This window comes from Heterodontus francisci, chromosome 5 (genome assembly GCF_036365525.1).
Source record: "Heterodontus francisci isolate sHetFra1 chromosome 5, sHetFra1.hap1, whole genome shotgun sequence".
NCBI lineage: Eukaryota > Metazoa > Chordata > Chondrichthyes > Heterodontiformes > Heterodontidae > Heterodontus > Heterodontus francisci.
In genome coordinates, this window is record NC_090375.1 from 16,109,909 (window position 1) to 16,254,087 (window position 144,179).

General features: G+C 44.4%; 2 protein-coding genes across 2 annotated transcripts in view; both read left to right on the plus strand.

Moving 5' to 3' along the window:
* The first annotated feature begins 234 nt into the window (after window positions 1–234).
* On the plus strand, window positions 235–87,952 carry laptm4b (lysosomal protein transmembrane 4 beta). The gene is made up of 7 exons (XM_068030773.1): window positions 235–333; window positions 16,333–16,444; window positions 52,495–52,568; window positions 55,436–55,558; window positions 56,714–56,812; window positions 66,091–66,183; window positions 87,878–87,952. Exons 1-7 carry the CDS (start codon window positions 235–237, stop codon window positions 87,950–87,952), a joined length of 675 nt encoding a protein of 224 aa, XP_067886874.1.
* A 32,357-nt stretch (window positions 87,953–120,309) lies between these two features.
* LOC137370250 (matrilin-4-like) overlaps window positions 120,310–144,179 on the plus strand; it is a 36,072-nt gene continuing 12,202 nt past the window's right edge. The window contains exons 1-8 of the mRNA XM_068032628.1: window positions 120,310–120,340; window positions 126,679–126,777; window positions 130,121–130,267; window positions 131,022–131,141; window positions 131,376–131,945; window positions 133,869–133,991; window positions 135,253–135,375; window positions 143,971–144,033. Coding sequence (XP_067888729.1) covers window positions 120,310–120,340; window positions 126,679–126,777; window positions 130,121–130,267; window positions 131,022–131,141; window positions 131,376–131,945; window positions 133,869–133,991; window positions 135,253–135,375; window positions 143,971–144,033 — 1,276 coding nt within the window. The remainder of the gene's footprint in view (window positions 120,341–126,678; window positions 126,778–130,120; window positions 130,268–131,021; window positions 131,142–131,375; window positions 131,946–133,868; window positions 133,992–135,252; window positions 135,376–143,970; window positions 144,034–144,179) is intronic.

Genomic DNA, 144,179 nt, shown 5'->3' on the forward strand with positions numbered 1-144,179 from the left:
CAGTACTGTGTGTGCAGAGAGGGTTAAATACTCCTCTCCATCTGCTACAGGATATCTGAGAGTCGGGGAGGAGGATCAGTGACAGGATCGCAGTGCAGTGAGTGTTAGTGTTGCTGTGAGATAGAGACAGACAGCTCATCATTTCCAGCTCTGCAGGGCAGATTTCCTTTTTATTTTATTTTCTAGTTTTTTATTCCCCTGTGTGTGTGGCTCCGTTGTGTTTTGTCAGGAGTGATGAGGATGGCCTCGCCTTTGGGTGACTGGTATTCCAACAGCTGCTGCTTCTGCTGTCATGTTCGTACGGGCACCATAATCCTGGGAGCATGGTACATGGTGAGTGGGGAGAATGTGAGGGAATGAATGGATGAGGGAGGATTGAGTGATGGGGATGGGAGTGAGTGAAGGGAGGCAGTGTGCAAGAGTTAGGGGGAGTGAAGGAGGGATTGGGGAGTGGGTGCGAGGGAGGAAGAGAGGAGAGGGCAGTGAGGGAGAGGATAAAGCAGTGAAGGAGAGAGGAGGGAGAGGAGAAAGAAGTTGGAAGGAGTAGGGTGAGGGAAAGGAGGGAGGAGTATGAGTGAGTGAGGAAGAGAGTAGAGGGCAGTGAAGGAGGAGGAGGAGTGAGGGAGGAGAGGGGTCGGGAGGGAGTAAGTGAGAGGGAGGAGTGAGGGAGGGAATGAGTTGAGTGCCAGGAGAAAGGCAAAGTGCTGTTCTTGTTATCAAGGGGCTCTGAGCAATCTGGGTGTTTTGTGGCACTGGTCCAGATTAATCCCAATAACCACCCAGATAAGGTGAACCAAGCTCATGTGGTTGTAATGTTTATGATTGCAGTGTGTTGTCCAAAAAGGCAGAACGTTACTGTTCGTCTTGAGCCTGCGGGCAGATCCTGTTAAAAGCTCCTTCACTATTGGGATAAATTGGGATTGTACATTTTGTGTCATTTATCCCCTTTCATTGAATTGGTGAAAATATGACATCTCAAAAGCCGGACTGTTAATAGCCTTGGCAGGGTATTTCTGGCACTGTGTAACCTTCACAGAGCTTTCTATCCTGAGTGTTATTAAGATAATACTTCAGACACAATGCTTTTTCTAAGCTGCTGCTTGAGTCTTAGAACATCCTGCAATGTATTGCAACTAGTGGCGGCACAGTGGCGCAATGGTAAGCACTGCAGCCTCAAATCTCCAGCAACCCGCGTTCAGTTCTGGGTACTGTCTATGTGGAGTTTGCAAGTTCTCCCTGTGACTGTGTGGGTTTCTACCGGGTGCTCTGGTTTCCTCCCAAAGACTTGCAGGTTGATAGGTAAATTGGCCATTGTAAATTGCCCCTAGTGTAGGTAGGAGAATTGAGGGAAGGTGGGGATGTGGTAGGGAATATGCGATTAATGTAGGATTAGTATAAATGGGTGGTTTTTGGTTGGCACAGACTTGGTAGGCCAAAGGGCCTGTTTCAGTGCTGTATCTCTCTATGATAAGTTGGGTAAGTATGACTGGGTAAAAGGTGCAATAATTGAATCCCTTGGAATAGAAGATGTGAATTTATTAATTATCCTACTGTTTCACAATATGTGGCCATCCTCCTTCTCAGACTCCAATGTAAACACATCCAATTTTTCACTGGAAACTAATTTCATTTTTTAAAAAATTCTATAAGATGTAGGTTAAAAATATGTAGCATTGGAGTTGAATTTTCCCAGCAAGTGGAGTTGTTATTTTTGAGCAGTTTGTTATTCTCCTGTTGATCGAATAAAAGCACAGTCCAATGGATTATTTCATATAGATTAGATAGGCTACATTTTCAGTACTTAATGTGCTTTGAATTCTACATGATAACCATCTCCCTACAATTTATCTAAAAAGGAATCCCAGTTAACAGTTTCTAAACCTACAGTTACTGCCTCCACAATATATTTAAATATTCTATAGGATTGCATGAGATATTGAAGCAGGGCAAGGGAATTCCCTGTATCTTAGTGTAAATACTTTATAATGAAAATGCTGTTCCAGCAAACACAATTACTATGTCAGATAATTCATTAGTTTGCAGTTTACAGTACATTGCATCAGAAGTATTTTTTATGTAGCCCAACACTAAATTTACAAGTGGTGTAGAATTATTGGTTTAGTCATTAAATTGGATGCAAAGCACGAAAGCCAAAGCAGAAATTCTTGTTGGAGGCAATACTAATTCATGAAGATATAATGTTGCTTAAGAGTTACAGTTTATCTCAAACTAATGCTGTAAGGATCAGTGCTTGGATCTCATCTATTTACAATCGATATCAATGGCTCAGATGAAGGGACTGAGTGTAATATATCCAAGTTTGCTGATGATACAAATATAGGTGGGAATGTAAGCTGTGAGGAGGATGCAAAGAGGCTACAAAGGGATGTAGACAGGTTAAGTAATTGGGCAGGAAGGTGGCAGATGGAATGTAATGGGCTGGATTTAGTTACCCCCAGGCTTTGGGTTCTGTGGTGGTGGGGACCTGAAGATGCCTCCGGGAGAGGGCTGCCACGCACCCCGACGCCGGGAGGGCCCGGCCCAATATTACTGGCGGTGGCTAGGCCTCGTGGTGGCCCCCCCCCATACCGCTTGCCAATGGGACCCCCATTTGCATATTTAAATAAATTAGAATGAATGCATTGATGATACTTCCGTCGCCACCTGAGTTCCCGCTCTGATCTTCGGCCCGGTGGCCAGCACTCCCGGGCCTTCGGAGCCCAGTCCGGGGAAACCAGGCGCCACACTGGTGGGGGAGGAGGGATGGGAGGAGGTACGTTTCTCAGTGCAGGAACTGGGGGAAACAGGGTCAAAGTAACATCCTGGGTGTAGGGGATGGTGGGAAGGATTATAGTTTAAAATTTATTCAGTTTGCGGGGGGGAAGCTCAGGTGGACAAGGTAAGTGTTTTGGGGGGGTGGAGAGGGCAAATAATTAATTAAATTGTTATGGGGGTGGGAGAGGGGCAGAATAAATGTCTTTTATTTATTTACTTGCACTTTAAATATTTAAATAAGACGCTAGGGTACAGGCACAGGCAGCTGACGCTCTTGCCAGGGACGGACAATGTGATTGGGCGGGCAGGGGCGCCCTGGATATTATAATGAGCCGCCACACGGAAGATTTCGGCGGCTCTGTGACATGCAGCCTGTACAGGTGGGCCGCTGTTCTCTTCACCTGCCACCAACGTTGGCAGCAGGAACAGAACATTCGGCCCAATGTGGGGAAATGTGAAATTATCCACTTTGGTAGGATGAATAGAAAATCAGAATATTTGTTAAAAGGGACGGCACTAGTAAATATTGATATGCTGAGGTAGTTGGGTGTCCTTGTACACAAATCAGAGAAAATTAATATCCAATGGAATGCACTCCCCGAGTGGTGGAGGCAGGTTCAATTGAGGCATTCAAGAGGGAATTGGATTGTTATCTGAAAAGGAAGAATGTGCAGGGCTATGGGGAGAAGGCCAGGGAGTGACACTGGGTAAAAAACTCTTTCGGAGAGCCAGCACAATCACGATGGGCCGAATGGCCTCCTCCTGTAGTGTAGCAATTCTGTGAATTCGGTGAAGTATAACGAGCAATTATGAAGGCAAATGGTATATTAGCCTTTATTGCAAGGGGGTTGGAGTACAAGAGTAAGGAAGTCTTACTGCAATCACATAGGGCTTTGGTGAGACCACACTTGAAGTACTGTGTACAGTGTTGGTCTCCTTACCCAGGGAAGGGGTGCAGCAAAGGTTCACTAGATTGATTCTTGGGCTGAAAGGGTTGTTCTATGAGAAGTGATTGAGTAAAATTGGCCTATACTCTCTAAAGTTTAGAAAGTTTTGAAAAAAATTAAATTATTATAGGACTTGACGGGGTAGTTGCTTGCAAGGCTGTTTCCCCTGGCTGGACAGTCTAGAACGAAAGATCACAGTTTCAGGATAAGGGGTCTGCCAATTCTCTACCCCAGAGAGCTGTGCATGCTCAGTCGTTGAGTATGTTCAGTACTGACATTGCTAGATTTCTGGACACTAAAGGAATCAAGGGATATGAGGATAGTGTGGGAAGACGGAGTTGAGGTGTAAGATCAGCCATGATCTTATTGAATGACAGAGCAGACTGGAGGGACCATTTGGCCTATTCCTGCTCCTATTTCTCAGTTCTTGTATCTAATCAAGTTTCTCAGAGGATTTAGGTCAATCTTTAAGGAGCATTTCTGCTGCGGCACCAAAGCACATAATTCAAAAGTTTAGATATTTTTACACACAAATAACTAAATCGCAGAAACTTCAAAATCTACCATTTTTTAGTTACTCAAAAACGTAGTAAAGCATCCCAAGGTGGTTTGCAGTAGCATTATCAAACAAAAGTTGACACCAAGCCACATAAGGAGATATTAGGACAGGTGGCCGAAAGCTTGGTCAAAGAGGTAGGTTTTAAGGAGAGTCTTAAAGGGGGAGAGAGAGGGAGAGAGGCGGGCAGGTTTAGGGGGGGAATTCCAGAGCTTAGGGCCCAGGCAGCTGAAGGCACGGCGGCCAATGGTGAAGCAATGAAAATCGGGGTTGCAGAGGTCTCGGAGGGTTGTAGGAGATTATAGAGATAGGGAGTGGCAAGGCATAGAGAAATTTCAAAATCATGGTATTGCCAGACTGGGGGCCAGTGTAGGTCAGCAAACACAGGGGTGTTGGGTGAACGGAACTTAATGTGAGTTAAGATACAGGGAGCAGAGTTTTGAAGGAGCTCAGAACCATACTGGCCTACCAATGGATGCTGTTTTGCCAGCATTTTACTAATGTAAAGGCTGAATATAGAAAATGTTGTAAACATACGGTAAATGGGATTAGAATAGTTAGGTGCTTGATGGCCGGCACAGACATGATGGGCCGAAGGGCCTGTTTCTGTGCTGTATGACTCTATGAGTAGCTCAATGAGCACCTGTGGAGAGTATGGACTCGTTTACCTTGTCTGTTCCCTTTACTGATGCTGTTTGACCCACTTTGTATCTCCATATTTTTTTTCTATTTTTGTTTCAGATTTCAAGCATCTGCAGTATTTTGCCTCTTTTGGTTGTGCAATGGTATAGAATTCAATTAAGCCTTTGCTCCTACATTGGTAATTTAGGACTGTCAACAAATGATTGACAGGTCTTTAAATGTCGGAAAAATTGCAACATGAGCTACCATTGTGTTTGAACGGCAAGTAATTAGAATTTGATCTGTGAGGAAGATTACATTCATTACCTGGTATGCATTACATCAAGCTGCTTTGTATATTCAGATTGATAAAGTTAGCTGTCCAGCAATTCAGAAAAGGTGTAAAAGTTAATTTTGGTGATATATGAACGGTAATATATGTATCATCGTGTATGAATCACATGGGAAGATAATCAAGAAAACTGAAACACTGAATGTCATTACATTTTTAGAAGCCCCTCAAGCTTTGGCAAGACAACTGACACACATGAATGAGGCAATAAAATAATCATATTTTCATTGACTTCAAGCACTCAATTTGTAAGGGCTAGTTCTTCTTTTGAAACAAAATTCCACATGGCCATTTGTGAATTGTATTTTTGTTGTAAATGGCAGTGTTGTACAATTGCAGCTGCAAGCTATTTTTAAGCTGGGCTGCAGGCAAGTGGTTTGGCACGTTTCCCTTGTTTTCGGCCTAGCCCCTGCAAAATAACTGCATCTTATTAAATTGAAATCTTGTCGCAGCGGATTTTGTTTTGATAATTACAATAGCTTTTGGGTCACATCTTTCTACTTTTTTAATTGTTTATGCTTTGTGGTTTCCAACTTGGGTGTTTTCTCTCCTCCACTGCTACTTGAATTGTTGCCAAAGGTTTTCTCATTCCATCTCCATTTCTAGATGAAAACATTGTTGTGAGGGGAGGAGGCCATTCAGCCCCTCGAGCCTGTTCTGCCATTCAATTAGATCAGGGCTGATCTGATTGTGGACTTAACTGGGGGGAGTGCATCAGTTGCCAACCCCTTGACTGATACTTGACAAAGGGAATGTGTTATTGCGAGTGGTAGATTAACTTGATTGAAACTCCAGGAAACCTTCCACAAAGGACATCATTGCCTAGGAGGAGGTGGTGGCTATTTGCTGTAACTGGAAGTGCATACGGGAGAAGACAGCGCACATTTCAGGAATCTGGAAGTGTAAGATAAGCCAAAAGCACCGTGTACCAGGTAGATGGCACGGGCTACAAAGTGTAGCCTGGCAACCTCTCCCACCTTTGCTGCTTGCCTGTGTTCTGCATTTCCATTGTACTGCATGCACACCCAGCACTTCAGCATGGCACACATTCAGAAATGCAGCCTTTAATAAAAGACCTTACCACACACTCTGATCTCCTGAGGCTTTGAGTTGTCAATGGGCTTTATGGAAGGCATCATCTTGGTGAAATAAGCTATATGTGTCTCAATGTTCATTGCACTGGGTGACAAAAACAATACAAGCCTTGCTCCTCACTAAATACTTGGACAGGTTGACAGGGTAGATGCTGAGACTGTGACAGGGGTCATTGTCTCAGGATAAGGGGTTTGCCATTTAAGACTGAGATGTGAAAAAATTTCTTCACTCACAGGGTTGTGAATGTTGGAATTTTCTACCCCAGAGAGCTGTGGATGCTCAGACTATAGGTCTATTCAAGATAGAGATCGGTAGCTTTTTGGACGCAAAGGGAATCAAGGGATATGGGCATAGGGCAGGAAAGTGAACTTGATGTAGAAGATGGCCGTGATCTTACTGAATGGCAGAGCAGAGAGGGGCCGAATGGCCTACCCCAGCTCCAATTTCTTAAGTTATTATGTGTCAGTCACTTTTTTGGTGCATGCTCCATGCCGGTCTTTATATGCTCCCCATGAGCCTCCTCTCATCCCTCTTTCTTTAACTCCATCAACATATCCTTCTAATCCTTTCTCCCTCATGTGCTTATCTAGCTTCCCCTTAAATGCATCTATGCTCTTCACCTCAAATTTACCATGTGGTAGCAATTTACTCTGAATAAAGAGGTTTCTCCTGAATTCTAGTATTGGATTTATTAGTAACTATCTTATAGTTATGGCCTCTGGTTTTGGAGGTGGAAGCTGCATCTCTACGTTATTTGGATTGAAAAGGCCTTTTTTTAGGGAGCTTGCTCACCTAGTTGTGGAAAAGACCTTGCTGCAGCAGTTTAAAGGGTCAGGCATCATCACAATCCTTTTGGCTGAACAGGGGAATATTGGCTTGTTATAGGCTGCATGCTAACCTGGGTTGTATTGCATCTCTTGGTGACTGAAACCAATTTGGCTCTTTTATTTTTCCAGGTTAAGATAATCCATAACACAGAAAGATTAAGACCCCTTATGAGGAGGAAATGTTACATCTCCTGGGGAGTGAGGCCACCAAGGGTGTCAGAGACAGAGAAATAGGAGTGCATGTGCCAGCTATGGATTCATTCTGATACTCTGCCTCTCTTCCTATTGTTTCTTTCGTTAATTGTTCATAAACCATTTCATGAACAATCTTCACACTTTATTCCTACTGAATGTGATTTGCAAGATCTGCTCAGGAAAATATTTTAATTCTCTCGTTCCATGTTCTTCTTCTTGAATGTGGCAAGATGACGGAGCAAGCCCCGCCTATCCCTGGAATATCAGCACTTCGCAGCATGCACTTTCACACAATCCATCCCTCCCGAGCACCATCCAGGGGCATCAACTCCAGGGTGTTAAGAGGGAGGGAAGAATGAGGTGATACGTGCAGAGTCAGTGAGCAGCAGAGGCTGCTGGGCCACCTGCAGAGGAAAACACTGCTGGTTGGCGGGTAAGCAGGTGACACCTCTTGGCTGAAGAGCCTTGTTGACCTCCAGCTGACGGGGCCCTGAGCTTACAAGAAGGTTGAAGCGGAGCGTCACAACAGTGGTGCAGTACAGGAATGTAACCGGACAGCGTGCCTGGGTGGAGGAGACCCACCTGACAGTTAAAGAACACTGCAGTTCACCAAAGAGAGTATCAGGGAACTCCAGAATACCTTGAGCACAGGCCATTGACACAGAAGCCCCAAGGGCAGTCTTTGCTTCCTCTATGAAGTGTTGGCAGTGACCAATTAGAGAGGATTGTCTTTTTTGATTGTGGGCAAGTTGTAGATTCAGTATCACAGCGGGATTGACTGACCTAATTTGAAGCATTAGCTCTGCTTTCCTGCAGATCCAATGCCTAATATTAATTGCATGGCTGGAAGCCTCACAGATGACAGTGCATGTCTGTCAGTAGAGAAGCAGCTGAGGACGACTGCCACCAGCAACTCTGATACCTGGGGAGGTGGCAGAATGGAGGCAAGGCAACTACAGCAGCACAGGAGATGGAGTCTGCAGAATGACTATCACAGAATCCAGCTCTTGTGGGACAAAGGCCACCTCAAAGACAAATGTGGGACCACTACAGGAGAATTTATAATGGAGAATAAGTAAATGGCAGAGAAACGAAACAAATACTTTGTGTCCATCTTCACGAAGGAAGATACAAAAAAACCTCCCAGCAATACTAAAGAACCAAGGGACAAGTGAGAATGAGCAACTGCAAGAAATTATTAGTAAAAAAGTAGTACTGGAGAAATTAATGATTTACTTGATAAATCCCCTGGACACGTTGATCTACATCCCAGAGTGTTGAAAGAGGTGGCTGTCAAGATAGTGGATGCATTGGTGGTCATCTTCCAAAATTCTATAGACTCTGGAACAGTTCCTGCAGATTGGAAGGTAGCAAATGTAACCCCACTATTTAAGAAAGGAGGGAGAGCGAAAATGGGGAACAATAGACCTGTTAGCCTGACATCAGTAATAGGGAATGTGCTAGAATCTATTATAAAGGATGCTATAACTGGACACTTAGAAAATAATGGTAGGTATGGGCCTAGAGTCAATATGGTTTTATGAAAGGGAAATCATGTTTGACAAACCTGTTGGAGTTTTTTGAGGATGCAACGAGCAGAATAGGTAAGGGGGAACCAGTGGATGTGGTGTATTTGGATTTTCAGAAGGTCCCACACAGGAGGTTAGTAAGGAAAATTAGAGCATATGGGATTGGGGATAATATACTGGCATGGATTGAGAATTGGTGAATGGACAGAAAGCAGAGAGTAGGAATAAATGGGTCATTCTCAGGATGGCAGGCTGTTACTAGTGGAGTACCGCAAAGCTCAGTGCTTGGGCCACAGCTGTTTACAATCTATATCAATGATTTGGATGTGGGGACCAAATGTAATATTTACAAGTTTGCTGATGACACAAAACTAGGTGGGAATGTAAGTTGTGAGGAGAATGCAAGGAAGCTTCAACGGAATTTAGACAGGCTAAATGAGTGGGCAAGAACATGGCAGATGGAATATAACGTTGAAAAATGTGAGGTTATCCACTTTGACAGGAAAAACAGAAATGCAGAGTATTTCTTAAATGGTGAGAGGTTGGGAAATGTTGATGTCCAAAGGATCTGGGTGTCCTTGTTCATAAGTCATTGAAGGCTAACATGCAGGTGCAACAAGCAATTAGAAAGGCAAATGGTGGGTTGTCCTTTATTGCAAGAGGATTTGAGTACAGGAGTGAAGAAGTCTTGCTGCAATTGTATAGAACCTTGGTGAGACCTCACCTGGAGTACAGTGTACAGTTTTGGTCTCCTTACCTAAGGAAGGATATACTTGCCATAGAGAGAGTACAACAAACATTCACCAGAGTAATCCCTGGGATGGCGGGATTGTCCAATGAGGCGACATTGAGGATACCGGGCCTATATTCTCTAGAGTTTAGAAGAATGGGAGATGCTCTCTTTGAAGCATACATAATTCTTACAAGGCTCAACAGGGTAAATGCAGGAAGGATGTTTCCCTTGGCTGGGGGGTGGGGGAGAGGTCTAGACCCGGGGACACAGTTGCAGAATAAGAGGCATTTAGGACTGAGATGAGGAGGAATTTCTTCATTCAGAGGGTGGTGAATCTTTGGAATTCTGTACCCCAGAGGGCTGTGGAGGCTCAAGTCATTGAGTATGTTCAAGACAGATATCATTTGATTTCTGGATACTAAAGATATAAAGGGATATTGCGGCAAAATGGCTTTGAGGTAGAAGATCAGCCATGATCTAGTTGAATGGCAGAGCAGGCACGAGGGGCTGAATGGCCTACTCCCGCTCCTATTTCCTATGTTCCTGTGTTCAATTCCAACATATATATACAAACATTTACTGCACAAACCACATTTAAACACATCTTACACTGTTGGGCAACACCCATAACCCCCTGGTCATGTGTGATGTGACATCACTTCCTCTGGTAATCTTCACTTACAACTCTTAAAATGGTCCACTCTTAAGGTCATCCCACAACACCCCCCTTTTTTTCAAAGTTAAAAAGATATGTACAATATACAACGATGTTGTGGTTCAGACTAACTATACATGATTAAAACAAAACGTTATTCACAAGTAAGTTTAACACTCTAAAATGTAGAGGAGGATTGTTTATTTGTCCTGATCTTGTTATAGTAAGCCTCATCTCAGAGCTGAGCTCGTCTTGACGACTCCTCTGAGACTCTGGTGACTCAGAACTCTGGTCAGCATGTTCTTCCTCTGTGCTCGTAACCTCTGTACATTGATCTTCAGACTTTGTCTTTGAACATGTCCGTGATGCTACATGGTTGTCACATGTTATGTTGTCGTACAGCTCTCTGAGTTTGAGAATCACACCGTTGGGTGTCTGGACCTTATACGATCTGGACTGGTCACATATCCTTGCAACCTCTGCAGGAAATCAAGTTTCCAACACATGATTGAAGGCTATGACCGCTGTCCTCCTCACAATCGAGCTAATTCTTTTCCTGCTTGCCTGCCATACGATGCCTTCATCTTTTTTTAAATTCATTCATGGGATGTGGGCGTCGCTGGCCAGGCCAGCATTTATTGCCCATCCCTAATTGCCCTTGAGAAGGTGGTGGTGAGCTGCCTTCTTGAGCTGCCTTCATCCTCCCTTATTTAGACAGAAGTATATCCTTTACTGTAGAAAACTTAGAGAGATGATAACTGGGCAGGATAGATCTTACTTGCCTTCCAAACGTCAACTCTGCAGGTGACGGTAAGCCCATGTCCAATGGAGTAGCTCGGAGGTGCAGCATTGCGACCTTGACATCTTGTCCCGTCTGCCTACACTTTAAAATTAGTGATTTGATGATGCGCACCACACGTTCAGTCATGCCGTTGGACTTTGGATAATACAGCGATGATGTCACATGACGGACTCCCACCCCACCCCACCCAGGCACACATGTCTTGGATTGGTCTTCCTGCAAATTGTGGCCCATTATCAGAGATAATATTTTCCACCAAATAGGCTGAACAGAGCACTGATCGTATCAACAACCACTGCACTTGAAGTATCTCATAGCTGCCTGAAACTTGGTGAAGTAATCTGTAGCAAGGAGGAAATCATCACCTTGAATGTGAAATAAATCTGTGCCGATCTTCGTCCAGGGATGTAAAGGTGTTTCATGTGGGATCAAGGGTTCCTTCTGTTGATATGGCTGACAACTTTGACATACTACCCAGGATTTCACCACTGTCTCAACATCACTGTTGATTCCTGGCCAGTAGACCGTCTCTCTGGCAAGGTGTCTGGTACAATCTATTCCTAAATGCCCTTGATGCAGTTGGGTTAGAATATCAGAATGCAGAGCTTCGGGTATCAGGACTGGTTTCCGTTTAAAAATCACCCCTTGTGATATACTGAGCTCATCTAGATACAGCCAGAAACAGTAGACATTCAGTTATTTCCTGTATAGTGTCGGGCCATCCTTCCACAATCACCTTCCACAACTATGATAGGGTAGAGTCACATACTGTCTCATCTTTTCATTTTTTAACTCATGAAGTCATCCTCAATCTCAGTATCCACGCCGTGGCCATGCAGACCTAGCAACATTTATTCGGGTTTATTTATTTACTTTTTCTTTATTCGGGTTAGGCAACCTGCTCAGGGTGTCTGATGTGACCATTTTGCTGCCCGCTTTATACCAGACGTGGGCCTGGACTTTCACCCAAAGTCTCTGCAACCGTGGAGGAGCACTCTTCAGCAGTTTGCGCCAAATGGTTTCAAGTGGCTTGCGGTCAGTCTCCACGGTAGAATGTTTTCTGAGCAAGTAGGTGTGAAATGTAATGATACAAAAAACCAGAGCTAAGGCTTCACGTTCGATGTTAGAGTAATTGGATTGGGTTTGTAAAAACTCTTCGATGTGAAGGCAATTGGCTTCCCTTCCTGCATGATGCAGGTGCCTAATCCCGTCTGGGACATGTCGACCTTGAGCATGGTCTCTTTGGTCAGGTTTTAATAGCTGTCTTGACTTAACAGAGCTAACTTTAAGGGGTCAAACACCTGCTTCTGGTCTTCCTGCCACAAGTAAGGGGGATCTTTACGCAGCAGTTCCCTAAGCGATACTGCTCGCTCAGCAAAATTGGGGCCAAAACGTTGAACAGACCTAGACATCGTTGTAGGTCTTCCCAGTCCTGAGGCAGTGGTATGGCTCTGACATCTTCAATCTTATCTGGGTCTGGCCATATTCCTGTGGCGGAATACATCAACCCAAAGAAGTTGATGTGCCCAACATTGATGTGGCATTTCTTGCTAATTAAACACAAAACCCTCACAATGAGCAGCCAGCATTAGCAAATGCAAGTTTCGGTCATGCTCTGTCTTGGTCTGCTCCATCACTGCAATATCATCAGCTATACAGATACAGCCTGGGACATTTTCGGTTATCCTGTCCATGTATTGTTGGAAAAATTCCTGGCTGATGCACAGGCCAAATGGTAACTGTCTGAAACAGTATCTCCTGAGTGGTGTTCTAAAAGTTGTGAGTAGCTGGGACCTCTTGGCTAAGTGGACAGACCAGTAGCTATGCTTCTCATTGAGCTTTGAAAAATACTTAGCACCCAGGTAAACATAGGATTCAACTCCTCCGGAGTCACCATCTCTTGAGGGCTAAATTCAGTCGTCGTGGGTCTAAGCAAATCCTGAGATTTTCATCTTTCTTCAACGCGCAGGTAATGGAGCTGCACCAATTGGAATTGTTGGTGCACTCGGCGGATGACTCTGTTGCGCTCCATCTCCAGCTCCACTTTAAGCTTCTCTTAAAATGTTCACACTGCATTTCCTTTGCAACTTGATAGTAAGAACTTGATCCTCCCTCAGGTGCAATACGGCATCACCCTTGAAATCGCCGATTGCATAAGCCTGTCTGGGTAAAGTAGTTTCTGGTCTCTAACTGACTCAATTCACTCCATATTGCAACATTCTGGAGCTTTATTTTTTAAAGAGGGCTGCAGCTTGCAGTACCAGCAGCTGCCACAACCTCATGTGTTGTGATGATTCATAAATCATAGCATACTGGAAGTCCTGCGACAGCTGGTCCAGTTGTGTCTACAAAGTAAAACATTTATGGTAGCTATTTGGAGCTCCCATAGCTGCACTACAAGGTTATCATTCCAATGTACTTGATTGGAAAACCATTATAGGCAGTCAGCCTGGTGGTGGTGGGCTGTACCATAGATTTCCATTTCTCCTGACAATCTGTCTCTCTGCTGACCTGATTGGGCTTTTGTTGTGTGTTGGAATATCTCTTGTTGCATTTGCCATCCTGCCTTGCCCAATGTCCTCACATGCCACAAGCTTTGCATTGGTCTTGGTACGAAGGACAACTGAGAATTGGGTGAGTCAGGCCACATTTGCCACAGGCTTAGCAGATTTCTGAGCCTTGGTTACCATACCAATTGTCGTAGTTGCCACCAGTGCTTGTAACTGTTGACGCCCAACCATGATGGCTTCAAATTTCCTTTCATCATTAACTAGTGCATCTGTGGTGTACCCTTTCTTCTTTTCTAGCAGGTCTTTTTGAAAGGTTTCTCGTGGGTTAGACATGATTACTAGCTCTATAACTCATTCCAACAATTCAGTGTCTGTGAAGTCACAATATTGAGCTTTGTCTCAGCACCTTGCAACAAACTGGTCAGTGGACTCATCTTGCCTTTGCCAGTAGGTCATAAGCTCCATCCTATATACTCGGAAATTTACCTTCACCTTGAGTTGCTGCTCTAGGAAAGTCCGAATGTCTGATATGGATCCTCAGCTGATAATCCTGATGTATTAATCCATTGCAGACCCTCGTTGTCCAGGATGATTTTAATTTTGGTAGCTTGTTTCTCTGGTTTTCTCACTTCTTGATCCAGGAAACACAGTTCCATTCACTGCTGGAACAGTTTAAATTCAGATGCTATGTCTGATGCCTTCCAATCTATAACTGGATATCTGAAAGCCATTGTCTTAATGATCCTCCTTTTTAAAAATAAATATAGGACTTTTTACAGGTTTTCTTTTTCACAGGCACACTTTTTTATTTTTGTTTCGACCGGTTTGTTTTTACTGGTCTACCCCTTTAAGAATGAGACAGCACAGCTGCTTTCTGTTTGGCACAGCTCTTTTTTTTTAACTGTGAGCAATTTATTTAGAGGGCTGTAGCTTGCAGAACTGGCAGCTGCCACAACCAGGCTTTCTCACTGTGCTATGGACCTCCAGTGGCGCTGTTGAGTTCTTCTCTCTCTTTTTGGCTAAGGCCCCACCCATAAAGCCAAAAAAAAACAGTAATGGCTTCAACCACTGTGCTGCCATATTAGGTGAAAGCTCTGATTTTCTGGCAAATTGCCTGCTGTACTCACAGAGTTTCAACACCTCCTGGGTGCTGTCTGTAGCCTAGCTCACTGCAGTGTTGTGGGGTCGCCTGCTAACTACTCCAGGTAGGCAATTGGCTATTCTTTGTTCTTACGTGGTGTGTTCTTCAGAAGAAAAATCAAAGATTGCCACGATGTAATATTTGGTGATCTTCAGAAAAGTATATTCCAAACGATGCCATGATGAATTATTACTTGTTCCTTTGATATGTGAACCATTGTAAGAGTCACAGAACTACAAGTAATAGCCAAAGAAAACATGGGTTTTAATTACATATACAAACAGTTACTGCACAAATGGCATCTAAACACATCTTACTCTGTTGGGCTAAACCTACGACTCCTTGGTCATGTGTGACATGATGTCACTTCCTCTGGTGATCTTCACCTACAGCTCTTAAGGTGGTCCTTTCTTAAGGTCGTCCCACAACAGTACCATTCTTGTAAATCACCTTTGCGTCCACTCCAGGGTCTTGAGGTCCTTTCTAAAGTATGGTGTCCAGAATTGGACACAATACTCCAGCTGAGGTTTAACCAGCGATTTATAAACTGATCTGTTACCTATATTAAAACAAGGCTCTGAATGGTGTTAATTTCTTTTCATATTCAAGAAATTCGATATTTTGACATATAGGATACTTAGCTCTATGTTGTAATGTTCCATGATTTCTGGGTGATTAAATATATTTATTAATCGATTTATTTTGTTAGCAAATGCAAATCCCTGGACTCAAGCAGTAGCCTCCTCATTTTCTGAGTTTAAGGTGATTAGTCCATCAATGAATCGGTAGAGGGGACCCTCCTCAGTAAAGTGCAGCATTGTCTGTGTCTCTCCACAAATGCATAAGGGGTTTGTACTGAGGCCCCATCCATGGAGGTTGGCTGTGCAGGGGCCCTGGCTTCTCATGAACCTGTTTAGCAAGGACCACTCTCGCTGTGGTAGTCCAAAGCTTCAACAGATGGGGTTTGTCACAAGGAACATGTTAGTGACTTCCCATGTTTCCCATTCCTAGATCCAAAGGATATCTGCTGGTCGATCTTGCTCAGGAAGGGGTGCAATGATGGAAGGTGGGCAGTTGGTGGAGTGAACATGTCATTATGGAGCAGTAGATGAGGTGCAGCACGGATGGTTTCAACCAGTTTGTGGGTTTTCATCAGTAGACGGCTGTGTGGGGGAGTGATGTTTGCGAGGACAAGAAGCCGGGGAGGGGTGTTGAGTGGAGGGTTCCAGTTATAATGCGCATTGTTACATTCAATTGAGTATCTGTGGAATTCACTACCCCAGAGGGCTGTGGAAGCTCAATCATTGGGCCTGTTCAAGACAGAAATCGATAGATTTCTGAATACTAATGACATCAAGGGATATGAAGATAGTGGGGAAAATAGCATAGAGGTAGATGATCAGCCATGATCTGTTTGAATGGCGAAGCAGGCTCGACAGGCCAAATGGCCTATACCCGCTCCTATTTCCTATGATCGACAAGATTAATTAAGACTATTAAAAGCAATTTGCATTCTCTTCAAAGGCACTTGAATATTGGAAAAGGTCTGCTTTTGATCTGTGTTGCTTACTGACTTATTTTTCTCTTCCATTAGCTGATCAATGGTGTAGTGCTGCTGATTTTACTGTCTGCTCTTAGTGATCCAGAACGGTACCATCTGTCCCATACTGAACTAGGCAGTGACTTTGACTTCACCGATGATGCCAGTAAGTCCAGAAGTTTGTTCATTGTCTCCTCCATCTCCCTTCTGCACTCTCCCCTCCCGCCGCAGCCTCGCTTGCTTAATTAACATGATCATTTGGTTTCTCGTCTCTCCTGATCTGACCTTTAAACTACACCAGGACTGTCCCCTTCATAACATCCTGCAGTTGCCACTCACAGTGCAGTGCTCTGCAGATCCCTGAAAGCTTCTTACATGCTTATTTGGATGTCACACATCTTTGCTTTATATTCTCCACCGTTCCACGCAGCAAGCTTTAAAGCAGTATGGAAAGCACTGGCTCCACCCCTCATGTGTTGCCCCTCTACCATGGTCTGTAAAGATCTAAATTGGTGGCTGTCTAAAGGATAGGCTTCCTTTGCCTCATATATACATAGTAAAAATCTTACATCTGCACATACTTCCTGTCTACACAAATTGACTACCTGCCACATGTTTACATTTCCATTACAAATTCCTCTGTCTAAATTTATAATGGGGTCATTCCTATGTAAATTTGTCACTGTGATTTTACAATTGGTCCACTAGGTTCCTTAAAATGCTTTCTGTGTTTCACTGGAAAATTTTCAGTAATTGATATTCTAACGTCTGAAATAAGAGTTTAGAGAAAACTTAGAAAAATGACATATTTTGCAATAACATGAATAACTTAATCCATAGAATTGTCTCTTGTACCTTTAATTGCCTTCATTAAAGTCCATTAATGAAGGCTTTGTTCTCCCACAAACCCTTGTTCATGGACTTGATAGTTTTGCCCAGAGCTGTGCAGTATATAGGGCAGTCTGAGTATGTGAAGTGTACTTAATTTCCCAGATGCATCAATAGCAACAGAATATTTTTCTTTTTGTTTTGCTCACTTTCGGTTCAATCGCTTTCCATCAGGCAGGTGTATTTTACACTTGGAGGCAAAGGAGACGAAACAGACAAGTAACACCTTTCTGTCAATTCCATTTCTTTTAATGTCAGAACAGGGGGCGTGGACACATACACCATTGATGCCCACCTCTGGAATTTTTTCTCACGACCTAATGGGGCTTAGATTAACAAGCAATGTGGATAAAGGGGAACCTGTGGATGTGGTGTACTTGGATTTCCAAAAGACATTTGATAAGGTGCCACATCAAAGGTTACGACACAAAATAAGAGGTCATGATGTAGGGGGTAATATTGGCATGGATAGAGAATTGGTCAGCTGACAGGAAGCAGAGATTAGGGATAAATGGTGCATTTTCGGGTTCGCAAGCTATAACTAGTGGAGTGCCACAGGGATCAGTGCTGGGACCTCAACTATTTACAATCTACATTAATGACTTGGATGAAGGGACCAAATATGTGGTTGTTAAATTTTCTGATGACACAAGGATAGGCAGGAAAGTAAGTTGTGAACAGCACATTAGAGTCTGCAAAGAGATATACATAGGTTAAGTGAGTGGACAAAAATTTGGCAGATGGAGTATAATGTGAGAAAATGTGAACTTGTCCACTTTGGCAGGAAGAATAGAAAAGCAGTATATTATTTAAATGGAGAGAGACTGCAGAACCCAGAGACTGCAGAACACAGAGGGATCTGGGTGTCCTGGTACATGATTCACAAAAAGTTAGCAAATGATTAGGAAGGCAAATGGAATGTTGGTGTTTTTTGCAAGGGGAACACAATATAAAAGTAGGGAAGGTTTACTACAGTTGTACAGGGCATTGGTGAGACTACATCTGGAATACTGTGTACAGTTTTGGTCTCCTTACTTAAGAAAGGATATAATTGCATTCGAAACAGTTCAGCGAAGGTTCACTCGACTGATTCATGGGATGAAGAGGTTATCTTATGAGGAAAGGTTGAACATGTTGGGCCTGTATCCATTAGAGTTTAGAAAAATGGGGGGTGATCTTATTGAAACATATAAGATCCTGAGGGAACTTGACAGGCTTGATGGGATGAATGGCCTACTCCTGCTCCTAATTCGTATGTTCGTATTGGCAGAACTGGATCACAATCCCAAAATTGAAGTCTCACAATCTAGCTGACACAACAAAAGCACTCTCTCAAGCCCAGGAATTTCAAGGCTCTGTTTGTTTTATTGTAGAAACTTCGATATTAACACTATATGTCACTGGACTAGTAATACAGAGGCCCAGGCGAATGCTCTGGGGACGAGGGTTCGAATCCCATCACAGCAAATGGGGAAATTTGAATTCAATTAATAAATCTGGAATTAAAAACTAGTCTAATGGTGACCATGAAACCATTGTCAATTGATGTAAAAACCCATCTGGTTCACTGATGTCCTTTAGGGAAGGAAATCTGCTGTCCTTACCTGGTCTGGCCTACATGTAACTCCAGACCCACAGCAATGTGGTTGACTCTTAAATGCTCTCTGAAATGGCCCAGCAAGACACTCAGTTGTATCAAACTGCTACAAAGTCTAATAACAGCACTGTGAGTGTACCTACACCCCAAGGACTGCAGCAGTTCAAGAAGGCAGCTCACCACCACCTTCTCAGGGGCAATTAGGGATGGTCAGTAAATGATGGCCTAGCCAGCGACGCCCACAGCCCATGAACAAATAAAAAAAACTACATGCAGGCAGGCTTTCCTTTTTTGCATTACTGGCAATTAGTAGCCAGCTCAAAATGTCATTGATTCCAAGTAAGTAATGCATCAAGTGTTTCTTACGTTTTTATAATCAAGGGATATAGGGAGCGGATGGGAAAGTGGAGTTGAGGCAGCAGATCGGACATGATCATATTGAATGGAGCAGGCCTGAGGGGCCGAATGGTCTACTGCTCCTAATTCTTCTGTTCTTAAGTGGCCTGTTTAGAGTTTGCTGGTGACTAACACGAGAATTCATTACATTGTCCTAATCTCTGGAGATTTAAGATGTTTCATTATTGCCTGATTATCCTTGCTTAATTCTTTATACTTCATCAGTTGTTACCAAAGTTTCAAATTAACAGGAATTCAGTCATACTCTACCGTATTTTCTATCCAAAATAAATGCCAATAAGCTTTAAAGCGGAATTATCCTTCCCTATGAAACCCCTGTTCACTTGCTTCTGAATTGCTGCATGTGTGACCACAGTACTTGGCAAATGATATGTAATTAAAGAAGCCTCTGGCTGCAATCTGTATTTAACCTCTTCATATTGAATGTTAATTTTAGATTTTTAAGTAGAATCATATTTTCTGTCACATTTCCGAAGGGGACGTTATGGTGTAGATTGAAGGAGCAGGTGGGGGTTGGGATGGTAACTCACATGTAGGATGTGCATACTGAGCACAGACTTACCTTTACAATAGAAACAAATTTTAATATGTCAATTCTTTTAAAAAATGAGTTGATCTCCAGTGCATTGCAAATGGACGTCGAGAGCAAGTGAGTTATTTGGGTCAAGCAGGGTTAGAAGGTGGGGTGGTAACTGGATCAGGGTGGGGGAGGAGATAGATGGGAAAGACGAGCAGAGAGAAGGATTGGAGTGAGGCGAGGTGAGGAGAGGAGAGGAGGGATAGGGACTGTGGCTTGGGAAGTAGGCAGGGCTGGTAAAGACTAAGTTGAGGGCTGAGGGGTGGTCCATGCTAGAAAATTCTCTGAGTGGGGGGAGGGGAGAAGTTCAGTAAAGTGTCACAGCAGGTGAGGGATGCTGGGAGGAGTGAAGGAAGTTTGTCTTAATGAAGTTTCTTTCACAATCTCAGAACACCCCAAAGCACAATGAAGTCCTTTTGAAATATAGTCACTGTTGCAAGGCAGAAAACATGGCTCCAGTTTGGGCACAGCAAGCTCCCACAAATATCAATGTCATAAATGAACAGTTAATCTGTTTTTAATGATGTTGATTGAGGGATAAATATTGGCCAAGACGTGGCAGAGAACTCCCCTGCTCGTCTTTGAAATAGTGCCATGAGATCATTTACATCCACCTGACAGGGTAGACAGGGACTTGGTTTATTGTTTCATCTGAAAGACGACACCTCCAACAGTGCAGCACGCCCTCAGTACTGACCCTCCGACAGTGCAGCACTCCCTCAGTACTGGCCCTCTGACTGTGCAGCACTCCCTCAATACTGACCCTCTGACAGTGCAGCACTCCCTCAGTACTGACCCTCTGACCGTGCAGCACTCCCTCAGTACTGACCTTCTGACAATGCAGCACTCCCTCAGTACTGACCCTGACAGTGCAGCACTCGCTCAGTACTGACCCTCTGACTGTGCAGCACTCCCTCAGTACTGACCCTCTGACAGTGCAGCACTCGCTCAGTACTGACCCTCTGACAGTGCAGCACTCGCTCAGTACTGACCCTCTGACAGTGCAGCACTCTCTCAGTACTGACGCTCTGACAGTGCAGCATTCCCTCAGTACTGTATTGGGAATGGCACCTAGTGTTCAAGGCTCTGGAGTGGGACTTGAACCCACAACCTTCTCATTAAGGAGGAGAAGGAACCAAGCAAATGTTCTGCAGTCCAACAAGAACTCTCAGTGGGTGATAGTGGGGGTGAGGATGCGCTTACATTGGGCAGTGTGACTAATACTGTTCAACAATCCCTGGTTGCTTGGGACTTGCTCTCACCGGGGGATTTGGTTGACTCGACATTAACCAGGCTGTTTGATGGTTGCTCTGGGTGATGGTGCTCGACAATTTAGCATATTCCCAGCCAATATGAATCGCCAATAATGATCAAGGGAGATATTTAAGGTAACTAACAGCAGGAAGTACCCAATGGGTTATGAAGAGATGCCACAAAGGCAGAGGTTGGGGGAGGGGGTGGGGGGGGGTGGGGTGTGGTGCAATAGTCTATAATGTAGGATCACAAAAGACATCCAAATAAAATTTCCCCTTCCGCCCCAATAAAATACACTTTCAAAAGTTTTTCTTTTTCTGGCAGTTATTGGTCCTATTTAGCTGTGGAAAATAATTGCAGTGGATTAGATCTGTGTAGAGGGAGCCAGTTACACAATGTTAGTTCATAGCAGACCACAAAAACGATGCTTAATTACAATAGATACTCCTGTCATAGCGCTAGCTAGAAGGTACAACAAGTACACTTTACAAATGAATAAATGCCATACATATTTCAAGGAGTGAAGGGAGTCACAGGGCAGGATGTGATTGGACATAGACAACATACAAACATACCAACTGACGAATTAGGAGCAGGAGTTGGCCACTCAGCCCCTCGAACCTGCTCCACCATTCAACAAGATCATGGCTGATCTGATTGTAACCTCAACTCCACATTCCCATCTGCCCCCAATAACCTTTCACCCCCTTGCTTATCAAGAACCTACTTACCTCTGGCTTAAAAATATTCAAAGACTCTGCTTCCACTGCTATTTAAGGAAGAGAGTTCCAAAGATTCACAAACCTCTGAGAGAAAAAAATTCTCCTCATCTCTGTCTTAAATGGACGACCCCTTATTTTTAAACAGTGACCCCTAGTTCTAGATTCTCCCACAAGAGGACACATCCTTTCCACATTCACCCTGTCAAGACCCCTCAGGATTTTATATGTTTCAATCAAGTTGTCTCTTACTTTTCTAAACTCCAGCGGATACAAGCCTAGCCTGTTCAACCTTTCCTCATAAGACAACCTGCCCATTCCAGGTATTAGTATCGTAAACCTTCTCTGAATTGCTTCCAATGCATTTACATCCTTCCTTTATATAAGGAGACCAATACTGTGCACAGTACTCCAGATCTGGTCTCACCAATGCCCTGTATAACTGAAGCATAACCCTACTTTTGTATTCAATTCCCCTTGTAATTAACAATTTGGCAGTTAACTGTCAGTCATCATAAACTGGTGCATTCTCCATGGCAACACCTCTACCAATCAGAGTTCACTTTCCAACCAATCAGCACTCTCTTCCCATACAGTATAAAGTTGTTATTTTCCTTTACATTGCTATTCTTGCGGTCTGTCCTGATGAGTGCAAGACGAAAACCTTTGACAACATATTTCTATTTTCAGCAATACTCAAATTAGTTAAACATAATTTGCCTTTCACAAAACCATGTTGACGCTGCCTGATTACCTTAAACATTTTTAAGTGCCCTGCTATAATGTCTTTAATATTGGTTCAACATTTTCCCTATAAGAGGGGAGGCAGATGGGTTGAGGAGGATCAGAGAGGAGATGGAGAGAGAGCAACAAGGATGTTGAAATGAGTGGAGAAGGTGGACAGGACGAGGGGGGATAAGGGTAATGAGGAGATACGAGCAAAGACAAGAAAACTACTGTGGCAGGAAAGTGTAGGGTGAACACGGAGAGGGTGGGGAAGATTCTACTTCTGTCATGCCTGTTTTTTATTGCGGGACAAAGATGGATGAAATTGGCAATTTCCTGCTCACCAGTCCTGGTTACCCTTAAATAATAGGAAAGAGTAAGCAATTGCTGTGCTTTTGTTAGTAATTTCAGGCTCATTGTGTAGTGGCGTGTCCAAACCTATATTTTATGCTGGAGGTGTTGGGAAGAGCTACAGTATGGTCACCCCAAGCCACAGCATTGTAGGTGTAGGGCTGTGTGAGTGTGCTGCTACAGTTCATTACCTAACCAGTTCTCCTTCCCAATGTGGCCACGATGCACACGATTCCCAGTCTACCAGCCAATGGGACAGTGCTCTCCACCGTCCACTGCTCTCCACCGTCCACTGCTCTCCACCGCCCGCTGCTCTCCACCGCCCGCTGCTTTCCACCGCTCGCTGCTCTCCACAGCCCGCTTCTCTCAACCGCTCGCTGCTCTCCACCGCTCGCTGCTCTCCACTGCCCGCTGCTCTTCACCGCCCGCTGCTCTCCACCAGCCGCTGCTCTCCACCTGCTCTCCACCGCCCGCTGCTCTCCACCGCCCGCTGCTCTCCACCAGCCGCTGCTCTCCACCTGCTCTCCACCGCCCGCAGCTCTTCACCGCTCGCTGCTCTTCACCGCTCGCAGCTCTTCACCGCTCGCTGCTCTTCCACCGCCCCAGCTCTTCACTGCTCGCTGCTCTCCACCGCCCGCTGCTCTTCCACCGCCCCAGCTCTTCACCGCTCACTGCTCTTCACTGCTCGCTGCTCTCCACTGCCCGCTGCTCTTCCACCGCTCGCTGCTCTTCACCGCTCGCTGCTCTCCACTGCTCACTGCTCTTCACCGCTCGCTGCTCTCCACTGCTCGCTGCTCTTCACCGCTCGCTGCTCTTCACCGCTCACTGCTCTCCACTGCCCACTGCTCTTCACCGCTCGCTGCTCTTCACCGCCCGCTGCTTTTCACCGCCCGCTGCTCTTCCACCGCCCGCTGCTCTTCCACCGCCAGCTGCTCTCCACTGCCCCAGCTCTTCACCACCCGCTGCTCTTCCACCACAGTTACGATGGGAGGGTGGGAATTGGTTCCGTTTCATTTAAACTTCCCTGGAAGCTCTGGGGCTGAACCAGTTAATATTGAAGGTTCCATCTATCAATTTCAGCTTTAAAGTTTTCAACTGACCTCCAGCACCCACCTCAGCACCCTCCCCTCCCCACCCCCCATCCCCCCAACCCCCCAGCCTCATCAGCTTTTTTGGGGGGAAGAGAGTTCCAGATTTCCACCATCCTCTGAAACATTGTTCCCTGACATCACCCCTGAATGGCCTAGATTGAATTTTAAGGTTATGTCCTTTGTTCTGGACTGCCCCACTCCACCATCAGAGGAAATAGCTTTGCTCCACCTACATTATTCCATCCTTTAATATACTTAAACACCTCAGTCAGATCACCCTCTAACCTTTCACAATCAAGGGAATACAAGCCCAGTCTATACAACCTGTCCTCATAATTTGACCCATTCAGCCATGGGGGTTATGGGGTGTTGGGCGAAAGACACCAGTGAAGCTCCCTCAGTTTGGAAAGCTGCCACGAACATCCGCGGCACCAGAAGGCTCAACAGTAACTTGTGAGCTGAAATGGGTGAACGTTGGCCGAGAATGCAAACCTTTTCCACAAGAGTTTGCATCAGGGGAACCGCCGAGCTTTCTCGGGTGGGCGATGCTGAACGTGCAGGAAAAGTCTTCCACATTGCGGCTGGATCTCCGGTCAGGATTCCCACCACACAGATAATGCATGGAATTGATAGGTGGGTGGGATTTATTAGTCATTCTGAGATCTGTGAAGGGTTCATTCTGGAAAGCAGGTTGATATGCACTAAATAACCAACACGGGTAAAATCTTTTACATCCTTGAAGTGCAGATTTATGGTGGAGGTGGATATTTTGCAGGCATCGTTACAGCTTCCTGATTGGGTAACAAAAGGATCTAAAGTTGATCGAGAAAGACAGTTTAAAACATGCTTAAGCTAGTGAAAGACAGAATGTGCTCTAATCCCCATGTTCACTACCGCGTTATCATTCTAATGATCTTGAATGAAGGAAAGTACTTACATTTCTATAGTGTATTTCATGACCTCAGAATGTCCCAAAGTGCCTTACAGCCAATGAGGTGCTTTTTGAAGTGTAATCACTGATGTCATGTCGGAAATCTTTCCCCAACTGACATCACAACTTCAGGCATACACTTACCTGTTTCTGGTCTTCATGTTGAGACTCTGTGATTTGAGCTTACAGTTTTCTGCACTGCCATCCAGTGCCCTTGCAGTAGAAATTCAAGACAGAGTCCATTCAAATGCAGAGCCAGCAACGGGGATAGGGGCTGGATCTTGTTGTCCTGCTACCGGGAGCGGTGGCAGGTGCAGAAAATGGCAGCCGTCCCGCACGTGACCCAAGTTGCCTGTGCGTCACCTGATACAGGAGCAGGTGCTGCCGCCATTTTTAAAAGGCTGCCAGATCTGCAAACAAAACGCAGAGTTGCCCCCATCCTCCCATCCATAAAATAATACAGATGTTGACCCCTTTGCCCCCCGCCCCCCGCCCCCACATCTATCCACTGAATGCAGAGTTGATCCCTTCCTCTCCTTGGTGGCACCAGCATCTCGTGGATGGGAAAGTGAAGGCGCGTGAGTGCCGCACGTCGAGCTAAACATTGGGAACAGATGGGAAGATCGGGGCGGATGACATTAAAACTTATGCAGAGAGGTATTTTACATATTTAAACTAGGTACCCGTCGCAGAGTGGCGGAGGTGCCGCCACGGAGCTTCCCCCCCCCACCCCCGGGGAAGATCGGGCCTAGCAATCCCGGCGTTGGGTTCCATGGTGGCCACTGCCGTTCTGATTCTCCGGCACCCCCCTCCCCACCCCCGCCAACGGAACCCGACGTCAGGAAGACAACGAGATCCAGCCTGTATCTGACGTTGTTGGACAGGGTTTTTCATATTGTAAAGGCCAATCAGAGCATCACCTGCAGGTGAATAGGTAAATGTTGAGGTTTTTAAAATGGGTTTTCCATTTGACAAAGCCTGACAGAGAGGTTTTCGATATATTTTGAGAATCATTGCAATCCACTCAGCAATTTAATATTGGGACAGATGGTCAGTGGGAGGACCAAGCTGGGACCTGGATGACCTGGAGCATACCTTAAAAGGGGAACCCGTTAAAATAATTCAAACCTGCTGTTGAGGCTGGGGTCCAACTGAAAATTTCAAAACTGAGATTGATAGATTTTTGTTATGCAAGATTATTAAGGGTTAGAGACCCAAGGTGGATAGTTGGAGTTGAGATAGAGATCAGCCATGATATAACTGAATGGTGGAACAGGACGGATGGGCTGAATAGCCTCCTCCTGTTCCTATGTTAACTTTGTGCGAGAGTGAATCCTGGTGATAGTGAGTTAGCTGCCAGTTTTACATCTCTCCTGATTTTTACTCCCATTTATTTCACCGGGGAAAGATGTAACATGGACTGCCAAGTTGCTATTTCACCATGTGCTGGGGCCTCACCTTTTTACAATTTATTTAAATGGCTTGGATGAAGGGACCCAAGGTATGGTTGCTAAATTTGCTGATGACACTGTGACGAAAACCACACCTGCCAAAATATTAATTTTGTCATATGGAACATTATTTTTGAACTGTTACTGGACTTGAAATAACTTGTTTAAAAAATCCACAACAGTGGCTGAAAACATGGCTGCACATTTGCATTCTAAAAGACAGTTGCATGAAGAGACTTTGAATATGTAAGAGCCAGCATTCCACCACCCACCCTCCCTCCCCCACCAACTGAGAGTGTCTAGTAAGCTTGGGGGAATCCACAAACCTCGCAGGAGAGGCTGTTCCAAATAAGGAGCTAGTCACATGACTAACCTGCTGGCCAACATGGGGGTTGTTTGATTTGTGCCACACAGAAAGGAGCAAACTGAAATTTGAAGACAAAAGAGAAAGAATGTCTCTCCCTGTCCCTGTCTCTCTCACGGACCCACGGAAGTAACTTAAGCCTCAAGACAGAAGACCAGCGAAACAAGTCTCAAAGTGTGCACTGGGCCCCAACGAGAACTGCAAGACTTAACTTCAATCAAAGACTTTACCTCAAACCCAAAGCCAGTAACTGAATGCCAGCTATTACTTCAAAGCTTTCCCCTTTGATCCTTTCTCTTTTTCCATCTCTATTTATGTGTGCATTTATCACGTATGCATGCTAGCAAGGTCACGTCGTGTATTTTTAGTAGTTTTAACTGAATTAGCGTTTTAAGGTTAATAAAATTACACCTTTCATGTTTAAATCTGAGAAAACTTGTCTGGTTTATTTCTTTGTCATTACAATTAGAGAGCGGTGAGCAAGGATTCACTGTGGAGAAGCTAAAATCACGGTGTTTTAAAAATTAAATCCTGTTACGACCAAACCAGGAAAAGGCTGAGAGGAGAACCCAAGACCCCTGCCTCACCTGGTCATAACAATACAAAGATAGGTAGGAAAATAAGTTGTGAAGAGGACATAAGGAGATATAAATAGGTTAAGTGAGTGGGCAAAGATCTAGCAAATGGACTATAATGTGGGGAAATGTGAAATTGTGCATTTTGGCAGGAAGAATAAAAAAGAAGCATATTATCTAAATGGTGAGAGATTGCAGATCTCTGAGATGCAGAGGAATCTGGGTGTCCTCGTGCATGAATCGCAAAAGGTTATTATGCAGGTACAGCAAGTAATTAGGAAAGCGAATACAATGTTATTGTTTATTGCGAGGGGAATTGAGTACAAAAGTGGGGAGGTTATGCTTCAGTTACACAGGGCGCTGGTGGGCCTCTCCCCGAGGCATTTTCCTGCTGTCGGTGGGGGGGGGGGTCTGTAAAATTCACCCCATCATGTAAACAAAATGTTTCCTCATGTCGCCTCTTGGTCTTTCGATGATCATCTTAAATCTGTGCCCTCTGGTGCCCAACCCTTCTTCCAGCAGAAACATGCTATCAAAACCATTCTAGATTTTGAAGACCTCTATCAAATCTCCTCTTAATCTTTTCCACTTCAAAGAGAACAACCCCAGCTTCTCCAGCCTTTCCACTTGTCCCTTCACTCCACAGGTTCTGACCTTATTCATGAAAATTCATTGCTTTTAATGATATCTAGACATTAAAAATACACTTTCAGCTGAATATATTTTCTGTTTAATGCAAGCAACTTATAAAAATGTCGGGCAAGAAAAGACCAGCTGGTCCATTTTGCCTGTCCCATACAGTTTGATATCTTATAAGAACATAACCAAGAGGAGCAGGAGTAGACCATATGGCCCATCGAGACTGCTCTGCCATTCAATATGATCATGGCTGACCTTAGGTCTCAACTCCACTTTTCCGTCTGCTCGCTGTATCCCTTGATTCCCTGAGAGACCGAAAATCTGTCTATCTATATATTCAATGAAGACACATCCACAACCCTCTGGGGTAGAGAATTCCAAAGATTCACCACCCTTTGAGTGAAGTAATTTCTCCTCATCTCAGTCCTGAATGATTGACCCCTTATCCTGAGACTGTGCCCCCGTGTTCTAGATTCCCCGACCAGCGGAAATAATCTCTCAGTGTCTACCCTATCCAGCCCCTTCAGAATCTTATATGTTTCGATGAGATCACCTCTCATTCTTCTAAACTCCAGAGATTATAGGCCCAATTTACTCAGCCTCTCATCATAGGACAACCCCCTCATCCCAGGGACCAATTTAGTGAACCTTTGCTGCACCACCTCCAATGCAAGAAAATCCTTTCTTAAATGTGGAGACCAAAACTGTACACAGTATTCCAGATATGGTTTCACCAAAATCCTGTATAATTGTAGGAAGACTTCCTCATTCCTGTACTCCCCTTACAAGAAAGACCAATATGCCATTTACCTTCCTAATTGCTTGCTGTACCTGCATGTTAACTTTCTGTGTTCCTTGTACAAGCATACCCAAGTCTCTTTGAACATGAACAAGTTTCACACCTTTAAAAAAAATTCTGCTTTTCTATTCTTATGAGCAAGATAAATAACATCACATTTCCCTACATTATACTCTATCTGCCATCTTGTTGCCCACTCACTTAACCTGTCTATATCACTTTACATCATGCATACATCATGAACAAGACATGCTGTACGCATCAGGCACCACGGAATCTTCCAAGAGGCGAAAAACAGATAAAAAACCCATGGCCAATTGAGGAGAGCAGGGGATTGGAAATTCCATTCACTGCTTTCAAAATTAGATTGATGCAACCTTTCAGAATCAGATGATTTTATCACATGTCTCCTTCTCTTCAAAAACATTGGAACAGGCAGAGGCCATTCAGCCCCTCGAGCCTGTTCTGTCATTCATTGAGATCATGGCTGATCTGCGACCTAGCTCCATATACTCACCTTAGTCCCATATCCCTTAATACATTTTGTTATGAAAGTGCCTCTGTTTTTTGTTAAATATTTTTTGAGGAATCATATTTAAATGGTGGAAATGGATTTTTTTTTTGGAAGGTTGAAGATTTCATAGATGTTGGACTTTGTTTTTGTTGAAAAGACTCCATGGACATGTTTTGTTACAAAGAGGGGGGGAAGGTCAGGTGCAAAAGGTAAGTATTTGTTGGGGCTGGGTAGGAGAGGGGCAAGATCAATTATTTAAATTAAAAAAAAAACATTCTCCTTTAAATATTTAGATTAAATGGAAGGGCTCAAAGCCCTTTAAAAATGGCTTCATTGCGTGCACCAAAACTGCTGACGCCATTGCCAGGGAGGGGCCGCCTGCCCCCTCCACGTCATTGGGGGTGGGGGAGTGGTCTGCCCCGGCTATTGAAATGAGCCGCCACGGTTAATATCGCAGCGGCTCTGCGACATGCAGTCCACACAGGGAGACTGCCATTGGTTACGCCCTCAATTTTGACAGTGCACATGTAAAATGCAACCAAGTGAGTGCACTGGGTGGTGGACTCACACTCAATGGTTATATTCAGAAGAGAATTGGATGAATATTTGAAGGGAAAACATGTACAGGGCTATGGGGAAAGGGGAATTGGATTAATCGGATGGCTTTACCAAGGTGGCCCAAGTGGCTTTCCTCTGTGCTGTATCATTCTATGATCCTAAGCTGTTTAAAGGATTTGATAGGGTCAGTAGAAACCATTTCCTCTGATGCGGGAAATCCAAAACAAGGGGTTATAACCTTAAAATTAGAGCCAGGCCGTTCAGGGGTGATGTCAGGAAGCACTTCTTCACACAAAGGGTAGTGAAAATCTGGAACTCTCTCCCCCAAGAAGCTCACGAGGCTTTGTGGAGGGGGGGGGGGGAGGTCAACTGAAAACGTCAAAACTGAGATTGATAGATTTCTGTTAGGCAAGGGTATTAAGGATCACAGAACCAAGGTGGGTAGATGGAGTTAATATTCAGAACATCTATGATTCAATTGAATGGGGAACAGGCTAGAAGGGCTGAATGGCCTCCTCTTCCTTTTCTAGGGGCGGCACAGTGGCGCAGTGGTTAGCACCGCAGCCTCACAGCTCCAGTGACCCGGGTTCAATTCTGGGTACTGCCTGTGTGGAGTTTGCAAGTTCTCCCTGTGTCTGCGTGGGTTTCCTCCGGGTGCTCCGGTTTCCTCCCACATGCCAAAGACTTGCAGGTTGATAGGTTAATTGGCCATTATAAATTTCCCCTAGTATAGGTAGGTGGTCGGGGAATATAGGGACAGGTGGGGATGTGGTAGGAATATGGGATTAGTGTAGGATTAGTATAAATGGGTGGTTGATGGTCGGCACAGACTCGGTGGGCCGAAGGGCCTGTTTCAGTGCTGTATCTCTAAAACTAAAAAAAACTAAAACTAGTCTCACATGAATCCAGGCTCTGTACAAATCCAGATGAAATTCAATCCAATAGACGCAATTGCATAAAATATAAAACAACTAAAATGCAAAAAAAAACTCAAGCATAACATTTCTTGGCAAACAAGTTCAGTTTCCTGCAGCTGAGCTGTAAAAGAGACTGTGAAAAGCCCTATTGTACGAACACAAAGGCTGTTAGATCAAGTTTGTTATTTATATCTGACAATACAAGCTTTCCCATTGTATTACACAAACTCACAATCGCACAATTATTTCTTCTCCTCCTCCTTTAACAACAATTTTAATCCACAGTCCCCGGCTTGAGGCATCAAATGTTCAATGTGCTAGCAAGAATAGCCCAGAATAGCTCCCTGCTTTTCTCATTCTGGTTTACAAATCCCTCCCTGGTTAATCTCCCCAATTCCTTCCTCAAGCCCTACATTCCTCTAATTTCTGCGCTCCCCCAAATCTAGTCTCTTGCGTATCCCCAATTTTTACCTTTCTTTCAGCTGCCTGGGCCATAAGCTCTGGAAATCACTTCCCAAAATTGCTCCCCCACTCTACCTCACATATCACAGAATAATACAGTGCAGAAGAGGCCCTTCGGCCCATCGAGTCTGCACCAATGCATTAAAACACCTGACCTGTCTACCTAATCCCATTTACCAGCACTTGGCCCATAGCCTTGAATGTTATGACGTGCCAAGTGCTCATCCAGGTACTTTTGAAAGGATGTGAGGCAACCTGCCTCTACCACCCTCCCAGGCAGGGCATTCCAGACCGTCACCACCCTCTGGGTAAAAAAGTTCTTCCTCAAATCCCCCTTAAACCTCCCGCTCCTCACCTTAAACTTGTGACCCCTCGTAACTGACCCTTCAACTAAGGGGAACAGCTGCTCCCTATCCACCCTGTCCATGCCCCTCATAATCTTGTACACTTCGATCAGGTCACCCCTCAGTCTTCTCTGCTCCAGTGAAAACAACCCAAGCCAATTCAACCCCTCTTCATAGCTTAAATGTTCCATCCCAGGCATCATCCTGGTGAATCGCCTCTGCACCCCCTCCAATGCAATCACATCCTTCCTAATGTGGTGACCAGAATTGCACACAGTACTCCAGCTGTGGCCTTACCAAAGTAAGGCCTCCCTGCTTTTGTAATCTATGCCTCGATTGATAAAGGCAAGTGTCCCATATGCCTTTTTCACCACCCTATTAACCTGCCCCTCTGCCTTCAGAGATTGATGGACAAACACGCCAAGGTCCCTTTGTTCCTCGGAACTTCCCAGTGTCAGGACATTCATTGAATACTTCCGTGTCACATTACTCCTTCCAAAGTGTATCACCTCACACTTTTCAGCGTTAAATTCCATCTGCCACTTTTCTGCCTATTTGACCATCCCGTCTATATCTTCCTGTAACCTAAGACACTCCACCTCACTGTTAACCACTCGGCCAATCTTTGTATCATCCGCAAACTTCCTGATCCTACCCCCACATAGTCATCTATGTCGTTTATATAAATGACAAACAATAGGGGACCCAGCACAGATCCCTGTGGTACTCCACTGGACACTGGCTTCCAGTCACTAAAATAGCCGTCTGTCATCACGCTCTGTCTCCTACAGCTAAGCCAATGTTCCTGTTGTTGCTTTTGAGGATTTTCTCACCCTCTCCCCACAACCCGATTGGTTGTTTGATTATTCAATAATTGTTTTCTATGCCAGTTCTATGAATGAGCAGTGAGTTAATGTGTTAGCCTTTCTGCTCATGCAGGTTCATTCATAAAAGGAGAGAAAAATAATCAACTTACTAAACACAGGGTATGTTAAGGGCAAATTAAAACCCCCAGCAGTAAAAGGTGCAGTGGGGCCTGTTAGAGACAAAGGGGTGGATTTTATGTAGCAGGTGGGACTCCCGATGCTGGTGCAGAAAGGCAGGGGGAACCCTGCTTCTGCATTTTCACAGCCCCCCGGAGTGATCCACCGGTGTTTTTCAATTACAGATTCTCAAGCCGGGACCCTGTCCCTTTAAAGGTGGAGATCCTGTCTCCATGAACTGCTGGCCAGTCAGAGGACGGGCAGCTCAGCAGTGTTGGCAGCACTACTGGGAGTGGAGGCCCAGCCCCAGTGCTGAAACTCCAGACCAGAGGTAGGTGAGGTGAGGGGGTATTGGGGGGTGTCGTGAAGTCCAGGGGGAGGCGGACCTCGGGGCTAAAGTTGTTCCCGGTGGTGGTCCTCCATGGATCACAAATTGCCCACAGAGGAGGCCCCCGCCCCCAAGTCCATAGGGAGGACGTCTTGTGTTGCATGGCATCCTCCTGCACAGAGGAGGCTTGCCCGCACCACCTCTGGTAAGATCCCAGCGGTGGCGGGAGCAGGCCCTTAATTGGCAGTTAATAGACCACTTACTGGCCTAAACTGGCCTCTGGCGGGAAGGGCGTCATCGGCCTAACCCTGCCCCAGGAAGATTGCTCGATGATAGGCCCTCCGTCCCGCCGGCCCCCCCGCCACTTGTCGTGATAGTCCTTTCCCCCCCCCCCACCTCCTTCCCTACCTTAGGGGAGCCCATAAAATCCTGGCCAAAGAGGGTGATATTTGCTTAGAGGCACAGGGCAAGGCTAGAATACTTAATGAGTCCTTTGTATCAGTATTTACTAAAGAAGAGGATGCTGACAAAATAACAAGAAGCAGAGATAGTAGAGGTAATGGATGAGGTTAAAATTGATATGAAGGAAGTACTGGAAAGGTTGGCTATGCTTAGAGTGGATAAGATACCTGCTCCAGATGGCTTGCAATCCAGGTTGTAGGAGTGGAAATGGCAGAAGGGTTTGCCATAATCTTCCAATCCTCCCGAGATATGGGGGAGATGTCAGAAGACTAGAGAGTGGAAAATGTGACACCCTTATTCAAGAAAGGATGTAAGTACATTCCTAGTAACTACAGGCCAGTCAGTTTAATACCAGTGGTGGGTGTTAAACTCCAGAAAGCTTGTTATGGAAGGATAATGCTGGAGCCTATCTTTACTCAGTTTCACATTTATTGTGCAGAGTAAAAGAATTACAAACATGTAACTCCTCTCTCAAACCCTGCACCTGTCTCAGTGAGTGTCTGCTTATAAGTGCTCAACTAAGACACCAATTAACACCTTTCACCTACATATAATCAAACCATTGATACTTGATTAACAGATTCACTTCTTTCTTTTATAATACAGCATGGATTAACATGTTCAAACAACATTTCAAAATAAATTCTATATTTGATACATAGTATTACATTGTGAGACGCCCCTCCTCTAGCATCCCTAACAATTTCTTTGTACAAGCATTTCTCTTTGTGAAACAATCAGATATCTGATGACTTGTATATACCCATTTAAGTTTGGAGATTTCCTTTCTCTCCAGCGTTTGTTTCAATCCAGCAAGGTCAATACATAGTCTTTTCTCACTCACACCTTTTGTAGACTGTACATTGTCCCACAAAGAACAATTATCCACATAACATTCAATGGATATCCTATCTTCAGGATGTCCCTTATTCAAAATTTCACCCAAAATATTTGACAAATAGAACCCCATATCCACTGCCTCTACAAGACCCAGTGTTTCCGCAGCTAAAGTGCTTTTAAAGACCTGTTTTATTTTCTTAGCCTCCCAAGCTAAAGGACAACATTTCCCATTTGCACCCATCAGAAATATTATGAAACCAGCTGCACTCAAATACCCATCAGCAAGATTAGCATGTGAAGCATCACTAAAAATTATGAGCTTCATTTTCTTTGGGTCACCTAAGGATGGGAACTTCAGTACAAATTCTTCCAGATTTAGTTTTTTTAATGTTTTATTTGCCCTTAAAACATTCTCAACTTTTGGATGTTTTGTCATCATGCTTAACTCCAGCACATCAAAACCAACATTGGGCCCAGTCTGAGAGCACAACCAGTTTAATTGACCAATTGAGCTTTGCAATTACTCAATAGTGCGGAGAGAGGAGGTAAATGGGCAGGTATTACACCTCCTGCGATTGCAAGGGAAGGTGCCCTGGGACGGGGACGAGGTGGTGGGGGTAATGGAGGAGTGGACCAGGGTGTCGCGGAGGGAATGGTGTGTTGTCTTTCAACACACCATTAACATATTGTTTGCCTTTGCTCCGTGACCTTTTGGTCAGCTATGTGGCCTGGTCCAATCTGCACCTTCTCCTTTGTTATCTCTTGCCCAACCCCCACCTCACTTGTTTATAATCTGTGACTTTTCTAATATTTGTCAGTTCCGAAGAAGGGTCACTGACCCGAAATGTTAACTCTGCTTCTCTTTCCACAGATGCTGCCAGACCTGCTGAGTGAATCCAGCATTTCTTGTTTTTGTTTCAGATTTCCAGCATCCGCAGTATTTTGCTTTTATTTTTATGTGACAAGGCTGGTTGTCCCCCATCTGTTACCTCAGAATAAATTCCAAACTCTCTCCAACTCTTTAATTCCTTATATTTTGCTTCTCTTATTAGTTTATCCTCAAGTTTATTGGCAGCCACTAAAACTTCACAATCATGAGGACTTCTGCTTCTAGTTCTGTTCCAAGACTGCTCTCTAGCCTTTGTTTCATTGTGGAATCTGTTTAAACTACGGCCTTTATTAACACTTTGATGTCTTTTCGAACTACTGCTAGAAGCGTCTCCCTCGCACTTTATCGGAGGTTCTTTCTCCAGTACGTGATCGCTTTCTTATGCAAGAGTCACTTCCAGATCCACGATCAAAACTTGTACTGCACTTTCTTACCCTCCATTCTTTCACCCCATTCTGCCAGTCCATGTCTCTGGCTTCTTGGCCATCATCTTGAACATTTAACCAATATTTAAACTTGCCTATAAATTTTCCTGCACACCCCACAATTGTTGCATCCCTCCATGTATTAGACCCCTCTGGAATATATGTCACCCGAGTACCTACTCGGGGCAATTGACCATGGATGCAATAGCTCTTCGCTGAGTATCATGATCACATTACTATCCAACTCTTGATCTACCGTATTCTGTTCCTCAGGATCTTCATCACAAAACACATGAGTATTTGAGGTACAAGGTGCCTCTTTCCCCTCTATCAGCTGCTCAGATTGAGATTTTGTAACCAACCCCGATTAATCATGAGGAATGAACCCTAACAATTTGATTTCCAAGCTGGATAACTATTGTCTTACCATCCTGACCGATTACCTTACCAGGGCCCTTCCATTCCCTACGGCCCTCTTCTTTTATAATAGACCAAATCTCCTGAACTAAATTCCGCCTCAGATGTCCTTATACAATGCCTCAGAGCTCTACGAATTTTCTCAGAGACCTCAGTCTTAATGAAAGCCCATCTCCCTGCATGTAAAGCATTCAAATGTGTAGAAAAAATTGAACTAATTGTAGTACCTTCTAGAGCAGGAGGACTGTCACACAGAAAGCAATTTGGGATTCCGCCCATAGACCAATTGATAGGGACCATATCCTCCAACCATCTGAAGTGAATTCTTTGCATGAACTGCCCATACAAGGGCAGTTGTCAACTTGCACTTTGGCTGGTCAGCTAAGATTTTATGTAGCATGTCAGCAACAACTGTGTGATTCCTTTCACAAAGCCCATTGCTGAAAGGACTTTCAGCTGCAGTATTCATAACCATAATGTTCATGTTTTCACACATGTCTCTGAACTTGTCATTGGCAATTTCCCGTCCATTATTAGTTAGAAACTTAGCTGGTGCCCCAAGCCCAGTCCCCATCCATTTCTCCATAATTTTGTCTATAATCACTCTTTTGTCCTTACTATTTATTATTGTAGAAAGACTGAATCTAGTTGCCAGGTCTCTAAAATATAGAATGAAAATAGTCTTGTCTTTGTCCCATACCTTTAAATCCATGGCAACTACCTCGTTGAAGTCACATGCCAATGGAAGGCTGACATTAGGACGTGATGGTGTCCTCTGATATTTTTTACAAATCTCACACTTTTCACTGATCTCTTCTATTATCCTTATATACTCTCCATCAATCACACTTGCATCTTTTAGCAGGGTTTTTAACCTTTGACAAGAAGGGTGAGCAAATTGCCTGTGCAACTTTAAGATAATTTTCTTTTTATCTCTCTGATCCTTAACACCTGATGCCATCAACACTTCTCTAACACTCTGACTAGAAATATCAGGTTTTGTTAAGAGTGTACAATAATGCCCTGACTGGGTAAACTGCAAATTCACTGACTTCGCAAAAACAATTGCCTTATCATGCTACATATCAAGTTTCATTTGTGCCTTTTTCATTGAAGGCTTACTCAACACTATAAGTATCTCACTAGAGACTACATCAGTACTGATAAAGTGACTTGCTCCAGCTATTCTACATAGAATTACTACTCTCTTCAGTGACTTCAATGTGTTGTCATCACCAGACCTAAAGCTGGTAGTATTTTTATACTCCCTAACCTTGCATCGATCCTCACTACTGAGTGAATCCAGATAACACTGTAACCAATTAGTTCCACATACTGTCGACGTGCAAGCAGTATCTAATACAGCACAGTTGAACGAATCCTCAACTAACACATTCATCACAGGACTAAAACTCCTTGATACTAGCACAATTAAAGCCTGCTCCACAATTCAATACGTTCATAGCTGAACTGATTACTCCACATTCCACCTATCCCTGATAACCTTTCAACCCCTTGCTTATCAAGAATCTATCTACCTCTGCCTTAAAAATATTCAAAGACTCTGCTTCCACTGCCTTTTGAGGAAGAGAGTACCAAAGACTCATAGCTCTGAGAAAACATTTCTCCTCATCTCTGTCTTAAGTGGGCGACCCCTTATTTTTAAACAGTGACCCCTAGTTCGAGATTCTCCCACAAGGGGAAACATCCTTTCCAAATCCACTCTAACAAGACCCCTCAGGATCTTATATGTTTCAATCAAGTCCCTTTTACTCTTCTAAACTCCAGCAGATACAAGCTTAGCCTGTCCAACTTTTCCTCATAAAACAACCCACCCTTTCCAGGTATTAGTCTAGTAAACCTTCTCTGAACTGCTTCCAATGCATTTACATCCTTCCTTAAATAAGGAGACCGTACTGTACACAATAAACCAGATGTGGTCTCACCAATGCCCTGTATAACTGAAGCATAATACCCCTACTTTTGTATTCAATTCCCCTCACAATCAATGATAACATTCTATTCACTTTCCTAATTACTTGCTGTACCTGCTGTTACAAGTGCTTCCATTTTTTTGGTTTTTTTTGAGGACTTGGGTTTTAAAACTGAAAAGGATTCCATAGATGTTGGACATTGTGCTTTGTTTAAAAAAGAGGCCATTGGAAGGTCTTTTGGATGTGGTTTGAAAACAAACAATTACTGGAAGAATCAAGGAGTGCTAAAAACAAGCCCTTACTGGAAGGCACCTGTCTTCAGATAATTATCCAGCAGGAGTGTTTTTGACTTGGGGAAAGATGTTTACGAAGAAGTAACAGGTCAAGATTTATAGGGGTCAGGAGGCTTGACTCTTGTGACATTGTTTTTGGTTTCACTTTGGACAGTAGTTTTTCCCAGTTATGGTCAATCATAGACTCTATTTTTATCCCAGTTGTAAATACACCAACCAGGTTTCTTTAATAAACAACAAAAATTATCAGTTTATTGTAAAACAAGACATAACCAGTAATGAAGCAAAGCATTGACACACAAAGTGAAATATGAGAGTTCTCTTTTACCTTAAACCCTCACAAACACACGCACACACACATATACCAGTTAACCGAAAAAAACGAGAGATTTTCTGTTTAGACCTCTATTAAAAAAAAAAAGTACTTTGGCCAAATACTTGCTAATTCTTGAAGAAAAAGAGAAGATACGGAAAGACGTCAGATGTCCTTTGTTATGGTTTGGTGTCCCAAATACGTGTAGATGGCTGTGTCTGGGATCTTTCTTGAACAGTTCTTTTCAAGCGACGTTGCGGATCAGTCCTACAGGCCTTTCAGGAGAAATGCAGCAACAATTTCAGTTTGTTTCTTATACTTGTTTCTCAGAGCTTCTTATAGAGTTGGAAAAGTTGGCAGGCTTTTTTAAGGAGATGGAAGAAGCTGAGTTGGGATTTGCGCCCTTGGGAAATTTTCTCCAACTGTCTTTTTACCACTGTCCACACCCCAACTCACCGTCCAAGGTGAAACCAAAAACATTGGGCTAGAAATAAAGGTCCTGAATTGGGGGAAGGCCGATTTTAATTTGATAAAACAGGATCTGGCCAAAGTGGACTGAGAGCATCTACTTGTAGGAAAGTCTACATCAGACCTAGTGGGAGTCATTCAAAGAGGAAATAGTGAGGATTCAGAGCCAACATGTACCCATTAAGGTGAAGGGTAGGACCAACAAGTCCAAGGAATCCTGAATGTCAAGGGATATAGAGGATTGGATCATGAAAAGAAAGGAGGCTTATGGCAGATTCGGAGCACTGAAAACAGTGGAGGCATTAGAGGAGTATAGAAAGTGTAGGGGGTACTTAAAAAAGTAATTAGGAGAGCGGAGAGGGGACATGAAAAAACATTGGTGGTCAATATAAAGGAAAATCCTAAGGCATTTTATAAGTATATTAAGGGCAAGAGGATAACCAGGGAAAGAGTCGGGCCCATTAGGGACCAAAGGGCAATCTGTGTGTGGAGCCAGAGGACATAGGTGAGGTTTCAAATGATTACTTTTCATCTGTTTTCACTGTGGAGAATGATGATGTAGGTGTAGCAATCAGGGAGGGGGATTGCGATATACTTGAACATATTAACATTGAAAGGGAGGAAGTATTAGATGTTTTAGCAGGCTTAAAAGTGGATAAATCCCCAGGCCCAGATGAGATGTATCCCAGGCTGTTATGTGAGGCAAGGGAGGTGATAGCAGGGGCTCTAATACAAATTTTCAAATCCTCTCTGGCCATGGGAGAGGTGCCAGAGGACTGGAGGACAGAGAATGTGGTACCATTATTCAAGAAGGGTAGTAAGGATAGACCAGGTAATTACAGGCAGGTGAGTCTAACATCAGTGGTTGGGAAACTATTGGAAAAAATTCTGAGGGACAGGATTAATCTGCACTTGGAGAGGCAGGGATTCATAAGATCATAAGAACTAGGAGCAGGAGTAGGCCGTCCGGCCCCTCGAGCCTGCTCCGCCATTCAATAAGATCATGGCTGATCTTTTCGTGGACTCAGATCCACTTACCTGCACTCCCACCGTATCCCTTAATTCCTTTATTGTTCAAAAAGATATCTACCTTAGCTTTAAAGACGTTTACTGAAGAAGCGTCAACTACTTCACTGGGCAAGGAATTCCATAGATTAACAACCCTCTGGGTGAAGAAGTTCCTTCTTAATTCAGTCCTAAATCTGCTCCCTCTAATCTTGAGGCTATGCCCTCTTGTCCTAGCTTCACCTGCCAGTGGAAACATCCTCTCTACTTGTATCTTATCTATTCCCTTCATGATTTTATATGTTTCTATAAGATCCCCCCTCATTCTTCTGAACTCCAATGAATATAATCCCAATCTACTCAGTCTCTCCTCATAAGTCAACCCCCTCAACTCCGGAATCAACCTAGTGAACCTCCTCTGCACCCTCTCCAGTGCCAGTATATCCTTTCTCAAGTAAGGAGACCAAAACTGCACACAGTACTCCAGGTGCGACCTCACCAGTACCTTATACAGCTGCAACATAACCTCTCTGCTTTTAAACTCAATCCCTTTAGCAATGAAGGACAAAATTCCATTTGCCTTCCTAATTACTTGCTGTACCTGCAGACCAACCTTCTGCGATTCATGCACAAGGACACCTAGGTCCCTCTGCATAGCAGCATGCTGCAACTTTTTACCATTCAAGTAATAATCCTTTTTACTGTTACTCCTACCGAAATGAATGACTTCACATTTATTAACATTGTATTCCATCTGCCAGACCTTTGCCCACTCACTCAATGTATCTATGTTCCTCTGCAAAGTTTCACAGTCATCTGCACACTTTGCTCTGCCACTCATCTTAGTGTCATCTGCAAAATTTGACACCCTACACGTGGTCCCCAACTCCAAATCATCTATATAAATTGTAAATAATTGCGGTCCCAACACCGATCCCTGAGGCACACCACCAGTGACTGATTGCCAACCAGAATAGCACTCATTTATCCCCACTCTCTGCTTCCTGTTAGTCAACCAATCCTCTATCCATGCTAATACTTTACCCCTGACGCCATGCATCCTTATCTTATGCAGCAGCCTCTTGTGCGGCACCTTGTCGAAGGCCTTTTGAAAATCTAGGTACACCACATCCACTGGGCCCCATTGTCCACCTTGCTCGTAATGTCATCATAGAATTCCAAAAGATTTGTCAAGCATGACCTGCCCTTCATGAACCCATGCTGCGTCTGCCCAATGGGACAATTTCTATCGAGATGCCCTGCTATTTCTTCCTTGATAATAGACTCAAGCATCTTCCCCACTACAGACGTTAAGCTAATCGGTCTATAATTCCCCATCTTTTGTCTACCTCCCTTTTTAAGCAGTGGCGTCACATCTGCTGTTTTCCAATCAGCTGGGACTACCCCAGAGTCCAGCGAATTTTGGAAAATTACCGTCAGTGCACCTGCTATTTCTCCCGCCATCTCTTTTAGTACCCTGGGATGCATTCCATCAGGGCCAGGAGACTTATCAATCCTTAGCTCCATTAGCTTGCCCAACACTACCTCTTCCGTAATAATGATTGTTCCCAGGTCATCACCTACGTTCGTCTCTTTGTCAATTACTGGCATGTTATTAATGTCTTCCACTGAGAAGACCGATACAAAATACCTGTTCAATGCCTCGGCCATTTCATCATATCCCATAACTAAATTCCCCTTCTCATCCTCTAAAGGACCAACGTTTACTTTAGCCACTCTTTTTCGTTTTATATATTTATAGAAACTTTTGCTATCTGTCTTTATATTCTGTGCTAGTTTTTTCTCATGTTCCATCTTACTTTTCTTTATAGCTCTTTTTGTAGCTTTCTGTTGACCTTTAAAGTTTTCCCAATCTTTTAGTTTCATGCTGCTTTTGGCCACTTTGTATGCCTTCTTTTTCAATTTGATAGCCTCCCTTATTTCCTTAGACACCCATGGCAGATTACCCCTTTTTTTCCAGTCCTTCCTTTTCACTGGAATATACTTTTGCTGAGCACTTTGAAAAATTGCTTTCAAAGTCCTCCACTGCTCGTCAACTGTCCCACCGTAAAATCTTTGCTTCCAGTCCACTTTAGCCATGTCCTCCCTCATTCTATTGTAGTCCTCCTTGTTCAAGCACAGGACCCTGGTATTGGATTTTATCTTCACACTCTCCATCTGTATTCTAAATTCAACCATACTGTGATCACTCCTTCCAAGAGGATCCCTAACTATGAGGTCATTAATTATTCCTGTCTCATTACACAGGACTAGATCTAGGATAGCTTGCTCCCTCGTCGGTTCCATTACATACTGTTCAAGAAAACTATCACGGATACACTCAACGAATTCCTCCTCAAGGCTACCCTGACTGAGCTGGTTCGACCAATCTACATGTAGATTAAAATCCCCCATGATAATTGCCGTACCATTTTTACAGGCACTAGTTATTTCTTTGTTTATTGCCCGCCCCAATGTGATGTTATTATTTGGTGGCCTATAGACTACGCCTATCAATGACTTTTTCTTCTTAGAGTTTCTAATTTCCACCCAAATGGATTCAACCTCATTCTCCATAGAACCTATATCATCTCTCAGCACCGCCCTGATGTCGTCCTTGAGTATCAGAGCTTCACCACCTCCCTTACCTTCCTGTCTGTCCTTCCAAATAGTCTGGTACCTCTGGATATTTAACTCCCAGTCGTGACCAACCTGTAACCATGTCTCCGTAATGGCTACCAAATCATATTTATTCGCGATGATTTGTGCCGTTAACTCATCAACCTTGTTACAAATGCTACGAGCATTCAGGTAAAGTGCCTTTATGCTAGCTTTCTTACCCTCATGATTCCCAACATCTCTAATAATAACTCCTGAGTTATCCTTCCTTTCTGCTTCTTTCATCGTCTGCCTTGAACTTAAACCCTCCTGCACACATGTTAGCCTGCTGCTTACCTTTTTATTTATCATACTCCCTGTCGTTTTCCCTTTCCCTCCCCCCTGACTCACTAGTTTAAAGTCCTAGAGACCACCCTATTTATCCGTTTCACTAGAACACTGGTTCCAGATCGGTTCAGGTGGAGACCGTCCCATCGGTACAGATCCCCCAGGTTCCAAAACTGATGCCAATGCCCCATGAAATGGAACCCCTCTTTCCCACACCACTCCCTTAGCCACGTGTTTACTTCCCTAATATTCTTATCCCTAAGCCAATTTGCACGTGGCTCGGGCAGTAATCCAGAGATTATGACCCTCGAGGACCTGTTCCTTAATTTCGTTCCTAGTGCTTTATAATCCCCAAACAGGTCCTCCATCCTAGCCTTGCCTATGTTGTTAGTCCCAACGTGGACCACGACAACTGGATCCTCCCCCTCCCGCTCCAATATCCTTTCAAGCCGGTCAGAGATGTCCTGCACCCTGGCACCGGGCAGGCAACACACCATGCGGGACTCCCGATCCGGCTTGCAAAGGATACCATCTATCCCCCTAATTATAGAATCGCCTATAACTACCACTTGTCTTTTAGCTCCCCCCTCTTGAATGGCCTCCTGCACCATGGTGCCATGGTCAGTTGGCTCATCCTCCCTGCAGCCCTTTTCCTCATCCACACAGGGAGCAAGTATCTCGTACCTGTTGGATAAGGTCAAAGGCTGAGGCCACTGCCCAAATATATAAGTTTTTACTTACCCAGCAGCCCCCTGTTCCACCAAAACAAACGGTAATCTACTTTAGGCTGAAACTGACTTCCCAGCTGTTCACACACTCGCACTGCCTCTGCTTCCGAAAAAGCTGCTGCACAAAAGGTAAGATATTTTACACTGCCCAAATATATAAGTTTTTACTTACCCAGCAGTCCCTTGGTCCACTGAAACAAACGGTAATCTACTTTAAGATGAAACTGACTTCCCAGCTGTTCACACACTCGCACTGTCTCTGCTTCTGAAAAAGCTGCTGCACAAAAGGTAAGATATTTTACACTGCCCAAATATATAAGTTTTTACTTACCCAGCAGCGCCCTGTTCCACCGAAGCAAACGGTAATCTACTTTAGGCTGAAACTGACTTCCCAGTTTTAATCAGGGATAGTCAGCATGGCTTTGTCAGGGGGAGATCGTCTCTAACTAACTTGATTGAATTTTTTGAGGAGGTGACTAGATGTGTAGATGAGGGTAAAGCAGTTGATGTAGTATACATGGACTTCAGTAAGGCTTTTGATAAGGTCCCGCATGGGAGATTGTTTAAGAAGGTAAGAGCCCATGGGATCCAGGGTAATTTTGCAAATTGGATCCAAAATTGGCTTGGTGGCAGGAGGCAGAGGGTGATGGTTGAGGGTTGTTTTTGCGAGTGGAAGCCTGTGACCAGTGGTGTACCACAGGGATCGGTGCTGGGACACTTGCTGTTTGTAGTGTACATGAATACATGATTTAGACATGAATATAGGCGGTATAGTTTAGTTTGGTTTAGAGATACAGCACTGAAACAGGCCCTTCGGCCCACCGAGTCTGTGCCGACCATTAACCACCCATTTATACTAATCCTACACTAATCCCATATTCCTACCACATCCCCACCTGTCCCTATATGTCCCTACCACCTACCTATACTAGGGGCAATTTATAATGGCCAATTTACCTACCAACCTGCAAGTCTTTTGGCTTGTGGGAGGAAACCGGAGCACCCGGAGAAAACCCACGCAGACACAGGGAGAACTTGCAAACTCCACACAGGCAGTACCCAGAATTGAACCCGGGCTGCTGGAGCTGTGAGGCTGCGTGCTAACCACTGCGCCACTGTCCACTCTGGTCACTGTTCGCAAATGACATGAAAATTGGTGGTGTTGTAAATAGTGAGGAGGAAAGCCTTAGATTACAGGACGATATAGATGGGCTAGTAAGATGGGCGGAGCAGTGGCAAATGGAATTTAATCCTGAGAAGTGTGACGTGATGCATTTTGGGAGGACTAACAAGGCAAGGGAATATACAATGGATGGTATGAATCTAGGAAGTACAGAAGATGAGAGGGACCTTGGTGTACCCTTGTCCATTGATCACTGAAGGCAGCAGCACAGGTAGATAAGGTGGTTAGGAAGGCATATGGGACACTTGCCTTTATTAGCTGAGTCATAGAATATAAGAGCAGGGAGGTTATGATGGAGCTGTATAAAATGCTAGTTAGGCCACAGCTGGAGTACTGTGTGCAGTTTTGGTCACCACACTAAAGGAAGGATGTGATTGCATTGGAGAGGGTGCAGAGGAGACTCACCAGGAAGTTGCCTGGGCTGGAGCATTTCAGCTATGAAGAGAGACTGAAAAGGCTAGGGTTGCTTTCCTAGAACAGAGAAGGATGTGGGGGAACATGATTGAGGTATACAAAATTATGAGGGGCATTGATAGATTAGATAGAAAGAGACTTTTTCCCTTAGCAGAGGTGTCAATAACCAGGAGGCATAGATTTAAGGTAAGGGGCAGGAGGTTTAGAGGGGCTTTGAGGAAAACAATTTTCACCCAGATGGTGATTGGAATCTTGAATACACTGCCTGAAGTCGTGGAAGAGGCAGAAACCCTCACAACATTTAAGAAGTATTTAGGTGAGCACTTGAAGCGCCATAGCATACAAGGCCACGGGCCAAGTGCTGGAAAATGGGACTAGAATAGTTAGGTGTTTGATGGCCGGCACAGACACGTTGGGCCGAAGGGCCTGTTTCTGTGTTGTATAACTCTATGACTCTATTGTCACAAGAGTCAAGCCTATTAATCCCTATAAATCTTGACCTGTCACTTCTTTGTAAACATCTATTGCAAAGTCAAAAAAAGCTGCCTTCCAGTAACTCTTGTTCACAAGCTCAGTCCAAATGACCGTCTGATGACCTCTTTTTAAAAAACACAAAGTTCCAGCATCCATGGAATCTTTTTTCAGTTTTGAAACACAGATCCTCATAATTTAACAAAGAAAATTGGAAGCACTCATGACAACATATTGAGAGAGTAATTAGCAAGCATATGGGATCTTGGGCTTCATAATTAGCGTTATTGAGTACAAAAGCAGGGACATTATGCTGAACTTTTATAAAGCTCTGGTTAGGCCATGACTAGGGTATCATGTCCAGTTCTGGTCACCACACTTTAGGAAGGATGTGAGGGTCCTTGAGAGGGTGCAGAGGAGATTTACCAGAATGGAATGGTTCCAGGGATGAGGGGTTTTATTTTCAAGGTTAGGTTGGAAAAGCTGTGGCTGTTCTCCTTGGAGCAAAGGAGATTTGATACAGGCATACAAAATTATGACAGGTTTGGATAAGGTAGACAAAGATAAGCTGTTCCCATTGGCTGATGGTACAATGACGAGGGGATACAGGTTTAAGGTTTTGAGCAACAGCTGCAGGGAGAATATGAGGAAGAATATTTTTATGCAGCAAGTGGTAAAGACCTGGAACCTGCTGCCTATGAGGGTGCTGAAAATAGAGACGATAAGGTGAATTTTACTGACCCCCCCACCCCCGACATCAGGGGCCGTGGTGGAGGGGGGTGGGGGAGGGGTTACGGGGGGGAGGCTGGAAAATGCCTCCAGGAGAGGACCGCCACGCATCCCGACGTCATGAGGACCCGGCCTGATATTGCCGGTGGCGACGAGGCCTCGTGGTAGCGCCCCCGCTGCTCAGCGACAGGACCGCCATTAACATATGTAAATAAATTTAAATCACTGAATTAATTACCTTTACATTCCCGCTGTCTGTTCCGGTCTGATATTCCTGCTGGTGGCCGGCACACCTTTGGATCCCCGACTGGGGAACCGAGGCGGAAGAGTGGTGGAGAGGGGGGAGCAGGTAAGTACCTATGTGTGGGTACATATGAATTAGGAGCAGAAGTAGGCCATTCGGCCCCTCGAGCCTGCTCCGTCATTCAATAAGATCATGGTTGATCTGTTTTTGTCTCGAATTCCACACTCCCATCTGCCCCCGATAACCCTTGATTCCCTTGACTAACAAGAATCTACCTCCGCCTTTAAAATATTTAATGACCCCATCTCCACCACCTTCTGAAGCAGAGAGTTCCAAAGTCGCACAACCCTCAGAAAAAATTTCTCCTCATCTCTGTCCTAAAAGGGCGACCCCTAATTTTAAAACAGGGCCCCCTAGTTCTGGACTCACCCACAAGAGGAAACATCCTTTCCACATCCACCTTGTCAAGACCATTCAGGACCTTCTGTAATTCAATCAACTATCCCCTCACTCTTCTAAACTCCAGTGAAAACAAGCCCAGTCTGTCCAACCTTTCCTTATAAGACAACCCACTCATTCCAGGTATCAATCTAGTAAACCTCCTCTGAACTGCCTCCAACGCATTCACATCCTTCCTTAAATAAGGAGAACAAAACTACACACAGTATTTGAGATGTGGTCTCAATAATGCCCTGTATAACTGAAGCATAACATCCTTACTTTTATTTTCAATTCCTCTTGTAATAAAGGATAGCATTCCATTAATCTTCTTTATTACCTGCTGTACCTTCATGTTAACTTTTTGTGACTCCTGCACCTAGATTCCTCTGCACTTCGGAATTCTGCAGTCATTGTCCATTTAAGTAATACTCTATTTTTTTATTCTTCCTGCCAAAGTGAACAACTTCACAATTTCGCACATTATACTCCATCTGCCAGGTTTTTGACCACTCACTCAACCTATCTTTTTTTTTGCTCATTCATGAGATGTGGGCGTCGCTGGGCAGGTCAGCATTTATTGCCCATCCCTAATTGCCCTTGAGAAGGTGGTAGTGAGCTGCCTTCTTGAACCGTTGCAATCCATGTGGGGTAGGTACACCCACAGTGCTGTTAGGAAGGGAGTTCCAGGATTTTGACCCAGCGACAGTGAAGGAATGGTGATATAGTTCCAAGTCAGGATGGTGTGTGACTTGGAGGGGAACTTGCAGGTGGTGGTGTTCCCATGCATTTTCTGCCCTTGTCCTTCTAGTTGGTAGAGGCCGCGGGTTTGGAAGGTGCTGTCTAAGGAGCCTTGGTGCGTTGCTGCAGTGCATCTTGTAGATGGTACACACTGCTGCCACTGTGCGTCGGTGGTGGGGGAGTGAATGTTTGTAGATGGGGTGCCAATCAAGTGGGCTGCTTTGTCCTGGATGATGTCGAGCTTCTTGAGTGTCATTGGAGCTGCACCCATCCAGGCAAATGGAGAGTATTCCATCACACTCCTGACTTGTGCCTTGTGGATAGGTTTTGGGGAGTCAGGAGGTGAGTTACTCGCCGCAGGATTCCTAGCCTTTGACCTGCTCTTGTAGCCACGGTATTTATATGACTACTCCAGTTCAGTTTCTGGTCAATGGTAGCCCCTAAGATGTTGATAATGGGGCATTCAGTGATGGTAATGCCATTGAATGTCAAGGGGAGATGGTTAGATTCTCTCTTGTTGGAGATGTTCATTGCCTGGCATTTGTGTGGCGCGAATGTTACTTGCCACTTATCAGCCCAAGCCTGGATATTGTCCAGGTCTTGCTGCATTTCTGCATGAACCGCTTCAGTATCTGAGGAGTCACGAATGGTGCTGAACATTGTGCAATCATCAGCGAACATCCCCACGTCTGACCTTATGATTGAAGGAAGGTCATTGATGAAGCAGCTGAAGATGGTTGGGCCTAGGACACTACCCTGAGAAACTCCTGCAGTGATGTCCTGGAGATAAGATGATTGACCTCCAACAACCACAACCATCTTCCTTTGCGCTAGGTATGACTCCAGCCAGTGGAGGGTTTTCCCCCTGATTCCCATTGACCTCAGTTTTGCTGGGGCTCCTTGATGCCATAGTCAGTCAAATGCTGCCTTGATGTCAAGGGCAGTCACTCTCATCTCACCTCTTGAGTTCAGCTCTTTTGTCCATGTTTGAACCAAAGCTGTAATGAGGTCAGGAGCTGAGTGGCCCTGGCGGGACCCAAACTGAGCGTCACTGAGCAGGTTATTGCTAAGCAAGTGCCACTTGATGGCACTGTTGATGACACCTTCCATCACTTTACTGATGATTGAGAGTAGGCTGATGGGGCTGGGTTGGACTTGTCCTGCTTTTTGTGTGCAGGACATACCTGGGCAATTTTCCACATTGCAGAGTAGATGCCAGTGTTATAGCTGTACTGGAACAGCTTGGCTAGGGGCGCGGCAAGTTCTGGAACACTGGTCTTCAGTACTATTGCCGGAATATTGTCAGGGCCTATAGCCTTTGCAGTATCCAGTGCCTTCAGTCGTTTCTTGATATCAAGCGGAGTGAATTGAATTGGCTGAAGTCTGGCATCTGTGATGCTGGGGACTTCAGGAGGAGGCCGAGATTGATCATCAACTCGGCACTTCTGGCTGAAGATTGTTGAAAATGCTTCAGCCTTATCTTTCGCACTGATCTATGTCAGTCTGCAACCTCCTTATGTCCTCTTCACAACATACTTTCCTACCTATCTTTGTGACATCTGAAAATTTAGCTACCATGCCATCGCTCCCCTCATCTAAGTCATTTATATAAATTGTAAAATGTTGAGGCCCCGGCAGGACTCCACTCATCACATCCTGCAAATCAGAAAATTACCCATTTAGGCATACTCTCTGTTTTCTGCCAGCCAGTCAATCTTCTATCCATGCTAATATGATACCCCCCTACACCATGAACTCCTACTTTGCGCAAGAACCTTTTATGTGGCACCTTGTCAAATGCCTTCTGGAAATCCAAGTACAGTATGTCAATGGGCTCCCCTTTATCCACAGCACATGACACTCCTTCAAAGAACTCCAATAAATTGGTTAAACATGATTTCCCTTTCACAAAACCATGCTGACTATTCCCAACTACCTTGAGTTTTTCTAAGTGCCCAGCTACAACCTCCTTAATGATCAATTCTAACACCTTCCCCACGACAGATATCAAGCTAACTGGCCTATAGTTACCTGTTTTCTGCCTCCCCCCCACTTCTTGAATAGAGGGGTTATATTTGCTACTTTCCAGTCTAATAGAACCTTTCCAGAATCTAGCAAATTTTGAAAAGTTAACACCAACGCATCTACTACCTCACTAGCCACCTCATTTAAAACCCTAGGATGAAGTCCATCAGGACCCAAGGACTTGTCAGCCTGCAGCTCCATCACTTTGGTCAGTACCACTTCCCTGGTGATTGTAATTTCACCAAGCTCCTCTCTTTTTTCTACCTTCTGATTTACAGCTGTTGCCAGAATGTTTTTTGTATCCTCTACAGTGAAGACAGAAGCAAAATATTTATTCATTGCATGCACCATTTCCTTATTATCTACTATTAACTCCCCATTCTCACTCTCTAGAGGACCAACACTCACTTTACTTACTCTTTTCCTTTTTAAATACCTGTAGAAACTCTTGCTATCTGTTTTTACATTTCCAGCTAGCTTCCTCTCATACTCTAATTTCTTTATCCTGATCAACCTTTTTGTCAATCTCTGCCGTTCTTTATATTCTGACCAATCATCTGAACTGCCACTCAGCTTTGTGCAATTCTATGCCTTGTCCTTAAGTTTGATGCTTTCCTTAACGTCTTTAGTTAACCACGGATGGTGGGTCCTCCCCTTAGAATTTTTCTTTAGAGTAGGAATATACTTATTTGGAATGTTCTGAAATATCCCCTTCAATGTCTGCCACTGCTTCTCTATTGATCTACCTCCAAGCCCAGTAACCCAGTTCACTTCAGCTAGCACAGCTTTCATGCCCATATAGTTGCCCTTATTCAAGTTTAAAATACTAGTCTTCTCTCTTTCAAACTGGATGTAAAATTCAATCATATTGTGGTCACTGCTACCTAGAGGTGCCTCTGAGGTCATTAATTAATTCTGTCGCATTACACAAAACCAAGTCTACTATAACCTGCTGTCTCATTGGTTCCAGAACATGCTGCTCGAAGAAACTATCTCAAAACCATTCTATGAACTCATCTTCCAAGCTATTATTGCCAATCTGATTTTTCCAGTTTATATATAGATTAAAATCACCCATGATCATTGCCTTCCCTTTGTCACAAGCACCCAAATATTTCTTCTTGTATTCTTCGTCCTACATTCTGGTTCCTGTTTGGGGGCTTGTAGACCACTCCCACTAGTGACTTCTTTCCCCTACTATTCCTCATCTCCACCCAAACAGATTCTACCTTCCTGATCTCCTGAACCAAGGTCATCTCTAACTTTTGAACCAATGCCATCCTTGATTAACAGTGCTACCCCTCCACCTTTATCTAGCTTCCTATTGTTCTTGAATGTCACATACCCCTCAATATTCAGGATCCAATCCTCGTCATCCTGCAGCCATGACTCTGGAATGGCTATCGGATCATATTTATTTACTTCAATGTGCGTTATCAGTTCGTCTACCTTGTTATGAATGCTACTTGCATTCAGATACAGAGCCTTTAGTTTTGTCTTTTTGTTATCTTTGTAACATCTAGTCTTGACTGTTGGTGTTTTCTTAGGTTTTTTTCTCTCTGTTCCTTCCTGCCATTCTCCGACCTTCATTTCCCATATTACTATTCTGCTTTCCTACCTTGACTCTACCCCTTGATTTGCTACATCTACCCAGGTTTGATCCCTCTCCCCCTTGTTTAGTTTAAAGGGGAGAGTGGGGTCAAAATAGTATCATTGGTGTAGGAGATGGTGGGAAGGGTTACAATTTAAAGTTTATGCACTTTGTGGGGGGGGGGGGGGGAAGGTCAACTGGACAAGCTAAGTGGTTTTGGCAGGGGAGAGGGCAAATACATAATTCTATGGTTATTGGGGAGTGGGAGAGGGGCAGGATAAATGTATTTAATTTTTTAAATCAATTCTTCTTCAAATATGTCAATTTTTTTTTATTCATTCATGGGATGTGGACGTCGCAGGCGAGGCCAGCATTTATTGCCCATCCCTAATTGCCCTTGAATTGAGTGGCTTGCTAGGCCATTTCGAGGGCATGTAAGAGTCAACCACATTGCTGTGGATCTGGAGTCACATGTAGGCCAGACCAGGTAAGAACAGCAGATTTCCTTCCCTAAAGATGGGTTTTTACAACAATCGACAATGGTTTCATGGCCATCATTAGACTAGCTTTAAATTCCAGATTTATTAATTGAATTCAAATTCCACCTTCTGCTGTGGTGGGATTCGAACCCATGTCCCCAGAGCAATACCTGGGTCTCTGGGTTACTAGTCCAGCGACAATACCAGTACGCCACCGCCTCCCCGTCAAATTGAAAGTTAGGGGTCAAAGCCCTTTAAAAATGGCATCAGCGCCTGCGTACAGGCAGCCAACGCCATTGTCGGGGACGGAAAATCCGCCCCCTCCACATCATGGTGGGGGGGGGGAGGGGGGTGGGTAACGGTTCACCCCCGCCATTGTTTTCGCCCGCCGCTGATTTTGGTGGCGAGACTATAAATTTCAGTCCGATCAATTGTTTCAAGAGGGAAATAAACTTACTGGGTGACTGGCTTAGAGCCAGGAAATGGGACTGATTGGATTGCTCTACAGAGAGTCAGCATTGACTTGATGGGCCAAATGGCCACCTTCTGTGCCATTACAACTATGACGCTATAACTCCTACCACTTCTAAAGTTTATCTGTTCTCATGCTTTGCTGCAAAAAAAACTTGCACATACATAGCCCCTAGAAATAATATGTAGTTTATGTTGTGTATTGCTCCCATTTTTCTATTTCAGATATATGCATTGCTACTGCGATTTCCCTCCTTATGATAACGATCAGTGGAATGGCCACTTATGGTGCATATAAGGTACTGTAAATTAATGGCAGGAATGGCAATCCAACACTTGACAGTTAACATTTTGTGGCTTCTATTTAGATGTAATAACTAATTTTAATATGCATTTGTTAAGATATGGTATTTGAAGTAAGTAAATGCAATATTTTCAAGTCTATAAATTTTTAAATTATAATCTGTTTCATGCTTTGCAGAAATGTATGTTCAGCAAATTATAAGATTGACAACATACACAATGTTCCAGACTAGTTAGGGTTCAAAGGGAAAATCCCCTGGAACACTGGCTCGGATATTGCAGCCAGCATTGAAATAACATTGCTCCCCACTTACCTTGAAGAAAGCTGCCCACACAGATCTAGTGAACTTTGTGGCATGGATTTCCCCTTTCCCTGTCAAGTATTCTCGCAGACAGCAAACCAGGAAGTAAAATGCATTGATTATCCTTCATTTTTAAAAAATATTTTACAGTGAAATAAAGGTGGTGACCGATGTATAGGATTAAGGTAGAAGCTGAAATACTATAGACTTTTTCAAATATGTTATTTAAAAAAATGCTGATTGTTATCATAATGGAGAGATTTGACATTTCACAAATATCAAATTACATTTTCAGAGCCAGAGAGGTTATTCAGCAATAATTATGTTACCCTCATTCAACTTTTTCCAGAGTTTTTACAGCGAGACTAATTGCATAAAAATGGAAGTTCTCATCAGTTCAGTGATTTCCAATTGATTGCAATCTGGGAGGATCTCAACAGCGCACCCTCTGAAGAAGCATAGAATCATTCACAGCAACTTCTGGATTTCTGCATTTTACTGCACATGTGTGGACTCCAGAAGCTGTAGAGGAGTAATGACAGTGAAAGCTGACAGTTTCACCATCATTACTGCCACAGAATCTGGTGCCCAGTTCTTAACCTTTCAATTTTTAACTTTTTGCATTGCAATTGAGAATGCTTCAATCAGACTCCATGAATTCTTTTAGAATGCACTTGATGCATATTCCGTGGTGGCCATTCTGTCAATGAGCATCACAGTATAAACCAGTAACAAAAACTGAATATCCTGTTACACCTGAAATTTGTGTAACATTATGTTGGAATGAGCTTGTCTGTCTCTTTCAGAGGCTGATATTTCCAGCTGTTCCTATTATTGTTTTCTTAGACTTCATGCATTGTTAAAACAGCATCAGACAAGTATTAAAGGCAAAATGCTGTAGTTGCTAGAAATTGATAACAAAAACAGAAAATGCAGGAAAAACCTTTTACCACTGTTATATTCCAGAAAGCGAGGTGGTGAAGGATAGAGCTGGAGCCGATCATTACACACTTTTATAAGCATTTATTTACAGAGATACCACAGTTTCAGTCTGTTCCTATTTGTAGGGGCACAAGTGAATCCCCACCTGCAGACAAATAAATGTAATTAACATACAATTAACAATCACCTCTATTATTTGTCTGTTCTCATACTTTAAGAAAAAAGTCTGTGCTTTATATAAGAGTATTGCACCCATTTTCTACTCCACATATATGCATTGCCAGAGGCCTGATAAGTGGTTGCAGCATGTTCTGTTTTTATATCAGACAAATCTGGCCTGCTTTGCAACATGAATCATGCTTTAGAAGCAAGGAAGCAAATGAGAAGAATGGTGAGCTCCACTGTTCCGCACAGCTCACTGACACCTTCATTTGATCAGCTTTGTCCTTGCAAAATGTGGAGCAATTGATCGAGCTGGAACTTGTTGGATAAATTGCATTAACAACACTTGCCATTATTAATGTGCAAATCGGCCAGCAGGTTCAGGGGATGAAGAAATACGGCACAAGTCGCAAATCTCCAGAACATGCTGTTCAATTTACATTGTTCCCCAGTTTATGTTGCCCAAATGGCATCGTGCCCTCAAATTCCCTCTAACTTGCCGGCTTTGGACATTAAGGCTGAAGCAGAAAGTTAGGGCTTATAATTAGCAGCGTAAGCACTCTTACTGGTGTGAAATCTGTTCACGCAATGCCAATCAATCTCTCCGGCCCAGAAAGGGAACAATTTAAACTGTTCAGTCTCATTCCTGCATGTAGTCAATTCTTCTTTGAGATGTTAAAAATGTCAAATTTTACATTTAAAAATGCTTACCTTATTTTTCCTTTTGTCTTTTTTCTCTCTTAATCCAATCTTTCATTCTCTCTATTTCTTTTTCTGTATTTGATTTTACTCGGATTCACACTATTCTCCATTGTTCCTCTGTTTCTTTCTCAATCCTTAAATCTTATTGGTTAAGGAGACAGACTATTGGTCCTTTCATTCACTAAGATCCCAGATGCCCCGTTGCCCCTCACACCTCCAGCAATTTACAGGGCAAAAGATTTTTGAGCTGAAGGTTGAGGGGGAATGTCTAACAAATGGTGCATGCCACTAGATGCTGCATTCCAACAAGATCCAGCTTCTTATGTTCAATGGGAATTGAGTCAGGAGTATGAAAAAAAGTTTAACATTGTAAGAACTTCCTTCTCTCCTTTTAATAAATATTAGAAAAGTGTAATACTCATCTCATGGCCAGTATTTTATAGTATCTAGTTAAGAGGTATAAATTTGTATGGGTTCTCTAGTTCCCTCAGCTGCGACATTACTCCGCTTAAGTTACAAACCTCTGCAGCACAAAGAAATTGAAGATGTTGTTTGCACACATGGTGATCAGGCATGTGATTTCAATGGAGCTTACATTGTGATGCCGGGTCACTCATTCCGTGGTGCATATTTAATATCATTGTAATTTCTGATTCCAGCTTCAGTGAAAGTGACTGATGGAGAAGCTCATCGAACTGGGCCAGACTTGCTGTTTGCAAAACTTACACTTTTTTTGTTTCCTCATTGTTTTCTAGCAACTCAGTGCTTGGATTGTCCCATTCTTCTGCTACCAGATCTTTGACTTTGCCCTCAATGCTCTTGTAGCAATCACCGTGGTCATCTATCCAAACTCCATTCAAGACTACTTGCGACAACTGGTACAAAATGTACAATTTTATACAAATTAATTTAGTATTGAAAGACCAAAGGGATTATAGTTTCTTGGGACATAGGATCAAGAGAAGGCAGTCAGTCCCACAAGCTTGTTCTTTCATTCAATTAGACCATGACTTTTCTGTACTCTAACTCTGTCTTTACTCCCTATCACTTATACCTTGCTTAATAAAAATCTACCACGTTTTGGAAGTTTCAATTGCCTCTCAGATTCATCAGCTTTTTGGAGGAGAGAGTTCCAGATTTCCACTACACTTTGTGTGAAGAAGGGCTTCCTGACATCACCTCTGAATGGCCTATGTCTAACTTTAAGATTTTACCCCCTTATTCCGGACTCCCCCTCATCAGAGGAAATAGTTTCCGTCTATATATCCTGTCAAATCTTTTAATCATTTTTAATACCGCAATTCGATCACCCTCTATAGTCAAGGGAATGCTAGTCTGGTCTATTCAACCTATCCTGATAATTTAACCCTTTATTCTGGTGAATCTGCTCTGCTGTCCTTCCAAGACCAATATATACTTCCTGGCAACTGAGGTATCAAAATATTTCTAAACAAAAACAGCATCTGGCAAGGAAGAAAGGAATAGAAAGATTATGCAGGTGGGGTTAGATAAGTAGGGTTGGAGGAGGCTCGTGTGCAGCCTGATCCTGTGCTGTACATTTTCTGTAACTTGACCTAATTCCTTAGTTGCCATTCCCTAAACTCTAGAAATGAGAAGGCCAGGAGATGACCGGATAGAGTCCTTCTAGTTAACGGAAATGTTTCAACTTGTGGAGGTGTCCAAAACTAGAGGATGTAAGTAGAAGATAGTCACTAATAAATCCAATAGGCAATTCAGGAGAAATTTCTTTAACCGGGGAATGATGTGAATGTGGAACTCGCTACCAGAAGGAGTGGTAGAGGTGAATAGTATAAATGCGTTCAAGGGGAAACTAGATAATCACTTGAAGGAGTGAGGAATAGAAGTTTATATTGATAGGGTTAGATGAAATAAGGTGGGAGGGGGCTCGTGTGGAACATAAACACCGACTTGGGCCAGTTTGGCCAATGGCCTGTTTCTATGCTATAAAATTCAATATAATTTTGGATAAGCAGTTCCAGATATCATTTGTTTTCCACATTCTGTTCCCACAGCCAGCTAATATCCCATATAAGGAGGATCTTATGTCGATGAACCCAACATGCCTGGTGTTTGTTGTTCTTATTTTCATCAGTGTCATTCTGGCCTTTAAGGTAAGTTTGAACGCCCAATTTATCAGACTCTGAATGACAGTTGAGCTCTAAGAACTGAAATGCCTGCTGTGATTTCCAAATATTAATTTAATTGATCAGAAGATTGTAATGTAGCAGGTGAGTAAGTTTTTAATTCCATTACTGGTGGGCAAGGTTCCCCAAAGACTTGGAAAATTACCCCATTTGATACTTTTCCATTCTTCTTGGCCTTTTGCGACTAATGTGAACATGACAGGTGTTACCTAAGGTAACATTTTTGAAGCGAAAAGTCTTAGCTTTGTTCAGTGCTCAGCATTGTTGCCTCATTGCCAGAAGATTGTGTGTTCAAGGCCCTTTCTAAAGATTTAAGCACGTAATCGAGATTGACATCCCCACGCAGTGCTGAGGGAGTGCTGCTTTGTTGGAGGTGCCATGGCACTGACGAGTTGTAATATTACAAAATTTGCTGACTGCACGAAGCTATGTGACTTGATGATGATCATGTTAGAGGTTAGATGGGCCAATGAAACTGATTTTTGGATGGATTTTGATGTGGGTAAATATCTGGTTATAACATGGAAACAGAAAGGAGTACACAAAAAAATTGTCTATTCGCAAAAGTGGAAAAGATTTGGCCGTTCAGTAAATGTATTCAGTTATATGATGCTATTGTTCATTGTGTACAAGATCCATTTTAAGGGCATTTGTCTGTAAATTGAAGTAAGTTATTCTAACCTTGTTTAAATCTTGGTAATTCCACATTTGGGGCTGGATTTTAAGGTGCCCTTGACGTGGGGATCCATGACGGGGGATGGGGGGGTGGGGTGGGGTCTGAAGTTGGCCCCAGATGAGGCCCACCATGGACCTCGGCGCCGGTAAGTAATTTAGTAAAGATTGTCAGGTATTTTAGACTTTTATTAGATTTGTTTTTGGGAGGAACTTTCCAGATATTTTCCTCTGGAAATGAAATGTGTTGGGTAGATTCCATTACAGTCTCAGAATAAGGGGTCGGCCATTTAGGTCTGAGATGAGGAGAAATTTCTTCACTAAAAGGGTTGTGAATTTTTGGAATTCTCTGCCCGAGAGGGCTCCGGATGCTCAAAAGTTGAGAATAGTTGGGGCGGCACAGTGGTTAGCACTGCAGCCTCACAGCTCCAGCGACCCAGGTTCAGTTCTGGGTACTGCCTGTGTGGAGTTTGCAAGTTCTCCCTGTGACCGCGTGGGTTTTCGCCGGGTGCTCCAGTTTTCTCCCACAGCCAAAGACTTGCAGGTTAATAGCTAAATTGGCCATTATAAATTGCCCCTAGTGTAGGTAGGTGGTGTGGGGATGTGGCAGGAATATAGGATTAGTATAAATGGGTGGTTGATGATCGGCACAGACTTGGTGGGCCGAAGGGCCTGTTTCAGTGCTGTATCTCTAAATAAATAAATATATTTAATACAGAGGCTGATAGATTTTTTGCTATTAAAGGATATGGGGGTAGTGAAGGAAGGTGGAGTTGAGGTAGAAGATCAGCCATTGTTGAATGGCACAGCAGGCTCAAAGAGTCAAATTTTATACTGCAGAAAGCAAAGTGGTGAAGGATAGAACCGGAGCCAATCTTTATACATTTTATGCATTTTTATAAGCATTTATTTAGAGAGATATACATTACAAAGGTGTATCTCCTTACCCAACAACCACAGTTTCAATCTATTCCTTTTCTATAGAAGCACAAGTGAATCCCCAGTTAATGTCCACCACCCTACATACAACTAAATAACAATGGATATACAATTGATGCCAAATGGCCTACTCTGGTTCCTAATTCGTATGTAACTAGTGAAAACGTCACTCAAGGGCTCGATTTTAAGAACCCCGGCGGCAAGCTCAAAAAATGGCGGCCTGCACACATGGGCTGCACGCCAAAGAGCTACTGTGATCTCCTGCGTGGCGGCTCATTTAAATAGCGGGGGAGGCCTGGCCCCCCCAGTCATGGGCAAGGGGGGGGGGTTGTCCAATGCCGACAATGGCGTCAGCTGCCTGTGCACAGATGCTTGCACCATTTTTAAAGGGCAGCCAACCCTGCTGGCATATTTAAATTTTTTAAGATACACCCCCCACCCCGCCAAAAATTCATCAAATAACTTTCCCACCCTTTCCCACCCCCCCAATATAAATATAACAATTCCATTAACTATTTGCCCTTTGCCCCCCCAAAACACTTACCTTTTAAATCTGACCTTCCTGCCCCCCACAAGACTGCACAAAGTTTTTATCGAATGGATGTGTTTTCAATTCTAAAATTATTAATGGAAATAGAGCAGAAATTGTGAAAGATCAAATAACACATTTCTGTGTGTTTTGAACTGTAGCCTTTTCCTGCTTTTTATAATGTGCAGTTTTATGCTTCCTACGTGTCATAGCTGGAGATTTTTTTTTAGGATTTGAAAATATTTATATACATTTACTCGAAGCTGCCAAAGAAAATTAATCGTCAATGGATTAAACTGATGTTAAAGGGCTCTGGAAGCAACACAGTTCATAGCATAATATTGTTGCTGGCTGGAGTTAAATATGTTCTAGTCCTGGTAACTGGACTCGAGCCCTCTTACAGTCATTACAGTCCGCCTCAGGATATAAAGATTGATGTTGTCAGCCAGGCTACGATGCTTTAATCAGAGCAGCAGAGATCGACCAACCAGTTCTTGGACTGGAAAAGTGCGCAAAAGAGAACTTTTGTACAGAGATGAAAAGTAAACCCACCAATGTTGGACTTCTAAAATATCAATGGAAAATGAAACAAGTGCACAGCAAGGCAGTCAGTATCTGAAAGAGGACAATTTTAACTTTAATGAACATTGGCTAGGAACCAATTCTTATCCCCAGAATAAAAGAATAGGAACTGCTCAATGAAGCAAAGACCAAGGTTCATGTATTTTGCCAGCTGCTATCCTGGTAGTCTCATGATACAACAGTAATGAAATTGTCGGCTAATCACAGCAATTAATCTCTGTCAATTAGTCTACAGAGGACCAGAAGTGGCGTGGAGAAAACCTCAGTGGTGAAGAGCTTTGGTGAACCATAGTTACAAATGTTTTTTTATTCTTTCATGGGATGTGAGCTGCGCTGGCAAGAACAGCATTCATTGCCCATCCCTAATTGTCCTTGAGAAGGTGGTGGTGATCCGCCATCTTGAACCGCTGCAGTCCATGTGGTGCGGGTACACCCACAGTGCTGTTAGGGATGGAGTTCCAGGATTTTGACCTAGCGACAGTGAAGGAACTAAAGGCCGGCTCAGGTCTGAAAATGAAACCCGACCCAAGTCCGACAGAACCACATCCGGCCCCAGCCCGAGCCGGCCCAAGTCCTTACATTTTTTCCCGCACCCGTCCCGACCCGACCAGCAGTTAACCTAGCTTCCGTTTTTCACGTTGTTTCTCATCTGCACAAGCTTAAAAAAAACTGTAACTAAACAACCTTTCAAATCCAAAAAGTACATTAACATTGGAGCCACGTACCGGAGGTGGTGATAGAGTGTGTCCGACCCGGCCCGACCTGACCCCAGCCCGAATGCCGGACCCGGAAGAGCGACCCGACCCGAACCCGACACATGTCGTTGGGTCCCGTCGGATTTGGGTCGGGTAGCCATGCTCTAGAAGGAACACCGATATACTATATACTGGAGAGATACTATACTATTTGATTTGAAAAATATTATCAAGTGTTCAAACTCTTTGGAGATGAAATTATTCTACTCCAGTCACGTGAAACTGTCTTAGGGTGATTCGACAGCCCTTATTACCATACCCAATTTTCCTTCCCATTGACTTGGGCTGTAGATTGATTATGAACCTGTTTTGCACTACTGGGGCGGAATTTACTGAGGGCAGCAGGAGTGGGAATGGGGGCGTGCTTGGCCAGAGAAGAATGACTAACCTGCTCGCCCAGAAATCCAACATTGTGACGTCGATTCTGGATTTTGTCAGCGGTGGGAAAGTTCCAAGGTATCATTGGTGCCCCGACACAACGGGACTGCAATTTAAATTGGTGAACAGCTTGTTGTAATACATTTACATGGAACTGATCACAATTCAATGGGAGGTTTGTAATTAAGCCGACAGCGGGTGGGGATCACATGCCTTCTGTCTTACTGTGTAGTGAACATCATCAAGAGAAAAAAGATCCAGTCTGTTCATCCTTTCCTGATGGATAATACCAGAACTGTGAGGGTATGGGCTGAAATGTATGCTCCCACCGCCGAAATTGGCGGTGGGTAAAAGCAGTGGCGGTCCACCTATGCAGGCCGCACGTCGCGGAGCTGCTGCGATAGTCAGCGCAGCAGCTCATTTAAACAGCCAGGGCGGACCGCACCCCCGATGACATGGAGGAGGTGGGCTGTCTGTCCCCGGCAATGGTATCAGCTGCCTGTGCACAGGCGCTGATACCATTTTTAAAGGACTTCAAGCTGACCGTTCCATTTAAATATTTAAAGGTACGTTGATGTAAAACAATAAATTTATCTTTCCCCTCTCCCACCCCCCCAATAATCATAGAAGTACTTACTTGCCCTCTCACCCCTCAAAACACTTACCTTGTCCAGCTGACCATCCCCCACCCCCCCCAACCCCTCCAATGTGCATAAACATTACACTATAATATACACTTTACAAATATAGACCTGTGAAGGCACAAACGAATAATGCAAGTCTGGATTGCATCTATTTTAACGCAAGGAGTCTTACCGGTAAGGCAGATGAATTGAGGGCATTGATTAACACATGGGAATATGATATTATTGCTATCACAGAGACATGGTTGAGGGAGGGGCAGGACTGGCAGCTCAATATTCCAGGGTATAGAATCTTCAGGGGTGACAGGGGAGGGGATAAAAGAGGAGGTGGCATTGTACTGTTGATCAAGGAGTCAATTACTGCAGTAAGGAGGGATGACATCTCTGAAGGTTCCTCAAATGAGGCCATATGGGTAGAACTTAAAAACAAAAAGGGGGCAATCACTTGGCTGGGAGTGTACTACAGGCCTCAAAACTGTCAGGGAGAGATAGAGGAGCAGAAAATGTAGGCAAATCTCAGAGAGGTGTAAAAATAATAGGGTAATAATAGTAGGGGATTTCAACTTCTCCAATATCAACTGGGATAGTCTTAGTGCAAAAGGCTTAAAGGGGGCGGAATTCTTAAAATGCATCCAGGAGACCTTTTTGAGCCAGTACATAGAAAGTCCTACAAGAGAAGGGGCAGTACTGGACCTAATCCTAGGGAATGAAGCCAGACAAGTGGTAGAAGTGTCTTTGGGGGAGCATTTCGGGGATAGTGACCATAACTCTGTAAGATTTAAGGTAGTTATGGAAAAGCACAAAGATGGACTGGAAAGATGGGGGAAGGGCGATTTCAATATGATAAAATAGGATCTGGCCAAAGTTGACGAGGAGCAGCTACTTATAGGAATGTTTACATCAGACCAGTGGGAGTCATTCAAAAAGGAGATAGTGAGAACTCAGGGCCAACACATTCCCGTAAAGGTGAAAGGTAGAACCAACAAGTTTAGGGAACCTTGGATGTCAAGGGATATAGAGGATTATATCAGTAAAAAAAGGAGGCTTATGGCAGATTCAGAACGCTGAAAACAGTGGAGGCATTAGAGGAGTATAGAAAGTGTAGGGGGTACTTAAAAAAGTAATTAGCAGAGTGAAGAGGGGGCATGAAAAAACAGTGGTGACCAAGAAAATGAAAATCCTAAGGCGTTTTGTAAGTATGTTAAGGGCAAGAGGATAAGCAGGAAAAGAGTAGGGCCCATTCGAGACCAAAGTGGCAATTTTTGTTGGAGCCGGAGGACACAGGTGAGGTTTTAAATGATTACTTTTCATCTGTGTTCACTATGGAGAAAGACGATGTAGGTGTAGAGATCAGGGAGGGGGATTGTGATATACTTGAACATATTAACATTGAAAGGGAGGAAGTATTAGCTGTTTTAGTGGGCTTAAAAGTGGATAAATCCACAGGCCCAGATGAGAGATATCCCAGGCTGTTATGTGAGGCAAGGGAGGAGATAGCAGGGGCTCTGACACAAATTTTTCAAATCCTCTCTGGCCACAGGAGAGGTGCCAGAGGACTGGAGGACAGCGAATGTGGTATCATTATTCAAGATGGGGAGCAGGGTAATTACAGGCTAGTGATGTCTAACATCAGTGGTAGGGAAACTATTGGGAAAAATCTTGAGGGGCAGGATTAATCTTCACTGGGAGAGGTGGGGATTAATCGAGGATAGTCAGCATGGCTTTGTCAGGGGGAGATCGTGTCGAACAAATCTGATTGAATTTTTCGAGGTGGTGACTAGATGTGTAGATGAGGGTAAAGCAGTTGATGTAATCTACATGGACTTCAGTAAGGCTTTTGATAAGGTTCCACATGGGAGATTGGTTAAGAAGGTAAAACCCATGGGATCCAGCGCAATTTGGCAAATTGGTTCCAAAATTGGCTTAGTGGCAGGAGGCAGAGGGTGATGGCCAAGGGTTGTTTTTGCGAGTGGAAGCCTGTGACCAGTGGTGTACAGCAGGAATTGGTGATGGGACCCTTGCTGTTTGTAGTGTACATTAATGATTTAGCCGTGAATATAGGGGGTATGATCAGTAAGTTCACAGATGACATGAAAATTGGTGGTGTCGTAAATAGTGAGGAGGAAAGCCTTAGATTACAGGACGATATAGATGGGCTGGTAAGATGGACGGAGCAGTGATAAATGGAATTTAATCCTGAGAAGTGTGAGGTGATGCATTTTGGGAGGACTAACAAGGGTAGGGAATATACAATGGATGGTAGGACCCTAGGAAGTACAGAGGGTCAGAGGGACCTTGGTGTACTTGTCCATAGATCACTAAAGGCAGCAGCACAGGTAGATAAGGTGGTTAGGAAGGCATATGGGATACTTGCCTTTATTAGCCGAGGCATAGAATATAAGAGCAGGGAGGTTATGATGGAGCTGTATAAAACGCTAGTTAGGCCACAGCTGGAGTACTGTGTACAGTTCTGGGCACCACACTATAGGAAGGATGTGATTGCACTGGAGAGGGTGCGGAGGAGATTCACCAGGAAGTTGCCTTGGCTGGAGCATTTCAGCTATGAAGAGAAACTGGATAGGCTAGGGTTGTTTTCCTTAGAGCAGAGAAGGATGAGGGGGGACCTGATTGAAGTATACAAAATTATGAGGGGCATAGATAGGTTAGATAGGAAGAAACCTTTTCCCTTAGCGGAGGGGTCAATAACTAGGGGGCATAGATTTAAGGTCAGGGGCAGGAGGTTTGGAGGGGATTTGAGGAAAACCTTTTTCACCCAGAGGGTGGTTGGAATCTGGAACACACTGCCTGAAGAGGTGATAGAGGCAGGAACCCTCACAACATTTAAGAAGTATTTAGATGAGCACTTGAAACGCCATAGCATACAAGGCTACGGGCCAAGTGCTGGAAAACGGGATTAGAATAGATAGGTGCTTGATGGCTGGCATGGACACGATGGGCCAAAGGGCCTGTTTCTGTGCTGTATAACTCTATGGCTCTATAATATTTTCCACCATCCCCTACACCAATAATATGACTTTGACCCCACTCCCCGCTTCCCGCACTGAGAAACTTACCTCCCCCCCACCCCCGCCCCCCCCAGCAGTGTTATGCCTTGGTTCCCCGAATGCGGTTCCGAAGACAGGGGGGTGTCGACCATTTGCACGAAGATTGCTCCTGGACAGACGGTGGGAGCACAGTGGTAATTAATTCATTTATTTTAATGAATTTAAATTGGGCTCCCGTCGCTGAGCAGCACAGGGGCCGCCACAAGGCCTCTCTTTGACCGGCAGTAGCAGGCCAGGCCTTCCCAGTGTTTATGTCCATGGCAGGCCTCTCCCAGAGGCATTTTCTGGTTCCCCTGGCATGACCTCTGACATCGGGTGTCTGTAAAATCCAGCCCTGTATCATTTTTTTGCACCCTCTTCAGTGCCTCTATACCCTTTTTATAATATGCTGACCAATGCTCCCAAGTGTTGCTTTACCAAGGTTTGATACAAGTTTAGCATAACTTCTCTACATTTCAATTCTATCTCTCTCGAACCTCTATCCTTTCAGGATCTGTTATTGTGGTGGTCATGAGCCTGGACAAGTAACCCAGAGAGCGGTGGGTTCAATTCCACCACCGTCTGGTGATTTGCGGGCTAGTGCTGGGAATAAAAGGAACATTGAAGCAGGTTTTTTCAGCAAGTACAGAGTCAGGGAAAGGGGGAGGGGGGAAAAGACCAAAAGGGAAGGTCCGTGATAGGGTGGAAGGCAGGAGACATTAAATGACGGAAGGGATCATGATGCAAAGCAAAAGGAGATAGTAATGGGCCAAGTAAGGAAACAAAGGGTAGGTTTAGAGGAGGTGTAAATGGGAATATCAAAATAGTGAGGTAGGGTGGGGAGGGGAAGCATGGGAAGTCTAGCAAAGAGGAAACAGGTGCCGTGGCCCACGAATGTGGCAGAGAAAGGGGGGTAAATGCGCAGGGGGATAGCCCACCCCTCCAGCTGTTTACCAATAAGGGATCACCAGCCCGCGCCATCTCCATTCCCAGGGGCTCGGGTGCAGCCTTCCTCCATTACCAGCCCCTGCTGTCAGAGGAGGAGACAATGTGATGTCACTGGACTAGTAATTCAGAGGCCCAGGTTAATGCCCTGTGGACACGGGTTCAAATCTCCCCACGGCAGCTGGTGGAATTTACATTCAGTTAATAAAACTTTGAAATTGAAAGCTAATCTCAGTAATGTTGCCATGAAACTATAATCGATTGTCGTAAAAACCCGCCTGGTTCACTAACGTCTTGTAAGGAAGGAAATCTGCCGTCCTTACTTGGTCTGGCCTATGTGTGACTCCTCGTCAACGTGTTTGACTCTTAACTGCCCTCTGAAATGGCCTAGCAAGCCACTCAGTTCAGGGGCAATTAGGGATGGGCAATAAATGCTGGCCTTGCCAGCGACACCCACATCCCATGAAAGAATAAAAAGAGGTTAAAATCTAAAGCCTGTAGCCGGGCAATGATATTCCATGTTCAAAAAACAAACAGGCTTGCTCATCCATACTGCTAAACAACAAAGATAAATACATAGCAATTCGAAAAACAAAGCCTGTCATGTTGAAAATATTTTGATACAGGCTTTTGGTTTATCTGTTATCTCTGATTCTATTGGGTCTATGAAAGTTGTGTAACACAGCACACTGCAATAAGTGGACATTGTATCTGTATTGAAAAATGAATTAAAATGTCAATCTTCTGCACTTTATAGGCTTACCTCATTGGCTGTGTCTGGAACTGCTACAGGTACATCAATGGCAGGCGTTCAGCAGATGTTTTAGTCTATGTCACCAATGACACTGCGGTAAGCATAAATATTAAGGCTTTCATTTCTTTTCAATTTGCATCTTTTTCCTCCCCATTTTTCTCTTCCAGAAGTTTGCCTGATCACCATTCCCTCTTAGCCCGGCAGGTGGTTAACTGAGAACTACAACTTTTTTCCTGGGTGTCACACTGCTGGGTGAAATTTGAACAAACCTCTCTATTGCATTTCTTGTTGCACGAATGTGTCATTTTGTCAGTTCATTCTTCACTTGTTAAGTGTTATCAGCCACGTTTGTAACAAGTAACGCCTGTCTTCCTGAGGGACAAACTTGTCCTTTGACTAGGGTTGGATGTGTTCCTGGAGGCTTCACGAGAAATAGGAGCAGGGGTAGGCCATTCGGCCCCTCGAGGCTGTTGAGCCATTCAATAAGATCAAGGCTGATCTGCTACCTCAACTCCACTTTCACGCCCTTTCCCCATAATACATGGACGTGAAGGACAATGTGAACAGCCCTGGTATCCTCACATGACCTGCTACCTCAAGCTGCCCTGCCCGGACACTCCTGCCATGAGTCACCTGACGTGTCCATCCTTGCAGCACACAATTGGACGATTCTTGACAGTCAGTCAAGCAGCATTTTAACCCTTTGCCCAATATTTTTAGAACTAGTAAACAAAAGTGTTCAAAGAAAATATAAAAGAAAACATTTTCATTGCCCCTTGTGATTTTTCTTTCTCCTGGAGATTTGTCTTTAATCCCTGGAAACTCCAGGACAATCCTGGAGGGTTGGCAATTCACTACCCTTGAACAATCAACGAGCTCTTGGTTCCCTTGTATTATGTGGATCATTACCATCAACTAGAGCTTTGAACTGATGAAAGCGAAAGCCATGGCCGCAGTGTTATATCCACAAATCTCCCGAACCAGCGGTCTGTAGCCTCCCATTTTCAGGCCTGCGCGAGAACCTCCACATTTTATTTGCCATATGCTTTCCAGTCAATAGTCGTTATATGATTGTGCCTCCTGGAGGCTGTCGCCTTCGGAAAAGAACAGTGTTCATTGCTTGAGGTGACAGTTTGCAGAGAGACGAGGAGGCTGTTTAACAGTTTACACCTTGCTAGACATTGTAGAATAAAATAAGCGTTCCTTGCTAGCTGATGTGAAAAACAGAGCAAATACTTTTGTATTGTGAATTTTGGCCATGTATCAGTGTAGTCAGGGAATAATCTTTCTCAGTTACTAGTAAATATGACTGACTTTTGTAGCCTGTTATCCTGCTGAAATATCTCTTTGGTGCTCCACTACAGCAACAACAATTTGCATTTACATAGTGCCCTCAATGTAGTAAAACATCCCAAGGCTTCACTGACTCACATAGGAGATATTAGGACAGGCGACCAATAGCTTGGTCAAAGAAGTAGGTTTTAGGGAACGTCCCAAAGGAGGTAAGAGAGGCAGAGAGGTTTGGGGAGGAAATTCCAGAGATTAGGGCCCAGATAGCTGAAGGCATGGCTACCAATGGTGGAGCGATTAAAGTCAGGGATGTGCAAGAGGCCAGAATTAGAGCAGGGCAGAGATCGCGGAGGGTTTTAGGGCTGGAGGAGGTTACAGAGATAGGGAGGGGGCAGCACCAGGGAGGAGCTTGAACACAAGGATGAGAATTTTTAAAGCAGCAAATTACTGGATACATTTATACAATACTCTTTTGTCAAACTATTCAGGTAAACATAGCTGTCACATTTTTAGATAACCATTTGGACTAATCAATAGTCACACCCACATATTTATTATATATATAGTGTTTTCAGATAATTGATAATAATCCTTGTTGCTTACTGTGCCAATTTATTTCCATCCATCCTTTCAAATATGGTGGGATGTAGCTCCTGTGTTCACCTTTGCCAATTTTCTGTTCTGTTTACCGGACTCTCTCTTTGACATTGGCTTTCCCTTTCCGAACCATGACCCACGCAAGGTCCACAGTAAACTGAAGAATCATATGAGCAAAGCAGTCTTTTCAGATTTCCCTGCTCCATTTGCGAGTGTCTATGTTGATGCATTCTGCAGCTGGATTGACAAACTATTTATATTTATATGCTTCCCAGTGAGTATAAATATATATATATTCCTGTGAATGTACTTTAAAAAAAGGGAGGAGAAATTAACTCCTATTAAAAGGGACTAATAAGCTCCCCTCTATATCTCTATAACCTCCTCCAGCCCCACAAGCCTCCAAGATCTCTGCGCTCCTCCAATTCTGGCCTCTTAAGCATCCCCGATTTGAATTGCTGCCTTGGCCCTAAGCTCTGGAATTCCCTCCCTAAACCTCACCGCCTCTCTACCTCTCTCTCCTCCTTTAAGACGCTCCTTAAAGTCTGCCTCTTGACCAAGCTTTCGGCCATCTGACCTAATATTGTGGCTGGGTGTCTAATTTTGCTTTGTACTGCCCCTGTGAAGTGCCTTGGGATATTTGATTGCGTTAAAGATGCTTTCAAAATCTAAGTTGTTATTGTTGTAATCTACAATATGCAGTAAATTAATCCTGCACAGTTACTTGAAAAGCTCTTCTTTACCCGTAAGTTAAATTGCATAAAAATGTGGAACATCAGACACTGAAGACCAAGTGACCAGGTGTATATTATTGTGAGGGAACCTCTTTGTTTTAGGCAGCCTGACAGTATTTAGTTGTGAGCTGTGGGTGGTGCTCTCAGTCACAAGGTTGTAGGTTCAAGTTCCACTCTAGGACAAGTGCACAAAATCTAGGCTGACACTCCAGTGCAGTGCTGAGGGAGTGCTGCACTGTTGGAGGTGCCGTTTTTCTGATGAGATGTTAAGCTGAGGACCCATTGCTCTATCAGCTGTGTTAAAAAGATTCTGTCACATTGTATTAAAGAAGAGCAGAGGAGTTCTCCCCGGTGTCTTGGGCCAATATTCATTACTCAGTCAGCATCACTGATAAACAGATTATCTGGTCATTATTGCATTGCTGTTTGTGGGAGCTTGCTGTGCGGAAATTGGCTGGGATGTTTCCAATATTATGACAGTGACTACACTTCAAAAGTACTTCATTGGCTGTGAAACTCTCATGAAAAGAACAATATAAGTGCATGTCCTTCTTCCCTTGTGCTCATGGGAGGTTCAAGCTATAATATAGAATATAGAATAATATAATAATAAATATAATAAATCTGGAATTAAAAGCTAGTCTAATGGTGACCAGGAAACCATAGTTGATTGTTGCAAAAACACATCTGGTTCACTAACACAACAACAACAAGAAATGCTGGATTCACTCAGCAGGTCTGGCAGCATCTGTGGAAAGAGAAGCAGAGTTAACGTTTCGGATCAGTGACCCTTCTTCGGAACTCTGGTTCACTAATGTCCTTTATGGAAGGAAATCTGCTGTCCTTACCTGGTCTGGCCTACATGTGACACCAGACCCACAGCAAAGTGGTTGACTCTTAAAATACCCTCTGAAAAGGCCTAGAAAGCCACTCAGTTCAAGGGCAATCAGGGATGGGCAATAAATGCTGGCCTTTATTAGTAGCATTCCTAATATCGAAAATTTGCTCCTGCTGGGGTACTTTACAACCTCTGCATCACCAACTCGATCTTTCATACTAAACACTGTCATCAGGTTTGATGGAGGTACCCAAGATCACTCCGTTGGCACCAGCTGGACCTCAACGTCACAAGGCGAGCCTCCTTAAACAGTGTCCAAATCACACACAGCTTCCACAGTGCGGACTGCGACACCGACCACTCCCTGGTGTGCAGCAAAGTTAGACTCAAACCAAAGAAGCTACATCACTCCAAGCAGAAGGGCCGCCCGCACATCAACACTAACAGAATTTCTTATCCACAGCTGTTATATAAATTTCTAAATTCACTTGAAAAAGCCCTTCAAAACACTCCTGCAGGGGATGCAGAGACGAAGTGGGCCCACATCAGAGATGCCATCTATGACTCAGCAATGACCACCTTTGGCAAACGTGAGAAGCAGAATGCAGACTGGTTTCAATCTCACTTTGAAGAGCTGGAACCTGTCATAGCCGCTAAGCGCATTGCACTGTTGAACTACAAGAAAGCCCCCAGTGAGTTCACATCCGTAGCCACTTAAAGTAGCCAGAAGTGCTACACAAAGAACAGCCAGGCGCTGTACAAATGACTACTGGCATCACCTATGCAGTCGTATTCAGCTGGCCTCCGACACCGGAAATATCAGAGGAATGGATGATGGCATCAAGAGAGCTCTTGGGCCAACCATCAAGAAGATCGCCCCCCTCAAATCTAAATCAGGGGACACGATCACAGACCAACACAAACAAATGGACCGTTGGGTGGAGCACTACCTAGAACTGTACTCCATGGAGAATGTTGTCACTGAGACCGCCCTCAATGCACCCCTGTCATGGATGAGCTGGACAAGCAGCCAACAAAATCGGAACTCAGTGATGCCATTGATTCTCTAGCCAGTGGAAAAGCCCCTGGAAAGGACGGCATTGCCCCTGAAATAATCAAGAGTGCCAAGCCTGCTATACTCTCAGCACTACATGAACTGCTTTTCCTGTGCTGGGATGAGGGAGCAGTACCTCAGGACATGCGCGAAGCCAATATCATCACTCTCTATAAGAACAAGGGTGACTGCAGTGACTGCAGCAACTACCATGGAATCTCTCTGCTCAGCATAGTGGGGAAAGTCTTCACTCGAGTTGTTTTAAACAAACTCCAGAAGCTGGCTGAGCGTGTCTACCCTGAGGCACAGTGCGGCTTTCGAGCAGAGAGATCCACCATTGATATGCTGTTCTCCCTTCGCCAGCTACAGGAGAAATGCCGCGAACAACAGATGCCCCTCTACGTTGCTTTCATTGATCTCACCAAAGCCTTTGACCTCATCAGCATTCGTGGTCTCTTCAGACTACTAGCAAAGATCAGACGTCCACCAAAGCTACTAAGTATCATCACCTCATTCCATGACAATATGAAAGGCACAATTCAGCATAGCGGTGCCTCATCAGACCCCTTTCCTATCCTGAGTGGCGTGAAACAGGGCTGTGTTCTCGCACCTACACTGTTTGGGATCTACTTCTCCCTGCTGCTCTCACATGCGTTCAAATCTTCAGAAGAAGGAATTTTCCTCCACACAAGATCAGGGGGCAGGTTGTTCAGCCTTGCCTGTCTTAGAGTGAAAACCAAAGTACGGAAAGTCCTCATCAGGGAACTACTCTTTGCTGACGATGCTGCATTAACATCCCACACAGAAGAGTGTCTGCAGAGACTCAGCGACAGGTTTGCGGCTGCCTGCAATGAATTTGGCATAACCATCAGCCTCAAGACAACGAACATCATGGGACAGGACGTCAGAAATGCTCCATCCATCAATATCAGCGACCACGCTCTGGAAATGGTTCAAGAGTTCACCTACCTAGGCTCAACTATCACCAGTAACCTGTCTCTCGATGCAGAAATCAACAAGCGCATGGGAAAGGCTTCCGCTGCTGTGTCCAGACTGGCCAAGAGGGTGTGGGAAAATGGTGCACTGACTCGGAACACAAAAGTCCGAGTGTATCAAGCCTGTGTCCTCAGTACCTTGCTCTACGGCAGCGAGGCCTGGACAACATGTGTCAGCCAAGAGCAATATCACAACTCATTCCATCTTCGCTGCCTCTGGAGAATCCTTGGCATCAGGTGGCAGGACCGTATCTCCAACACAGAAGTCCTCGAGGCAGCCAACATCCCCAGCATATACACCCTACTGAGCCAGCGGCGCTTGAGATGGCTTGGCCATGTGAGCCGCATGGAAGATGGCAGGATCTCCAAGTCACATTGTACAGCAAGTTCGTCACGGGTATCAGACCCACCGGCCGTCCTTGTCTCCGCTTTAAAGATGTCTGCAAACGCAACATGAAGTCCTGTCACATTGACCACAAGTCGTGGGAGTCAGTTGCCAGCGATCGCCAGAGCTGGCGCACAGCCAGAAAGGCGGGGCTAAAGTGTGGCGAGTCGAAGAGACTTAGCAGTTGGCAGGAAAAAAGACAGAAGCGCAAGGGGAGAGCCAACGGTGTAACAGCCCCGACAATCAATTTTATCTGCAGCGCCTGTGGAAGAGTCTGTCACTCTAGAATTGGTCTTTATAGCCACTCCAGGTGCTGCTTCACAAACCACTGACCACCTCCAAGCGCTTACCCATTGTCTCTCGAGATAAGAAGGCCAAAGAGAAGAAGCCAGCGACACCCACATCCCACAACCAAATTTTAAAAAGCTATAATATCAGAAAGGAAAAACTTGTCCAAAATTGGATTTGCATTTAAGGATACGTTTGACTTCAAGAATAATATGATATATGATAAATTACTGCAGAATAATGTGCACAGTATATAGTGTATGCATTGTCCTATAGTCATTCGATTCTCTATTTGCAAGCTTTATACACTCAAAAAAAAATTCAGCAGCAACTGAGGAAATTAATACACTCTTTGTAAACTACAAGGAATTTAAAGGAGAAAGCAACCTTGAGCTTAATATGGTGGGTGTAAAGAACTTTCCGGAGGCAGTGGACAAAGAACAAAGAACAAAGAACAGTACAGCACAGGAACAGGCCATTCGGCCCCCCAAGCCTGCGCCGATCTTGATGCCTGCCTAAACTAAAACCTTCTGCACTGCCGGGGACCGTATCCCTCTATTCCCATCCTATTCATGTATTTGTCAAGATGCTTCTTAAACGTCGACCTGCAAGAGAATGCACTGGAGGGGGAGAGGATATAAATACAGAGCGAGACTCGGACTGCACAGTTACCTGGCAGAGGGTGGAGGGACACTGCGACATCTGCAGCTTCAACAGAACACCAGGTTTGGAAAAAAAAAAATCAAACCGTGACATCACAGGAAAGCTGTAAGTTGATTGGCTGATGAGTATTGCTGCTTAGGGACTGAGGCTAAACAACCAGGAGTTTAAAAAACATTAAAAGCATTAATTATTAATAACAAGCATCAAGTGAGTAGTTGCTGAGTTTTATCTTGTATTTTTTACATAAGGTGTATTACGTATTAGTAGGGTTTATGAGTATTAGTAAGGTTTATTAAGAGTAGTAAGGTTTATTATTATTGGCAAAGCTTATTAGCATTGGGAAAGTTTATTACCAGCATTAAGATTTATTAGCAGTAACAAGGTTATTAGTTAATAAATAAAGTAATGGGGGGAAGCTCCAACCTCAAGAGTACACATCCTGTGCAATATGGGAACTCCAGGACTCTTCTCGTCTTCTGGATAACCATATTTGCAGGAAGTGTCGTCAGTTGCAGCAGTTTGAGCTCCAAGTTTCGGAACTTGAGCAGTAGCTGGCGACATTGCAGTGCACCCATGAGGGTGAGAGCTTCATGGATGGTTTGTAGATGTGGGCACCCCGCAGCTTAAGGGTAGACAGGGAAACAGGGAATGGGTGACCACCAGACAGTCAAAAAGAACTAAACAGATCATGCAGGAGTCCCCTGAGTGCATCCCACTCTCCAATCAGTATTCAGTTCTGAATACTGATAAAGGTGATGGTTCATCTGGGCAGTGCAGCCAGAGTCAAGTCCATGGCACCACAGGTGGCTCAGCAGTACAGGGGGGTACAAGGAAGACTGGTAGAGCAATAGTGATAGGGTATTCTATAGTTAGGGGAGCAGACAGGTGATGTTGCGGCCACAGGCGTGAATCCAGGAAGGTATGTTGCCTCCCTGATGCCAGGGTCATGGATGTTGCTTGAGCTTCTGCAGAACATTCTGGAAGAGGAGGGTGAACAGCCAGAGGTCCAAATTGGTACCAACAACATGGGTAGAAAAAAGGATGAGGTCCTTTTTGTTTTTAGTCATTAATGGGATGTGGGTTTCGCTGACCAGACCAGGGTTTATTGCCCATCCCTAATTGCCCTTGAGAAGGTGGTGGTGAGCTGCCTTCTTGAACCGCTGCAGTCCATGTGGGGTAGGTATACCCACAGTGCTGTTAAGAAGGGAGTTCCAGGATTTTGACCCAGCGACAGTGAAGGAATGGCGATGTAGTTCCAAGTCAAGATGGTGTGTGACTTGGAGGGGAACTTGCAGGTGGTGGTGTTCCCATGTATTTGCTGCCCTTGTCCTTCTAGTTCGTAGAGGCCGCGGGTTTGGAAGGTGCTGTCTAAGGAGCCTTGGTGCATTGCTGCAGTGCATCTTGTAGATGGTACACACTGCTGCCACTGTGCGTCGGTGGTGGAAGGAGTGAATGTTTGTGGATGGGGTGCCAATCAAGCAGGCTGCTTTGTCCTGGATGGTGTCGAGCTTCTTGAGTACTGTTGGAGCTGCACCCATCCAGGCAAATAGAGAGTATTCCATCACACTCCTGACTTGTGCCTTGTAGATGTTGGACAGGCTTTGGGGAGTCAGGAAATGAGTTACTCGCTGCAGGATTCCTAGCCTCTGATCTGCTCTTGTAGCCATGGTATTTATATGGCTACTCCAATTCAGTTTCTGGTCAACGGTAGCCTCTAGGATGTTGATAGCGGGAGATTCAGCAATGGTAATGCCATTGAATGTCAGGGGGAGATGGTTAGATTCTCTCTTGTTGGAGATGGTCATTGCCTGGCACTTGTGTGGCGCGAATGTTACTTGCCACTTATCAGCCCAAGCCTGGATATTGTCCAGGTCTTGCTGCATTTCAACACGGACTGCTTCAGTATCTGAGGAGTCATGAATGGTGCTGAACATTGTGCAATCATCAGCGAACATCCCCACTTCTGACTTTATGATTGAAGGAAGGTCATTGATAAAGCAGCTGAAGATGGTTGGGCCAAGGACACTACCCTGAGGAACTCCTGCAGTGATGTCCTGGAGCTCAGATAATTGACCTCCAACAACCACAACCATGGGTTTTCCCCATGATTCCCATTGACCTCAGTTTTGTGAGGCTCCTTGATGCCATACTCAGTCAAATGCTGCCTTGATGTCAAGGGCAGTCACTCTCATCTCACCTCTTGAGTTCAGCTCTTTTGTCCATGTTTGAACCAAGGCTGTAATGAGGTCAGGAGCTGAGTGACCATGGCAAAACCCAAACTGAGCATCACTGAGCAGGTTATTGCTAAGCAAGTGCTGCTTGATGGCACTGTTGATGACACCTTCCATCACTTTACAGATGATTGAGAGTAGGCTGATGGGGCAGTAATTGGCCGGGTTAGACGTCCTGGTTTTTGTGTACAGGATATACCTGGGCAGTTTTCTGCATTGCAGGGTAGATGCCAGTGTACTGGAACAGCTTGGCTAGGGATGTGGCAGGTTCTGGAGCACAGGTCTTCAGTGCTATTGCTGGAATATTGTCAGGGCCCATAGCCTTTGCAGTATCCAGTGCCTTCAGTCGTTTCTTGATATCATTCAGAGTGAATCAAATTGGCTGAAGTCTGGCATCTGTGATGCTGGGGACTTCAGGAGGAGGCCGAGATGGATCATCAACCCGGCACCTCTGGCTGAAGATTGTTGCAAATGCTTCAGCCCTATCTTTCGCTCTGATGTGCTGGGCTCCCCCATCATTGAGGATGGGGATATTTGTGGAGCCACCTCGTCCTGTTAGTTGTTTAATTGTCCACCACCATTCACGGCTGGATGTGGCATGACTGCAGAGCTTAGATGTAATCTGTTGGTTATGGGATTGCTTCGCTTTGCCTATCGAAAGCTGCTTATGCAGTTTGGCATACAGTTAGTCCTGTGTTGTAGCTTCACCAGGTTGACACCTCATTTTGAGGTATGCCTGGTGCTGCTCCTGGCATGCCCTCCTGCACTCTTCATTGAACCAGGGTTGGTCTCCTGGCTTGATGGTAATGGTAGAGTAGGGGATATACCAGGCCATGAGTTTACAGATTGTGGTTGAGTACAATTCTGCTGCTGCTGATGGCCTACAGCGCCTCATGGATGCCCAGTTTTGCATTGCTAGATCTGTTCAAAATCTATCCCATTTAGCACGGTGGTAGTGCCACACAACACGATGGAGGGTATCCTCAATGTGAAGGCGGGACTTCATCTCCACAAGGACTGTGCGGTGGTCACTCCTACCAATGCAGGCAGAGTTAAGAAGTTAGGAAAGACATTAAAAAGCAAGACCTTAAAGGTAGTAATCTCTGGATTACTCCCAGTGCCACACGCTAGTGACCACAGAAATAAGAGGTTAGAGAAGATGAATGTGTAGCTGGTGAGATGGTACAGGACGGAGGGCTTTAGATTCCTGGGGCATTGCTACCGGTTCTGGGGGAGGGGGGGACCTGTACAAGCCGGACAGGTTGCACCTCAACAGAGCTGGGACAAATATCTGCTCGTGCTTTTGGGCAGGATTTAAACTAGTTTGGCTGGGGGATGGCAACCTGAGGAGGAATTCAGATGGGACAAAATCAGAAATGGAAATGGAAGACAGAAAATTAATGGATGAGTCCGGGAGGCAGAGGAAACAAATATTAGAAAATAAAAACAAGAGTTTGGCAGTGCTCAAGGGTATCTACTCCAATGCAAGGGGTTTAAAGCAGATGAGCTGAGGGTACAATTAGAAACTTGGCAGTATGATGTCACAGCTATTACAGAAAAATGGCTTCAGGAGGGACAGGAATGGCAACTCAAAGTTCCTGGTTACAGGGTTTTCAGACAAGATAGAGAGGGGATAAAAAAGGAGGGGGGTGGCAACAAGAAACAATTTCAGCTGTGCAGAGGGATGATATGTTAGAAGGATCATCAAATGAGGCCATATGGATTGAGCCAAGGAACAAAAAAGATGTTGTCACACTGCTGGGAGTGTATTATATACCCCCAAACAGTCAGAGGGAGATAGAAGAGCAGATATGTTGGCAAATCTCTGAGAAGTGCAAAAAAGGGCAGTAATAGTAGGGGATTGTAACTACCCCAATATTAACTGGCATAGTTTTAGTGTGAAAAGAATGGAGGGAGCAGAATTCTTGAACTGCATTCAGGAGAACCTTTTTGGCCAGAATGTAGCAAGTCCAACAAGAGAGGGCATGGTTCTGGGCACTTTTAGGAAATGAAGCTGGGCAGGTAGAAGGAGTGGCAGTGGGGGAACATTTTGGTGGTAGTGATCATAATTCAGTTAGTTTTAATTTAATTATGGAAAAAGACAAAGATAGAACAGGAGTTAAAGTTCTAAATTGGGGTAAGGCGAATTTTACTGAGCTGAGGAGTGATTTAGAAAAAGTGGACTGGAAACAGCGACTTGAAGGTAAATCAGTGTCAGAGCAGTGGGAGGCATTCAAAGGGGAGATTCAAGGAGTTCAGAGTAAATATGTTCCCACAAAGAAAAAGGGTGTGCGGCCAAATCTAGAGCTCCATGGATGTCAAGGAGCCTAGGGTACAGGGTAAGATAAGGCAGAAAAGAAAAGCTTATGTCGGACTCCAAGAACTCAATACTACAGAAAGCCGAGAGGAGTATTGGAAGTGGAGGGGTGAAATCAAAAAGGAAATTTGGAAAGCAAAGAGAGGGCATGAAAGAATATTGGCAAGCAAAATCAAGATGAACCCAAAGATGTTTTATCAATACAATAAGAATAAAAGGATAACTAAGGAGAGAGTAGGGCCCATAAAAGACCAAAAAGGTAACCTCTGTGTAAGGGTGGAAGATGTTGGTATTGTTCTTAATGAATACTTTGCATCTGTCTTCACAAAAGAGGGGACAATGCAAGCATTGCAGTTAAGGAGAAGGAGTGTGAAATATTGGATGTGATAAACATAGGGAGAGAAGAAGTATTAAGGGGATTAGCATCCTTGAAAGTGGATAAATTACCAGAGCCAAATGAAATGTCCCCCAGGCTGTTAAAAGAAGCCAGGGAGGGAATTTTGGATGCTGTGACCATCATTTTCCAATCTTTAGTGAATGCAGGTGTGGTGCTGGAGGATTGGAGGTTTGCTAACATTGTACCTTTGTTTAAAAAGTAAGCGAGGGATAGACCAAATAATTCCAGGCCAGTCAATCTAACCTTGGTAGTGGGCAAGTTATTAGAATCAATTCTGAGAGACAGGATAAACTGTCACTTAGAAAGGTATGGATTAATCAAGGATAGTCAGCATGGATTTGTTAAGGGAAGGTCTTGTGTGACTAAATTGATTAAATTTTTTGAGGAGGTAATAAGGAGGATTGATGAGGATAGTGCAGTCGATGTTGGATTTTAGCAAGGCTTTTGACAAGGTCCCACATGGCATCTGGTTAAAAAAAAAAGCCCACGGGATGCAGGGAAATGTAGCAAGCTGGATACAAAATTGGCTCAGTGGCAGAAAACAAAGGGATTAGGCTGGGGGGGGGTTCGTTTCTCAGCTGCCACAGACACGATAGGCAGAGTGGCCTCCTCCTGTGCCACGTTAGAATTAGAATTAGAACATTACAGCGCAGTACAGGCCCTTCGGCCCTCGATGTTGCGCCGACCTGTGAAACCATCTGACCTACACTATTCCACTTTCATCCATATGTCTATCCAATGACCACTTAAATGCCCTTAAAGTTGGCGAGTCTACTACTGTTGCAGGCAGGGCGTTCCACGCCCCTACTACTCTCTGAGTAAAGAAACTACCTCTGACATCTGTCCTATATCTATCACCCCTCAACTTAAAGCTATGTCCCCTCGTGTTTGCCATCACCATCCGAGGATGGTGTCACACCAGAGTGTCAACTGAGATTTTTGTGCTCAAATCTCCTGAGTGGAACCCAAACTCACAACGTTCTGACTCAGAAACGAGAGTTCTACCCCCTGAGCCACAGCTGACACAGTTGCTATAATCTGTTTGAAAGTGTAAGAGTACCTTTGACTTGTAGCGATGATGGGAACACTAACCTTACCACACTCCAGTAGCTTTCAAAGATTCATTTATGATTATGAAAACATACCATCAGAGCAGGAATTGTCTGCGCAGTTCCAGGCCAGTTACCTTGACTGCTGAATTGCTAATAGAGTTAAGAAGCTTTTGAAAGCCTATCTTTGTGAGGTTATTTCTGATTTGCAGATAGACAGACATCTCTGTGCTCCTCCGATTGTGGCCTCTTGCTCATCCCCGATTTCCATTACTTTACCTTTGGGCTCTGAGCACAGGAGTTCTCTCCCTAAATCTCTTCACCTCTCTATCTCTCCTCTTTTAAGACACTCCTTAAAATCTACTTCTTTGACCAAGCCTTTGGTGACCTGTCACAATATCTCCTTATTTGGTTCAGTGTCAAACCTTGTTTGATAACTTAAGAAAATAATTAGGAGTGGGATTAGGCCATTCGGCCCCTCGAGCCTGCTCCACCATTCAATAAGATCATGGCTGACCTTCTATCTCAACTCCACTTTCCCGCCCGACCCCTTGATTCTCTTTGTTCCTGGGAGGCACCTTGGGATATTTTACTACATTAAAGGTGCTACATAAATCAAATAGTACAGTGCATTCATGTACCAATGTGTTATGGTATGGAGTTTTACAATCTAGGTTTGCAGGATGGCACAGGAAGGGGTGAAGCAGAGGCTTGTGCATCACCATAAGGAGAAAGGCAGGTGAATCACCTTTCATGTGTCTTCTAATGGCTGATGCGAAAAAACCTGACGGATGGTTGACCTTCACTTGGCTAAGCCATGTTGAATAAAGAGGGAGAAGAAAGCAGTAAAAAAAAACATTGATTGACAAATTAAGGAGACCATTTTGCTTTTAAATGAAGAAAACTGGTAAAATGAAAAGAACAATAAATCTAGCCCAGGGTCTTTTTTTAAGTTCTCCCCCAGGTGTGGGCCATCTGTGGCGGAGGGGCCTGTAGATGCCTCTGGGACACTGGGAGGGCCCGGCCCAATATTGCCGGCGGCAGCGAGGCCTCGTGGTGCACCCTCCCCACCACCCCCCCCCCGCCCTGGCTGCTCGGTGACAGGACCCCCATTTGCATATTAAATAAATTAAAATTAATGAATTAATGGGGAGGTGGTGGTGTAGTGGTAATGTCACTAGAGTAGTAGCTCAGAGCAGAGGCCCAGGCTAATGCTCTGGGGACATGGGTTCGAATCCCACCACAGCAGATGGTGAAATTTGAATTTAATTAATAAATCTGGAATTAAAAGGCTAGTCTAATGGTGACCATGAAACTATTGTTGATTGTTGTAAAATCCCTTCTGGTTCATTAATGTCCTTTGGGGAAGGAAATCAGCCATCCTTACCTGGTCTGGCCTACATGTGACTCCAGATCCACAGCAATGTGGTTGACTCGTAAATGCCCTCCGCAATGGCCGAGCAAGCCACTCAGTTCAAGGGCAATTAGGGATGGGCAAAACATGCTGGCCTGGCCAGCGATGCCCACATTCCATTAACACATTAAAAAAAAACATACCCTGCCCCCTGAATTCCCACTCTGATCTTCGGCCCGGTGGCCAGCACTCACGTTCCTTCACATCCCCATCCAAGATCCAGGGAAACGAGGTGCCACACTAGTGTGAAGGTGGGAGAAGGTGCATTTCTCAGTGCCGGGGGTGGGGGGAAATGGGGTCAAAATAACATCATTGGTGTAGGGTACGGTGGGAAGGGTTGGAGGTTAAAGTTTAAGCAGTTTGGGTGGGGGAAAGGTCAGATTGTAAAGGTAAGTGTTTTGGGAAAATTAATAATTTTATGGTTATTGGAGGGTGGTAGAGGGGCAAAATAAATGCATTTCATTTTCTATTCACTTTATCTTTAAATATTTCAATCTGCCATTAGGGCTGACAGCCCTTTGAAAATGGCAGCCGACACCATTGTCGGGGACAGACGGACATCGCAGGCGGGCACAGAAGATTCAGCCCCCTGTATTTTCAGAATGTAACCTGTGTCCAGATCACCTCCAAATGTTCCCATATCCAGCTGCTAGGTAGCATCCAGACTTACTCTCCCATTTCAATTTTAATTGTCTTCCCTCCATTTCCCAATGGGAGGTGCTGTAAGCACTCAGTGCAGCTCAGATAACGAAATGAGCAGGAATCAGAGCTGAAGCAATCCTTCTCTCAACGCATCTAACACCCCGTCACCCCACCTGCCATTGTCATTATTTGTCGCTTTAATAACTTGCTCAGAAACCAACATGTAAAAGTTTCGTAAGATCTTACAAAAAAAATTACCTCATCAGATACATTGAAATGTCTCATGTATGTCGTCTGTTTGCCTTTAATGCATATTTTAATAGCATTTAGTCTGCATTCAGCACAAGATGTAAGAAGTTCATTAGAAAGAAAGAATTGCACTTATATAGCACATTTCACGACCACCAGACATTTCAAAGTGCTTTGCACCCAATGAAGTACTTTTGAAGTGTAGGAATGCAGGAAACGCAGCAGCCAATTTGCACACAGAAAGCTCCCACAAACATTGATGTGATAATGACCAGATCATCTGCTTTTGTGATTTTGATAGAGGGATAAATATCAGCCAGTGTAGTCAAGTAACCCAAAATGGAAATGTGGTTTGGCAAGGGGGAGGGGGGGGGGGGCGGTGGGGGGGGGGGGGTGGGTGGAGTGGGGGAGGGGGAGAGGGGGTGGTGGAGGGGGGGTTGATCAGAGGGGGAAGGAGTGGGTCCGAACTTTTGTTTATTTCTAATCTTTAATTAGTTGACTGAAACAAATGTAAAGCACCGATTATTTATTTATAGAAAGCCATTTCGTCAATAATTAATTAACTCATTGAATATTGCAGACATTAGCACATCACACGAACATAATTAACATTTCTCAGCTTCATCAATTTAAATTATGAGGAGCGGCTCTTAGTATTGAATAGAGGCTCCATTGTATGAATGAATGGGTGTATCTTATGTTGAATGTAATTATATGCAAAGAGAGAACTTGCAGTGATAAAATAAATGTAACCTAACAGAGGCTTATCTCAGTAATGTAGTAAATTACTCAGTAAAGCTCTGCACATTCAATTTGAGTTTACTGGACTTGCAGAAATTGAATATAGAATCACAGAATGGTTACATCACAGGAGGATACCATTCGGTCCATCGTGTCCTGCCTGCTCTCTGCAAAAGCAACCCGTAGCCCTGCAAATTTTTTCTCTTCAAAGAATTATCCAATTCCCTTTTGAAAGCCTCGATTGAATCTGCCTCCATCATACTCTCAGGCAGTGCATTCCAGATCCTAACCACTCGCTGCGTAAAAATGTTTTTCCTCACGTCACCGTTGCTTCTTTTGCCAATCACCTTAAATTGATGTACTCTGGTTCTCGACCTTTCCACCAACAGGAAAAGTTTCTCCCTATCTACTCTGTCCAGACCCTTCATGATTTTGAACACCTCTATCAAATCCCCTCTTAATCTTCTCTTCTCTGAGGAGAACAGCCCCAGCTTCTCCAATCTATCCACATAACTGAACTTCCTCATCCCTGGAACCATTCTTGTGAATCTTCTCTGCACCCTTTCTAACACCTTCACGTCCTTCTTAAAGTGTGGTGCCCAGAACTGGACCGAGCACTCCAGTCGATGCCGAACCAGTGTTTTTTAGAGGTTTATCATACTTTCTTGCTTTTGTGCCCAGTGCCCTTATTTATAAAGCTCAGGATCCCGTCTGCTTTCTCAATCTGCCCAGCCACCCTGTGCCTGAGGGCACATATACCCCCAGGTCCATCTGCTCCTGCACCCCCTTTGGAATTGTACCCTTTATTTTATATTGCCTCTCCTCATTATTCCTACTAAAATGAATCACTTCACACTTCTTTGGATTAAATTTCGTCTGCCACATGAACGCTTATTTCACCAGCCTGTCTATGTCCTCTGATTTGAAATACAAAGAATGCACTGGGACAAGACTATAATCTGTTATAATTAAACAAAGTTTTGGATCTCCTCCTTCCCCTACCCACACCCACTAAACCCTATCTCCATTTTGGGTCACTTGTCTACACTGATAACTCAGGGAGAATGAAGGAAATTTAGGGACGGAATAAGTTACAAAATGTCATCTAAAAATGTACATTCTTTTAAGAAATGTAACTGGCATCCAATAAGTTATGAAGCCTAACAGTTACCTTTTACTTAGACCCAATCGTCTTGCAATATTCAGCAGTCCTTATAGTTTATTAATGACAGATGACCTGTTACTGTTTTTCCTGAATTTACACAAAACTCAAAGCAATATTGTCTAAATGCAGACTGTGTGTCACTATGATGTGAATTTATACTTCAAGTACATGCCAAATTGTCTTTGGCCAGCTTTAAGCCAGCCTGTATGGATTAATTTGAAATACTTGTGCTGCCAAGCACTTGAGGAGCCAAATTAACCACAGTAGCAAGTGAGTGCTTTGGTTGGTTGTTTGTGGTTTGGATAGAAAGGTGAAGATGAATGGATTAAGTTTCCAGCCTTCGGTTCCAAGATTGCCTTCCATTAGTTTGTGTGGTGAGAATGTTGAAAGACTAAATGGTGTAGCTGCATATTTCTCACTAAGAAGCAGATCGTATTACAACAACATAGAATCATAGAAGGTTTACGGCACAGAAAGAGGCCACTGGGCCCATCGTGTCTGTGCCGGCCAAAATATTCTAATTCTAATCGCACTTTCCAGCATTTGGTCCATAACCCTGTAGATTATGGCACATGAATTGCATATCCAGACTCATTTTAAATGACTTGTGGTCTCTGCCTCAAGTACCCTTTCAGGCAGTGAGTTCCAGAACTGCACCATCCTCTGGGTGAAAAAACCTTTCCTTATCTTCCCTCTAATATTTCTACCAATCACTTTAAATCTATGCCTCCTAGTCACTGACCTCTCTGCTAAGGTGAATAGACCCTTCGCCTCCACTCTATCCAGGCCCCTCACAGTTTTGTACATTTTAATCAGATCTCCCCTCAGCCTTCTCTGTTCCAAGGAGAACAACCCCAGCCTATTCAATCTTTCCTCATCGCTGCATTTTTCCAGTCCTGGCAACATCCTCGTAAATTTCCTCTGTACCCTCTCTAGTGCAATTACATCCTTTCTGTAATAAGGTGACCAGATCTGCACACAGTACTCAAGTTGTGGCCTAACCAATGAGTTATACAGTTCCAGCATAACCTCCCTGCTCTTATATTCCATACCTCGGCTAATAAAGGAAAGGATTCCATATGCCTTCTTAACCACCCTATCGAACTGTCCTGCTACCTTCAAGGATCTGTGGACATTCACTCCAAGGTCTCTCACTTCCTCTACACTTCTCAGTATTTTCCCATTAATTGTGTATTCCTTTGCCTTGTTTGACCTCCCCAAATGCATCACCTCACACTTCATCAGGTTAAATTCCATTTGCCACTTTTCTGCCCATCCAACCAGACCATCAATATCTTTCTGCGGGAAGATAGGAGCAGGAATAGGCTGTCATTGTGACATACTTTCTTTTTTCTGCACTTCCAGTAAAACTAACTTTGTGTTTATTTCTTCAGTGTTGTTTTGTTATTGTTGTCAGCCCCTTGAAACGAGGATGATGTCTGCCAGGCTTTGTGTGTCCTCAGGTGACTCAACAGGCCAATCCTGGAGCCACAGGTCCTAGGGCAGAGAGGACAATAGTTGCCCACCATGCCGCCCAAAGATACGGCGGGGAACGAGCCGCCAAGGTGCAAGGCGGGGAGTGGGCGGCTGAGGGAAGGCAGCGATGAGGTGGGGTGCGAGTGGCGAGTAGACGGGCATGGGAGGTAGCAGAGAAGGGAAGCACGGTGGCAGAAGGGAGCTGGGTTCTGTTGGGGGTGGGATGGAGGCAGCAATCGCAGCGGTTGAGGGGTTTGGGTTTAATTTATTTTTTGTGATAAATAGAGCAGTACCATCTTTATTACTGGTAGCTGCCTTGTCGTTGCATACAGTGACGTTTCAGTGGATGAGGCTACATTTGTGCGTGTGCCAGTACTGCGCCACCTAGTGGTTGTGTTGTCAGCAAAAGCAGCTCTCCTTAAAACCTACTTCTTTGACCAAGCTTTGGTCATCTGACTTAATATCAGCTTATGTGGCTCAGTGTCATATTTTGTTTTATAATGCTCCTGTGAAACACTTTTGGGACATTTTATTACATTAAAGGTGCTATATAAATATATAAGTTGCTATTGTTGTTTCCACTGCATTAGGAAGTAATTACTATTAAGAGTTTGGTCCTGGATTTTACAAGAAGATGGTTCCATAGAGAAGCCAGTAACTTGTCATTTTGGGATTGGTCTTAAGGTTGCCAACTCTGACTGGACATATTCCTGGAGCTGTAATCACATGACCTCCTGCCTTCAAATGTCCTGCCACCAAACTCCCACCATTGGTCCCCCAACATGTTCATCCTTGCAGAGCATCAATCATTCCCTAGGCCTTGTCAGAAAAGTCATAAATTTAGTGATGACGTTTGCTGTGCAAAAAAACTTCATATATAGCGTGTAAAATTAAAGCGCATGGGATTGGGGGTAGTGTATTGCGATGGATAGAAAATTGGTTGGCAGACAGGAAACAAAGAGTAGGAATAAACGGGTCTTTTTCCGAATGGGAGGCAGTGACTAGTGGGGTACCGCAGGGATCGATGCTAGGACCCCAGCTATTCACTGTCAAGTTGATAAACACGTTTTTGTACAAAACTTGTCTCTTTTGAGAAGTGAGAAATTTAAAAATGCCAATTAAAATATACAAACTGGGTGGTTTTATTTTTTATATATTTATGATTTAGATGCGGGAACTAAATGTAATATCTCCAAATTTGCAGATGACACAAAACTGGGTGGGAGGGTGAGTTGTGAGGAGGATGCAGAGAGGTTTCAGGGTGATTTGGACAAGTTAGGTGAGTGGGCTAATGCATGGCAGATGCAGTATAATGTGGATAAATGTAAGGTTATCCACTTTGGTAGCAAAAACAGGAAGGCAGATTATTATCTGAACGGCTATAAACTGAGAGAGGGGAATATGCAGCGAGACCTGGGTGTTCTTGTACACCAGTCGCTGAAGGTAAGCATGCAGGTCCAACAGGCAGTAAAAAAGGCAAATGGTATGTTGGCCTTCATAGCGAGAGGATTCGAGTACGGGAGCAGGGATGTCTTGCTGCAATTATACAGGGTCTTGGCGAGGCCACACCTGGAATATTGTGTGCAGTTTTGGTCTCCTTGTCTGAGGAAGGATGTTCTTGCTATAGAGGGTGTGCAGCGAAGGTTTACCGGACTGATTCCTGGGATGGCGGGACTGACGCATGAGGAGTGATTGTGTCAGTTAGGATTATATTCGCTGGAGTTCAGAAGAGTGAGGGGGAATCTCATAGAAACCTATAAAATTCTAACAGGACTTGACAGGGTAGATGCAGGAAGGATGTTCCCGATGGTGGGGGAGTCCAGAACCAGGAGTCATAGTCTAAGGATACGTGGTAAACCATTCGGGACTGAGATGAGGAGAAATTTCTTCACCCAGAGAGTGGTGAGACTGTGGAATTCGCTATCACAGAAAGCAGTTGAGGCCAAAACAATCTATGTTTTCAAGAAGGAGTTAGATATAGCTCTTGGGTCTAAAGGGATCAAAGGGTATGGGGCGAAAGCGGGAACAGGTTACTGAGTTGGGGATGATCAGCCATGATCATAATGAATGGCGGAGCAGGCTCGAAGGGCTGAATGGCCTACTCCTGCTCCTATTTTCTATGTTTCTATATATATATAAAACATACTGCTCTATTCAACCTGAATTGCTAAATAAATTGGTGCTATTTGTTACTTTAAGTCACTTTGAGTCTTGGCTATGAAAGGCATTTATAAGTTTAGTTTGCATTACATTTTCACATTGCTGAAAATGAGCAGTTCTAGCTGGAAGCTAGAATGTTTGAAAAGCCATACTGCATTCATTTCAGCCATAGCTCTGTGGTACTGTTAGCTCTGAGTGGGTTCATATCACACTGCACAAAATTGAGCACAAATCTCCAGCCTGTTGTTCCAGTGCTCGTAGTGAGGGAGCACTGCACTGTCAGAAGTGCTGTCTTTCAGATAAGGTATTAAACTGAGGTCCTGTCTACCCCCTCAAGTGGATGTAAAAAATCCTATAGCACTATTTTGATCTTCAGTTACATAGATAGAGTGGAGAAGTTGGGACTGTTTTCCTTGGAGAAGAGACATTTCAGAGGAGATTTGATAGAAGTATTCAAAATCATGAGAGGTCTGGACAGGGTAGATAGGGAGAAACTGGTGGAAGGATCGAGAACAGGAGGGCACAGATTTAAGGTAATTGGCAAAAGAAGCAATAGCGATATGAGGATAAACTTTTTCACGCAGCGAGTGGTTAGGATGTGGAATACACTGCCTGTGGGATTCAAAAGGGAATTGGATTGTTGTCTGAAAAGGAAGAATGTGCAGGGTTATGGGGAAATGTGGGGAAGTGGCACAAGGTAAATTGCTCCTTTGGAGAGTCAGCGAAGACACGACGGGCCGAATGGCCTCCTTCTATGCTGTAACAATTCTGTGAAGAGCAGGGGAATTCTCTTTGGGGGTCCCTGCCAATACTTAACTTTCAACCAAAAGCATTAAAACAGATTATCTGGTCATTATCACATTGCTGTTTGTGGGAGCTTGCTGTGCGCAAATTGGCTACTGTGACCAACAGTTCAACACTTCAAAAAGTGCTTCGCTGGCTGTAAAGTGCTGTGGGATGTCCTGAGGTTGTGAAAGGCACTACAGCAATGTAAGTTTTTACTTTCTTTCATTCAGGGTAATTAGTATGATGTCGTGGTGGAGCACGTGGGGATTGGAACAAATGACCCTTCTTGTAATAAACTGTCGTTTTGTTTTACCTTTAGATCCTTTTGCCACCCAATGAGGAGGCTGGAATGATGCCTACAAAAGATCCACCTCCACCTTATATGTCAGCTTAAAGGTCGTAATACAAACAAAACCCAGGCAAGAATTGAAACAACCTTTATACATAACACTGTCAGACCAAAAACTATTTAAGAAATACTTTCATTCCATTGTGCAAAGTGATTTCATTATAGGGACATAAGAACATAGGAGCAGGATTCGGCCATTCAGCCCATCGAGCCTGCCCCACCATTCAAAATGATCATGGCTGATCATCCACTTCAATGCCTTTTTCCCACATTATCCTCGCATCCCTTTTTTGAGTTCTTTGAGGGAGTTACATGTGCTGTGGATAAAGGGGAATTGGTGGATGCATTGTTATTAGATTTCCAGAAAGCATTTGATAAGGTGCCACATCAAAGGTTATTGCAGAAAATAAAAGCTCATGGTGTAGGGGGTAACATATTGGCATGGATAGAAGATTGGCTAGCTAACAGGAAACAGTGTAGACATAAATGGGTCATTTTCTGGTTGGCAAGATGTAATGAGTGGTGTGCCACAGGGATCTGTGCTGGGGTCTCAAATTTTTACAATTTATATAAATGACTTAGATGAAGGGACCGAAGGTATGGTTGCTAATTTTGCTGATGACACAAAGAGAGGTAGGAAAGTAAGTTGTGAAGAGGACATAAGGAGGCTGCAAAGGGATATAGATAGGTTAAGTGAGTGGGCAAAGACCTGGCAACTGGAGTATAATGTGGGAAAGTGGGACATTGTCCACTTTGGCAGGAAATATAAAAAAGAAGCACATTATCTAACTAGTGAGAGATTGCAGAGCTCTGAGATGCAGAGGGATTTGGGTGTCTAGTGCATGAATCGCAGGTACAGCACGTAATTAGGAAAGCTATTAGAATATTGTTGTTTATCGCGAGGGGAATTGATTACAAAAGTAGGGAGGTTTTGCTTCAGCTATACAGGGCATTGGTGAGACCACATCTGGAGTACTGTGTACAGTACTGGTCTCCTTATTTAAGGAAGGATGTAAATGCGTTACAGGCAATACAGAGAAGATATACTAGACTAATACCTGGAATGGGCGGGCTGTCTTACAAGGAAAGATTGGACAGGCTAGGCTTGTATCTGCTGAAATTTAGAAGATTAAGAGGGGACTTGTTTGAAACATATAAGAGCCTGATGGGTCTTGACAGGGTGATGTGGAAAGGATGTTTCCCCTTGTGGGAGAATCTCAAACTAGGGGTCACTGTTTAAAAATAAGGGCTCGCCCATTTAAAACAGAGATGAAGAGAAATGTTTTCTCTCTGAGGGTTGTGAGTCTTTGGATTTCTTTTCCTCAAAAGGCAGTGGAAGCAGAGCCTTTGAATATTTTTAAAGCAGAGGTTGATAGATTCTTGATGAGCAAGGGGGTGGAAGGTTATCAGGGGGTAGGTGGAAATGTGGAGTAATCAGTTCAGCCATGAACTTATTGAATGGCAGAGCAGGCTCGAAGGACCGAGTGGCCTACTCCTGTTCCTAATTTGTATGTTCATATGTGTGTATCCCCTTATGTCATTTGTATTTAGAAATCTGTCAGTCACAACTGTAAACATACTCAATGACTGAGCTTCCACAGCCCTCTGGAATAGAGAATTGCAAAGATTCACAACTCTCTGAGTAAAGAAATTTCTCCTCACCTCTGTTCTAAGTGGCTTTCCCCTTATTTTGAAATTTTGTCCCCTGGTTCTAGACTCCCCAACCAGTGGAAACATCTTACTTGCATCTACCCTGTCTATCCCTTTAAGTATTTTGTAGGTTTCAATGAGATCACTTCTCATTCTTCAAAACTCTGGAGAATACAGGCCTAGTTTCCCCAATCTCTCTTCATAGGACAGTCCCGCCATCCCGGGAACAAGTCTGGTGAACCTTCGTTGCACTCCCTCTATGGCAATAATATCTTTCCTAAGGTAAGGGAACCAAAACTGCACACAGTACTCCAAGTGCGGTCTAACCAAGGTTCCATTCAATTGAAGTAAGACTTCACAAATCCTGTACTCAAATCCTCTTGCAATAAAGGTTAACATGCCATTAGCCTTCCTAATTGCTTGCTGCACCTGCATGTTAGCTTTCAGTGACAAGGACATCCAGGTCCCTTTGTAAATCTACTCTTTATAATCTCTTACCATTTAAGAAATACTCTGCACATCTATTCCTCCTACCAAAGTGGATAACCTCACATTTTTCCATATTATATTCCAGCTGTCACGTTCTTGCCCACTCACTAAGTCTGCCCAAATCCCGTGAAGCCATGTTGCATCTTCCTCACAACACACACTCCCACCTAGTTTTGTGTCATCCGCGAACTTGGAAATACCTCATTTGGTCCCCACATCCAAATCATTGATATGTATTATGAATAGCTGGGGCCCAAGCACTGATCCTTGCAGTACTCCACTAGCCACAGCTTGCCAACGTGAGAATGACCCGTTTATTACTTCCTATCCCATGTGCTTTAATTTTGCTAACCAACCTCCTGTGGGGGACTTTATCAAAAGCCTTCTGAAAAAATTATTCTGGGGATGAAATTTTCCAAAAATACAATTTTTTTGTTGTGCATTTTTATTGCTGGTTTCAGGAATAAATGCAATGTTTAATATGATGACGGAGTATCTAAAATTGTAACAATTCCCTGCTATTTTGGGGATTATTGCAGTGAATCTGAATCATAGGTTTGGAAGAGGAATACAATGATCATATTCAGTGTTTTACAAGGAAACTAGTATGGAGATGTGAAGAGTAGCATTGAAGGAGGCTATTCAGCCCATTGTGCCTGTGCTGGCTCTTTGAAAGTGCTATCCAGTTAGTCCCACTCCCCTGCTCTTTCCCCATAGCCCTGAATTTTTCTCCCCCTCAAGAATTTATCCAATTCCCTTTTGAAACTTACTATTGAATCTGCTTCCACCTGTCTTTTCAGGCAGCGCATTCCAGATCACAGCAATTCACTGGGTAAAAAAAAATTCCCATCTTTACAACTCTGGCTCATTCAGCAATCGCCTCAAACTGTGTCCTTTGGTTACTGACCCTTCTGCCATTGGAAACAGTTGCTTCTTATTTACTCAATGAAAATCTTGCATGATTTTGAACACCTCTATTAATTGAACAAGTCTATTTTTAATCTGATTGATTGTGAATTTTATTCAAGGTTTCTTGTACAATTCACAGCTGATAGGAGTAGCGAAGTCTTGCTTCAATTATATAGAACCTTGATTAGACCACACCTGGAGTACTGTGTGCAGTTTTGGTCCCCTTACCTAAGGAAGGATATTTTTGCTATAGAGGGAGTGCAACAAAGGTTAGAGGGAGTGCAACAAATGTTCACCAGACTTGTTCCCGGGATGGTGGGACTGTCCTATGAAGACAGATTGGGGAAACTGGGCCTGTATTCTCTAGAGTTTCGAAGAATGAGAGGTGATTTCATTGAAACCTACAAAATACTTAAAGGGATAGACAGGGTAGATGCAGGTAAGATGTTTCCCCTGGTTGGGGAGTCTAGAACCAGGGGACAAAATTTCAAAATAAGGGGGAAGCCACTTAGGACAGAGATGAGGAGAAATTTCTTTACTCAGAGGGTTGTGAATCTTTGGAATTCTCTATCCCAGAGGGCTGTGGAAGCTCAGTCATTGAGTATGTTTAAAGCAGAGATTGACAGATTTCTAAATACCAGTGACATAAAGGGATATGGGGATAGTGTGGGGAAAAGGATATGGCATTGAAGTGGATGATCAGCCATGATCGTATTGAATGGCAGAGCAGGCTCGATGGGCTGAATGGCCTACTCCTCCCATGTTCCTATGATATTTTTTCCGAGTGTGTTCCGATACCAAACATTCAAGTGAATCAAGCTGAAACTGGGACAAAACTATTTCATCCTGGGATTGAAAAATAACATTAGAATTGGTCAGAACTGTGCCCATTCAAAAAAATGTTTCTATATGTGTGAAATAAAGCAGAAAAATGAATCACTGATTAGCACATTATGCACCTGATTGTTAATAAATGAAATCATAGCGCAGTTACTTAAAGACCTGTCTGTTTATACGCAGACTTGCCTGTAAATATTTCTGGCTCAATAAATCCTGTGCAAGCTGACCGTACGTCTTGTGTTTGATTTTTATTTTGCCTTATTGGTGTATTGCCATACTCAACAGGAATGATACAGGAAGCTGTACACGCAAAGGATAGATAACCGTTTCAGGGTACAGGTAGGATGTGGGGGAGATGGTGGCAATGTGGTAATGTCGCTGGACCAGAGGCCCAGGTGATATCCTGGGGACATGGGTTCAAATCCCACCATGGTGGCTGGTGGGATTTAAATATAATTAATAAAAATTTGGAATTGAAAGCTCGTTTCAGTAATGGTGCCATGAAACTATCATTGATTATTGTAAAAACCCTTCTGGTTAGGGAAGGAAATCTACTGCCCTTACCTGGTCTGGCCAACATGTGACTCCAGACCCACAGCAATGTGGCTGACTCTTAAAATGCTGTCTGAAATGACCTAGCAAGCCACTCAGTTCAAGGGCAATTAGGGATGGACAACAAACACTGGCCTTGCCAGTGATGCTCACATTCCATGAGAGACTAAAAAAAAATCTTCATTAATGCATGCAAGGCTCATAATTGTGATAGGAAATAGAAGGGTCAAAATTATGCATTCCCATTCGAAATTGTATCACAATCTCAGCCCAATTGTAAAGAAGACAAATGTGTGGAGGATTGCAATGGTGTTATTGCTCTCATTGTACATTATCATTTATGAATCAAGTTTTGGAAATGTTGTTTAGCAAATGCCTGCATGCCGACGAAGTTGCCTTCCAGCTATTACGCTACTCAAAAGCAAATAAAGGATATTTTTTGAAAATGCCATTTTAATCATTGATTTAGTGTTGTTTTGTTTATTTTCAAAGAGTACATTTTTGTAATTACCTTTAACAAATACTGATCTTTTAAAAATGATAATTGATAAGCACACTGGGGCATTTTTCTCCATTAGAAAATGGCAGAGGGCACAGAAGATTAGTGAAATGAATGCGTGGCTCAAAGATTGGTATGGGAGAAGTGGGTTTTGGTTCATCGGGCACTGGCATCAGTACTGGGGTAGGTGGGGGCTTTACCATTGAGACAGTCTGCACCTGAACCGTGCTGGGACCAGTGTTCTAGCAAACTGTATAACTCAGTGAATAAATATGATCTGATAGCCATTACGGGGATGTGGCTGCAGGATCACAAGAATTGGGTCCTGAATATTGAGGGATATATGACATTCAAGAAGAATAAATCTAGGTAAAGGTGGAGGGGTAGCACAGTTAATCAAGGATGGCATTGGTGCAATAGCTCGAGATGATCTTGGTTCAGGAGATCAGGATGTAGAATCTGTGTGGGTGAAGATGAGGAATAGTAGGGGAAAGAAGTCACTAGTGGGAGTGGTCTACAGGCCCCCTAACAGTAATCACAATGTAGGACGAAGAATACAAAAAAAAATATTGGGTGCTTGTGATAAAGGGACGGCAATAAATCATGGGTGATTTTAATCTACATATAAACTGGAAAAATCAGATTAGCAACAGTAGCCTGGATGATGAGTTAATTGAATGCTTTCGAGATAGTTTCTTAGAGCAGCATGTTCTGGAACCAACCAGAGAGAAGGTTATATTAGACTTGGTATTGTGTCATGTGACAGGATTAATGAATGACCTCAGAGTAAAGGCACCTCTAGGTAGCAGCGACCACCATATGATTGAATTTTACATCCAGTTTGAAAGTGGGTCTAAGACTAGTATTTTAAACTTAAATAAGGGCAACTACGTGGGCATGAAAGCTGAGCTAGCTGAAGTGAACTAGGTTACTAGGCTAGGAGATAGATCAATAGAGAAGCAGTGGCAGATATTTAAGGGGATATTTCAAAATACTCAGAATAAGTATATTCCTAATATAAAGAAAAATTCTAAGGGGAGGACCCACCATCTCTGGTTAACTAAAGAAGTTAAGGAAAGCATCAAACTTAAGGAAAAAACATATAATTGTGCAAAGATGAGTGGCAGATCAGATGATTGGTCAGAATATAAAGAGCAGCAGAAAATGACTTAAAGGTTAATCAGGAGAAAGAAATTAGAGTATGAGAGGAAGCTAGCTAGAAATAGACAGCAAGAGTTTCTACAAGTATTTATAAGGAAAAGAATAAGTAAAGTGAGTGTTGGTCATCTAGAGAGTGAGAATGGGGAGCTAATAGAAGATGATAAGGAAATGGCAGATGAGATGAACAAATATTTTGCTTCCGTCTTCACTGTAGAGGATATAAAAAACATTTCGGTAATAGAATCTGGAGGTGGAAGGAAAAGAGGAACTTGGTGAAATTACAATCACCAGGGAAGTGGTACTGAGCAAACTGATGGAGCTGCGGGCTGACAAGTCCCCAGTTCCTGATGAGCTTCATCCTAGGGTCTTAAAAGAGGTGGCTAATGATGTAGTAGATGCGTTGGTGTTAATTTTTCAAAATTCGCTGGATTCTGGAAAGGTTCCATCAGACTGGAAAGTAGAAAATATAACCACTCTATTCAAGGGGGCAGAGGGTGGGGGGGGGGGGGGGGGGAGGGGAGCGTGTGGGGAGGCAGAGAACAGGTAACTATAGGCCAGTTAGCTTGACAGCTGTCGTGGGGGAAGATGTTAGAATTTATCATTAAGGAGGTGATAGCTGAGCACTTGGAAAAATGCAAGGTAATCGGGACTAGTCAGCATTGTTTTGTGAAAGAGAAATCATATTTAACCTATTTATTGGAGTTCTTTGAAGGAGTAACGTGCTGTGGATAAAAGGGAGCCCGTTGATGTACAGTACTTGGATTTCCAGAAGGCATTTGACAAGGTGCCACATAAAAGGTTTTTGGGCAAAATAGGAGCTCATGGTGTAGGGGTAACACATTAGCATGGATAGAAGATCGGCTGGCTGGCAGAAAACAGAGAGTATGTATAAATGATTTTCTGATTGGCAGGATGTGACAAGTAGAGTTCCGCAGGGGTCTGTGCTGGGGCCTCAACTTTTTACAATTTATATTAGTGACTTAGATGAGGGGAGTGATGGCATGGTAGATAAATTTGCAGATGGCACAACGATAGGTAGGAAAGTATGTTGTGAAGAGGACATAAGGAGGTTGCAGACCAATATAGATAGGTCGAGTGAGTGGGCAAAAATCTGGCAGATGGAGTATAATGTGGGAAAATGTGAAGTTGTTCACTTTGGCAGGAAGAATAAAAAAGCAGAGTGTTACTTAAACGGAGAACGACTGCAGAATTCCGAGGTGCAGAGGGATCTAGGTGTTCTAGTGCATGAGTCTCAAAAGGTTAGTATATAGGTACAGCAAATCATAAAGAAGGTTAATGGAATTCTATCCTTTATAACAAGAGGAATTGAAAATAAAAGTAAGGATGCTATGCTTCAGTTATACAGGGCATTGGTGAGACCACATCTCAAATACTGTTTGCAGTTTTGTTCCCTTATTTAAGGAAGGATGTGAATGCGTTGGGGGCAGTTCAGAGGAGGTTTACTGAAATGATACCTGGAATCAGTGGGTTGTCTTATGAGGAAAGGTTGGACAGACTAGGCTTGTTTTCACTGGAGTTTAGAAGAGTGAGCGGAGACTTGATTGAAGTATATAAGATCCTGAACAGTCTTGACAAGGTGGATGTGGAAAGGATGTTTCCTCTAGTGGGTGAGTCCAGAACTAGGGGGCACTGTTTTAAAATTAGGGATTGCCCTTTTAGGACAGAGATGAGGAGAAATTTTTTCTCAGAGGGTTGTGCAACTTTGGAACTCTCTGCCTCAAAGGTGGTGGAGGTTGGGTCATTGAATATTTTTAAGGTGGAGATAGATAGATTCTTGTTAGTCAAGTGAATCAAAGGTTATCGGGGGTAGGTGGGAATGTGGAATTCGAAATACAAACAGATCACCATGATCTTATTGAATGGCGGCGGACCAGGCTCAAGGGGCCGAATGGCCTACTTCCGCTCCTAATTCGTATGTTCATATGTATTAAAGACGCTATCATAAGAAGTAGGCGCAGGAGTAGGCTATTCAGTCTCAAGCCTGTTCCACCATTCAATTTGATCAAGTCTGACCTGTATCTCAACTCTATTTACCTGCCTTCATTCTGTAACTCTTAATACCCTTAGCTGACAAAAATCTATTAATCGTGGCTCTGAAACTTTCAAGGGCAATTAGGGATGGGCAATAAATGCTGGCCTAGCCAGCGACGCCCACATCCGTGAAAGAAAGTAAAAAAAATTGAACCCCAGCCTTAACAGCTTTTTGACGGAGAGCGTTGCAGATTTCCACCACGCTTTGTGTGAAGTAGTGAGCCTGACATCACCCCCTGAGTGGCTTAGCTCTATTGTTGAAGTCATGCTGTGTAAATGCAAGGTGTTGTTGTTGATGAGGATTTATTCATATTGTGGCATTTTCCATTGGTGAACCCAATCACAAACACAAGCTTCTCTCCTACAGGAACCTGACCATTTTGTTGGGAGGTGCAATATTTTGAATCAGCACCATGCAGTGGAACAGAACAGAGAGACACGGCCTGGTGCCTAAAGTTGTTGAACTTTACTGAACTTTCAGTCACAGCCGCACTGCTTTAAGAAACTGCTGAACGCAGGTGAAGCATTAGCCCACAGAAGGCAGATGAAATCAGAAAACGTTATTATTACTGAACTGCTTTATTGCGCAAATGAACAATAGCTTTTAAGAACATTCGGCCCCTTCAGCTTGCTCCGCCATTCAATAAGATCATGGCTGATCAACTACATCAATTGCACTTTTCTGCCCAATCCTCCCCTGAGTACCCAAAAATCTATCAATCCCGATCTTGAATATAATCAATGACTGAACATCCACAGCTCTCCGGGGTAGAGAATCCCAAAGATTCACAACCCTCCGAGTGAAGAAATTTCTCCTCATCTCAGTCCTAAATCACTGACCCCTTATCCTGAGACTGTGACCCCTGGTTCACCAGCCAGGGGAAACAGCCTCTCAGCGTCAACTCTGTCACGCCTTCTAGGAATTTTATACATTTTAATGAAATCACCTCTCATTCTTCCAAACTGCAGAAAATATAGGCCCAGTCTTTATTTTTATTGTTCGTTCATGGAATGTGGGCCTCGCTGGCTAGGCCAGCATTTGTTGTCCATCCCTATGAACCTGAGTGGTTTGCTAGGCCATTTCAGTTAAGAGTCAACCACATTGCTGTGGGTCTTCAGTCACATATCGGCCAAACAGCAAATTTACTTCCCTGAAGGACATTAGTGAACCAGACTGATTTTTTACGACAATCCAGTAGTTTCCTGGTCACTATTTTTGAGACTAGTTTATCAAATGGCTAAATACAATAGGGAATTCAGGGGAAACCTCTTTATTTAGAACTATTAGAATGTGGAACTCACAAACAAATGGAGTAGTTGAGGTGAATGGTATAGATGCATTTAGGGAAAGCTAGATAAACACATAAGGGAGAAAGGAATAGAAGGTTATGCTGATCGGGTGAGGTGAAGTAGGGGTGGGAGGAGGCTCATGAGGAGCATAAACACCAGCAGAGGCCTGTTGGGCCGAATGGCGTGTTGCTGTGCTGTAAATACTGTGTAAGCAAGATGTCTGCCTCGGCCTTTTCCATGATTTAGATTACAGCAGTTGAGTGTCCCTTTAAATAGCGCGGGAACTGCCCATTTCCCAGCCTGTATCACCCATGATTTGTGGATGGGCTTAGGAAGCAAGCAGTGGTAACAGTGACTTACCCGGAATTGGCAGACGGGTCCTAGTCATGTCATCGGATTCCACACTCCCTCCAACACCCACCAAATTTTGTCCGGCTTTTTTGTCCCATTCCACCAAACGTCAGGGGAGAAAGAAGCCAAAGTTCGACTTTTAATGTTACAGTATTCTTACTATTGCAATGCATGCATACCCCCATGCCTATGTTAACTCACGTTTTCAGCATTATAAACTTTAAAGGCATCTTAGGGCATCGTGGAAAGAGTCTTATATTATTCAGTGGAATGTCTGAACGAGCTGTCGCCAAGGTTTGCTCAATAATATTTGGATACGATGTATTTCTAAAGTTTTACAAGGAAAACAAATTCCCTGTCAGCTCTCTGGCATTGCTTCTATGTTTCTGGTTTAGTCGTTGGGTTCAAGAACAGGGGCATTGTACAGGTTCTGGGCCAAAGCCATTCGAATGAGAGTAACACGTAGTGAGTAGCAAGAGATCAGTGAATGTTACAGGTTCGCAAAGTATCAATGCAAACTGAGGAAGGCATTTATTCTTTCCTTTACTGTAGAAAAATAGTTATATGTTTTACAGATGATAGTGAGGAGGCGATCTGATAGAGCGGTTCAAAATCATCAAGCATTTTGATAGGGTGAATAAGGAGGGACTGTTTCCAGTGGAAAAAGGGTTGGTAACCGGAGGATGGAGATTCTTCAAAACAGTAGGTGTAGACTCGATGGGCTGAGTGGCCTCCTTCTGTGCTGTACTATTCTATGAATCTATTTAAGGTATTTGGCAACCGAACCAGAGAGTTAGATGAGGAGACTTTTTTTTCGCAGTAAGTTATGATCTGGGACATGCTGCCTGAAAGGGCGGTGGAAGCAGATTCAGTCGTAACTTTCAAAAGGGAATTGGATAAATAGTTGAAGAGAAAACATTTACAAGGCTATGGAGAAATAAAAAGAAGAAAAGGAAAGACTATAGCGGCTTTCATGACCTCAGGATGTCCCAAAGCTAATTAAATACTTTTGAAGTGTAGTCACTGTTGCAATGTAGGAGGAGCGACAGCCAATGTGTGCACAGCAAGATCCCTCAAACAGTGATATGATAATGAACAGATCATCTGTTTTAATGAAATAAAAACAAGAAATGCTGGAAATACTCAGCAGGTCTGGCAGCATCTGTGGAGAGAGAAGCAGAGTTAAAAAGGGGGGCCCATCATGCTCTGAAATGATTGAACTCAATGTTCAGTCCGGCAGGCTGTAGTGTGCCTAATTGGTAAATGAGATGCTGTTCCTCGAGCTTGCGTTGATGTTCACTGGAACACTGCAGCAAGCCCAGGACAGAGATGTGAGCATGAGAGCAGGGGGGAGTGTTGAAATGGCAAGCAACCGGAAGCTCAGGGTCCTGCTTGCGGACTGAGCGGAGATGTTCTGCAAAGCGGTCACCCAGTCTGCATTTGGTCTCCCCAATGTAGAGGAAACCACATTGTGAGCAGCGAATACAGTATACTACATTGAAAGAAGTACAAGTAAATCGCTGTTTCAACTGAAAGGAGTATTTTGGGGCCGGTGATAGCGAGGAGAGAGGAGGTAAATAGGCAGGTATTACACCTCCTGCGATTGCAGGGGAAGGTGCCGTGGGAAGGGGATGAGGTATTGGGGGTAATGGAGGAGTGGGCCAGGGTGTTGCGGAGGGAACGATCCCTTCGGAATGCTGACAGGGGAAGCTGTTTTAATGATGCTGCTTGAAGGATAAAAGAGCAAGGGAATGCGAACTAATTGGATAGCTCTGCCAACAAGTCAGCACAGGTATGATGGGCTGAATGGCCTCCTTCTGTGCAGGATCATTCTTTGCTTTATAATTCTACGAAAGTAGTTTTGAAAGGATAAGCATTTAACCATTTAAAACTGAAGTAACCCTTTAATGTTGCAAATAATTATTTCTGTCTGTGTGCTATATCTGTCAGATTTTCAAAATGTAAATGAGACACAGTAAACTAATTTTTATTCATTTCAAGATGTTCAAAAAAAACACACACCCACACAAGTTACAGTAAAAGCAAAAGAGAAATTTCAACGTACTCCTCCCCACAAAAAGCCTTCAGGCTCTTATAAACTAATAGCACTTGGTCCCCACTTCTCTCTTTTAATGCCTCAGTGCAAATGGAAAAGGAGCAGGGAAAACCACATCCATCTTTGGCTCAGGGAGTATCATTATTAGTCAGCTAGTACATGCAGGGATTAGTCAGCTTTGACTCAGTAGTAGCAGTCTTACTGCTGGTTCAGACAGTTGTGGGTTTAAGCCCCACTCCAGAAGCTGAACGCAAAATCTAGGGAACACTTCAGTGTCTTGCACACTGCGGATTTTCATCACCCCGTCAGTGACAAATGTGCCTTCAGCAGCCAAACTTTTTTTTGATTCTTTCATGGGAGGTGGGCATCGCTGGAAAGGCCAGCTTTTGTTGCCCATCCCTAATTGCCCTTGACAACGGAACATCTTGCTCGACCATTTCAGAGGGCAGTTAAGAGTCAACTACATTGCTGTGGGTCTGGACTCACATATAGGCCAACAGATTTCTTTTTTTTACCTTCTCTGTTTTTATGACAAAAAATTACAGTTTTATAACACCAGTACTGAGGCTAGCTTTCAAATTTGTTATTCATTAGTTAATTGAATTTAAATTCCATCATCTACAATGGGATTTGAACCCATGCCCCTAGGGCATTAACCTAGGCCTCTGGCCTACAAGCTCAGTGACATTCCCACTGCACCACCATCTCCCCTGGAATTCCTTCCCTAAGTCTCTTCACCTTTGAGTTGCTCCTTAAAACTACCTCTTTGACCAAGGTTTTGCTCACCTATCCTCATATCTCCTTATGTGACTCAGTGTCCAAAATCCGTTTGATAACGTTTCCGCAAAGCACCTTGGAATGTTTTACTACATCAAAGGCGTTGTATGAATGCAAGTTGTTATTATTGTTGAGCTGGAAGTGCTGTCGCTGCTGTTCAATGTATCAGTCACCCATTTAAAGCAACATGGTGGCTAGGTTTCAAAATATTCAGTGGAACAGATAGGGCAGATGGAGAGAAACTATTTCTGCTGTTTGGAGAGTCCAGGGGCTGAATTCCCCCAGGATGGGAACATTTATGGGCCTAGGTGACCCATTAAATTACATCGGAAGGCCAGTACGAAGTGCCCATCACCTTCCTGATGCCTTCCCACTTAGTCTGGGGCGGGGAAGGCCAAGGGCGGCCTCCCCAGCTCCGACCATTTCCCGCCTCCATCTCAATTTAATTGAAGGCAGAGGGGTCCGACGCCACGGAGAGACATCGCCAGAAAAACCTGGCAGCTTCCTAGCAGGATTGGGGTGTCCTTCCTTTGGAGGCAATCCAGGGCCCCTGGAGGGCACCCCCGACAGTGATTGCTACCCCGTCCAGAAAGAGACCTCCCCAACCTCACCATCAACCACCCCTCCCCCTCACACCATTGAGCTGCCTGCCCGAATGGCCCCGGTGACCCTGACCCCATTCACCTCTCCCAATGCAGGGCCTCCTGCAGTACAGACAGTGGCCACTGCTCCTGGTGGCGCTGCCGATACTGCAAAGCTGCTATCCTTCTGATTGGCCAGCAGCTCTAGAGGCGGAGCTCATCCCTTAAAGGGATGGCTTCCCCAACAGCAGGCAGTTAATTGCCTGACCACCGTTAAATAACTCTGGGGTCAAAAGAAAGGCCGAAGAGGGGTCTGCCCCCCACCCCGCCCCTCCCCATCTTCCAGTCCGCCGCCGGGACCCCTATTGCCGGAATAAAATTCAACCCAAGGAGGGGGCATAGTCTAAAAATTAGAGCCGACCTTGCAGGAGTGAAATTAGGAAACACTTCTACACACAAAGGGTGGTAGAAGTTTGGCACTCTCTTCCACAAGCGTCAATTGATGCTAAGATTGTAAAAGTTTATTATCAGATGGTATTAAGGGATAAGGGGCAAAGACGGGTATAAGGAGTTAGGTCACAGATCATCGAACCATAGAACCACAGAAAAATTACGGCACAGAAGGAGGCCATTCAGCCTGTCGTGTCCGTGCTGGCCAATAAAACTAGCCGCCCATTCTGATCCCACTTTCCAGCACCTGGTCCATAGCCTTACAGGTTACAGCACTTCAGGTGCATGTCCAGGTACCTTTTCAATGAGTTGAGGGTTTCTGCCTCCACCACCATTCCTGGCAGTGAATTCCAGACACCCACCACCCTCTGGGTGAAAAAACTTTTCCTCGTGTCCCCTCTAATCCTTCTACCAATCACCTTAAATCTGTGCCCCCTGGTAATTGACCGCTCCGCTAGGGGAAACAGGTCCTTCCTGTCTACTCTATCTAGTCCCCTCATAATTTTGTGCATCTCTATTAAGTCACCCCTCAGCCTCCTCTGTTCAAAGGAAAACATCCCGAGCCGATCCAATCTTTCCTCATAGCTGCAATTTTCAAGCCCTGGCAACATTCTTGTAAATCTCCTCTGTACTCTCTCCAGAGCAGTTATGTCCTGGGCCAGATGGGATTTATCCTAGGATTCTCTGGGAAGCCAGGGAGGAGATTACAGAGCCTTTGTCCTTGATTTTTATGTCGTCATTGTCGACAGGAATAGTGCCGGAAGACTGGAGGATAGCAAATGTTGTCCCCTTGTTCAAGAAGGGGAGTAGAGACAGCCCTGGTAATTATAGACCTGTGAGCCTTACTTCGGTTTTGGGTAAAATGTTGGAAAAGGTTATAAGAGATAGGATTTATAATCATCTTGAAAAGAATAAGTTCATTAGAGATAGTCAGCACGGTTTTGTGAAGGGTAGGTCGTGCCTCACAAACCTTATTGAGTTTTTTGACAAGGTGACCAAACAGGTGGATGAGGGTAAAGCAGTGGATGTGGTCTATATGGATTTCAGTAAGGCGTTTGATAAAGTTCCCCACGGTAGGCTATTGCAGAAAATACAGAAGTATGGGATTGAAGGTGAATTAGTGCTTTGGATCAGAAATTGGCGAGCTGAAAGAAGACAGAGGGTGGTGGTTGATGGTAAATGTTCATCCTGGAGTATAGTTTCTAGTGGTGTACCGCAAGGATCTGTTTTGGGGCCACTGCTGTTTGTCATTTTTATAAATGACCTGGATGAGGGTGTAGAAGGGTGGGTTAGTAAATTTGCGGATGACACTAAGGTCGGTGGAGTTGTGGATATTGCCGAAAGATGTTGTAGGTTACAGAGGGACATAGATAGGCTGCAGAGCTGGGCTGAGAGATGGCAAATGGAGTTCAATGCGAAAAAGTGTGAGGTGATTCACTTTGGAAGGAGTAACAGGATTGCAGAATACTGGGCTAATGGGAAGATTCTTGGTAGTGTAGATGAGCAGAGAGATCTTGGTGTCCAGGTACATAAATCCCTGAAAGTTGCCACCCAGGTTAATAGAGCTGTTAAGAAGGCATATGGTGTGTTAGCTTTTATTAGTAGGGGGATCGAGTTTCGGAGCCACGAGGTCATGCTGCAGCTGTACAGAACTCTGGTGCGGCCGCACCTGGAGTATTGCGTGCAGTTCTGGTCACCGCATTACAGGAAGGATGTGGAAGCTTTGGAAAAGATGCAGAGGAGATTTACTCGGATGTTGCCTGGTATGGAGGGAAGGTCTTAGGGGGAAAGGCTGAGGGACTTGAGGTTGTTTTTGTTAGAGAGAAGGAGGAGAAGAGGTGACTTAATAGAGACATATAAGATAATCAGAGGGTTAGATAGGGTGGATAGTGAGAGCCTTTTTCCTCGGATGGTGATGGCAAACACGAGGGGACAAAGCTTTAAGTTGAGGGGTGATAGATATAGGACAGATGTGAGAGGTAGTTTCTTTACGCAGAGAGTAGTAGGGGCGTGGAACGCCCTGCCTGCAACAGTAGTAGACTCGCCAACTTTAAGGGCATTTAAGTGGTCATTGGATAGACATATGGATGAAAATGGAATAGTGTAGGTCAGACGGTTTCACAGGTCGGCGCAACATCGAGGGCTGAAGGGCCTGTCCTGCGCTGTAATGTTCTATGTTCTATGTCCTTCCTGTAATGTGGTGACCAGAACTGTACGCAATACTCCAGCTGTGGCCTAACCAGCATTTTATACAGTTCCAGCATTACATCCCTGGGCTTTTGTATTCTATACCTCAGCCAATAAAGGAAAGCATTCCATATGCTTTTTTCACCACTCTATCTACCTGTCCTGCGACTTTCAGGGACCTGTGGACATGCACTCCAAGGTCTCTCACTTCTTCTACCCCTCTAAATATCCTCCCGTTTATTGTGTATTCCCTTGCTTTGTTTTCCCTCCCCAAATGCATTACCTCACACTTCTCTGGATTGAATTCCATTTGCCACTTTTCCGTCCACTCAACCAAATCATTAATATCTTTCTGGAGTCTACAGCTATCCTCCTCACTATCAGCTACACCATCAATTTTTGTGTCATCAGAAAATTTCCCAATCATGCCTCCCACATTCCAGTCCAAATCTTAATATATTCCACAAACAGCAAGGGACCCAACACTGAGCCCTGTGGAATGCCACTGGAAATCGCCCTCCATTCGCAAAAACATTCGTCAACTACTATCCTTTGCTTCCTGGCCCTGAGCCAATTCTGGATCCAACCTGCCACATACCGCTGAACCCCTGCACTTTCATTTTATTAACCAGTCTGCCATGTGGGGCCTCACTAAAGTCCATGTAGTCCACATCCACTGCACTACCCTCATCAATCCTTCTAGTTACTTCCTCAAAAAACTCAATTAAGTTATTAAGACATGATCTTCCCTTAACAAATCCATGCTGACTATCCCTGATTAATCTGTGCCTTTCTAAGTGGCAGTTTATCCTGTCCCTCAGAATAGATTCTAACAATTTACCCACCACCGAGGTCAGACTGACCAGCCTATAATTACTTGGCCTATCCTTCACACCCTTTTTAAACAATGGTACAATGTTCACAGACCTCCAATCATCTTCTATCTCTCCTGTATCTAGTGAGGATTTGAAGATGATCCTCAGTGCATCCGTTATTTCCTCCCTGGCTTCCTTTAACAACCTGGGATGCAATCTATCCGGCCCTGGCGATTTATCCACTTTCAAGGATGTCAGACCCTCTAGTACTTCCTCCCTCATTATGCTTATCATATCTAATATTTCACACGCCTCCTCTTTAACTACAACGTCTACATCAGCCCTCTCCAGCCATGATCTCATTGAATGGCGGAGCAGGCTTGAGGGGCTGAATGGCCTCTTCAATGTGCTGCCTGAAAGGGAGGTAGAAACAAATTCAATATTAACTTTCAAACAGGAATGAAATATATATTTATCAAAAAAAAAGACTTGCATTTATATAGCGCCTTTCAAGACATCAGGACATAGTGCTTCACACCCAATGAATTACTTTTTGAAGTATATTCCCTGTTGTAATGTAGGAAACACAGCAGCCAACTTGCACACAGCAAGCTCCCATGAACAGCAGTAAAGAAAAGTTTTCAGGGAGACACCAAGGGAGTGGGACTAACTGGATAGATCTTTCAAAGAGCTGGAACAGGCATGATGGGCAAAATGGCCTCCTTCTATCCTGTGTGATTCTGTGATTCTAACTGTTAAACCAAAGCCTGCAGCAGTTGTTCTTGGTGTTTGCCAGTTGTGTGTGCCTGGACCCACAAATATGTTTGATAGCATAATGGTAGGTAAAGATATTCCATCTCTAGTAGCTGTTCAACTCATTGGAAAGCCTTCCTTGATCTTGTACCACATTTTAGTCTTGACGAATTCTATTAGTGGCAGTTTAATACAATCACCCATTGCTCAGTTTGACTTGAATTGGCTACAACAGGACTATGTGGAAAGAGTAGGAGAGTGGGACGAATTGGACAACTCTTTCAAAGGGCCAGTACAGGCATGATGGGCTGAATGGCCCCCTTCTGTGTTGTGTGATTCTATGAACAGGACTTTGCAACTTACAACTAGATGCCTTGTTACTGGTTGAGCTTCAGTGAATGTTTTTATTTGTGCACTGCTGAAGACTTGTACATTCTTGAATTACAGTTTACATTTTATAAGTATATTAAGGGCAAGAGGATAACCAGGGAAAGAGTAGGGCCCATTAGGGACCAAAGTGGCAATCTGTGTGTGGAGCCGGAGGACATAGGTGAAGTTTTAAATGATTACTTTTCATTTGTTTTCACTGTGGAGAACGATGATGTAGGTGTAGAGATCAGGGAGGGGGATTGTGATATATTTGAACAAATTAGCATTAAAAGGGAGGAAGTCTTGGCTGTTTTAACAGGATTAAAAGTGGATAAATCCCCAGGCCCAGATGAGATGTATCCCAGGCTGTTATATGAGGCAAGGGAGGAGATAGCAGGGGCTCTGACACAAATTTTTAAATCCTCTCTGGTCACAGGAGAGATACCAGAGGATTGGAGGACAACAAATGTGGTACCATTATTCAAGAAGGGGAGCAGGGATAGACCAGGTAATTACAGGCCGGTGAGTCTAACATCTGTGGTTAAAATTGGAAAAAATTTTGAGGGACAGGATTAATCTCCACTGGGTGAGGCAGGGATTAATCAGGGATAGTCAGCATAGCTTTGTCAGGGGGAGATCGTGTCTAACAAACTTGATTGAATTTTTCGAGTAGGTGACTAGATGTGTAGATGAGGGTAAGGTAGGTGATGTAATCTACATGGACTTCTGTAAGGTTTTTGATAAGGTTCCACATGGGAGATTGGTTAACAAGGTAAAAGCCCATGGGATCCAGGGCAATTTGGCAAATTGGATCCAAAATTGGCTTAGTGGTAGGAGACAGAGGGTGATGGTCGAGGGTTGTTTTTGCGAGTGGAAGCCTGTGACCAGTGGTGTACCGCAGGAATTGGTGCTGGGACCCTTGCTGTTTGTAGTGTACATTAAATGATTTAGATGTGAATATAGGGGGTATGATCAGTAAGTTCGCGGATGACACGAAAATTAGTGGTGTCGTAAATAGTGAGGAGGAAAGCCTTAGATTACAGGAAGATATAGATGGGCTGGTAAGATGGGCGGAGCAGTGGCAAATGGAATTTAATCCTGAGAAGTGTGAGGTGAAGCGTTTTGGGAGGACTAACAAGGCAATGGAATATACAATGGATGGTAGGACCCTAGGAAGTACAGAGGGACCTTGGTGTACTTGTCCATAGATCAATGAAGGCAGCAGCACAGGTAGATAAGGTGGTTAGGAAGGCATATGGGATACTTGCCTTTATTAGCTGAGGCATAGAATATAAGAGCAGGGAGGTTATGATGGAGCTGTATAAAACGTAGTTAGGCCACAGCTGGAGTACTGTGTACAGTTCTAGGAGACACACTATAGGAAGGATGTGATTGCACTGGAGAGGGTACAGAGGAGATTCACCAGGATGTTGCCTGGGCTGGAGCATTTCAGCTATGAAGAGAGACAGGATAGGTTCGGGTTGTTTTCCTTAGAGCAGAGAAGGCTGAGGGGGGACATGATTGAGGTATACAAAATTATGAGGGGCATTGATAGGATAGATAGGAAGGAACTTTTTCCCTTAGCGGAGGGGTCAATAACTAGGGGGCATAGATTTAAGGTAAGGGGCTGGAGATTTAGAGGGGATTTGAGGAAAATATTTTCACCCAGAGGGTGGTTGGAATCTGGAACACACTACCTGAAGAGGTGGTAGAGGCAGGAACCATCACAACATTTAAGAAGTATTTAGATGAGCACTTGAAACGCCACAAGGCTACGGGCCAAGTGCTGGAAAATGGGATTAGAATACATAGGTGCTTGATGGCCGGCACAGACACGATGGGCCAAAGGGCCTGTTTCTGTGCTGTATAACTCCATGACTCTATGACAGTCAGCTTTCTGCCGATTTTACATTAAATATGTTGCCCACACTGTTTCAATAATGACAACTTGCATTTATATAGCACCTTTTAACATAGCAAAACATCCCAAGGCATTTCACAGGAACAATTATCAAACAGAATTTGACACTGAGCCACACAAGGGGATAGTGGAACATGTGACACAGAGGTAAGTTTTAAGTAGCAATTGATGAATTCAGGTCTGGAGCAGCCAAAACGTGCACGAGAATCGGCATGTGGAAACCCCAATTCTATAGGCCTAGTTGCATAATAAAATTGACAACTTGTTTGACTTTCTTGACACTGCTGGAAAATTGTACGCTGCTTAAACAAGTCAAATTGTCAGAAATTATTTTGCAAAGTTTTCTCAATAGCGATGTAGAGCTTTACAGCAAAGGAGCTCCTTCCAGAACTGTCAGCCCGGGAGCTATCTTGCAATGGTTTCACTGTAAGCATGTTCTGAGAAAAAAAATCCAAAAATAATTTTTAAAACACAAAAACATTCTGAGAAAAAAATTACCCAAAAAGGTTTTTAAAAAGTTACTGAAAACTTACTAGAACAATTTGAAAATAGCACAAACAGTGCATCTACCCCTTCCAGCTTCATTGTAAATGGAACTTCCCTTTTCATGCACTCCAGGTGAGTGAACAGAGTATGGCCTGCCCTGAACACATGCTATGCATTAATTCTATGTGTTACATGATATTTAACTACTGAATTGAAGTTCTCGCCCTTTTTTTGCAATAACACTTTGGATTGGCCAAAAAACTATTTGCAAACCGATGCTTTTTTAAAAATACATTCATTCATGGTATGTGGGCATTGCTGAAAAGTGACAATTTATTGCCCACCTCCTAATAGCCTTTGAGAGGTTTGTTACAATCTCTGTGAAAACCACCAACAAATAAAAAGAATCAAATCCGTTGATTGACCCCAATTTAGGAAACCAAACCAAATGGACAAGATTTCACTTTTATAAATTTTACTTTAACACTCAAACCAAAACCAATGTAAATTAAACATGAAGCAACGGACAGATCATGGTCAATGTATATATTACAAATTACACCTTAACTATTAGATACACAGAGATAGGTCTCACAGTTTCACTGGGCAGTCCACCCAGTAACAATGGTAACAATTACAGTCACACAGTTCTTCACAACTCTGAAGTTCCTCAGATAGAGTTTCAGCTCCTTTCTTCAAGGATTTAGTTGCTGTTCTTCTTCCGACAGCAGTTCCTACCCAATCCAAACTTCACAGCTGCGGTCTTCAACACAAGGTGCACTTCTCCAGAACCTCCTCAGCTCTGCTCAGGACAGTCTTGATAGTGTGGATTTACCAGTCTTCCCTTTATCTGAGTCCTTCAGTAACAACCTGTGTACTGTATGGCTGGGTCTGGTTAGTCGGCTACTTTAAGTAATAGAAACAGTTCCTGGATTCAGTCTTCACTTTCTTCTGCTTGCTGGCGCGCCACTTCTGCCTCATCTGCCTGATCGAGGGAGGACTCTGTCTCCTCATATCTGGTTCTAACCAGTGTCAGTTTCCCCAGAAATCTGAGGTTTTTCCAGCTTCTGTTTCAGTTTTTATTTTTGTTTCCCTCTCAGTGAGGGTCTTAAAAAAACAAGATTTGCAAACACAGATACACATCACAAGGTGGTGGTGAGCCATTTTCTTGAACCACTGGAGTCCATGTCCTGAAGGTGCTCCCAGTTTCTTGAGTCTTGGTGGAGCTGCAATCATCCTGGCAAGTGGAGAGTGTGCCATCACACTCCTCACTCATGCCTTGTAGATGGTGAATCACTTGCCGCAGAATTCCCAACCTCTGACCTGCTCTTGTAGCCACAGTATTTATTTGTCTGGTCCAGTTAAGTTTCTGTTTATTTGTTTAGAGATACAGCACTGAAACAGGCCCTTCGGCCCACCGAGTCTATGCCGACCATCAACCACCCATTTATACTAATCTTACACTAATCCCATATTCCTACCACATCCCCACCTGTCCCTATATTTCCCTACCACCTACCTATACTAGGGGCAATTAATAATGGCCAATTAACCTATCAACCTGCAAGTCTTTGGCATGTGGGAGGAAACCGGAGCACCCGGAGGAAACCCACGCAGACACAGGGAGAACTTGCAAACTCCACACAGGCAGTACCCAGAATTGAACCCGGGTCGCTGGAGCTGTGAGGCTGTGGTGCTAACCACTGTGCCACTGTGCCGCCCACTGGTCAGTGGTTAAACCACCCATCCCTAGGGTAAATATGGGTGTCACCATTGCACATATGGGCACTGATTGGAGCACAAAGGAAGATGGTTGTTGTTGTTAGAGGCCAATCATCTCAGTCCCAGGACATTGCTGCAGGAGTTCCTCAGGGTAGTGACCTCGGCCCAACCATCTTCAACTGTTTCATCGATGACTTTCCCTCCATCATAAAGTCAGAAGTGGGGATATTCACGGATGAATGCACAGTGTTCTGTGCCATTCGCAACTCCTCAGATACTAAAGCAGTCTCTCCTACATGCAGAAAGACCTGGATAATATTCAGGCTGAGGCTGATAGGTGGCAAGTGACATTTGTACCACACAAATGCCAGGCAATGGCCGTCTGAAACAAGAGAGAATCTAACCATTTCCCCATGACATTCAAAGGCATTACCATCGCTGAATCCACCAATATCCTGGGGGTTACAATTGACCAGAAATTTAAGTGTACCAGCCATATAAATGCTGTGGCTACAAGAGCAGGTCAGAGGCTGGGAATTCTGCGGTGAGTAACTCACTTTCTGACTCCGCAAAGCCTGTCCACCATTTACTAGGCACAAGTCAGGAGTGTGATGGAAGACAAAGCAGCCCACTTGATAATCATCCCATCCACCACCTTGGAACTATATCACTATTCCTTCACTGTCGTTGGGTCAAAATTCTGGAACTCCCTTCCTAACAGCACTGTGGGTGTACCTACACCCCAAGGATTGCAGTGGTTCAAGAAGGTGGTTCAGCACCACCTTCTCAAGGACAATTAGGGATGGACAATAAATACTGGCCTAGCCAGCGATGCCCACATCCCATGAATGAACTTTTAAAAATCCAGTGACGTGGACATCCTCCTGATTTCCCAAACCCCATTCATCCTTTTAGTAGATGCCAAAGTCTGTGGAAAATATAACCGATATTGTGTGTGTTTGGATCAGTGTAATGAAGTTAACAGCTAACCTGCAACCTATTTTCCATTCAGAATTCCTGCAATATATTATCAGATCCAGTGAGTTATGCCAAGTGAATCAACATTTAAAAGGTAAAATTTCGGAATGGAAATGAAATATTTGGCAAATAATGTCTCTTCTGCTAAGTTACAAAAATACAAGTAATACTGGAAGCATTGTGCTTAATTTTCTCCAGAGAATAAATGGAAAATTAATTCTTTGACAACTTGCTTGGATTCTTTGACACTGTTAGAAAATTGTGTGGTGCTTAAACAGGTTAAATAGTCAAAAGTTATTTTTGCAACTTTTGCTCAACAGCTACTGTATTCATAACATGAGCAACAAGTGCCTACACTCCAACTCTCTTGATTATGCAGACGTGATAGGTCTTAGCCATGATATTAATATTTAATGATGGCACTCTGGTTTCTGAGTCAGAAGATTGTGGGTTCAAGTCCAGAGACTTGAGCACAAAATCTAGGCTGACACTCCTATTGCAGTACTGTGGGAGTGCTGCACTGTCAGAGGTGCCGTCTTTCAGATGAGACTTTAAACTGAGGCCCTGTCTGCTCTCCAGCTGGATGTAAAAGATTCCACAGCATTATTTTAAAGAAGAGCAGGGGAGTTATCCCCAGTGGCCTAGCCATTATTTATCCCTCATCCCACATCACTAAAAAACAGATTGACTGGTCATTATAACTTTGCTGTTTGTGGGAGCTTGCTGTGCATCAATTGGTCACCATGTTTCCTACATGACCACAGGGACTACACGTTTAAAGTACTTCATTGGCTGTAAAGCCCTTTGAGACATCCTGAGGTCTGAAAGGAGCTCTATAAATTCAAGTCTGTCCTTTTGTTGGCTTCTTTTCTCCAACCCTGGTCATTGGTGTTTTGAGCTCCATCTCAAAGAAACTCCAATTCATCCAGACCTCTATTGCCCATTTACTACTCTGTTCACCTCTGTCCTCACTGAACTCCACTGGTCCCCTATTCCCAGGTGTATCGCTGTCCATAATTTCTATAGTCTTTTTTCTCTGTACTTAAGCACTCTTCTTCAATGATATGTTCTAGCATGTATTCTCTGTCTTCAGACCCTGCCATGTATCCATTCCTCAACTGTTTCACCATTGGTGGCGGGAACCTTAGCATCACACCCTGTTGTCCCGACCTATTTTCCATAACTCATCCAACTTCTGACCATTCTTCCCACCAACGTACCCGTTCATTTTTTTGTTTAAGTGCGTGGCCTCTTTAAACTTTATTGCACGGCTGTGCACGCGCGGTAACTTAAAGGTGCTGACTTGTGCTTGACCTGCATGTGAACTGCCGGGTTCCTGCGCAGCACCTGGCCACACAGCTTAGAGGGAACATTGTCTCTCTCCTTCAAAAACTTGCTCAAAACATATCTGTCATGCCAACATGCTATATGACAGTCATGTGACAAACCCCCCATCTATGCATTTCTAAGCTGGTGTTTCTCTGCAGCAGGCTGACAACCATCTGGACTCTGACAAGTGCAGAGCCAAGTTGGGGGAGGGGGGGGGAGGCGGTCCCTCCATTCTCTCTCTCTCTCTCCATTCCAACTTGCTGACTGTGATCACCTCTGCATACCCGGCTGCAACCAGAGACCCCTTGAAGGAAATAATCTGCATCGCTGTTTCCAAGACAGCCACTAAAGCAGCCATCTAGCTCTTCAAACCGGAAGCCTCAGGACGACTGAATTCAGCTAGAAGCCAGCCGAATCACCAAACTCCACAGACTGTATACCCCATTTGATCTATGGACTCTATTGACCAATCTATCCTTCCCCACTCTGTAACCTATTTGTGTTAGTGTGTGTGAAACTCGAGTGTATGTTTATGTAAAAGTTGGAACGTAGTTTATTATTTTACTTAGATCGGTTTAGGTGCAATAAAGCTAATCTCTTTCTTTGTTAAACTCAAGAAAACCTGTCTAATTGGCTCTTTTTTATGATCGTAGCACATAAAATAATCAAAAACTCATTGAATTGGCAAGTACAGCCACTTTTAAAAAGAATTAAACCTGTTGTGGTCAAAGAAGAGAGGGAAGCCCTTCGACCCCTCCTCACCTGACCATAGCATATTTTTTTGATTGTGCTTTTAACTACTTTTAACTACTTCCTGACAGCTCTCTGTCTTCCTGCTCAATGTGTCAGCCACAGCTGATCGGGTTGCCACTGGGCCGGAAGGTTGTGGGTCAAAGCCCCACTCCAGACACCTGAGCACAATAGCTAGGCTGTTAATCCCAGTGCCAGTACTGGGGAGTTCTGCACTGTAGGAGGTGTTATCTTGTGGATGGGACATTAAACCGAGGCCTCGTCGGCCAGGTGGACACAAAAGATCACATGGACATCATTTTGAAGAAGAACAATAGAGTTCTCCCCCTTGTCCTGGGTAATATTTATCCCTCAACCAACATCACTAAAGCAAATTATTCGGGCATTATCACATTGCTGTTTTTGGGTGCGTGCAGTACACAAATTGGCTGCCACATTTCCTAAATTACAGTGATCATACTTCAAAAATGTTTCATTGGCTGGTTCACTAATGTCCTTTAGGGAAGGAAATCTACCGTCCATACCCGGTCTAGCCTACATGTGACTCCAGTCCCATGACAATGTGGTTGACTCTTAATTGTCCTTTGAAATGACCTAGCAAGCCACTCAGCTGTCAAGGGCAGATAGGGATGGGCATATGGTTCGGAAGGGCCGGGGCGTGCACCAAAACATGGGAGGAGCGAGTAGCCAAGGTACGACAAAAGTTGGGCATGTGGGGGCAGCGATCTCTCTCCATTGTGGGTAAGAACCTGGTCATCAGGTGCGAGGCGCTCACGTTGTTGCTCTACGTGGCGCAGGTCTGGCCCATACCCCACTCCTGCGCCGTGGCAGTCACCCGAGCCATTTTCCGCTTCGTCTGGGGATCTAAAATGGACCGGGTCCGGAGGGACACGATGTTCAAATCTCTGGACAAGGGCGGGAAAAATGTACCCAACGCGGCCCTCATCCTGATGACCACCTTCGTGTGCGGCTGCATCAAGCTATGTGTAGATCCCCAGTACGCAAACTCCAAGTGTCACTACGTGCTGAGGTTCTATCTGTCCCCGGTGTTGCGAAGGATGGGCCTGGTCACATTGCCGCGGAACGCACCATGCAGTTGGGCGGCGCCGTACCACCTATCCTTCGTGGAGCAGTTTCTGCGGGAAAACACCTTCGACCACCGGTCCATCAGGCAGTGGTCTGCACGGAATGTCCTCAAGGCCCTACGGGAAAAGGAAACGGTGGATCCTGTCGGATGGTTCCCCGAGCAGACCGTCAAAGTCATTTGGTGGAATGCCTCATCACCAGAACTTTCAAACAAGCACCAAGACGTAGCTTGGCTGGTGGTGAGAAGGGCCCTCCCTGTCAGATCCTTCATGCACACCCGAAGTCTCGCCCCCTCCGCACAGTGCCCCCGCGTTGGCTGTGGTGGGGAAGAGACGGTCGCACACCTCCTCCTGGAATGTGCCTTTGCAAAGCAGGTGTGGAAAGAGATGCAGTGGTTTTTGTCAAGGTTCATCCCAAGCAGCTCTGTAACACAGGAGTCTGTGCTCTACGGGCTGTTCCCAGGGACGCACACCGAGACAAACATCAACTGCTGCTGGAGGACTATTAATTCGGTGAAAGACGCCCTTTGGTCTGCCCGAAACTTGCTGGTCTTCCAGCGCAATGAGTTGTCCACCACCGAATGTTGCAGACTGGCACATTCCAAGGTCCAGGACTACGTGCTGAGGGACGCACTAAAGCTTGGGGCAGCCGCAGCAAAGGCTCAATGGGGAAAGACCACAGTGTAAGGTTCCCCCACCAAGCTGGACTGAGGGGCTGGATCCATGGGAAACCCCTCGAACTGTATCGTTAATATTCTGAATTGCTGTAAATGTAAAACTGTAATTGACATGACAATTGTGAAACGGAAGGGTTGGGAAGAAACTCATGACAGTATTGAAGGAAACTGATCTCCCTTGCAATGTTTGTATTTTTTGGTGCTGTTTGGAAACTGTTTGGCAATGTAATTTTTACAGATTTTTATGAATAAAGTATATTTTGGAAATTAAAAAAAAAGATAGGGATGGGCAACAAATGCTGGCCTTTGGGACATCCCGAGGCTGTGAAAGGTGCAATATAAATGCAAGTCTTTCTTTCAAGTCCTGCAAACCCCCTGTGACATGCCTTTGGATATTTGTTTAAACGAAAGGTGCCATTAAAATTGCAGGTTGTTGTTATATGGCTTTGCATACAGCAGTCAGAATAATTATGGATTGCCGCCAATTGCTGAACAGGAGGTCTTTACCTCGCCTACGAGGTAGGTCGTTTGAGGTAATACTCACGATTGGATAAGCAGGCATGGAGATTAGCTCATTTGAAAGTCCTCGCGATTTTTCAGTGAATAAAATTTCTCTTTATTTGCTCAATCCAGACCCCTCTAAATTGTGAAAGGTTTGGATAGACTAAATAATATTAAAGATTATCATTGTAGTTTTCACTCATGTGGAGAAACCAGGGAAACTGGGGATAATTTCCATAGAGTAGAGAAGGTTAAAGGGAGATTTAATGGAGGTTTCAAAAGTATGAGGTGGTTTTGATAGAGTAAATAAGGAGAAACTGTTCCCACTTGCAGGAGGCTCAGTAACCAGAGGGCACAGATTTAAGGCAATTGACAAAAGAATCAGAAAGGGGAGATGAGGAGAATAGTTTTTTACACAGCGAGTTGTGGTGATCTGGAATGCCCTGCCTGAAAGGGTGGTGGAAGCAGATCCAATAGTAACTTTCAAAAGCAACGACAACGTGCATTTATATAGCACCTTTGACATTCCAAGGCACTTCACAGGAGCATTATAAAGCAACATTTACTCTGAGCCACATTAGGAGGTGTTAGGGCAGATTACCAAAAGTTTGGCCAAAGAGATCAGTTTTAAGGAGAGTTTTAAAGGAAGAAAGGGTGATCGTGACAATCACAGGCAGAGAGAAATAGAGTTAATGTTTCAGGTCTGTGACCGAGTTCTGATGAAAGGTCACAGTCCTGAAAAGTTAACTCTGTTTCTCTCTCCACAGATGCTGCCAGACCTGCTGAGTATTTCCAGCACTTTCTGGTTTTATTTCAGATTTCCTGCATCTGCAGTATTTTGTTTTTATTTCAGCAAAGAGTTGTCAGTAGAAGTCAGGAATCAGTGGTGGAGGGCAGAAAAATAATTCATAATAACATCGCAGCCTAAAAGGATAAAGCAGCAACTAACCTGTGTATAATGCAGGGGCCCTTTAAACAGAGCTGCTGAAGGATCCTTGTTGCCTGTTAGTGCTACGAGTTGCTGAGTGAGTTTAACATGTGGATCAAGCGTGAATTTGACCAATATCGTAAAAGTTCCTACAACTCGAGTAGGCCATTTATTTAATTATTTCAATGAAGCTTTTTAACTCCTCTGGCATGGGTCCTAGCCTCACAACTCAATATGGTGGGTGTGCATTTCTAAGGCCACCAGCCTTATTGGACCTTTCTGTTATACATCAGATCAAATTGTGAAACCAGATATGGTAATGAATAAGCACCGTCCAATCTGCTGAGTAAATGCAATGATATAATTTGATACGTGTTTTAATCATTCCTACAAATAACATCAACAGCCACAATTAATCCACCCATGAACTTTAAGGAAAGCAAATAATTAATCTACTAGAAAAAATTAGGTCAACAACCTATCAACAGGAAGCAGTTTAACCAATCAGGTATCTCCATCTCTTTTATTAATGAGTATTTGGGCAGCTAATTTTATCCACAGTGTTACGACCAGGTGAGAAGGGGTCTAGGGGTTCCCGCTCAGCCTTTGCCTGGATTAACAGGAACAGGGTTTAATTTTAAAAACACCGTGTTTTTAGCTCGCCTTCAGTGAATCCTTGTTCACCGCTTTCTAATTGTAAGGCAAAGAAATCAGACAGGTTTTCTTATATTTAAACAAGAAAGATGAAAGTTTATTAATCTTAAACTCTAATTCGGTTAACAACTTATATATGCGACGCGACCATGCTAGCATGCATACACGATAAACACACATGCAGATAGAGACAGAAAAGGTAGAAGGAATAAAGGGGAAAAGTTTGAGGCAATATCTGGTAGTTACAGTCCTTTGAATGTGATGCTGAGTCTTTGGTTGCCGGTAAGTCTTGCTGTTCGTTGGGGCCCAGTGCACACTTTAACTTGTTTCGATGTAGGTGTCTTCTCTCTCTTGAAGTTTACGTGTCTTCAGTGGGTCCGGAGGCTTGTGACAAAGCGAGAGAGAGCCAGCCAGGACAGAGGCTGTCTTATGCCAGATTCAGTTGCAAAGGGCAGTCTGTGTCTTCAAACTGTCCTGTGTCTAATTCAAAAAACATGGACCAGCCGGTTTAACCACTTCTGTGTTTGTGGATTCTATCATCTCAGCAGATCCTGGAATGTGAGCTTCTTTACACCTTCAATGTCAGGTGATCAAAATCCATTTGGGTTATGTCATGCAGGCTCCCACCTGCCAATGATGAGGCATATTAATTTTGCCACACATGTTATCTTCCTTCTCTTTTTAAATTTGATTAAAAACTGGATTACACTTTTTAAAAAAAAATTATTCGGTACCAAGTTAGGAACTACATCCTCAGACACCAGCTGAATACTCACTTCAAATTAGAAGAGTATTTGTCACAGATTTCCACTTCTGTCTGAAATGTCTGATCTTTAACCACCCAGTGCAGAGGAGGTGTGGGCAGGTCAGAGGATCTTCTTGAGGGCCTGGGCCAGGGAGGAGGGAGGGTGGTGGGGGGTGGGGGCAGGGGGAATGGCCGATCTGACTGCCTGCTTCTCACAAACGTACAACCCTGACATTCCATCAAGGACAGGCTTCTCCATCAAACCTGTTCCACATGATGCCTGGAGTATTGTGAATACCCCCTCCCCTGCAACCAAGCCATCGCCCGAGTGAGGCAAAAACCTGAGGGGACAAAGCTCAATTCCAATAAGGAGGAAATACTCTGGAAACCTCTCCTCAGGCAATCTAAACCAGTCTAGGAGATCCCCTGAAGAATCCGTGTGCAATGGTCACCGACCAGTTGTACATTGAGCAAGTGGAAGCCTTTCCTGTTGATGAAGGCCACTGCCTGGTCTGTGGGAACCTTGATGGCCGCAATTGAGCAGATGATGACACCCTGCACCTGGGGCAATCCAGCAATGGCCCTGAACCCTACAGCCCTCTCAGCTTGACTCTCCGGCTCGGTGCAGAAATGCATGTACTTGCTGACCCTCTTGAAGATGGCGTTGGTGATCATCTTAATGCAACGATGAGCCGCAGACTGGAAAATCCCACTGATAAATCCAGCAGATCCCTGGAATGATCCCGAGGAATGGAAAATTCAGCACCACAGTGACCTTCAACGCGACAGGCATTGGGGGACCCTCCCCTCCCTATTGGGCTCAGCTCAGCCTGCACCAGGGTGCACAGCTCAGGAATGTTCTCGCTGGAGAGGTGCAAGCTTCAGCACCGCTGCTGCTCCAACATTTGCAGGAAGCTGAGCCTCTGATGGTAGACCCTCTCCAGGAGGTATTGTCACTTGCACCCAAGAGGCTGATTGCCTGCCCCTCTGCACCCTTCTCCTTCCTTTCAGGCTCCTGATCCTGGTGTCCCTCTGGTTGTTGATGCCCTGCTCTTGGTGGCTGCAGCTCTCTCCCTCTCTCATGCTCCTCCTCCCTGGAGGTCTCAAAGTCTGAATGAATGAGGCCCATGACAATTAGCTACACTCAGTTCTCTGGGCCTCCCATCCTGCTCCATAGATACGGCTGCCAAATACAAGAGGGCACTGAAGCAGAATGCGCACGCTGCGCTCGACAAGTTTGCCCCTGCGCCCAATTGCTACTTCTACTGCCCAACCAGCTCCACCCTCCCATTCAGGGCACATTAACCACTCGTAATGGCTGCTGCCTGCAACCAACACTGACCTCCCGCTAAGCCTCCGCCTGGTTATAGCTGGCGAGGCTCTGAATCTCCATTGTTGCTGTGCACCCGTGGAAAAAATTAGGAAAACCTGTGAAAATCGCTGTTAATTGCCTGTTTAACAAGCTTAATTACCTTCTCGCCTCGCTCTAGCACGATCACCTGCCACAACGTGACGGCATGGGGCTTCCCTCCCGAAGCCTTTGTTTCAATTTTGACAATCCTCCATCTCCCAGCCCGTCTCCAGCCCATAATTTCTAAAGTATTTCTTTTGGCGATCGGAAGGACTTTGAGCTCACTATTTACACACTCTCTCCAACTTTTTTCTAGCCTTAATGGAAATCATAATATTGCCCATCATTTGTGCTGGCAATGTGCTGATGTACCAGAATGGTCTATTTAAGCAACAACCCTCCTCCCAGCCACAAGCTATGGCAAAAAAAAAAATTGATTGAGGTCTTCTCTGATGGAATGGACTGCTCCACAAACAAAACTAGAAGTGTTTTTTTAAAATACATTTCTTTTGCATCTGGAGTCTTGCCTACCTTCACCTCAACCAACCGAGCATCACAGCAAAATTTGACAGTGTTCCTGTTTCTGAAGTGAACACATTAGCAAAACCAGTCCAGAGTGAACGAGGGTGCTGAGTTCTGCGTAGATTGACCCAAAAGCAGGTAATGAGTTATATTTATTGCTTTTTTTCCAATTCTCATAATAAATGTTAGCTGGACAATTATCAGAGAGTTATAATGTTCTGCCAAAGAAGTTCTGCCAACTTCCAGATTAATTCTAATGAAGATCGGTGTTTTTACTCGTCTTTAAATTATAAAGATCTTTTTTGAAAACAGAACTATTTTCAGCGTTCCCAGATTTGCCGCAGAATTAATTGCAAAATGCAGTTACATTGAGTTTCATCTTTGCTAATCCTAAACTCTCTCCCAGTTAGCCAGTAACCCTTGGTCTGGGCGAGAGGGAATTTATACGTCAGTTCCAATGTTATTATAATAGGATTCCGACACCTTGAGCTATCGACTATTCGCATTGTGCAACTTACTGTCAACCTTACGCCCAAGATTGTGTAGCCATATTAGAGTTTACATTAAACCTTTTCAATAAGTGATCAAAGGCAGTGTGAGTAGAGATGATACTTTATAGAGTTGTGTTTTATAATGAATGTGGATTGGTGTAAATGAATTCACTGGAGATATCTGATAGGTTGTTTGGAATTTTAATCGGTGGAGTGGAACAATTGGAATACTAATATCTATAGCCAGAAGATGCAAATTTAAGGTAATTGGAAAATGAACCAAAGGGGCAATGAGGAGAATTTATTTTACACAGTGAGTTGTTGTGATCTGGAATGCACTACCTGAAAGGGTGGTGGAAGCAGATTCAATAGAAACTTTCGAAAGGGAATTGTTGAAAAGGAGAAATTTGCAGAGCTATGTAGAAAGGGTAGAGGAGTGGGAGTCATTGGAGAGCCCTTTCAAAGAGCCAGCAGAAGCAAGATGGGCAGAATGGACTGCTTCTATAATCAAGGTAAGGTATGTCATTGTTGGCAATGGACCATTAAAGCATTCTCAGGCCAGGTGTGACACAAATTCTATGACTCTCATGAGCAGGGGTGCTGCCCTGAACTGTGCATCTCTTCCCCTACCAACCATCCCCCCACTATTTCCTGCTGGCAATGGGTGGGCAGCAGAAATGCTGCGCATTGTAGGCGGATGTGCGATGCCAGTACACCAAGCTTGTGCTGATCAGGAGCTTATCAAATACCCGTGATGCTGCATTAACCCAGTCTCAGTGTTATTTTAGTTACAGGTGTGGGACTCACATGCCAGTAGAAAGTTCTTTCACTCTCTCTTTATTGCACCATCTGGTAACAGGTAGGCATTACATCACCTTCTATCAGCCACTGTCATCTTTACAAGGGTTAGCAGTGAACTTAACTAATCCTTTCTCCAAAGATGTTTCTTTAAGGTAATATATTATCTGATACGCTTTCGCTTTTATTTTGTGATTGCTGTTCGTTTATAAATGTGCCTTATGCTGCGGTTAACACAAGATCTGCTCTTTGAGTAGCGTACAGGACAGCATTGAGTGGTACCGTCCTCAATCACAGCAGCTCTCAAGTAAAGGAAAGCAGAAGTAAAGGCCTGCTCGGGTCTGCAAAACAAAACCTGACCCAAGCCCGACAGAACCATATCCGACCCGAGTCCGACCCGGCTCGAGTCCTTCCATTTTTTCCCGCGCCCGACCCGAACCGACCATCAGTTAACATACCTTCCATTTTTCATTTTCTTGCTGATCTGCACAAGCTTAAAATAACTGTAAAAGAAAACACCTTTCTAGTCAAAAAATTACATTAACAGTGGAGCCACTTACCTGTGATAGAGCGAGTCTGACCCAAGCCCAAATGCCGGACCCGGAAGTGCAACCCGACCCGACCCGAACCCGACACATGTCATTGGGTCCTGTCAGGTTCGGGTCGGGTAGCAGACCTTTAATCAGAATTCTACACAGGCACAATGAGTGAGTGCAGTTTTCCTCACTGGCTTCCTCTGGTGATAACATTTCTGATAATAGTAAAGAGTTAACAGAAATTGCTGGAAAGAAATGTCAAGTTCATGTCCCCCTCTATTATTAACATAGAATATTTTTGTCCCAACAGTAAGGACTTGATTTGAGCTCAGGTCCCTGAGATGAAAGGCGAAGGCACCATCTCGTTCCCCAAACCTGGGAATTTGATGAGGTTTTGCTAGGTTGTGTTTCCCATGTTGGTGCTATGTCACTCTAGTGTTATGTAAGTTGGAGGGAAAGGTAGGTTGTCAAAAGAAGACTAAATAGAAGGTGAGGAACATTAATGACAGTCTATTGCCTGAGGGATTCAGTAGTGTAGTGGTTATGTTACAGGGCTAGTACTCCAGACGGCTAGACTAATGATTGGGAAACATAAGTTCAAATGTAGGAAATTTAAATTCAATCACTTAAACAAATCTGGACTGCTGGGTAGGGGAAAACTATTTATTTGGGCAGTTTTAAAATCTTTGTCTTTTGCGAGGAGCAGCCTTGATAGAACGGGGTGCGGAGCGGACTTTCAGCTGAGCGGTCAATTTCAGTAAGTTACAAGTTAATCCCTTTTTTGTTTCGGAGGACCGGGGACTGCTGGGTAGGGGAAAACTATTTATTTGGGCAGTGGCAGTACCCGAGACACTACACGTGTAGTGTCTCCCACCCACCCTCCTCCTCTAACCAAAAAAAAAAGGACTCTAGGGTGTTGATAAGGTAAGCTTTTTATTTAAAACTTCAGTCCGTCGGATTGCTGAGCGAACAAGTTTTGACTTTTTTTTTCGTTTGGTTTTTCAGTAGATTTATTGGGAATCTAGAATAGTGGGAATGGAGGTAAAGGCAGTTGTATGTTCCTCCTGCAGAATGTGGGAGGTAGGGGTCGCCAAGAGTGTCCCTGCTGACTGCATCTGCGGGAAGTGCACCCAACTCCAGCTCCTCGCAGACCGCGTTAGGGAACTGGAGCTGGAGCTGGATGAACTTCGGATCATTCGGGAGGCGGAGGGGATTATTGACAGGAGTTATAGGGAGGCAGTCACACCTCAGGTAAAAGAAGTAGGTAGATGGGTTACCGTCAGGGGAAGGAAAGGGAACCAGCAGGCAGTGCAGGGATCCCCTGTGGCCGTTTCCCTCAACAACAGGTATACCGTTTTGGATACTGTTGGGGGGGACGACTTACCAGGGGTAAGCAATGGGGTGCAGGTCTCTGGCACAGAGTCTGTCCCTGTTGCTCAGAAGGGAAAAGGGAAGAGGAGCAGAGCATTAGTCATTGGGGACTCCATAGTTAGGGGAACAAATAGGAGGTTCTGTGGGAACGAGAGAGACTCACGGTTGGTGTGTTGCCTCCCAGGTGCCAGGGTACGTGATGTCTCCGATCGTGTTTTTGGGATCCTTAAGGGGGAGGGGGAGCACCCCCAAGTCGTGGTCCACATAGGCACCAACGACATAGGTAGGAAGAGAGATGGGGATTTAAGGCAGAAATTCAGGGAGCTAGGGTGGAAGCTTAGAGCGAGAACAACCAGAGTTGTTATCTCTGGGTTGTTGCCTGTGCCACGTGCTAGCGAAGAGAGGAATAGGGAGAGAGAGGAGTTGAACACGTGGCTGCAGGGATGGTGTAGGAGGGAGGGTTTTGGTTTCCTGGATAATTGGGGCTCTTTCTGGGGTAGGTGGGACCTCTACAAACAGGATGGTCTTCACCTGAACCAGAGGGGTACCAATATCCTGGGGGGGAGATTTGTTAGTGCTCTTCGGGGGGGTTTAAACTAAATCAGCAGGGGAATGGGAACCTAAATTGCAGTGCCAGTGTACAGGCTGTTGAGAGTAGTGAGGTAGGGGATAAGGTTCCAGGGACGCAAGAGGGCACTGGCAAGCAAGAACTTGGTTTAAAGTGTGTCTACTTCAATGCCAGGAGCATCTGGAATAAGGTGGGTGAGCTTGCAGCATGGGTTGGTACCTGGGATCCTGATGTTGTGGCCATTTCGGAGACATGGGTAGAGCAGGGGCAGGAATGGATGTTGCAGGTTCCGGGATTTAGATGTTTCAGAAAGAACAGAGAAGAGGGTAAAAGAGGGGGGGGTGTGGCATTGTTAATCAAGGAAAGTATTACAGCGGCAGAAAGGACGTTTGAGGACTCGTCTACTGAGGTAGTATGGGCCGAGGTTAGAAACAGGAGAGGAGAGGTCACCCTGTTGGGAGTTTTCTATAGACCTCCGAATAGTTCCAGAGATGTAGAGGAAAGGATAGCGAAGATGATTCTCGACAGGAGCGAGAGTAACAGGGTAGTGGTTATGGGGGACTTTAACTTTCCAAATATTGACTGGAAATACTATAGTTCGAGTACTTTAGATGGGTCTGTTTTTGTCCAGTGTGTGCAGGAGGGTTTTCTGACACAGTATGTGGACAGGCCAACCAGGGGCGATGCCACATTGGATTTGGTACTGGGTAATGAACCCGGCCAGGTGTTCGATTTAGATGTAGGTGAGCACTTTGGCGATAGTGATCACAATTCGGTTAGGTTTACCTTAGCGATGGGCAGGGACAGGTATATACCGCAGGGCAAGAATTATAGCTGGGGGAAAGGAAATTATGACGCGATTAGGCAAGATTTAGGATGTGTAGGATGGGGAAGGAAACTGCAGGGGATGGGCACAAACGAAATGTGGAGCTTATTCAAGGAGCAGCTAATGCGTGTCCTTGATAAGTATGTACCTGTCAGGCAGGGAGGAAGTTGTCGAGCAAGGGAGCCGTGGTTTACTCAAGAAGTTGAAGCGCTTGTCAAGAGGAAGAGGGCGGCTTATGTTAGGATGAGACGTGAAGGCTCAGTTAGGGCGCTTGAGAGTTACAAGCTAGCCAGGAAGGATCTAAAGGGAGGGCTAAGAAGAGCAAGGAGAGGACACGAGAAGTCATTGGCGGATAGGATCAAAGAAAACCCTAAGGCTTTCTATAGGTATATCAGGAATAAACGAATGATAAGAGTTAGAACAGGGCCAATCAAGGATAGTAGTGGGAAGTTGTGTGCGGAATCAGAGGAGATAGGGGAAGCGTTAAATGAATATTTTTCATCAGTATTTACAGTAGAGAAAGAAAATGTTGCCGAGGAGATTACTGAGATACAGCCTACTAGGCTAGATGGGATTGAGATTCACAAGGAGGAGGTGTTAGCAATTTTGGAAAGAGTGAAAATAGATAAGTCCCCTGGGCCAGATGGGATTTATCCTAGGATTCTCTGGGAAGCCAGGGAGGAGATTGCAGAGCCGTTGTTGTTGATCTTCAAGTCGTCATTGTCGACAGGAGTAGTGCCGGAGGACTGGAGGATAGCAAATGTTGTCCCCTTGTTCAAGAAGGGGAGTAGAGACAGCCCTGGTAATTATAGACCTGTGAGCCTTACTTCGGTTGTGGGTAAAATGTTGGAAAAGGTTATAAGAGACAGGATTTATAATCATCTTGAAAAGAATAAGTTCATTTGCGATAGTCAGCACGGTTTTGTGAAAGGTAGGTCGTGCCTCACAAACCTTATTGAGTTTTTCGAGAAGGTGACCAAACAGGTGGATGAGAGTAAAGCCGTGGATGTGGTGTATATGGATTTCAGTAAGGCGTTTGATAAGGTTCCCCACAGTAGGCTATTGCAGAAAATACGCAAGTATGGGGTTGAAGGTGATTTAGAGCTTTGGATCAGAAATTGGCTAGCTGAAAGAAGACAGAGGGTGGTGGTTGATGGCAAATGTTCATCCTGGAGTTTAGTTACTAGTGGTGTACCGCAAGGTTCTGTTTTGGGGCCACTGCTGTTTGTCATTTTTATAAACGACCTGGATGAGGGTGTAGAAGGGTGGGTTAGTAAATTTGCGGATGACACGAAGGTCGGTGGAGTTGTGGATAGTGTCGAAGGGTGTTGTAGGGTACAGAGGGACATAGATAGGCTGCAGAGCTGGGCTGAGAGATGGCAAATGGAGTTTAATGCGGAGAAGTGTGAGGTGATTCACTTTGGAAGGAGTAACAGCAATGCAGAGTACTGGGCTAATGGGAAGATTCTTGGTAGTGTAGATGAGCAGAGAGATCTTGGTATCCAGGTACATAAATCCCTGAAAGTTGCTACCCAGGTTAATAGGGCTGTTAAGAAGGCATATGGTGTGTTAGCCTTTATTAGTAGGGGGATCGAGTTTCAGAGCCACGGGGTCATGATGCAGCTGTACAAAACTCTGGTGAGGCCGCACCTGGAGTATTGCGTGCAGTTCTGGTCACCGCATTATAGGAAGGATGTCGAAGCTTTGGAAAGGGTGCAGAGGAGATTTACTAGGATGTTGCCTGGTATGGAAGGAAGGTCTTACGAGGAAAGGCTGAGGGACTTGGGGTTGTTTTCGTTAGAGAGAAGGAGGAGGAGAGGTGACTTAATAGAGACATACAAGATAATCAGAGGGTTAGATAGGGTGGATAGTGAGAGTCTTTTTCCTCGGATGAGGATGGCAAACACGAGGGGACATAGCTTTAAGTTGAGGGGTGAAAGATATAGGACAGATGTCAGAGGTAGTTTCTTTACGCAGAGAGTAGTAGGGGCGTGGAACGCCCTGCCTGCAACAGTAGTAGACTCGCCAACTTTAAGGGCATTTAAGTGGTCATTGGATAGACATATGGATGTAAATGGAATAGTGTAGGTCAGATGATCGGCGCAACATCGAGGGCCGAAGGGCCTGTACTGCGCTGTAATATTCTAATTCTAATTCTAAAAAAAAAAGCTAGTATCAGTAATGGTGATCATGAAACTACCAGATTGGTGTAAAAACCCCTCTAGTTCACTGCTATTCTTACTCAATCTGGCCAATACGTGACTCCAGACCCACAGTAATTTTGTTAACTCTTAACTGCCCTCTGAAATGGCCTTGCAAGCCACTCAGTTGTATTCAAGAAGTTGTATTCACCTTCTGAAGGGCAATTAGGGATGGGCAATAAATGCTGGCCTAGCCAGCGACACCCACATCCCAGGAACGAATAACAAAATTGCACTCCTCCACCCTTTCCACATCGCCATTTTCTTTTTTTCTTCAGATAATTATCCAATTCCCTCTTGAAGGCCTCGATTGAACCTACCTCCACTACACTCAGGCAGTGCATTCCAGATCCTAACCACTCGCTTGCGTAGAAAAAGTTTTTCCTCATGTCGCCATTATTTCTTTTGCCAATCACTTTAAATATATGTGCTCTGTACGGTAGCCACAGACCACAAGAATACCAGACATTCCTGCCAACCCACACGCATTTGCACACTTCTTTAATTAAATTAATTATAATAACTATTGATTCAAACCTGTTGCTCAAAGGAGTGACCTTACATAATGGACGCAGTGTCTTAGAACGAGCCAAACTTGGGGAGCTTGTATATTTCCAGTTTATAATGAACCTTGGAGGAGCTAAATCAGGTAAAAAAAAATTCAAGTGATGCTTTTAATCGGGAAATGTGTGTACTAGTGTTGAGCCTGCCTAGTAATCTGATCCATTTTATGGGCAGCACTATCCAGGTTGAGAATAGGAGCAAGGCACAGACAGACATGGAGAGTTTTTTAAAAGCAAAATACTGCGGATGCTGGAAATCTGAAATAAAAACAAGAAATGCTGGAACCACTCAGCAAGTCTGGCAGCATCTGTGGAAAGAGAAGCAGAGTTAACGTTTCGGGTCAGTGACCCTTCTTTGGATGGAGAGTTTTTTGCCAGGCTGCTGTTGTGTCTCTCCTTGTGGCATCAGTGTGGTTCTATGTCTACATCAATCACGGCACAAGTGAGGTAACAAAGTAACGTGAGAGCATCATAAGGAATCACACACAGATAGATCTGATAGGATCTTTGCTGGGTGCTACGGTGGCCTTTGGGTGGGATTTTGCAGGCACAGGCATAACTAATAATTTTAATTTTAAATGGTTCCCGATAGGTTAGGCACTTCAAAATAAAAATACCGGTCAAGAAGGCATCCGGTTCAAATTGGTTACCAGACAGGGGACAGACCACCAGAAAATTGGACTGTCTAGTATAAAACCAGTCGAATGGCCAACCTAGTCCTCTGGTTCTCGACCCTTCCCCTAATGGGAACAGTTTCTCTCTATCTACTCTACCCAGACCCCTCGTGATTTTGAATACCTCTATCAAATCACCCCCTCAATTTCCTCTCCTCCAAGAAGCCCCAGCTTCTCCAATCTATCCACATAACTGAAGTTCCTCATCCCTGGAACCATTCGTGTGAATTTTTTATGCACCCTCTATAAAGCCTGCACATCCTTCCGAAAGTGTGGTGCCCAGAATTGTGGCTGAACCAGTGTTTTATAAAGGTTTATCATAACTTCCTTGCTTTTGTACTCTATGCCTTTATTTATAAAGCTCAGAATCCCAGAATAACCACTTTCTCAAACTGTCCTGCCACCTTCAACGATTTGTACACATATACCCAGGTCCCTCTGCTCTTGCACCCCTTTAGATTTGAAACCTTTATTGTATGTTGCCTCTGCCCTTTCTTCCTAGCAAAATTACATCTGCCACGTGTCTGCTCATTCCACCAGCCTGTCTTTGTCAACTTGACGTTTATCACTATCCTGCTCACAGTTCACAATACTTCCAGGTTTTATGTCATCTGCAAAATCTGAATTGTGCCCTTTACACCCAGGTTTAAGTCATTAATATATGTTAAGAAAAGCAGTGGTACTAGTACCAACCCTGGGGAACCCCACTATATACCTTCCTCCAGCCCTGCCAAAAAACCGTCAACCACTACTCTGTTTCCTGTCACTCAGCCAACTTCGTATCCATGCTGGCACAGTCTTTTTTATTCCATGGGCTTTCATTTTGCTGACAAGCCTGTTATGTAGCAAATGCCTTTTGGACTCAATCAAGTTAGTTAAATACAATTTGTGTTTAACAAATCTATGCTGGCCTTCTTTAATTAATCCATGTGTCCGAGTGACAGTTCTGGAGAGAGAAGCAGAGTTAATGGGCTGGATTTTAACCTGATGGCTAGAGTCCGGGCCAAAATGCAGGGGTGACCCTACCTTGGATCTCCCTCAGACCCCCGGCCGAATTCCACAGTGGCCACCAATTAACTGCCCGCCATTAGGGACACCATCACTTTAAGGGACAAACTCCCGCCTCCAGAGTTGGTGGCCAATTGGAAGGCCAGCAGCTCAGTACTACCAGTAGCGCCACTGGGAGCAGTGGCTACTGTTGGTACTGAGGATAGCCTGCAGTGGTAAAAAAGGAGGAGACCCCAGAATCCAGGTGAGTGGGGTCAGGGTCCCCGGGGCCAGTCAGGCAGGCCCCAGCAATGGGGTGGGGAGGGGTGAGTTAGTGAGAGCGGGGAGGGGGGCCATGGCCATGGGGTGCCCTCCGTAGGCCATGAATTGCCCTTAGAGAGGGGAGCCCACCCCTGCGCCTGCTAGGGGGCCACCAGGACTGACCTGGCGTTGTCTCCACCTGGTAGCACCCTCCAATATTAGTGAAATGGGAGTGGAGGCGGGAGGCTGCTCTTAAGTGGCTATTACTTGGCCTTCCCTGCCCTGGACTAAATTCCATGGAATCGGGAAGGCGATGGGCACTGCACTGCCCCGCCTTCCCTTACAATCCGGGTTCCCCCGCCCCCGTTCCCATTCCTACAGGGCTCATAAAATTACGGGAAATGTATCAGATCAATGTCAAACGACCCAGGATCATCCCCAGTACAGTCTGTGTCAAAGTAGCAGATCTCCACTGGAAGGAGAAATGCTACAATTAGGCTCAACATCTCAATGCTAAGAAAGGAATCACCAAGATGTCAGCCTTGCATCAGTGGTAACACTCTTTCCTCTGGGTCAGAAGGTTTGAGTTCACAGCTCCTTCTGGACAGTTGAGAATAAAATTTAGGCTTACACTTCAGTTAAGTACTGAGATAATGGGGAATGTATTAACCAACTGAATCAATGGGAGAGCTCCTTCGACTTAATTGTATCATTAACCTTCATCTGAAATAGGAAGAGTCCAAACTGTGCTATACTGTTGTGTGTTGATATAAAAAAGATTGTTGTAAATACAATATTATCATAAGATTTTTAATTTTCTGCTTTCTGTACTGTCAATCCTTGTCAGGTGCAGCAAGCAATTAAGAGGTCAAATGGTATGTTAGCCTTTCTTGCAAGGAGGTTGGAGTGTAAGAATAGGGCAGTCTTACTGCAGTTATATAAAGCTTTGGTGAGACCACACCTGGAGTACTGCGAAGAGTTTTGGTCTCCTTATGTAAGTAAGGATAAACTTGCCCTAGAGGTGGTGCAACAGAGGTTCACCAGAATGACCCTCAGAAATGAAACAGCTGCCATATTGAGCAGAGATTGAGTAGAATGAGCCTACATACACAGGAGTTTAGTAAAATGAAAAATTCTGAGAGGACTCGACAGGGTAGATGCTGAGAAGCTATTTCCCCTGGAGAGTCTAGGACTATGGGTCATAGTAACAGGATAAGGGGTTGGCCATTTAAGACTGAGATGAAGTGCAGTTTCTTTACTCAGAGGATTGTGAATCTTTGGAATTCTCCAGAGGACTGTGGATGCTCAGTCATTGAGTATATTCAAGACTGAGATCAATAGATTGTTGGGCACTACATGAATCAAGGGGTGCGGAGACAGGGCAGAAAAGTGGAGTTGATGTAGAAGATCAGCCCTGATGTTATTGAACAGAGGGGCAGTCATGAGGGGCCTTATGGTCAGCTTTTGCTCCTATTTTTGATGTTCTCTTGTTCTGATGTCTTCTCAGGTATGAAGATCACACTTCGAAGTATCTTTCTCCTTCTTCTTTTGGAAGTTGTGCTGGTTGAGAATGTTGTGTTGGCCAGACAAGCCCAGTATACAAAACAATCCAGAGTGAGCAAGGCAGATGACGCCATTTCACAGCAATATATCGGTGGGTACGGACGTACATCTTCTGCATTGACCCAGACAATAGGTCCCCATCGAAATCACTGAAATTGATGCATGTGCAAAGGGTCTCTGTGAGGACAATCTTGAACATGTAGGGAAACTGAGAGCATATCAAAGGGTCAGCAACAACTGACATTCCTCCCATACTTCTTGTGTGTATGGGAAAGTTCTCAAAACATTCACAAGGAGGAAGAAAACTAATGGACGCTGAACAGAAAGGGAAAAAGGAAAATGAAAAACGCGGAGGGAAGACCGAAGGCATAATTAAAAGGATGGGTTTTATGGAGGCTTTTAATGCAGGGAGGGAGGTGACAACCCGAGGGGATTAAGGGTGTGGAGTAGATTTACAAGAATGATACCAGGGATGAGAGATTTTAGTTAATGTGGAGAGACTGGCGAAGCTGGGATTGTTCTCCTTACAGCAGAGAAGGTTAAGGGAACTTTAATGAAGGTGTTCAAGATTATGAGAGGTTTTAATAGAGTAAATAAAGAGAAACTGTTTCCACTGGCAGGAGGGTCAGTAAGCAAGATTTAAGGTAATGTTATGATCTGGAATGCATTGCCTGAGAGGGTGGTGGAAGCAGATTCAATATGAAGGCAATTGGATAAATATCTGAATGAAAACAGTTGCTGGGCTATGGGGAAAGAGCAGAGGAAGTGGGAATAATTGGATAGCTCTTTCAAAGGCACGATGGGCTGAATGGCCTCCTTCTGTGCTGTATCATTCTGATTCTAAGGGAGTGGGCTCCAGAGGTTGAGATTGCAATGGCTCCAACAGCAGCCAAAAATAGGGCAGCAGAGGGAATGGGAGATGGGGATCAGCAAAGGGGCAGAGGAGCGTGCATGTGTGAATGGAGGTAACTGAGGTAGTTTGTGGAGAGGATATGCAGGGAGTGAACATGATGATCCATTTTGAGGCCAACCATTTGCAAAGGTGATGAAAGTGCAGGCCTTTGTGAGGGTGCAAAGCATGCCATTCTGAATCAGCTGTCGTTCCTATGTTCCTAATGTGTTTACAGTACCTATGACAGAAGTTTTCCCATTGCATATTATTACTTTCCAACAAGTAAATAGTTGTGTTTTTTTTCCAGAAGAACAATGCGTTGGCAAGGCCTTAGACTTAGTTTTCATCATTGACAGTTCCCGGAGCATACTTCCTCCTGACTTTGAGAAAGTGAAGGAATTCATCAATAATATTCTCCAATTCCTGGATGTTGGTCGAGACAAGACCAGAGTCGGCCTTGTCCTCTATGGTAGCACTGTTGAAAGTGTGTTCTCCCTCAAAACCCACAGAAAGGTGGAGGACATGATGAAAGCTGTCAAGGACATGATTCACTTGGCAACCGGCACCATGACAGGACTGGCCATTGAATACACAATGAACGTGGCTTTCTCTACGCATGAGGGGGCGAGGCCGTTGGACAGAAATGTACCACGAGTGGCAATTATAGTGACAGATGGGAGACCGCAGGATAAGGTGGCAGAAGTGGCAGCACAAGCAAGAGACTCTGGTATTCTGATATTCGCCGTTGGTGTCGGGAGAGTTGACATGCAAACTCTCCGGCTGATTGGCAGCGAGCCACATGAGAAGCATGTGTTCTTTGTGCAGAATTTCAGCATGATTCAAACTCTCCTCTCCGAATTCCAAACCAAAATATGTGGTACGTTTGGAGGGCTTTGCATTATCATGTTTTTAACACTATTTATTAATACTATAGAAAGCAGCTGGTTCAGTGGGTTGCACTTTCACCTCTGACTCAGAAGGCTGTGGGTTCGAGTCCCAGTCCAGAGACTTGAGCACCAAAATCTAGGCTGACCCTCCAGTGCACTACTGAGGGAGTGCTGCACTGCCAGAGATGCTGTCTTTCAGATGAGACATTAAACCACAGTGGGATCTGTTTTCTCAGGTGGAAGTAAACAATTACATGGCACTATTTCAAAATTGAGGTTCATGAAATAGGAGGGGCAGTGACTTGTAGTCAATGGCAGTTTTTCAGACTGCAGGATGATAGACAGTGGTGTTCCCCAAGGTTCAGTGCGAGAACCACTGCTTTTTTGATATATATAAATGACTTGGATATTGGAATACAGAGTAAAATTTCAAAATTTGCTGATGACACCAAACTTGGAGGTGCAGCAAATTGTGAGGATGATACCAATCGACTGCAACAGGACACATAGAGGCTGGCAGAATGGGCAGGCAAGTAGCAGATAGTGAGGTGTGCATTATGGCAAAAGGGATAGGGAGAGGCAATATAAACTGAATGACACAGTTCTAAAGAGTGTGCAGGAACAGAGTGACCTGGCGGTGCATGTGCATTGATCTTTGAAGGTGGCAGGACATATTGAGAGAGTGGTTAGTAAAGCATATTAGATCTTGGGCTTCATAAATAGAGGCATTGAGTACAAAAGCAGGGAAGTTATGCTGAACCTTTATAAAGCTCTGGTTAGGCCCCAACTAGAGTATTACATCCAGTTCTGGTCACCACACTTTAGGGAGGATGTGAGGGTCCTTGTGAGGGTGCAGAGGAGATTTACCAGAATGGTTCCAGGGATGGGGGATTTTAGCTACAAGATTAGATTGGAGAAACTGGGGTTGTTCTCCTTGGAGCGAAGGAGATTGAAGGGGATGTGACAGTGGTGTACAAGATTATATCAAGTTTATAAGTTTGACAAGGAAAAACTGTTCTCATTAGCTGATGGTACAAGGACTAGGGGACACGGATTGAAGGTTTTGGGCAAGAGATGCAGGGGGAATATGAGGAAGAACATTTTTACACAGCGAGTGGTAATGACCTGGAACTCACTGCCTACAAAAGTGGTGGAAGTAGAGACGATGATTATCTCAAAAGGACATTGGATGGGCACTTGATGGAAATAAACTTGCAGGGATACTGGGATAGAGTAGGGGAATGGGACTGACTGGATTGCTCTACAGAGAGCTGGCATGGACTTTATGGGCCGAATGGCCTCCGTCTGCGCCGTAATGACTCTAAGAGGAGATAGCTCTGATGTCCTAGACAATATTTATACTGCAACCAACATAACTAAAACAGATTTTCTGGTCATTTATCCCATTGCTGTTTGTGGGACATTTTCAGGCACAAATTGGCTGCTGCGTTTCCTACATTACAACAGTGACTACGCTTCAAAAGTACTTCATTGGCTGTAAAGCTCTTCGGGACATCCTGAGGTCGTGAAACGTACTTTAGAAATGCAAGTTCTTTCTTTAAATTCAATTTGAGAAGTGGCTGCATGAAGGTCCAACTCAGATAAGAGCAGTTAGGAATGATTAAGCCTTTTTTAAGTTTGCTGACGCAGTTCATTTTGGCTTCAAATACAATAGAGCTCCATGAAACCCCCTATCATTCAATTCATTCCAATCAGTGCCTCTTAGCCCAAAACTACGGTCATTACTGTTAAGAATAATAGCACTAATTGAGCCCCCTTCCTTCAGTATAAGTTGCTAAAGTTAACTCCAGAGTCTACTTAACATTTAACTCCAGAGTCTACTTAACTTTGAAGTTTGTCTTTATTAAGTATTTTACTCATGGTAAACCTTCCTTTTTGTTTACTGTCTACAGATACAGATCTCTGTGGAGTGGTTGGACACGGCTGTGAACAGATCTGTATCAACACACCAGGATCTTACATTTGTAAATGTAAAAAAGGATTCATTCTAAATAATGATCAGAAAACCTGCAGAAGTAAGTTATGTTTTCATTTAAATTTCTTTGACCATTTGAATAAGAACTGTATGTTGATGCTACATCATGTCTTCATGGTGCTCCTAAATGTTAAAGAAGGTAAATAGCAGATCTGAAAATGTGGGAGGGGATAGCTTAGTGTGGTGTGTTGGAACTGGAAAGTACCTGCCTGCACACAAATTAGCCAACCTTGCATGATAATGAGGGGTTTTGATAGCATAGATCGGGAATAACTGAGCTTCTAATCACATATCTGTTCCATTACAAAAGCCGCCCATTTCTACCTCCGTGACATTGTTCCTGCCTCAACTCATCGGCTGCTGAAACCCTCAGCCATTCCTTTATTGCCTCCGGACCTGACTATTCCAATGCACTCCTAGTTGGCTCCCACATTCCATGCTCCATAATCTTGCGGTCATCCAAAACTCTTCTGCTGCCTGTATCCTAACTCGTACCGACTGCCATTCAACCATCAGCCCTGTGCTCACTAACCTACATTGGCTCCCAGTACAGCAACGCCTCGATTTTGAAACTCTCTGTGCTCAAATCTCTCCATGCCCTCACCCCTCCCTATCTTGGTAACCTTCTGCCGAGATTTCTCCATTCCTCCAATTCTGGCCTCTTGCACATCCGATTTCCGTCGTTCCATCATTAGCGGCCATGCTTTCAGCTGCCTGGACCCTATGCTCTGGAATCTCTCTCTAAACCTCTCAGCCACTCCACTTCTCTCCTCCTTTAAACTCTCTGCCTCTCTCCTTAAAACCTACCCCTTTGACTAGGTTTTTGGTCACCTGTCCTAATATCTCCTTAGATGGCTCAGTGTCAAATTTGTCTAATGCACCTTGGGATGTTTTACTACATACGCACATACTAGTTAGGAGCAGGAATAGGCTACTCGGCCCTTCAAGCCTGCTACACCATTCAATAAGTTCATGGCTGAACGGATTACTCAACATTTCCACCTACCCCCGATAACCTTCCACCCCCTTGCTCATCAAGAATCTATCTACCTCTGCCTTCAAAATATCCAAAGACTCTGCTTCCACTGCCTTTTGAGGAAGAGAATTCCAAAGACTCACGAAAGAATTTCTCCTCATCTCTGTCTTAAATGGGCGACCCCTTATTTTTAAACAGTGACCCCTAGTTATAGATTCTCCCACAAGGGAAACATCTTTTCTACATCCACCCTGTCAAGACCCCTCAGGATCTTATATGTTGAAGGTGCTATATAAATGCAAATTGTTGTTGTTGTTTTTGACAGAGATTGACCACTGCAGTAATGGAAACCATGGCTGTGAGCACGAATGTGCCAATACGGAAACCTCTTATATCTGCCGATGTCATACAGGATACACACTGAATCCAGACAGGAAGACATGCCGACGTAAGCATCTGTCCGGATATTTGGCTTTTGCTTAGAATTTAATTTGTTTGAGCTGTACTTTTTCCTCAGAGCCGTAGGTTTCCCATGTCTTTACATGGTGCGCTCTATCTGACATCGATTTTATCTCTCAGTTTTCTCTGGGAGGGGGTCTGCAACTCTCTACCCCCAAAAGCTGTTGAGACCAGGTCAGTTAAAAGAATTTTGTTGAGGTAAAGGTATTGAAAAGATATGGAACCAAGACTGGTAGATGGAATTGAGGCACAAATCAGCCAAGACCTCACTGAATGGTGGAACAGGCTCGAGGGGCTGAATAGCCTCCTCCTGTTCCTGTGGAACAGGCTCGAGGGGCTGAATGGCCTCCTCCTGCTTTTACGGCGTATGTGAAAAATATTTTCACTGATACAACCATTTCTGAAATAACTGAGGTATAAGTTGCAGGGTAGTGGTTTCGTCAAACACACTTGGCTGAGTTTAATCAGTTCTTAGCTCAGGTCCTTCATAGTTGGGAACGTGTGGAATATAAACACCAGCATGGGGCTGTCAGGCCAAATGGCCTGTTTCTGTGCTGTATTAGAACATAGAACATAGAACAGTACAGCACAGTACAGGCCCTTCGGCCCACGATGTTGTGCCGAACCTTTAACCTACTCTAAGATCAAACTAACTACCTACCCTTCATTCTACTATCATCCATGTACCTATCCAAGAGTCGCTTCAATGCCCCGAATGCACCTGCTTCTACTACCACCGCTGGCAGCGCATTCCACGCACCCACCACTCTCTGCGTAAAGGACCTACCTCTGACATCTCCCCGAAACCTTCCTCCAATCACCTTAAAATTATGCCCCCTGGTGATAGCCCTTTCAGCCCTGGGAAAAAGTCTCTGGCTATCCACTCTATCTATGCCTCTCATCATCTTGTACCCCTCTATCAAGTCACCTCTCATCCTTCTTCACTCCAATGAGAAAAGCCTTAGCTCCCTCAATCTTTCTTCGTAAGACATGCCCTCCAGTCCAGGCAGCATCCTGGTAAATCTCCTCTGCACCCTCTCTAAAGCTTCCACATCCTTCCTATAATGAGGCGACCAGAACTGAACACAATATTCCAAGTGTGGTCGAACCAGGGCCTTATAGAGCTGCAGCATAACCTCGTGGCTCTTAAACTCAATCCCCCTGTTAATGAAAGCCAACACACCATACGCCTTCTTAACAACCCTATCAACTTGGGTGGCAACTTTGATCGATCTATGGACATGGACCCCAAGATCCCTCTGTTCCTCCACACTACCAAGAATCCTGTCTTTAAGCCTCTATTCTGCATTCAAATTCGACCTTCCAAAATGAATCACTTCACACTTTTCCAGGTTGAACTCCATCTGCCACTTCTCAGCCCAGCTCTGCATCCTGTCAATGTCCCGTTGCAACCTACAACAGCCTTCCACACTATCCACAACTCCAGCAACCTTTGTGTCATCGGCAAACTTGCTAACCCAGCCTTCCACTTCCTCATCCAAGTCATTTATAAAAATCACAAAGAGCAGAGGTCTCAGAACAGATCCCTGCGGAACACCACTGGTCACCGAGCTCCATGCTGAATACTTTCCATCTACTACCACCCTCTGTCTTCTATGGGCCAGCCAATTTTGTATCCAGACAGCCAACTTTCCCTGTATCCCATGCCTCCTCACTTTCTGAATGAGCCTACCATGGGGAACCTTATCAAACGCCTTGCTAAAATCCATATACACCACATCCACTGCTCTTCCTTCATCAATGTGTTTTGTCACATCTTCAAAGAATTCAATAAGGCTTGTGAGGCATGACCTGCCCCTCACAAAGCCATGCTGACTGTCTCTAATCAAACCATGCTTTTCCAAATAATCATAAATCCTGTCTCTCAGAACCCTCTCCAATAATTTGCCCACTACCGACGTAAGACTGACTGGTCTATAATTCCCAGGGTTATCCCTATTCCCTTTCTTGAACAAGGGAACAACATTTGCCACCCTCCAATCATCCGGTACTACTCCAGTGGACAGTGAGGACGCAAAGATCATCGCCAAAGGCGTAGCAATCTCTTCCCTCGCTTCCCGTAATATCCTTGGGTATATCCCATCTGGCCCCGGGGACTTATCTGTCCTCATATCATTCAAAATTTCCAGCACATCCTCCCTCTTAACCTCAACCTGTTCGAGCATATCAGCCTGTTCCACGCTGTCCTCACAAACGACCAGGTTCCTCTCACTAGTGAATACTGAAGCAAAGTATTCATTTAGGACCTCCCCTACCTCCTCTGACTCCAGGCACAAGTTCCTCCACTATCCCCGATTGGCCCTACCCTCACTCTGGCCATCCTCTTGTTCCTCACATAAGTGTAGAACAATTTGGGATTTTCCTTAATCCTACCTGCCAAGACTTTTTCATGTCCCCTTCGAGCTCTCCTAAGTCCATTCTTCAGTTCCTTCCTGGCTACCTTGTAACCCTCTAGAGCCCTGTCTGATCCTTGCTTCCTCAACCTTAAGTAAGCTTCCTTCTTCCTCTTGACTAGCTGTTCCACATCTCTTGTCATCCAAGATTCCTTCACCCTACCATCCCTTCCTTGCCTCATCGGGACAAACCTATCCAGCATTTGCAGCAAGTGCTCCCTAAACAACCTCCATATTTCTGTCGTGCATTTCCCTGAGAATATCTGTTCCCAGTTTATGCTCCCCAGTTCCTGCCTAATAGCATTGTAATTCCCCCTCCCCCAATTAAATATTTTCCCATCCTGTCTGCTCCTGTCCCTCTCCATGACTATAGTAAAGGTCAGGGAGTTGTGATCACTATCACCGAAATGCTCTCCCACCGAGAGATCTGCCACCTGGCCTGGTTCGTTGCCAAGCACCAAGTCCAACATAGTCTCCCCTCTAGTCGGCCTATCTACATATTGAGTCAGGAAACCTTCCTGGACACACCTGACAAGAACTGCTCCATCCAAACTATTTGCACTAAGGAGGTTCCAATCAATATTAGGGAAGTTGAAGTCACCCATGACAACAACCCTGTTACTTCTGCACCTTTCCAAAATCTGCCTCCCAATCTGTTCCTCCATGTCTCTGTTGCTATTGTGGGGTCTATAGAAAACTCCCAACAAAGTGACTGCTCCTTTCCTGTTTCTGACTTCCACCCATAATGACTCAGTAGACAAACCCTCCTCGATGACCTCCCTTTCTGCAGCTGTGATACTATCCCTGATTAACAATGCCACTCCCCCACCTCTTTTACCTTCCTCCCTATTCCTTTTGAAACATCTAAACCCCGGAACATCCAACATCCATTCCTGCCCCTGTGATATCCACGTCTCCGTAATGGCCACAACATCGTAGCTCCAAGTACTGATCCATGCTCTAAGTTCATCACCCTTATTCCTGACACTTCTTGCGTTAAAATAGACACACTTCAACCCATCATACTGGCTGCAACTTTGTCGTGTCAATTGTCTAACCTTCCTCACAGACTCTCTGCACTCAGTATCTGCCTGTTCAACAGCTACCCCATCCACTGATCCGTAGCTCCGGTTCCCATCCCCCTGCCAAACTCGTTTAAACCCTCCCGAAGAGCTCTAGCAAACCTCCCGCCCAGGATATTGGTGCCCCTCCAGTTCAGATGCAACCCGTCCCTTCTTGTACAGGTCCCACCTTCCCCAGAAGGTATCCTAATGATCCACATATCTGAAGCCCTCCCTCCTACACCAGTTCTGTAGCCACGTGTTCAGCTGCACTCGCTCCCTGTTTCTAGCCTCACTAGCACGTGGCACCGGTAACAATCCTGAGATTACTACTCTGCTCGTCCTGCCTTTCAGCTTCCAACCTAACTCCCTATATTCGCTTTTCAGGTCCTCATCCCTTTTCCTAGCTATGTCAGTGGTACCGATATGTACCACGACCTCTGGCTGCTCCCCCTCCCCCTTAAGAATCCTGTAGACTCGATCCGAGACATCCCTGACCCTGGCACCCGGGAGGCAACATACCATCTGGGAGTCTCGTTCATGACCACAGAATCTCCTGTCTGTTCCTCTAACCATCGAATCTCCTATCACTATCGCTCTCCTATTCTCCCCCCTTCCCTTCTGAGCCACTGAGCCAGGCTCAGTGCCAGAGACCTGGCCACTGTGGCTTTCCCCTGGTAGGTGCCCCCCCCCCAACTGTATCCAAAACGGTATACTTATTATTGAGGGGAACGGCCACAGGGGATCCCTGCACTGTGCGCCTATTCCCTTTCCCTCCCCTGACGGTCACCCAGCTACCTTTATCCTATAACTTAGGTGTCACTATTCTTTGTAATTTCTGCCTAATGACTGTAGCTGTCCCTCACTTCATCACAAATGCACTTCCTAATCACAAGGTGGCAGTCACAGAGTTATTTAAACAAAGAAGGATGCTGTTCAGCCCATCGAGTCTGGGCCAGCTCTCCACGGAGCTATCCAGTCAGTCCCAGTCCCCCGCTCGATCCCCGCAGCCCTGAAAGTTTATTTCAATTTCCTCTTGATCGCCTCCACTTCCACCTCCCTTGTGGGCAGCGAGTTCCAGGTCATTACCACCCGCTGTGAAATAATGTTCTTCCTCATATTGCCCCTGCTTCTCTTTCCCAAAACCTTCAATCTCTGTCCCCTAGTTCTTGTACCATTAATCAATGGGAACAGTTTTTCCTTGTCTAACTTATCTCAGCCTGTCATAATCTTGTACACTTCTATTAAATCTCCCCTCAATCTCCTTTGTTCTAAGGAGAATAACCCCAGCTTTTCCAACCTAACCTTGTAACTAAAATCCTCCATCCCTGGAACCAGGCTGGCAAATCTCCTCTGCACCCTCTCAAGGACCCTCACATCCTTCCTAACGTGTGGTGACCAGAACAGGATGCAATACTGCAGCTGGGGCCTAACCAGAGCTTTATAAAGGTTCAGCATAACTTCCCTGCTTTTGTACTCAATGCCTCTATTTATGAAGCCCAAGATCCCATATGCTTAACTAACCACTCTCTCAATATGTCCTGTCACCTTCAAAGATCGATGTACATGCACCCCCAGGTCCCTCTGTTCCTGCACACTCTTTAGAGTCATCACCTGCAATAGTCGAAATGAACAAATCTATGCAGCAATGAGAGGCTCTGCAAAGTTAATGAAGAGAAGCAATAAAGAAATCAAAGCAAACAGAGAATGAAGCTAACAATTCAAACTCCAGATCAAAAGTCAGCACAGACGCAGGACATAGTAATAGGACAAGGCCGTTCAACCCCTTGAGCCTGTTCCACCATTCAATAAGATCATGGCTATGAATATACGAATTAGGAGCAGGAGTAGGCCACTCGGCCTCTTGAGCCTGCTCTGTCATTCAACAAGGTCATGGCTGAACCAATTACTCCACATTCCCGCCTACCCCTGATAACCTTTCACCCCCTTGCTTATCAAGAATCTATCTACCTCTGCCTTAAACATATTCAAAGGCTCTGCTTCCACCACATTTCGAGGAAGAGAATTCCAAAGACTCACAACCCTCTGTGAGAAAAAAATTTCTCCTGATCTCTGTTTTAAATGGGCGACTCCTTATTTTTAAATAGTGACCTGTGTCAGGATCCCAGCCTGTGACTTTTCCAAAAAAACTATGAATAATGTGTGTGATGCTGATAAGGCCGTCTTCAGTTGCTCAGAGGTGGTGGTAGGCCTTCTCCATGAACCACTGCAGTCCTCCAATGCTGTGAGGTAGGAAGTCCCAGGATATTGAACCAGCAGCATTGAAAGAATGGCAATATATATCCAAGTCAGGATGGTGCAGCACTTGGTGAGGAACTTTCAATTGGCAGTGTTCCCACTATATTACTGCTCCTGTCCCTACATACATCATTACATAACATTTACAGCCCAGAAACAAGCTGTTCGGTCCAATAGGTTCATGCTGATGTTTGCTGATGATTGCACAATGTTCAGCACCTTTTGCGACTTCTCAGATACTGGAGCAGTCCGTGTAGAAATGCAGCAAGACCTGGACAATATCCAGGCCTGGGCTGATACGTGGCAAGTAACATTCGCGCCACACAAGTACCAGGCAATGACCATCTCCAAATAGAGAGAATCTAACCATCTCCCCCTGACATTCAATGGCATTACGATCACTGAATCCCCCACTATCAACATCCTAGGGGTTACCATTGACCAAAACCTGAACTAGAGTAGCCATATAAATACCGTGGCTACAAGAGTAGGTCAGAGGCTGGGAATCTTGCAGTGCGTAACTCACCTCCTGACTCCCCAATGCCTGTCCACCATCTACAAGGCACAAGTCAGGAGTGTGATGGAATACTCTCCACTTGCCTGGATGGGTGCAGCTCCAACAACACTCAAGAAGCTCGACACCATCCAACACAAAGCAGCCCGCTTGATTGGCACCCCATCCACAAACATTCACTCCCTCCACCAAGGTTCCTTAGACAGCACCTTCAAACCCGCGACCTCTACCAACAAGAAGGACAAGGGCAGCAGATACATGGGAGCACCATCACCTGCAAGTTCCCCTCCAAGTCACACACCATCCTGACTTGGAACTACATCGCCATTCCTTCACTGTCACTGGTCAAAATCCTGGAACTCCCTTCCTAACAGCACTGTGGGTGTACCTACCCCACATGGACTGCAGCGGTTCAAGAAAGCAGCTCACCACACCTTCTCAAGGGGAATTAGGGATGGGGCAATAAATGCTGGTCTAGCCAGCAAGGCCCACATCCCATGAATGAATTAAAAAATGCTGGTGTTTATGCTCCACACAAGCCTCCTCCCACTGACCCCATCAACATATTTGCATAGGGTAGCATAGTAGTCATGTTAATATAAAAGCAAAATACTGCGGATGCTGGAAATCTGAAATAAAAACAAGAAATGCTGGAACCACTCAGCAGGTCTGGCAGCATCTGTGGAAAGAGAAGCAGAGTTAACGTTTAGGGTCAGTGACACTTCTTCGGAATTATTATTATAGTAGTCATGTTACTGGACTAGTAATCCAGAGGTCTAGACTAATGATCTGGAGACATAAGTTCAAATCCTACCAGGGCCCCAGGGGAATTTAAATTCAGTTAGTTAAATAAATCTGGAATTAAAAAGCCATTATCAGTACTGATGGCCAGGATTGTCGTAAAAACCCATCTCATTCACTAATGCCCTTTAGTGAAGGGAATCTGTCATCCTTACCCAGTCTGGCCTCTATGTGATTCAAGACCCACAGTAATGTGGTTGACTCTTAACTGCCCTCTGAAATGGCCTAGCAAGCCACTCAGTTGTTTTGTTTTATTCGTCCATGGGCTGTGGGCATCGCTGGTTAGGCCAGCATTTATTGCTCATCCCTAATTGCCCTTTCAGAAAGTGGTAGTGAGCTGCCTTCTTGAACCACTGCAGTCTTTGGGGTGTAGGTACATAAATGTATACATGTATTCATGAAGGTGGCTTACCACCACTGTATCAAAGGCAATTAAGGATGGACAATAAATGCTGGCCTTGTCACTGATACCCACTGTGAATAAATAAAAAAGAAATCTTTCTTTTCCTTAAACAAAATCCAAAAGTGCTGGAAATACTCAGAAGGTCAGGCAGCATCTGTGGAGAGAAAAACAGAGTTAATGTTTCATCAGAACTGACAAAGGTTAGAAATGCAATAGGTTCTGAGCAAGTGAAAGGGGAGAGGGGTGAAGAAAAACAAAAGGGAAGGTCTATGATAGGGCGGAGGGTAGGAGAGATTAAATGACAAAAGGTTTCATGGTACAAAGTCAAATAAAAAAACAAAAGATGTGTCTGGATGAGGTGTAAATGGCAGGAGAGCAGCAATCCAAACTCAAAGTAAAGGGATTATGAAAGAAACAGGAGGGGGAAACAACAAAGAAAAACCAGAAAAAAAAGAAAAAAGTGGGTAGAGATTACGATTTAGAATGATTGAACTCTGTGTTGAGTCCAGAAGGCTGTAAAATACCCAGTCAAAAGATGAGGTACTGTTCCTCAAGCTTGCATTGACCTTCATTAGAACACTGTATAAGGCCAAGGACAGAAAGGTCAGAGTGGGAGCAAAGTGGAGAATTAAAATGAGAAGCAACAGGAAGCTAAGGTCGCATTTGTGGACTGAATGGAGGTGTTTCACAAAGCGGTCACCCAGTCTGCATTTAGTCTCCCCAATGTAGAGGAGACTGTAGTGTGAGCAGCGAATACAGTATGCTAAATTGAAAGAAGTAAATCGCTGTTTCGCTTGGAAGGAGTATTTGGTGCCCTGGACAGTAGGAACGGAGGAAGTAAAAGGTCAGGTGTTGTAAATCCTGTGCTTGCATGGAAAAGTATTGTAGGAAAGGGGAGAAGTGTTGAGTGTAACTGAGGAATGGACCAGGGTGTTGCAGAGGGAATACTGAAAAGGGTGGGGAAGATGTGTTTGGTGGTGGTATCATTCTCCCTCATGTGTCGATCTAGCTTCCCCTTAAATGCATCTGTGCTAGTTGCCTCAACTACTCTCTGTGGTGGTGAGTTCCACATTCTCCTGAATTCTCTCTTGCATTTATTGGTGACTGCCTGATATCTTGGCCCCGAGTTCAGGTCTCGTCTGCAAGTGGAAACTTCTTCTGTACATCCTTTATGGTGAAGTTACATGGGAGAGAGGTACTGTCAAAATAACCTTGTGGAGTTGCTGTAGTGCATCCTGTATATTGTATATAGTGTAGTCACAGTGCACTGATAATGGCTGACTATTGACTCAGTGATCTGCTCTGGTATGGATGGTGTTGAGCTATGAGCATTGCTGTGAA

What these genes read in the sequence shown, in the direction of transcription:
- laptm4b (XM_068030773.1), top strand. Translation starts at nt 235, where the DNA reads ATGAGGATGGCCTCGCCTTTGGGTGACTGGTATTCCAACAGCTGCTGC. An exon ending in TCCTGGGAGCATGGTACATG is followed by an intron (nt 334 to 16,332) that starts GTGAGTGGGGAG and finishes CTCTTCCATTAG; the next exon opens with CTGATCAATGGTGTAGTGCT. An exon ending in GTGTCATTCTGGCCTTTAAG is followed by an intron (nt 56,813 to 66,090) that starts GTAAGTTTGAAC and finishes TGCACTTTATAG; the next exon opens with GCTTACCTCATTGGCTGTGT.